Here is a 144,179-nt window from a genome sequence, read left to right as displayed (position 1 = left end):
ACTTCATGCGGCCATCATTGTAAACAATAGGGAACTTTGCGTATATGTTCAACTGACTACGTCACGCTACTTCCAGTAGGGGCAAGCCTTTTTTTTATCAGATACCAAAAGTTGCAATCTTTATCGTCGTTGTTCTATACCAGGGGTCACCAACGCGGTGCCCGCGGGCACCAGGTAGCCCGTAAGGACCAGATGAGTCGCCCGCTGGCCTGTTCTAAAAATAGCTCAAATAGCAGCACTTACCAGTGAGCTGCCTCTATTTTTTAAAATTGTATTTATTTACTAGCAAGCTGGTCTCGCTTTGCTCAACATTTTTAATTCTAAGAGAGACAAAACTCAAATAGAATTTGAAAATCCAAGAAAATATTTTAAAGACTTAGTCTTCACTTGTTTAAATAAATTCATTATTTTTTTTACTTTGCTTCTTATAACTTTCAGAAAGACAATTTTAGAGAAAAAAATACAACCTTAAAAATGATTTTAGGATTTTTAAACACATATACCTTTTTACCTTTTAAATTCCTTCCTCTTCTTTCCTGACAATTTAAACCAATGTTCAAGTAAATTGATTTTTTATTGTAAAGAATAATAAATACATTTTAATTTAATTCTTCATTTTAGCTTCTGTTTTTTCAACAAAGAATATTTGTGAAATATTTCTTCAAACTTATTATGATTAAAATTCAAAAAAAAATATCCTGGCAAATCTAGAACATCTGTAGAATCAAATTTAAATCTTATTTCAAAGTCTTTTGAATTTCTTTGAAAAATGTTTGTTCTGGAAAATCTAGAAGAAATAATGATTTGTCTTTGTTAGAAATATAGCTTGGTCCAATTTGTTATATATTCTAACAAAGTGCAGATTGGATTTTAACCTATTTAAAACATGTCATCAAAATTCTAAAATTAATCTTAATCAGGAAATATTACTAGTAATGTTCCATAAATTATTTTTTAAATTTTTTTCAAAAAGATTCGAATTAGCGAATTTTTCTCTTCTTTTTTTCGGTTGAATTTTGAATTTTAAAGAGTCGAAATTGAAGATAGACTATGTTTCAAAATGTTATTGTCATTTTTTTTGTGTTTTCTCCTCTTTTAAACCGTTCAATTAAGTGTAAATATAATTAATTATTAATAATAACATAGAGTTAAAGGTAAATTGAGCAAATTGGCTATTTCTGGCAATTTATTTAAGTGTGTATCAAACTGGTAGCCCTTCGCATTAATCACTACCCAAGAAGTAGCTCTTGGTTGCAAAAAGGTTGGTGACCCCTGTTCTATACTAAATCCTTTCAGCAAAAATATGGCAATATCGCGAAATGATCAGGTATGACACATAGAATAGATCTGCTATCCCCGTTTAAATAAAAAAAATTCATTTCAGTAGGCCTTTAAAGTGGTTGAGAAATTCTTGGTAATTAAAAAGTTGACCTTCCTTATTGAAAAGCTGACTCACTAAAATAATATCGTTGTTGAAGCAATTGTTGAGGAAAAGAGATTTCCTTTTGTAACATATATCTTTATTATTCCAAATGAAGTATTTGGTAGGTGAGAAATTGTGCTTGTATATAAGAGAGCATGCCAGAAGGGCTTGTTTGTGGAAGTTTGAAAGAGCAACAGGAATCCTATCAATGCTGTAGTTACACAATAGCAAACAATTTTAGGCCTCCAAGGTTAGAAAATACATGACGAGAAATGAAGTTCCAAATTGAGGTAGGGTCTTTCAAATAGTGTCTTATCCAATTCATCTTGAAGGTGTTGTTTAGTGTAGTGAAATCCAGAAAGTTTAGACCACCCTGATTATAATTGTTCATTAATATAATGAATGTTGTTTTTCCAAACAAAGTCAACAAGTATTTTGTCAATAGTTTGACATATTTTTTGGTTAACATCTAAAGAAATAGCCGCATACGTAAGCCTGGAGATACCTTCTGCTTTGGAAAGCAAGGTTCTGCCTTTTAAGGATAAATCTCTCTGTAGCCATTGGTTCAATCTTTTCTTAGTTTTTTCTACAATTGGATTAAAGTTCAAGACCGATCTAGAACTCTGATTTTTAGTGATAAGAATTCCTAGGTAATTAATACTATCCTTAACTGGAATTTGACATATAGATATAATTAAAGTCGTCATGACGTCAGATGCGGAAGTTAAAAAAAAAGGAGAAGCGACAACAAGAAGCGGCGCTTGAGTTTTGTTCACTTTTTTTTTTTAAAAGTGATATTTTAAAATAAATAATTAAATGAGAAACAATGGGGTTTACTTCAAATTTATTTTTTACTTTTATGTCTGAAATTTTTTTCTGGAAAAAGAAGACTATTAATAATTATGTTTAGGTTGCTGAATTTTGAACATTTTACATGCTTTTGTCTTATCTTCTCCAAAATAAAATAATAATTGATATTTTCGATAATAATATGATAAAAAAAAGAACACTTGTCAACCATTAGGTTACATTTTTGCATTATAACAACGTTGGAAGGGTATATTTATTATTTAATGATATATGTATTTTTTTGTTTATATAAAAAACAAAAAGCAAGATTATAGACTATAAAAATTACACAAGTGTTATGATACAAGTTAAAAAAAATGTTAACTATTAATATTTGAAAATTAAAAATAACAGACTGTTTTACATTATATAGAGGAAGGCTGTCCTACAGCGACATCTAGAGATATTTGTGTGCAAGTACACCTCATTTCCTCCTTCACAGGCTAATATTTTAATATTTTTTTCCATTTTACCAGTCATTTTACCGGACATATTAAAAATGCACACATAAAACACATTATCTGGCATTTATCTGAGCTGCAAAGTAAAAAAAAAAAAAAAAGGAGAAGCGACAACAACAAGCGGGCTGAGTTTAGTTCCCTTTCTTTCTTTTTTTAAGTAATATTATAAAAAATAAAAAAATTAAATGAGAAACAATGGGGTTTACTTAAAAAAAAATCTAGTTTTATGTCTGAACAATGTTTCTAGAAAAAGAAGACTATTAATAACCATGTTTAGGTTGCTGAATTTTGAACATTTTACATGCTTTTGTCTTATCTTCTCCAAAATAAAATAACAATTGATATTTTCTATAATAATATGATAAAAAAAGAACACTTGTCAACCATTAGGTTACATTTTTGCATTATAACAACGTTGGAAGGGTATATTTATTATTTAATGATATATGTATTGTTTTGTTTATATAAAAAACAAAAAGCAAGATTATAGACTATAAAAATTACACAAGTGTTATGATACAACTTAAAAAAAAAAGTTAACTGTTAATATTTGAAAATTAAAAATAACAGACTGTTTTACATTATATAGAGGAAGGCTGTCCTACAGCGACATCTAGAGATATTTGTGTGCAAGTACACCTCATTTCCTCCTTCACAGGCTAATATTTTAATATTTTTTTCCATTTTACCAGTCATTTTACCGGACATATTAAAAATGCACACATAAAACACATTATCTGGCATTTATCTGAGCTGCAAAGTAAAAAAAAAAAAAAAAAGGAGAAGCGACAACAACAAGCGGGCTGAGTTTAGTTCCCTTTCTTTCTTTTTTTAAGTAACATTATAAAATATAAAAAAATTAAATGAGAAACAATGGGGTTTACTTTAAAAAAATCTAGTTTTATGTCTGAACAATGTTTCTAGAAAAAGAAGACTATTAATAATCATGTTTAGGTTGCTGAATTTTGAACATTTTACATGCTTTTGTCTTATCTTCTCCAAAATAAAATAATAATTGATATTTTCTATAATAATATGATAAAAAAAAGAACACTTGTCAACCATTAGGTTACATTTTTGCATTATAACAACGTTGGAAGGGTATATTTATTATTTAATGATATATGTATTTTTTTGTTTATATAAAAAACAAAAAGCAAGATTATAGACTATAAAAATTACACAAGTGTTATGATACAAGTTTTACATTTTTTCAATTATTAATATTTGAAAATTAAGAATAACAAACTGTTTTACATTATGTAGAGGAAGGCTGTCCTACAGCGACATCTAGAGATATTTGTGTGCAAGTACACCTCATTTCCTCCTTCACAGGCTAATATTTTAATATTTTTTTCCATTTTACCAGTCATTTTACCGGACATATTAAAAATGCACACATAAAACACATTATCTGGCATTTATCTGAGCTGCAAAGTAAAAAAAAAAAAAAGGAGAAGCGACAACAACAAGCGGGCTGAGTTTAGTTCCCTTTCTTTCTTTTTTTAAGTAATATTATAAAAAATAAAAAAATTAAATGAGAAACAATGGGGTTTACTTATTAATAATCATGTTTAGGTTGCTGAATTTTGAACATTTTACATGCTTTTGTCTTATCTTCTCCAAAATAAAATAATAATTGATATTTTCGATAATAATATGATAAAAAAAGAACACTTGTCAACCATTAGGTTACATTTTTGCATTATAACAACGTTGGAAGGCTATATTTATTATTTAATGATATATGTATTTTTTTGTTTATATAAAAAAAAAAAAGCAAGATTATGGACTATAAAAATTACACAAGTGTTATGATACAAGTTAAAAAAAAAGTTAACTATTAATATTTGAAAATTAAAAATAACAGACTGTTTTACATTATATAGAGGAAGGCTGTCCTACAGCGACATCTAGAGATATTTGTGTGCAAGTACACCTCATTTCCTCCTTCACAGGCTAATATTTTAATATTTTTTTCCATTTTACCAGTCATTTTACCGGACATATTAAAAATGCACACATAAAACACATTATCTGGCATTTATCTGAGCTGCAAAGTAAAAAAAAAAAAAAAAAAGGAGTAGCGACAACAACAAGCGGGCTGAGTTTAGTTCCCTTTCTTTCGTTTTTTAAGTAATATTATAAAAAAAAAAAAATCAAATGAGAAACAATGGGGTTTACTTAAAAAAAAATCTAGTTTTATGTCTGAACAATGTTTCTAGAAAAAGAAGACTATTAATAATCATGTTTAGGTTGCTGAATTTTGAACATTTTACATGCTTTTGTCTTATCTTCTCCAAAATAAAATAATAATTGATATTTTCGATAATAATATGATAAAAAAAGAACACTTGTCAACCATTAGGTTACATTTTTGCATTATAACAACGTTGGAAGGGTATATTTATTATTTAATGATATATGTATTTTTTTGTTTATATAAAGAACAAAAAGCAAGATTATTGACTATAAAAATTACACAAGTGTTATGATACAAGTTAAAAAAATGTTAACTATTAATATTTGAAAATTAAAAATAACAGACTGTTTTACATTATATAGAGGAAGGCTGTCCTACAGCGACATCTAGAGATATTTGTGTGCAAGTACACCTCATTTCCTCCTTCACAGGCTAATATTTTAATATTTTTTTCCATTTTACCAGTCATTTTACCGGACATATTAAAAATGCACACATAAAACACATTATCTGGCATTTATCTGAGCTGCAAAGTAAAAAAAAAAAAAAAGGAGAAGCGACAACAACAAGCGGGCTGAGTTTAGTTCCCTTTCTTTCTTTTTTTAAGTAATATTATAAAAAAAATTAAAAAATTAAATGAGAAACAATGGGGTTTACTTAAAAAAAAAAATCTAGTTTTATGTCTGAACAATGTTTCTAGAAAAAGAAGACTATTAATAACCATGTTTAGGTTGCTGAATTTTGAACATTTTACATGCTTTTGTCTTTATCTTCTCCAAAATAAAATAATAATTGATATTTTCTATAATAATATGATAAAAAAAGAACACTTGTCAACCATTAGGTTACATTTTTGCATTATAACAACGTTGGAAGGGTATATTTATTATTTAATGATATATGTATTTTTTTTGTTTGTATAAAAAACAAAAAGCAAGATTATGGACTATAAAAATTACACAAGTGTTATGATACAAGTTAAAAAAAATGTTAACTATTAATATTTGAAAATTAAAAATAACAGACTGTTTTACATTATATAGAGGAAGGCTGTCCTACGGCGACATCTAGAGATATTTGTGTGCAAGTACACCTCATTTCCTCCTTCACAGGCTAATATTTTAATATTTTTTTCCATTTTACCAGTCATTTTACCGGACATATTAAAAATGCACACATAAAACACATTATCTGGCATTTATCTGAGCTGCAAAGTAAAAAAAAAAAAAAGGAGAAGCGACAACAACAAGCGGGCTGAGTTTAGTTCCCTTGCTTTCTTTTTTTAAGTAATATTATAAAAAATAAAAAAAATAAATGAGAAACAATGGGGTTTACTTTAAAAAAATCTAGTTTTATGTCTGAACAATGTTTCTAGAAAAAGAAGACTATTAATAATCATGTTGAGGTTGCTGAATTTTGAACATTTTACATGCTTTTGTCTTATCTTCTCCAAAATAAAATAACAATTGATATTTTCTATAATAATATGATAAAAAAAGAACACTTGTCAACCATTAGGTTACATTTTTGCATTATATCAACGTTGGAAGGGTATATTTATTATTTAATGATATATGTATTTTTTTGTTTATATAAAAAACAAAAAGCAAGATTATTGACTATAAAAATTACACAAGTGTTATGATACAAGTTAAAAAAAATGTTAACTATTAATATTTGAAAATTAAAAATAACAGACTGTTTTACATTATATAGAGGAAGGCTGTCCTACAGCGACATCTAGAGATATTTGTGTGCAAGTACACCTCATTTCCTCCTTCACAGGCTAATATTTTAATATTTTTTTCCATTTTACCAGTCATTCTACCGGACATATTAAAAATGCACACATAAAACACATTATCTGGCATTTATCTGAGCTGCAAAGTAAAAAAAAAAAAAAAGAGAAGCGACAACAACAAGCGGGCTGAGTTTAGTTCCCTTTCTTTCTTTTTTTAAGTAATATTATAAAAAAAATAAAAAAATAAAATGAGAAACAATGGGGTTTACTTAAAAAAAAAAATCTAGTTTTATGTCTGAACAATGTTTCTAGAAAAAGAAGACTATTAATAACCATGTTTAGGTTGCTGAATTTTGAACATTTTACATGCTTTTGTCTTATCTTCTCCAAAATAAAATAATAATTGATATTTTCTATAATAATATGATAAAAAAAGAACACTTGTCAACCATTAGGTTACATTTTTGCATTATATCAACGTTGGAAGGGTATATTTATTATTTATTGATATATGTATTTTTTTGTTTATATAAAGAACAAAAAGCAAGATTATTGACTATAAAAATTACACAAGTGTTATGATACAAGTTTTACATTTTTTTAATTATTAATATTTGAAAATTAAGAATAACAAACTGTTTTACATTATGTAGAGGAAGGCTGTCCTACAGCGACCTCTAGAGATATTTGTGTGCAAGTACACGTCATTTCCTCCTTCACGGGAAAATATTTTAATATTTTTTACATTTTACCGGTTATTTTACCGCACATATTAAAAATGCACACATAAAACACATTATCTGGCATGTATCTGAGCTGTTACTTTAACAAAAATAAAATAAATGATTAAAGACGTCACGTGACGATAGGCTGCGTCATGACGTCAGATGCGGAAGTAAAAATAAAAAAGGGGAAGCGACAACAGGAAGCGGCGCTTGAGTTTGGTTTACTTTCTTTTTTAAAAAAAAAAAAGTAATATTATTAAAAAAATAATTAAATGAGAAACAATGGGGTTTACTTTTTAAAAAATGTACTTTTATGTCTAAAAAATGTTTGTAGAAAAAGAAGACTATTAATAATCATGTTTAGGTTGCTGAATTTTGAACATTTTACATGCTTTTGTCTTATCTTCTCCAAAATAAAATAATAATTGATATTTTCTATAATAATATGATAAAAAAGAACACTTGTCAACCATTAGGTTTGCATTTTTGCCTCATAAAAACGTTGGAAGGGTATATTTAATTAATGATTATTATTTTTTGGTTAAAATAAAGAACAAAAAGCAAGATTATAGACTATAAAAATTACACAAGTGTTATGATACAAGTTAAAAAAAAAAGTTAACTACTAATATTTGAAAATTAAAAATAACAAACTGTTTTACATTATGTAGAGGAAGACTGTCATAAAGCGACATCTAGAGATATTTGTGTGCAAGTACACCTCATTTCCTCCTTCACAAAAAAATATTTTATTATTTTTACAATTTTACCGGAAATATTAAAAATGCACACATAAAACACATTATCTGGCATTTATCTGAGCTGAAAAAAATAAAATAAATGATTGAACACGTCACGTGACGATTTGCTGCGTCATGACGTCAGATGCGGAAGTTAAAAAAAAAAGGAGAAGCAACAACAAGAAGCGGCGCTTGAGTTTTGTTCACTTTTTTTTTTTAAGTGATATTTTAAAATAAATTATTAAATGAGAAACAATGGGGTTTACTTTAAAAATTGTTTTACTTTTATGTCTGAATAATGTTTCTGGAAAAAGAAGACTATTAATAATCATGTTTAGGTTGCTAAATTTTGAACATTTTACACGTTTTTGTCTATCTTCTCCAAAATGAAATAATAATTGTTATTTTCTATAATAATATGATAAAAACAACACTTGTCAACCATTAGGTTACATTTTGCATTATAAGGTTTGGAAGGGTATATTTATTTAATGATGTATATATATTTTTGTTAATATAAAGAACAAAAACCAAGATATAAGACTATAAAAATTACACAAGTGTTATGATACAAGTTTAAACATTTTTTTAAATAATCATTTTTAGGTTGCTGAATTTTGAACATTAGACATGCTTTTGTCTTATCGTCTCCAAAATAAAATAATAATTGATATTTTCTATAATAATATGATAAAAAGAACACTTGTCAACCATTAGGTTTGCATTTTTGCATCATAAAAACGTTGAAAGTTTATATTTATTTAATGATAATTATTTTTTTGTTAATATAAAAAACAAAAAGCAAGATTATTGACTATAAAAAATACACAAGTGTTATGATACAAGTTTTAATTTTTTTTTAATTATTAATATTTGAAAATTAAGAATAACAACCTTTTACATGATGTACATTAAGGCTGACATCTAGAGATATTTGTGTGCAAGTACACCTCATTTCCTCCTTAACGGGAAAATATTTTAATATTTTATAATTTTACCGGAAATATTAAAAATGCACACATAAAACACGTTATCTGGCATTTATCTGAACTGTTACTTTCTTTAACGAAAATAAAATAAACGACTAAAGACGCCACGTGACGATAGGCTGCGTCATGACGTCAGATGCGGAAGTGACAAAAAAGGGGAAGCGACGACAAGCGGCGCTTGAGTTTAGTTCACTCTCTTTTTTTTCTTTTTTTTTAAGTGTCACTATGTTCTCCAAAGTAAAATAATAATTGGTATTTTCTAAAATTATCTGAGCTGTTACTTTCTTTAACAAAACTAAAATAAATCATTAACGACGTCACCTGACGGTTTTTGTGCGTCATGACGTCAGATGCGGAAGTGAAAAAAACTAAACAAAAAGGCAAGGCGACAACAACAAGCGGCACTTTCACCCTTTTCTTTTGTCTTGGCCTGTTTTTCACCAGGGGAAAAAAAAAAGCCAACATGGACACAATCTTAATGTTTGCTGTCTCTCTGACGGCGGCTTTTGTTCTAACTTCAGCCACCGGAAGTCAGCCGAGTTGGAGGAGAGTCAACAAAGTAAAGGTGAGTGTTTACTATAATATTCAACAAAACAAAGTAAAGGTGAGTATTTACTTTAATATTTAACAATACAAAGTAAAGGTGAGTATTTACTATGATATTCAACAATACAAAGTAAAGGTGAGTGTCCACTATAACATCCTATGCAACAAGTACAACTCAAGTGAAAACGTTTATTATCACGTTACATGTACAACAAAGTGAGAAAGTGTTTGCTGTCATGCTCTTCCAACATGTAACATTATGCTATTCTTGTCGTAAACACTGTCTAACGTAGCGGAATAAGGTGAGTTCTTGATAATAAACAAATGCGGAAGTGTTACTGCATGTGGTTAGGGGGTGTGCCTAATGAAGTGTCTCACAGCCTGTTACTCTATGTGGTTAGGAGGTGTGCCTAATGAAGTGTCTCACAGCCTGTTACTCTATGTGGTTAGGAGGTGTGCCTAATGAAGTGTCTCACAGCCTGTTACTCTATGTGGTTAGGAGGTGTGCCTAATGAAGTGTCTCACAGCCTGTTACTCTATGTGGTTAGGAGGTGTGCCTAATGAAGTGTCTCACTACCTGTTACTCTATGTGGTTAGGGGGTGTGCCTAATGAAGTGTCTCACTACCTGTTACTCTATGTGGTTAGGGGGTGTGCCTAATGAAGTGTCTCACTACCTGTTACTCTATGTGGTTAGGGGGTGTGCCTAATGAAGTGTCTCACTACCTGTTACTCCATGTGGTTAGGGGGTGTGCCTAATGAAGTGTCTCACAGCCTGTTACTCTATGTGGTTAGGAGGTGTGCCTAATGAAGTGTCTCACAGCCTGTTACTCTATGTGGTTAGGGGGTGTGCCTAATGAAGTGTCTCACTACCTGTTACTCTATGTGGTTAGGGGGTGTGCCTAATGAAGTGTCTCACTACCTGTTACTCTATGTGGTTAGGAGGTGTGCCTAATGAAGTGTCTCACTACCTGTTACTCTATGTGGTTAGGGGGTGTGCCTAATGAAGTGTCTCACAGCCTGTTACTGTATGTGGTTAGGGGGTGTGCCTAATGAAGTGTCTCACAGCCTGTTACTGTATGTGGTTAGGGGGTGTGCCTAATGAAGTGTCTCACAGCCTGTTACTCTATGTGGTTAGGGGGTGTGCCTAATGAAGTGTCTCACAGCCTGTTACTCTATGTGGTTAGGGGGTGTGCCTAATGAAGTGTCTCACAGCCTGTTACTCTATGTGGTTAGGGGGTGTGCCTAATGAAGTGTCTCACAGCCTGTTACTCTATGTGGTTAGGGGGTGTGCCTAATGAAGTGTCTCACAGCCTGTTACTGTATGTGGTTAGGGGGTGTGCCTAATGAAGTGTCTCACAGCCTGTTACTGTATGTGGTTAGGGGGTGTGCCTAATGAAGTGTCTCACAGCCTGTTACTCTATGTGGTTAGGGGGTGTGCCTAATGAAGTGTCTCACTACCTGTTACTCTATGTGGTTAGGGGGTGTGCCTAATGAAGTGTCTCACAGCCTGTTACTCTATGTGGTTAGGGGGTGTGCCTAATGAAGTGTCTCACAGCCTGTTACTGTATGTGGTTAGGGGGTGTGCCTAATGAAGTGTCTCACAGCCTGTCACTGCAGTGTTTTTCAACCTTTTTTGAGCCAAGGCACATTTTTTGCGTTGGAAAAATCCGCCAGCAGAAATCATTTAAAAAAAACGAAACTCAGTTGACAGTAAAAAGTCAATCGTTGGGTATGACTTTAAAGCGTAACCAAGCATGCATCACTATAGCTCTTGTCTCAAAGTAGGTGTGCTGTCACCACTTGTCACATCACACCGACTTATTTGGACTTTTTTGCTGTTTTCCTGTGTGTAGTGGTTTAGTTTTTGTCTTGCGCTCCTATTTTTAATGGCTTTTTCTCTTTTTTTGGTATTTTCCTGTAGCATGTCTTCCTTTGAGCGATATTTCCCGCATCTACTTGGTTTTAGTAATCAAGTATATTTCAGTTGTTTTCATCCTTCTTTGTGGGGACATTGTTGATTGTCAAACCTAACCCCCCCCCCCCCCCTCCATATCCCACACCCCGGATTGTAAATAATGTAAATAATTCCATGTATATACTCTGATGATTATCTTGTGTGATGACTGTATTATGATGATAGTATATATCTGATAGTATATATCTGTATCATGAATCAATTTAAGTGGACAACTTAAACAAGTTGAAAAACTTATTGGGGTGTTACCATTTAGTGGTCAATTGTACGGAATATGTACTTCACTGTGCAATCTACTAATAAAAGTTTCAATCGATCAATCAATTCAATCAATCAATCAATCAATCAATGTTCGGATGTACTTTGTGGACGCCATCTTTGCTCCACAGTAAGTCTTTGCTGTCGTCCAGCATTCTGTTTTTGTTTACTTTGTAGCCAGTTCAGTTTTAGTCTCGTTCTGCGTAGCCTTCCCCAAGCTTCAATGCCTTTTCTTAGGGGCACTCACCCTTTGTTTATGTTTGGTTTAAGCATTTGACGCCTTTTTACCTGCACACTGCCTCCCGCTGTTTCCGACATCTACAAAGCAATTAGCTACCGGCTGCCACCTACTGACATGGAAGAGTATTACACGGTTACTCTGCACTGACACTCAACAACAACAACATCATTTGCAGACTATAATTACTGGTTTGCAAAAAATATTGTTAACCCATCCACACCAGACTGTATCTCACGGCACACTAGTGTGCCGCGGCACAGTGGTTGAAAAACACGGTGTTACTGTATGTGGTTAGGGGGTGTGCCTAATGAAGTGTCTCACAGCCGATATGAAGCACACATGATCTTGACGCGTCTTTATTCCAATCTGCGTTGCAGTTGCTGGGATTCGACTGGGAGAATTGCGGCGAGCCGGACGCCGCCGCCGTGATAAGTACGCTCAACGTGTCGCCCGACCCCATCAGCATCCCGGGCGATGTGACGGTCGCCGCCTCCGGGACGACGTCCGTGGAGCTCGGGGCTCCTCTCGACGTGAGTGTACTCACTGAAGTGTACTGACGGAAAGTATTCCGCACGCCAAAAAAACACCAAGTCATTTTATGGTACTGGTTGCCACGGTAACGGCCGGTCATGATTGAAAAATCATTGCTAAGTCATGTGACACAGGAAGTGACCTGCAGAGTCGCTATACTGCAGCGGACGGGGGAGGTTGCAAGTCAACATTAGAAAGGAGAGAAGGTAATTATTGCTAGATAAATAAAGTTTGATTTTTATTTACACTTTCAACGTCAGAGCACTCATTGGAAAATGACTTTAAAATAGTAGTGAGTTACTTTTTAACTTGCCAAAAATCAAACATTTAATTAGTATTGAAATGACTATTTATTAAATATAATTAATCACCACGGAAAGTAATTATTGCTTCACTAAAATAAAAGTACAATATCTGGCATATTAAGGTAAAAGACGTTTCATGAAAGCAGAGTGTAAGTGGCCTGTGTATGAAAAGTGCCACAAATAAAGTTTGATTTTTATTTACACTTCCTACATCAGAGCACTCATTGACAGTGTTTGGGAAATGACTTTAAAGTAGTAGTGAGTTACTTTTTAGCTTGCCAAAAATTGAATTACTATTGAAATTACTATTCATTAAATATAATTAATTACCAGAGAAAGTAATTATTGCTTCACTAAAGAATAAAAAATAAGCGTAAAATATCTGGCATATGCAGTTGAAAGGCGTTTCATGAAAGCAGAGTGTAAGTGGCCTGTGTATGAAAAGTGCTACATAAATAAAGTTAGATTTTTATTTACACTTTCATCATCAGAGCACTCATTGGTGTTTGGAAAATGACTTTAAAATAGTAGTGAGTTACTTTTTAACTTGTCAAAAATCAAAAATTTTATTAGTAAGGAAATTACTCTTAAATAAATAAAATAAATTACCAGGTAAGGTAATTATTGCTTCACTTAAAAATAATGTAAAATATCTGGAATATGCAGTTAAAAGACGTTTCATGAAAGCAGAGTGTAAGTGGCCTGTGTATGAAAAGTGCTACATAAATAAAGTTAGATTTTTATTTACACTTTCATCATCAGAGCACTCATTGGTGTTTGGAAAATGACTTTAAAATAGTAGTGAGTTACTTTTTAACTTGTCAAAAATCAAAAATTTTATTAGTAAGGAAATTACTCTTAAATAAATAAAATAAATTACCAGGTAAGGTAATTATTGCTTCACTTAAAAATAATGTAAAATATCTGGAATATGCAGTTAAAAGACGTTTCATGAAAGCAGAGTGTAAGTGGCCTGTTTATTATTAAATATAATGAATTACCAGGGAAAGTAATTATTGCTTCACGAAAAAAACCCGTAAAATATCTGGCATATGCAGTTAAAAGACGTTTCATGAAAGCAGAGTGTACGTCGCCTGTGTATGAAAAGTGCCACAAATAAAGTTTGATTTTTATTTACACTTCCTACATCAGAGCACTCATTGACAGTGTTTGGGAAATGACTTTAAAGTAGTAGTGAGTTACTTTTTAGCTTGCCAAAAATTGAATTACTATTGAAATTACTACTCATTAAATATAATTAATTACCAGAGAAAGTAATTATTGCTTCACTAAAATAAAAGTACAATATCTGGCATATTAAGTTGAAAGATGTTTCATGAAAGCAGAGTGTAAGTGGCCTGTGTATGAAAAGTGCCACAAATAAAGTTTGATTTTTATTTACACTTCCTACATCAGAGCACTCATTGACAGTGTTTGGGAAATGACTTTAAAGTAGTAGTGAGTTACTTTTTAGCTTGCCAAAAATTGAATTACTATTGAAATTACTATTCATTAAATATAATTAATTACCAGAGAAAGTAATTATTGTTTCACTAAAAGATAAAAAATAAGCGTAAAATATCTGGCATATGCAGTTGAAAGGCGTTTCATGAAAGCAGAGTGTAAGTGGCCTGTGTATGAAAAGTGCCACAAATAGTTAGATTTTTATTTACACTTTCAACATCAGAGCATTCATTGACGGTGTTTGGAAAATGGCGTTATAATAGTACTGAGTTACTTTTTAACATGCCAAAAATCCAACATTGAATTAGTAATGAAATTACTCTTTAATAAATATAATTAATTACCATGGAAAATAATTATTGCTTCACAAAAAAATAAACGTAACATATCTGCAATATGCAGTTGAAAGACGTTTCATGAAAGTAGAGTGTAAGTGGCCTGTGTATGAAAAGTGCTACGTAAATACAGTTTTTATTTTTATTCACACTTTCAACGTCAGAGCACTCATTGTCGGTGTTTGGAAAATGAGTTTAAAATAGTAGTGAGTTACTTTTTAACTTGTCAAAAATCAAAAATTGAAATAATAATGAAATTACTCTTTAATAAATATAATTAATACCATGGAAAATAATTATTGCTTGACCAAAAAAAAAAAAAAAAAACGTTAAATATCTGGTATATGCAGTTAAAAGATGTTTCATGAAAGCAGAGTGTAAGTGGCCTGTGTATGAAAAGTGCCACAAATAAAGTTTGATTTGTATTTACACTTCTTACATCAGAGCACTCATTGACAGTGTTTGGAAAATGACTTTAAAATAGTAGTGAGTTACTTTTTAACTTGTCAAAAATCAAAAATTTTATTAGTAAGGAAATTACTCTTAAATAAATAAAATAAATTACCAGGTAAGGTAATTATTGCTTCACTTAAAAATAATGTAAAATATCTGGAATATGCAGTTAAAAGACGTTTCATGAAACAGAGTGTAAGTGGCCTGTGTATGAAAAGCGATTCGTAAATAAAGTTAGATTTTTATTTACACTTTCAACGTCAGAGCACAAGTGTTTGGAAAATGACTTTAAAAATAGTAATGAGTTACTTTTTAACTTGCCAAAAAAACCAACATTTAATTAGTAATGAAATTACTCTTTAATAAATATAATTAATTAGCAGGGAAAGTAATTATTGCTTCACTAAAAAAAAAAAAAAAGGAAAATATCTGGCATATGCAGTTAAAAGACGTTTCATGAAAGCAGAGTGTACGTCGCCTGTGTATGAAAAGTGCTACGTAAATAAAGTTAGATTTTTATTTACACTTTCAACATCAGAGCACTCATTGACAGTGTTTGGAAAATGACTTTAAAATAGTAGTGAGTTACTTTTTAACTTGCCAAAAATAAAAAATTGAATTAGTAATAAAATTAATAAAATTTAATACATATCATTAATTACCAGGGAAAGTAATTATTGCTTCACTAAAAAAAACTTTAAATATTTTGGCATATTAAGTTGAAAGACGTTTCATGAAAGCAGAGTGTAAGTGGCCTGTGTATGAAAAGTGCTACATAAATAAAGTTAGATTTTTATTTACACTTTCAACATCAGAGCACTCATTGGTGTTTGGAAAATGACTTTAAAATAGTAGTGAGTTACTTTTTAACTTGTCAAAAATCAAAAATTTTATTAGTAAGGAAATTACTCTTAAATAAATATAATAAATTACCAGGTAAGGTAATTATTGCTTCACTTAAAAATAATGTAAAATATCTGGCATATGCAGTTAAAAGACGTTTCATGAAAGCAGAGTGTAAGTGGCCTGTGTATGAAAAGCGCTTCGTAAATAAAGTTAGATTTTTATTTACACTTTCAACGTCAGAGCACAAGTGTTTGGAAAATGACTTTAAAAATAGTAATGAGTTACTTTTTAACTTGCCAAAAAAACCAACATTTAATTAGTAATGAAATTACTCTTTAATAAATATAATTAATTAGCAGGGAAAGTAATTATTGCTTCACTAAAAAAAAAAAACAGGAAAATATCTGGCATATGCAGTTAAAAGACGTTTCATGAAAGCAGAGTGTACGTCGCCTGTGTATGAAAAGTGCTACGTAAATAAAGTTAGATTTTTATTTACACTTTCAACATCAGAGCACTCATTGACAGTGTTTGGAAAATGACTTTAAAATAGTAGTGAGTTACTTTTTAACTTGCCAAAAATAAAAAATTGAATTAGTAATAAAATTAATAAAATTTAATACATATCATTAATTACCAGGGAAAGTAATTATTGCTTCACTAAAAAAAACGTTAAATATTTTGGCATATTAAGTTGAAAGACGTTTCATGAAAGCAGAGTGTAAGTGGCCTGTGTATGAAAAGTGCTACATAAATAAAGTTAGATTTTTATTTACACTTTCAACATCAGAGCACTCATTGGTGTTAGGAAAATGACTTTAAAATAGTAGTGAGTTACTTTTTAACTTGTCAAAAATCAAACATTTTATTAGTAAGGAAATTACTCTTAAATAAATATAATAAATTACCAGGTAAGGTAATTATTGCTTCACTTAAAAATAATGTAAAATATCTGGAATATGCAGTTAAAAGACGTTTCATGAAAGCAGAGTGTAAGTGGCTTGTGTATGAAAAGCGATTCGTAAATAAAGTTAGATTTTTATTTACACTTTCAACGTCAGAGCACAAGTGTTTGGAAAATGACTTTAAAAATAGTAATGAGTTACTTTTTAACTTGCCAAAAAAACCAACATTTAATTAGTAATGAAATTACTCTTTAATAAATATAATTAATTAGCAGGGAAAGTAATTATTGCTTCACTAAAAAAAAAAAAAAGGAAAATATCTGGCATATGCAGTTAAAAGACGTTTCATGAAAGCAGAGTGTAAGTGGCCTGTGTATGAAAAGTGCTACGTAAATAAAGTTAGATTTTTATTTACACTTTCAACATCAGAGCACTCATTGACAGTGTTTGGAAAATGACTTTAAAATAGTAGTGAGTTACTTTTTAACTTGCCAAAAATAAAAAATTGAATTAGTAATAAAATTAATAAAATTTAATACATATAATTAATTACCAGGGAAAGTAATTATTGATTCACTAAAAAAAACGTTAAATATTTTGGCATATTAAGTTGAAAGACGTTTCATGAAAGCAGAGTGTAAGTGGCCTGTGTATGAAAAGTGCTACATAAATAAAGTTAGATTTTTATTTACACTTTCAACATCAGAGCACTCATTGGTGTTTGGAAAATGACTTTAAAAATAGTAATGAGTTACTTTTTAACTTGCCAAAAAAACCAACATTTAATTAGTAAGGAAATTACTCTTAAATAAATATAATAAATTACCAGGTAAGGTAATTATTGCTTCACTTAAAAATAATGTAAAATATCTGGAATATGCAGTTAAAAGACGTTTCATGAAAGCAGAGCGTAAGTGGCCTGTGTATGAAAAGCGCTTCGTAAATAAAGTTAGATTTTTATTTACACTTTCAACGTCAGAGCACTCATTGACAGTGTTTGGAAAATGACTTTAAGTGAGTTACTTTTTAACTTGCCAAAAATCTAAAAATTAATTAGTGGTGAAATTACTCTTAAATAAATATAATAAATTACCAGGGAAAGTAATTATTGCTTCACTAATAAAACCTTAAAAAAACCCCATCTTGTCATATTAAGTTGAAAGACGTTTCATGAAAGCAGAGTGTAAGTGTATGGAGAGAGCCAGTATATATACAGTATGTATATATAGTTACTCTACATGCAGGCAGTTTTCGGCCAGCGGCCAAATTTTTACAGCCCGATGCGGCCCTCGGTCTACAAGTTTGGACACCTGTGGTGTACCCAGTGTACTTTCTGAAGGGTACTGACTGAAGTATTTGATACCAGACTGAAGTATTTTACACGTTGCACTCCTCAGGTCGACTTGACGCTGGAGAAGAAGGTTGCAGGGTTCTGGGTGAAGGTTCCGTGTTTGGAGGACGTGGGAAGCTGCCACTATTCTGACGTCTGCGATGTCCTGGACCAGCTGATCCCACCTGGACAAGACTGTCCAGAACCTCTACACACCTCCGGACTGCCCTGCCGCTGCCCCTTCAAGCCTGTGAGACCACTCCTCAGCTGCTAGTCTAGGACTAGTGACTGTGTGTAGCACTAGGACTATTTACTTTGTGTAGCACTAGGACTATTTACTTTGTGTAGAACTAGGACTATTTACTTTGTGTAGAACTAGGAGTGTTGACTTTGTGTAGAACTAGGACTATTTACTTTGTGTAGAATTAGGACTATTTACTTTGTGTAGAACTAGGACTATTTACTTCGTGTAGAACTAGGAGTGTTGACTTTGTGTAGAACTAGGACTATTTACTTTGTGTAGAACTAGGAGTGTTGACTTTGTGTAGAACTAGGACTATTTACTTTGTGTAGAACTAGGAGTGTTGACTTTGTGTAGAACTAGGACTATTTACTTTGTGTAGAACTAGGAGTGTTGACTTTGTGTAGAACTAGGAGTGTTTACTTTGTGTAGAACTATGAGTGTTGACTTTGTGTAGAACTAAGACTATTTACTTTGTGTAGAACTAGGAGTGTTGACTTCGTGTAGAACTAAGAGTGTTGACCTTGTGTAGAACTAGGACTATTTACTTTGTGTAGAACTAGGAGTGTTGACTTTGTGTAGAACTAGGAATGTTGACTTTGTGTTGAACTAGGATTGTTGACTTTGTGTAGAACTAAGAGTGTTGACTTTGTGTAGAACTAGGACTATTTACTTTGTGTAGAACTAGGAGTACTGATTGTGTAGAACTTGGAGTGTTGACTTTGTGTAGACCTAGGAGTGTTGACTTTGTGTAGAACTAGGACTATTTACTTTGTGTAGAACTAGGACTATTTACTTTGTGTAGGACTAGGACTAGGACTATTTACTTTGTGTAGAACTAGGACTATTTACTTTGTGTAGAACTAGGAGTGTTGACCTTGTGTAGAACTAGGACTATTTACTTTGTGTAGAACTATGACTATTTACTTTGTGTAGCACTAGGACTATTTACTTTGTGTAGAACTAGGAGTGTTGACTTTGTGTAGAACTAGGACTATTTACTTTGTGTAGAACTAGGAGTGTTGACTTTGTGTAGAACTAGGACTATTTACTTTGTGTAGAACTAGGAGTGTTGACTTTGTGTAGAACTAAGCATGTTGACTTTGTGTAGAACTAGGACTATTTACTTTGTGTAGAACTAGGAGTGTTGACTTTGTGTAGAACTAAGAGTGTTGACTTTGTGTAGAACTAGGAGTACTGATTGTGTAGAACTAGGAGTGTTGACTTTGTGTAGTACTAAGAGTGTTGACTTTGTGTAGAACTAGGACTATTTACTTTGTGTAGAACTAGGAGTACTGATTGTGTAGAACTTGGAGTGTCGACTTTGTGTAGAACTAGGAGTGTTGACTTTGTGTAGAACTAGGAGTGTTGACTTTGTGTAGAACTAGGAGTATTGACTTTGTGTAGAACTAGGACTATTTACTTCGTGTAGAACTAGGAGTGATGACTTTGTGTAGACCTAGGAGTGTTGACTTTGTGTAGAACTAAGAGTGTTGACTTTGTGTAGAACTAGGAATGTTGACTTTGTGTAGAACTAGGAGTGTTGACTTTGTGTAGAACTAAGAGTGTTGACTTTGTGTAGAACTAGGAATGTTGACTTTGTGTAGAACTAGGAGTGTTGACTTTGTGTAGAACTAAGAGTGTTGACTTTGTGTAGAACTAGGAATGTTGACTTTGTGTAGAACTAGGAGTGTTGACTTTGTGTAGAACTAAGAGTGTTGACTTTGTGTAGAACTAAGAGTGTTGACTTTGTGTAGAACTAGGAATGTTGACTTTGTGTAGAACTAGGACTATTTACTTTGTGTAGAACTAGGAGTGTTGACTTTGTGTAGAACTAGGAGTGTTGACTTTGTTGTGTTCTAGGGCTCGTACTCGCTGCCCCAGTCGGACTTCTTCCTGCCCTACATGGATCTTCCATCCTGGCTCACCAACGGAGACTACCGCCTGCAGGCGGTCCTCGGCAGTGCGGACGAAGAGCTGGGCTGCCTCAAGGTGGAGCTCTCCCTCAGCTCGGACTGAGGGGCTGTGTGCGACGTAACCGAGACCACCATGATCAAAACCCTTTGAATAAACGATCAATTTCCTGTCTTGCTCACTTTCAACTTTGAACTTTTTATTCCTCAGGCTTTTACTTTTGTGAATCATTTCAAACTTTTTCACAATAAAATTGATTTTGATGAACATTTGTTGCTCAATGTACATTTTGTAATAAATATATGGTGATGATATTAAGGGTGTCCCATCTAGTGTGTGTACTTGTGTGCGATACAAGCAGTCCTGCGGAGTGTTTAATTATGTATGATATCATGTGCGATACAAGCAGTCCTGCAACATGTTGATTTGTGTGTGATATGTGCGATACGAGCAGTCCTGCACTGTTGTTTACATGTGTGTGATATCATTTGCAATACAAGCGGTCCTGCAAAATGTGTACTTGTGTGTGATATCATGTGCGATACAATCAGTCCTGCAGCGTGTTTGTGTGTGATATCTTGTGCTATTCAATCAGTCCTGCAGTGTTTGTGTGTGATATCATGTGTGATACAATCAGTCCTGCAGCGTGTTCGTGTGTGATATCATGTGCTATTCAATCAGTCCTGCAGCGTGTTTGTGTGATATAATGTGCGATACAAGCAGTCATGCAGCGTGTTTACTTGTGTGTGATATCATTTGGGATACAAGCAGTCCTGAAGAATGTGTGTGTGTGTGTGTGAGAGATCATGTGCAATACAAGCTGTCCTGTAGTGTGTTTACTTGTGCGTGACATCATGCGCGATACAAGCAGTCCTGCAGCATGTTGACTTGTGTGTGATATCATGTGCGATACAAGCAGCCCTGCAGCATGTTGACTTGTGTGTGATATAATGTGGGATACAAGCAGTCTTGCAGCATGTTGACTTGTGTGTGATATCATGTGCGATACAAGCAGTCCTGCAGCATGTTGACTTGTGTGTGATATCATGTGCGACACAAGCAGTCCTGCAGCATGTTGACTTGTGTGTGATATAATGTGGGATACAAGCAGTCCTGCAGCATGTTTACTTTTGTGCGATATCATGTGTGATACAATCTGTCCTGCGGCGTCTTTACTTTGTGTGTGATATCATGTGCAATACCAGCAGTCCTGCAGCTTGTTTACCTGTGTGCGATGTCATGTGTGATACAAGCAGTCCTGCGGCGTCTTGTGTGTGATATCATGTGCAATACCAGCAGTCCTGCAGCTTGTTTACCTGTGTGCGATGTCATGTGTGATTCAAGCAGTCCTGCGGCGTCTTGTGTGTGAAATCATGTGCAATACCAGCAGTCCTGCAGCTTGTTTACCTGTGTGCGATGTCATGTGTGATACAAGCAGTCCTACGGCGTCTTGTGTGTGAGGCTCCAGCAACCCCCCGCGACTCCGAAAGGGACACGCGGTAGAACATGGATGGATGGACGGATGGATGATATCATGTGCGATACAATCAGTCCTGCAGAGTGTTTATTTGTGTGTGATATCATGTGCGATACAATCAGTCCTGCAGAGTGTTTACTTGTGTGTGATATCATGTGCGATACAATCAGCCCTGCGGAGTGTTTATTTGTGTGTGATATCATGTGCGATACAATCAGTCCTGCAGAGAGTTTATTTGTGTGTGATATCATGTGCGATACAATCAGTCCTGCAGAGTGTTTATTTGTGTGTGATATCATGTGCGATACAATCAATCCTGCAGAGTGTTTATTTGTGTGTGATATCATGTGCGATACAATCAGTCCTGCAGAGTGTTTATTTGTGTGTGATATCATGTGCGATACAAGCAGTCTTGCAGAGTGTTTACTTGTGTGTGAGGCTCCAGCACCCCCTGCGAGCTCGAAAGGGACAAGCGGTAGAAAATGGATGGATGGATGGATGTCAAGTCTAAATACACCTGAAATAAAGCATCACACGTCTAAATACACCTGAAATAAACCATCACACGTCTAAATACACCTGAAATAAAGCATCACACGTCTAAATACACCTGAAATAAAGCATCACACGTCTAAATACACCTGAAATAAAGCATCACACGTCTAAATACACCTGAAATAAACCATCACACGTCTAAATACACCTGAAATAAACCATCACACGTCTAAATACACCTGAAATAAACCATCACACGTCTAAATACACCTGAAATAAACCATCACACGTCTAAATACACCTGAAATAAACCATCACACGTCTAAATACACCTGAAATAAAGCATCACACGTCTAAATACACCTGAAATAAACCATCACACGTCTAAATACACCTGAAATAAAGCATCACACGTCTAAATACACCTGAAATAAACCACCACACGTCTAAATACACCTGAAATAAAGCATCACACGTCTAAATACACCTGAAATAAACCACCACACGTCTAAATACACCTGAAATAAAGCATCACACGTCTAAATACACCTGAAATAAAGCATCACGCGTCTAAATACACCTGAAATAAACCATCACACGTCTAAATACACCTGAAATAAACCATCACACGTCTAAATACACCTGAAATAAACCACCACACGTCTAAATACACCTGAAATAAACCACCACACGTCTAAATACACCTGAAATAAACCACCACACGTCTAAATACACCTGATATAAACCATCACACGTCTAAATACACCTAAAATAAACCACCACACGTCTAAATACACCTGAAATAAACCATCACACGTCTAAATACACCTGAAATAAACCACCACACGTCTAAATACACCTGAAATAAAACATCACACGTCTAAATACACCTGAAATAAAGCATCACACGTCTAAATACACCTGAAATAAAGCATCACACGTCTAAATACACCTGAAATAAACCACCACACGTCTAAATACACCTGAAATAAACCACCACACGTCTAAATACACCTGAAATAAACCATCACACGTCTAAAAGTATTCACAGCGTACATTTGAGCAGTCGTTCAGGCTTGGAGATCATGACTTTGAAATGACCTTCTCTCACACCCAGCTTTTGACAACAATGGTTCGGTCCAACTTGGGGCTAATCAGTGATACAGGTGTGTTCACCTGTATCAGCCCCACCTGCACTCTCTGAGCCAGCAGTTGTCAGCCAAGGTGAGTGACAGCTGTCATTTCTTTGTTGACTGCATGTTTGACACTGTGATTGTTGTTTGTTCATGTTGTTGTTCAAGCAGTCAAACTGTCACTGTGTGATATCATGTGCGATACAAGCAGTCCTGCAGAGTGTTTACATGTGTGTGATATCATGTGCGATTCAATCAGGCCTGCAGCATGTTTACTTGTGTGTGATATCATGTGCGATTCAATCAGGCCTGCAGCATGTTTACTTGTGTGTGATATCATGTGCGATTCAAGCAGTCCTGCAGCGTGTTTACTTGTGTGTGATACCATGTGCGATTCAATCAGTCCTGCAGCATGTTTACTTGTGTGTGATATCATGTGCAATACAAGCAGACCTGCAGCGTGTTTACTTGTGTGTGGTATCATTTGGGATACAAGCAGTCCTGTAGAAAGTGTGTGTGTGTGTGTGTGGGTGTGGGTGTGATATCATGTGTGATACAAGCAGAACTGCAGAGTGTTTACATGTGTGTGATATCATGTGCAATACAAGCAGTCCTGCAGAGTGTTTACATGTGTGTGATATCATGTGCGATTCAAGCAGTCCTGCAGCGTGTTTACTTGTGTGTGATATCATGTGTGATACAAGCAGTCCTGCAGCATGTTTACTTGTGTGTGATATCTTGTGCGATACAAGCAGACCTGCAGCGTGTTTACTTGTGTGTGGTATCATTTGGGATACAAGCAGTCCTGTAGAAAGTGTGTGTGTGTGTGTGGGTGTGATATCATGTGTGATACAAGCAGAACTGCAGAGTGTTTACATGTGTGTGATATCATGTGCGATACAAGCAGACCTGCAGCGTGTTTACTTGTGTGTGGTATCATTTGGGATACAAGCAGTCCTGTAGAAAGTGTGTGTGTGTGTGGGTGTGATATCATGTGTGATACAAGCAGAACTGCAGAGTGTTTACATGTGTGTGATATCATGTGCAATACAAGCAGTCCTGCAGCGTGTTTACTTGTGTGTGTGATATCATGTGCAATACAAGAAGTCCTGCAGCGTGTTTACTTGTGTGTGATATCATGTGCGATTCAAGCAGACCTGCAGTGTGTTTACTTGTGTGTGGTATCATTTGGGATACAAGCAGTCCTGTAGAAAGTGTGTGTGTGTGTGTGTGTGTGTGTGTGGGTGTGATATCATGTGTGATACAAGCAGAACTGCAGAGTGTTTACTTGTGTGTGATATCATGTGCGATTCAAGCAGACCTGCAGCGTGTTTACTTGTGTGTGGTATCATTTGGGATACAAGCAGTCCTGTAGAAAGTGTGTGTGTGTGTGTGTGTGTGTGGTATCATGTGTGATACAAGCAGTCCTGCAGCGTGTTTACTTGTGTGTGATATCATGTGCGATTCAAGCAGTCCTGCAGCGTGTTTACTTGTTTGTGATATCATGTGCGATTCAAGCAGTCCTGCAGCATGTTTACTTGTGTGTGATATCTTGTGCGATACAAGCAGACCTGCAGCGTGTTTACTTGTGTGTGGTATCATGTGCGATTCAATCAGTCCTGCAGCATGTTTACTTGTGTGTGATATCATGTGCAATTCAATCAGTCCAGCAGGGTGTTTACTTGTGTGTGATACCATGTGCGATTCAATCAGTCCTGCAGGGTGTTTACTTGTGTGCGATATCATGTGCGATTCAATCAGTCCAGCAGGGTGTTTACTTGTGTGTGATATCATGTGCGATTCAATCAGTCCAGCAGGGTGTTTACTTGTGTGTGATACCATGTGCGATTCAATCAGTCCTGCAGGGTGTTTACTTGTGTGTGATATCATGTGCGATTCAATCAGTCCTGCAGCATGTTTACTTATGTGTGATATCTTGTGCGATACAAGCAGACCTGCAGCATGTTTACTTATGTGTGATATCTTGTGCGATACAAGCAGACCTGCAGAATGTTTACTTGTGTGTGATATCATGTGCGATTCAATCAGTCCTGCAGGGTGTTTACTTGTGTGTGATATCATGTGCGATTCAATCAGTCCTGCAGGGTGTTTACTTGTGTGTGATATCATGTGCGATTCAATCAGTCCTGCAGCATGTTTACTTGTGTGTGATATCATGTGCGATTCAATCAGTCCTGCAGCATGTTTACTTGTGTGTGATATCATGTGCGATTCAATCAGTCCAGCAGGGTGTTTACTTGTGTGTGATACCATGTGCGATTCAATCAGTCCTGCAGGGTGTTTACTTGTGTGCGATATCATGTGCGATTCAATCAGTCCAGCAGGGTGTTTACTTGTGTGTGATATCATGTGCGATTCAATCAGTCCTGCAGGGTGTTTACTTGTGTGTGATATCATGTGCGATTCAATCAGTCCTGCAGCATGTTTACTTATGTGTGATATCTTGTGCGATACAAGCAGACCTGCAGCATGTTTACTTATGTGTGGTATCTTGTGCGATACAAGCAGACCTGCAGAATGTTTACTTGTGTGTGATATCATGTGCGATTCAATCAGTCCTGCAGGGTGTTTACTTGTGTGTGATATCTTGTGCGATACAAGCAGACCTGCAGCGTGTTTACTTGTGTGTGGTATCATTTGGGATACAAGCAGTCCTGTAGAAAGTGTGTGTGTGTGTGTGTGTGTGTGTGTGTGTGTGTGTGTGTGTGTGTGTGTGTGTGTGTGTGTGTGTGGGTGTGATATCATGTGCAATACAAGCAGTCCTGCAGCGTGTTTACTTGTGTGTGTGATATCATGTGCAATACAAGCAGTCCTGCAGAGTGTTTACTTGTGTGTGATATCTTGTGCGATACAAGCAGACCTGCAGCGTGTTTACTTGTGTGTGGTATCATTTGGGATACAAGCAGTCCTGTAGAAAGTGTGTGTGTGTGTGTGTGTGTGGGTGTGATATCATGTGTGATACAAGCAGAACTGCAGAGTGTTTACTTGTGTGTGATATCATGTGCGATTCAAGCAGTCCTGCAGAGTGTTTACTTGTGTGTGATATCTTGTGCGATACAACCAGTCCTGCAGAGTGTTTACTTGTGTGTGATATCTTGTGCGATACAAGCAGTCCTGCAGCGTGTTTGTTTGTGATATCATGTGCGGTTCAATCAGCCCTGCAGCGTGTTTACTTGTGTGTGATATCATTTGGGATACAAGCAGTCCTGCAGAAAGTGTGTGTGTGGGTGTGATATCATGTGTGATACAAGCTGGCCTGCAGCGTGTTTATTTGTTGGTGATATCATGTGCAATACAAGCTGTCCTGCAGAGTCTTTACTTGTGTGTGAGATCATGTGCGATACAAGCTGTCCTGCAGAGTGTTTACTTTTGTGTGATATCATGTGCGATACAAGCAGTCCTGCAGACTGTTTACTTATGTATGATATCATGTGCAATACAAGCAGTCCTTTAGAGTCTTTACTTGTGTTTGATATCATGTGCGAAACAAGCGGTCCTGTATTGTGTTCACTTGTGTCTGATATCATGTGCGATACAAGCAGTCCTGCTGCATATTGACTTGTGTGTGATATCATGTGCAATACAAGCAGTCCTGTGTGTTTCCTTTGCGTGATATAATGTATGATACAAGAAGTCCTGCAGCATGTTTACTTGTTTGCGATATCATGTGTGATACAAGCAGTCCTGCAACGTGTTGATTTGTGTGATATCATGTGCGATACAAGCAGTCCTGCAGCGTGTTTACTTGTGTTTGATATCATTTGGGATACAGGCAGTCCTGCAGTTTGTGTGTGTGTGAGATCATTTGCGATACAAGCTGTCCTGCAGAGTGTTTACTTGTGTGTGATATCATGTGCGATACAAGCAGTCCTGCAGACTGTTTACTTATGTATGATATCATGTGCAATACAAGCAGTCCTGCAGAGTCTTTACTTGTGTGTGATATCGTGTGCGAAACAAGCGGTCCTGTATTGTGTTTACTTATGTCTGATATCATGTGCGATACAAGCAGTCCTGCTGCATGTTGACTTGTGTGCGATACAACCAGTCCTGCAACGTATTGAGTTTTGTGTGCGATACAAGCAGTCCTACAGCGCGTTTACTTGGGGCTACTAGAAAGTTTCCAGTAACAAACGTGTCCGCATCATTCATCTTACTGCATCACAATTTAAATTAATTACTGTGACCACTAGGTGTCGCCAAAAGTAAATATTCCCACTTCAACTTGAAGACAGCATAAGTCCATTCCACACAGTTAATAATAAACAAGTTAGTGTTTTTTTTTTAACAACTACCATTGTTCTTTGAACCTTTTAGAACATTCCACACAACTGATAATACAGGTATGATTCCCGCCGATATGATATCAGATCAATATCGATATCGGCCTGTATCAGTCTGAAATGGGAAGTGAACAAGTGGCAGTTACAAGATGGTAAACTGAACACAATGTTAACAACACACAATGTTAACACACAACGTGTCACACCTTCAATAATAACACTGACACACACAATACACAACATGAAATAATATTTAATAGGACAAGCGGTAGAAAATTGGATGGATTTACACAGTAAAACTGAAAGGTCATTCACACATTATTGGGAGCAGAATGGTTGTTGTGTCACCAGGTGTGGCCAGCAGGGGTCACTATAAACACTCCTCAAAGTGCTTCACGTGACCAGGTGGTTGTACCAGGACTGACCAGCAGGTGTCACTGTTACTCACTCATGTCACACCACTTTCCTTTTAGCCTGTGAAAGCTGCAATATTTGTATTGTTCGTGTGACGTCATACACCTGCATTTTCTTCCCAACACGCACGCGCGGACGCACGCACGCACGCACGCACGCGCGCACACACAGGAAGACTAACAAAGCCAGGAAGCGACAATGAAGGCTACAGACACACAAACACTATTTGATGACATTTGCAGTTAAATATATGAATACAATGAAAAACTAAGAATTTTGAAGACTTCTCTCAATGCAATGAAACTACTCTGACAGTACAGTTGATCCAAAATGTCATTAAAGTAACTGTTTTGGAGTGTTTAAAAAAGTGTTTACAAATGTATAAACCAGTGTTGAGGTGTGTAAAAGTGTTTGCAAAAGTTTAAAAATGTTGAAAAAGCTATTCCAATTGTTTACAAGTGTTCACGAGTGTTCACAAGTGTTTACAACGTGTTTCCAAGTGTTTAAAAAAGTGTTTACAAATGTATAAACCAGTGTTGAGGTGTTTAAAAGTGTTTGCAAGTGTTTAAAAATGTTGAAAAAGCGTTTCCAATTGTTTACAAGTGTTCAGTAGTGTTTATATAGTTTTTTATAAGTGTTTTCAAGTGTTTAAAAAGCGTTTACAAATATTTTAGTATTTAGGTGATTAAAAAGTGTTTAGGTGTTTAAAAGTGTTTGCAAGTGTTCAAAAAGGTCAAAAAAAGTATTTCCAATTATTTACAAGTGTTCACAAGTGTTTACAAAGTGTTTAAAAGTGTTTACAAACCAGTGTTGAGGTGTTTGCAAGTGTTTAAAAATGTTAAAAAAGCCTTTCCAATTGTTTACAAGTGTTCACAAGTGTTTTCAAAGTTTTTTTTAAGTGTTTCCAAGAGTTTAAAAAGTGTTTACAAATGTATAAACCAGTGTTGAGGTGTTTAAAAATGTTTGCAAGTGTTTACAAATGTAAACAATTGGAAAAGCTTTTTCAACAAGTGTTCAGTAGTGTTTACATAGCTTTTTATAAGTGTTTACAAGTGTTTAAAAAAGTGTTTACAAATATTTTAGTATTTAGGTGAAGTGTTTACAAGTGTTTAAAAAAGTGTTTACAAATATTTTAGTATTTAGGTGATTGAACACTTGTAAACAATTGGAAAAGCTTTTTCAACATTTTTAAACACTTGCAAACACTTTTAAACACCTCAACACTGGTTTATACATTTGTAAGCACTTTTTAAACACTTGGAAACACTTTGTAAACACTCGTGAACACTTGTAAACAATTGGAAATACTTTTTTTAAGTGTTCACGAGTGTTTAAAAAAGTGTTTCCAAGTGTTTAAAAAAGTGTTTACAAATGTATAAACCAGTGTTGAGGTGTTTAAAATGTGTTTGCAAGTGTTTAAAAATGTTGAAAAACCTTGTCCAATTGTTTACAAGGGTTCAAAGTTTTTTTCAAGTGTTTCCAAGTGTTTATATATGTTATAGTATTTACAAGTGTTTTCAAGTGTTTAAAAGTGTTTAAAAAAGTATTTCCAATTGTTTACAAGTGTTCACGAGTGTTTACAAAGTTTTTTAAGTGTTTCCAAGTGTTTAAAAAGTGTTTACAAATGTGTAAACCAGTGTTGAGGTGTTTAAAAATGTTGAAAAACATTTTCCAATTGTTTACAAGGGTTCAGCAGTGTTTATAGTTTTTTAAAGAAGTGTTTCCAAGTGTTTAAAAAGCGTTTACAAATATTTTAGTATTTAGGTGATTAAAAAGTGTTTAGGTGTTTAAAAGTGTTTGCAAGTGTTCAAAAAGGTCAAAAAAAGTATTCCCAATTGTTTACAAGTGTTCACAAGTGTTTACTAAGTGTTTCCAAGTGTTTAAAAGTTTTTACAAATGAATAAACCAGTGTTGAGGTGTTTAAAAGTGTTTGCAAGTGTTTAAAAATGTTGAAAAAGCTTTTCCAATTGTTTACAAGTGTTCAGTAGTGTTTACGTAGTTTTTTTTATAAGTGTTTCCAAGTGTTTAAAAAGCGTTTACAGATATTTTATTATTTAGGTAATTAATAAGTGTTTAGGTGTTTAAAAGTGTTTGCAAGTGTTCAAAAGTGTCAAAAAAAGTATTTCCAACTGTTTACAAGTGTTCACGAGTGTTTACAAAGTGTTTACGAGTGTTTAAATAAGTGTTTACAAATGTGTAAACCAGTGTTGAGGTGTTTGCAAATGTTTGAAAATGTCAGAAAAACTTTTCCAATTGTTTTCAAGTGTTTACAAAGTGTTTACAAAGTGTTTCCAAGTGTTTAAAAAAGTGTTTACAAATGTATAAACCAGTGCTGAGGTGTTTAAAATGTGTTTAAAAATGTATAAACCAGTCAAGAAGTCTTTAAAAGTGTTTGCAAGTGTTTACAACACTTTTTAAACACTTGGAAACACTTATAAACACTTTGTAAACACTCCTGAACACTTGTAAACAATTGGAAATACTTTTTTAAACACTTGAAAACACTTGTAAATACTATTATATATGTAAACACTTTTTAAACACTTGGAAACACTTAAAAACAACAACTTTGAAAACAATGGTGAACCCTTGTAAACAATTGGAAAGGGTTTTTCAACATTTTTAAACACTTGCAAATACTTTTAAAGACTTCTTAACTGGTTTATACATTTGTGAACACATTTTAAACACCTCAACACTGGTTTATACATTTGTAAACACTCGTGAACACTTAAAAAAAGTATTTCCAATTGTTTACAAGTGTTCACGAGTGTTTACAAAGTGTTTACGAGTGTTTAAAAAAGTGTTTACAAATGTATAAACCAGTGTTGAGGTGTTTGCAAATGTTTGAAAATGTCAGAAAAACTTTTCCAATTGTTTTCAAGTGTTTACAAAGTGTTTACAAAGTGTTTCCAAGTGTTTAAAAAAGTGTTTACAAATGTATAAACCAGTGCTGAGGTGTTTAAAATGTGTTTAAAAATGTATAAACCAGTCAAGAAGTCTTTAAAAGTGTTTGCAAGTGTTTACAACACTTTTTAAACACTTGGAAACACTTATAAACACTTTGTAAACACTCCTGAACACTTGTAAACAATTGGAAATACTTTTTTAAACACTTGAAAACACTTGTAAATACTATAATATATGTAAACACTTTTTAAACACTTGGAAACACTTAAAAACAACAACTTTGAAAACACTTGTGAACCCTTGTAAACAATTGGAAAGGGTTTTTCAAAATTTTTAAACACTTGCAAATACTTTTAAAGACTTCTTAACTGGTTTATACATTTGTGAACACATTTTAAACACCTCAACACTGGTTTATACATTTGTAAACACTTGTAAACACTTTGTAAACACTCGTGAACACTTAAAAAAAGTATTTCCAATTGTTTACAAGTGTTCACGAGTGTTTACAAAGTGTTTACGAGTGTTTAAAAAAGTGTTTACAAATGTATAAACCAGTGTTGAGGTGTTTGCAAATGTTTGAAAATGTCAGAAAAACTTTTCCAATTGTTTTCAAGTGTTTACAAAGTGTTTACAAAGTGTTTCCAAGTGTTTACAAATGTATAAACCAGTGCTGAGGTGTTTAAAATGTGTTTAAAAATGTATAAACCAGTCAAGAAGTCTTTAAAAGTGTTTGCAAGTGTTTACAACACTTTTTAAACACTTGGAAACACTTATAAACACTTTGTAAACACTCCTGAACACTTGTAAACAATTGGAAATACTTTTTTAAACACTTGTAAATACTATTATATATGTAAACACTTTTTAAACACTTGGAAACACTTAAAAACAACAACTTTGAAAACACTTGTGAACCCTTGTAAACAATTGGAAAGGGTTTTTCAACATTTTTAAACACTTGCAAATACTTTTAAAGACTTCTTAACTGGTTTATACATTTGTGAACACATTTTAAACACCTCAACACTGGTTTATACATTTGTAAACACTTGTAAACACTTTGTAAACACTCGTGAACACTTAAAAAAAGTATTTCCAATTGTTTACAAGTGTTCACGAGTGTTTACAAAGTTCTTATAAGTGTTTCCAAGTGTTTAAAAAAGTGTTTAGAAATGTGTAAAGCAGTGCTGAGGTGTTTGCAAGCATTGTAAAAGCCTTTAAGAGTGTAAAAGGTGTTAAAGAGTGTCACGTGACCATTTAGTGTGTCGACAGGAGCGTTAAACCCGCTCACCTTTCCTCGTCTATTGTTCTCCAGCGCTGATTGTGTCCTCACCTCTGACCCCTGCGCTTCCCGCCACTTCATCACCTCCTCGCCCGCCACCGCCGTCCTCTTTCTTTGGCTCCGCTCGCCTCCTCCTGCGTCGCCGCGTGCGCCCGCCCGCTTCCTGCGCAGGAAGGCGGTGAAGGCCGCGGACGGGATGTCCTGTCGGGTGAGGCGGGGGTGAGGCGGGATTGCGGGGGACAAAACAAAAAAGCGAGTAATTATTATCATTATTACTATTATTATTATTATTATAATGCAAAGTCCCCACAGAAAAAGTTGGAGCCCGTTTCCTTTTTGCTGTGAAGCATGAGCACTAACCGTTGCACCACCGTGCTGCCACAGTTCAGCACTTATTGCAGACCTGAGCAAAATACGGACCGAGGGCCACATGTGACCCATTAAGATTTTCAATCCGGCCCATTTTCAATCCTATGTAAAAGAGGAGCGATGCTCATATGTTGTTAATATTCAGTCTTTTATTGTTCATAGTTAATATTGTAAATCCCACGTAAAAGAGGAGCAATTTTGATATGTTGTTAATATTCAGTATTTTATTGTTCATAGTTAATATTGTAAATCCCACGTAAGAGAGGAGCGATTTTGATATGTTGTTAATATTCAGTGTTTTATTGTTAATAGTTAATATTGTAAATCCCACGTAAAAGAGGAGCGATTTTGATATGTTGTTAATATTCAGTGTTTTATTGTTCATAGTTAATATTGTAAATCCCACGTAAGAGAGGAGCGATTTTGATATGTTGTTAATATTCAGTGTTTTATTGTTAATAGTTAATATTGTAAATCCCACGTAAAAGAGGAGCGATTTTGATATGTTGTTAATATTCAGTGTTTTATTGTTCATAGTTAATATTGTAAATCCCACGTAAAAGAGGAGCGATTTTGATATGTTGTTAATATTCAGTGTTTTATTGTTCATAGTTAATATTGTAAATCCCACGTAAAAGAGGAGCGATTTTGATATGTTGTTAATATTCAGTGTTTTATTGTTCATAGTTAATATTGTAAATCCCACGTAAAAGAGGAGCGATGTTCATATGTTGTTAATATTCAGTGTTTTATTGTTCATAGTTAATATTGTAAATCCCACGTAAAAGAGGAGCAATTTTGATATGTTAATATTCAGTCTTTTATTGTTCATAGTTAATGTAAATCCCACGTAAAAGAGGAGCGATTTTGATATGTTGTTAATATTCAGTGTTTTATTGTTCATAGTTAATATTGTAAATCCCACGTAAAAGAGGAGCAATTTTGATATGTTAATATTCAGTCTTTTATTGTTCATAGTTAATATTGTAAATCCCACGTAAAAGAGGAGCGATTTTGATATGTTGTTAATATTCAGTGTTTTATTGTTCATAGTTAATATTGTAAATCCCACGTAAAAGAGGAGCGATTTTGATATGTTGTTAATATTCAGTGTTTTATTGTTCATAGTTAATATTGTAAATCCCACGTAAAAGAGGAGCGATGTTCCTATGTTGTTTATATTCAATGTTTTATTGTTCATAGTTAATATTGTAAATCCCACGTAAAAGAGGAGCGATTTTGATATGTTGTTAATATTCAGTGTTTTATTGTTCATAGTTAATATTGTAAATCCCACGTAAAAGAGGAGCGATTTTGATATGTTGTTAATATTCAGTGTTTTATTGTTCATAGTTAATATTGTAAATCCCACGTAAAAGGGGAGCGATTTTGATATGTTGTTAATATTCAGTGTTTTATTGTTCATAGTTAATATTGTAAATCCCATGTAAAAGAGGAGCGATTTTGATATGTTGTTAATATTCAGTCTTTTATTGTTCATAGTTAATATTGTAAATCCCACGTAAAAGAGGAGCGATGCTCATATGTTGTTAATATTCAGTGTTTTATTGTTCATAGTTAATATTGTAAATCCCACGTAAAAGAGGAGCGATTTTGATATGTTGTTAATATTCAGTGTTTTATTGTTCATAGTTAATATTGTAAATCCCACGTAAAAGAGGAGCGATTTTGATATGTTAATATTCAGTGTTTTATTGTTCATAGTTAATATTGTAAATCCCACGTAAAAGAGGAGCGATTTTGATATGTTGTTAATATTCAGTGTTTTATTGTTCATAGTTAATATTGTAAATCCCACGTAAAAGAGGAGCGATTTTGATATGTTGTTAATATTCAGTGTTTTATTGTTCATAGTTAATATTGTAAATCCCACGTAAAAGAGGAGCAATTTTGATATGTTAATATTCAGTGTTTTATTGTTCATAGTTAATATTGTAAATCCCACGTAAAAGAGGAGCGATGTTCATATGTTGTTAATATTCAGTGTTTTATTGTTCATAGTTAATATTGTAAATCCCACATAAAAGAGGAGCGATTTTGATATGTTGTTAATATTCAGTCTTTTATTGTTCATAGTTAATATTGTAAATCCCACGTAAAAGAGGAGCGATTTTGATATGTTGTTAATATTCAGTGTTTTATTGTTCATAGTTAATATTGTAAATCCCACGTAAAAGAGGAGCAATTTTGATATGTTAATATTCAGTCTTTTATTGTTCATAGTTAATATTGTAAATCCCACGTAAAAGAGGAGCGATTTTGATATGTTGTTAATATTCAGTGTTTTATTGTTCATAGTTAATATTGTAAATCCCATGTAAAAGAGGAGCGATTTTGATATGTTGTTAATATTCAGTCTTTTATTGTTCATAGTTAATATTGTAAATCCCACGTAAAAGAGGAGCGATTTTGATATGTTGTTAATATTCAGTGTTTTATTGTTCATAGTTAATATTGTAAATCCCACGTAAAAGAGGAGCAATTTTGATATGTTAATATTCAGTCTTTTATTGTTCATAGTTAATATTGTAAATCCCACGTAAAAGAGGAGCGATTTTGATATGTTGTTAATATTCAGTGTTTTATTGTTCATAGTTAATATTGTAAATCCCACGTAAAAGAGGAGCGATTTTGATATGTTGTTAATATTCAGTCTTTTATTGTTCATAGTTAATATTGTAAATCCCACGTAAAAGAGGAGCGATTTTGATATGTTGTTAATATTCAGTGTTTTATTGTTCATAGTTAATATTGTAAATCCCACGTAAAAGAGGAGCAATTTTGATATGTTAATATTCAGTCTTTTATTGTTCATAGTTAATGTAAATCCCACGTAAAAGAGGAGCGATTTTGATATGTTGTTAATATTCAGTGTTTTATTGTTCATAGTTAATATTGTAAATCCCACGTAAAAAGAGCAGCAATTTTGATATGTTGTTAATATTCAAAACTTTTCACACATTTTGAACATTTTAAGCACTTAACATTTTAAAACATGTTAAACATTTTAAAACATTTTCAACTTTTTGAACATTTTGAACATTTCACAAATTTTAAACATTTAACACATTTTCAGCATTTTCAAACATTTTCAAACATGTCAAAACCTTTCACACATTTTCATAATTTCAAAACATTTTCCACATTTCAAAACATTTTCAACATTTTCAACATTTAACACATTTTCAGCATTTTCAAACATTTTCAAACATGTCAAAACCTTTCACACATTTTCAACATTTTCAACATTTAACACATTTTCAGCATTTTCAAACATTTTCAAACATGTCAAAACATTTCAATACTTTTCCCACATTTTGAACATTTTAAGCACTTAACATTTTAAAACATGTTAAACATTTCAAAACATTTTCAACATTTTCAACATTTTCAACATTTTCAACATTTTCAACTTTTTCAACATTTTGAACATTTCACACATTTTAAACATTTAACACATTTTCAGCATTTTCAAACATTTTCAAACATGTCAAAACTTTTCACACATTTTGAACATTCTAAAACATTTGAAACATTTCAAAACATTTTGAATATTTTGAACATTTTGAAAATGTTCAACATTTCACACATTTGAAAAATGTTCATCATTTGAATTTTTTTTCCACATTTCAAAAATTTTTCAATATTTCAAAATATTTTTAACATTTTGAACATTTTGAACATTTCACACATTTTAAACAATCAACGCATTTTCAGCATTTTCAAACATTTTCAAACATGTCAAAACTTTTCACACATTTTGAACATTTCAAAACATTTTGAATATTTTGAACATTTTCAACATTTAACACATTTTCAGCATTTTCAAACATTTACAAACATGTCAAAACATTTAAAAACTTTTAACACATTTTGAACATTTCAAAACATTTGAAAAATGTCCAACATTTTAAAACATATTAAACATTTCAAAACATTTTGAACATTTTAAACATTACATTTATTTTACCAAAGTGCACAATTCCTAACCCGTAAATGCACACACACACACACACACACACACACACACACACACACACACACACACACACACACACACACACACACACACACACACACACACACACACGCACACACACACACACACACACACACACTAAGAGGAGCTGGTGTTTGTTTTAGCAGATGATCTAATGTGATTGGCTGACCTCTGACCTCCCTAAATGCCCTCTTACTGAAAGTTAACAAAATAAAACGACTTGATGTCACAAAATAAAACAACTTGGTGTCATTTTAGTTTCCATCTTGTGTTTAGTGTTTGCGTCTTTAAGGTCGACTTCCTCTCGCCTTTCAAGTTGTGTTGGTCACATTCTCTCACAAGCCCCTCCCCCTCCGCGTTGATTGACAGCTGATAGGGGGACAGCCGTGTGGTCTCTCCTGAAATAAACAACATTTATCTGGGGTCAAAGGTGACCACTTTCAAGGAAGAAACCATCAACTTTCCAAAATAAACCTCATTATTTAAACACAAAGAGATCAAATGTTTGCGGCATTAAAACATTTTTTATTTTCTTGGCTTTCAAATCAAAAATCTTCCCAGAAAATACAAAAAGTTTCTGAACAATTCTCAACACAAAAACACACACAAAAACACACACAATGACCTCCTCTGCATTAACACAACACTACACTACACTGCACTACATAAAACAACACCAAACTAGATGACACCACACCACACCACACCACACTACACAACACCACACCACACTACACAACACTACACAATACTACATAAAACACCAAACTACATGACACTACACAACACCACACCACACTACACAACACTACACAATACTACATAAAACACCAAACTACATGACACTACACCATGCCACACTACACAACACCACACCACACTACACAACACTACACAATACTACATAAAACATCAAACTACATGACACTACACCACACCACACTACACAACACCACACCACACTACACAATACTACATAAAACATCAAACTACATGACACTACACAACACCCTACACAACACCACACCACACTACACAACACTACACAATACTACACAAAACACCAAACTACATGACACTACACTACACCACACTACACAACACCACACCACACTACACAACACTACACAATACTACATAAAACACCAAACTACATGACACTACACCACACCACACTACACAACACCACACTACACAATACTACATAAAACATCAAACTACATGACACTACACCACACCACACTACACAACACCACACCACACTACACAACACTACACAATACTACATAAAACACCAAACTACATGACACTACACTACACCACACTACACAACACCACACTACACTACACAACACTACACAATACTACATAAAACACCAAACTACATGACACTACACTACACCACACTACAGAACACCACACCACACTACACGACACTACACAATACTACATAAAACACCAAACTACATGACACTACACCACACCACACTACACAACACCACACCACACTACACAATACTACATAAAACATCAAACTACATGACACTACACCACACCACACTACACAACACCACACTACACAACACTACACAATACTACATAAAACACCAAACTACATGACACTACACTACACCACACTACACAACACCACACTACACTACACAACACTACACAATACTTCATAAAACACCAAACTACATGACACTACAACACACCACACTACAGAACACCACACCACACTACACAACACTACACAATACTACATAAAACACCAAACTACATGACACTACACTACACAACACAACACATTAGACCAGCCAAACACATGAAAACATCAGACTACACTACACAACACAACACCAGATTAGACAAAGCAACGTCAGCTAAAACAACATAACACAACACAGCACAAGACTACACAACACCATAGAACACAACACATCACAACACTAGACTACACAACACAAAACCAAATTACACAACACAACACCAAATTACACAACACAACACCAGACAACACAACACCAAACCACACTTCAGACTAAACAACACAACTAACACGAGCTGACACAAAACTTCACAACATAACACCAGACTACACATGGCAATGTCAGCCAACACAACACAACACATACAACACAACACAACACCAGATTACACAAGGCAACGTCAGCTAAAACAACACAACACAGCATAACACTAGACAACAAAACACTAGACTACACAACACAAAACCAAATTACACAACACAACACAAAATTACACAACACAACAGAAATTACACAACACAACACTAAATTACACAACACAACACCAAACCACACATCAGACTAAACAGCACAACTAACACTAACACTAGCTGACACAAAACTTCACAACATAACACCAGACTACACATGACAACGTCAGCCAACACAACACAACACAACACAACACCAGACTACACAACACATACAACACATACAACAGAACACAACATAACTTAACAAAACACAACACCACACAACACACACAACACAACACCAAACCACACATCAGACTACACAACACAACTAACACTAACACTAGCTGACACAAAACTTCACAACATAACACCAGACTATACATGGCAATGTCAGCCAACACAACACAACACACCAGATTACACAAGACAACGTCAGCTAAAACAACACAACAAAGCATAACACTAGACAACAAAACACTAGACTACACAACACAAAACCAAATTACACAACACAACACCAAATTACACAACACAACACCAAACCACACATCAGACTAAACAACACAACTAACACTAACACTAGCTGACACAAAACTTCACAACCTAACACCAGACTACACATGGCAACGTCAGCCAACACAACACAACACAACACAAGACTACACAACACAGCCCAGAACAACACATACAACACAACACAACATAACTTAACAAAACACAACACTACACAACACACAACACAAGACTACACAACACAACACCACACAACACACCAAACCACACATCAGACTACACAACTAACACTAACACTAGCTGACACAAAACGTCACAACATAACACCAGACTACACATGGCAGCGTCAGCCAAAACAACATAACACAACACAGCACAAAACTACACAACACAACACATACAACACAGCACCAGACTACACAACACAACACTAGACAACACATACAACACACCAGACTACACAACACATCACAGCGCAACACATACAACACAACATAACTTAACACAACACTAGACAACACCACACAACACACACAACACAACACCAAACCACATACCAGACTACACGACACAACTTACACTAACACTAGCTGACACAAAACTTCACAACATAACACCAGACTACACATGGCAGCGTCAGCCAAAACAACACAACATAACACAACACAACACAACACAGCACCAGACTACACAACACAACATAACTCAACACAACAGAACACTAGGCAACACAACGCATACAACACAACACTAGACTACACAACACATCACAGCGCAACACATACAACACAACTTAAGTTAACACAACACTAGACAACACCAAACTAGACTACACAACACAACACATACAACACAACACCAAACCACACATCAGACTACACAACACACAACTAACACTAACACTAGCTGACACAAAATTTCACAACATAACACCAGACTACACATGGCAGCGTCAGCCAAAACAACACAACATAACACAACACAACACAACACAGCACCAGACTACACAACACAACATAACTCAACACAACAGAACACTAGGCAACACAACGCATACAACACAACACTAGACTACACAACACATCACAGCGCAACACATACAACACAACATAACTTAACACAACACTAGACAACACCAAACTAGACTACACAACACAACACATACAACACAACACCAAACCACACATCAGACTACACAACACACAACTAACACTAACACTAGCTGACACAAAATTTCACAACATAACACCAGACTACACATGGCAGCGTCAGCCAAAACAACACAACATAACACAACACAACACAACACAGCACCAGACTACACAACACAACATAACTCAACACAACAGAACACTAGGCAACACAACGCATACAACACAACACTAGACTACACAACACATCACAGCGCAACACATACAACACAACATAACTTAACACAACACTAGACAACACCAAACTAGACTACACAACACAACACATACAACACAACACCAAACCACACACCAGACTACACAACACACCTTACACTAACACTAGCTGACACAAAACTTCACAACATAACACCAGACTACACATGGCAGCGTCAGCCAAAACAACACAACATAACACAACACAACACAACACAGCACCAGACTACACAACACAACATAACTCAACACAACAGAACACTAGGCAACACAACGTATACAACACAACACTAGACTACACAACACATCACAGCGCAACACATACAACACAACATAACTTAACACAACACTAGACAACACCAAACTAGACTACACAACACAACACATACAACACAACACAAAACCACACATCAGACTACACAACACACAACTAACACTAACACTAGCTGACACAAAATTTCACAACATAACACCAGACTACACATGGCAGCGTCAGCCAAAACAACACAACATAACACGACACAGCACAAGATTACACAACACAACACGTACAACACAGCACCAGACTACACAACACACAACTAACACTAACACTAGCTGACACAAAACTTCACAACATAACACCAGACTACACATGGCAGCGTCCGCCAAAACAACACAACATAACACAACACAACACAACACAGCACCAGACTACACAACACAACATAACTCAACACAACAGAACACTAGGCAACACAACGCATACAACACAACACTAGACTACACAACACATCACAGCGCAACACATACAACACAACATAACTTAACACAACACTAGACAACACCAAACTAGACTACACAACACAACACCAAACCACACATCAGACTACACAACACACAACTAACACTAACACTAGCTGACACAAAATTTCACAACATAACACCAGACTACACATGGCAGCGTCAGCCAAAACAACACAACATAACACGACACAGCACAAGATTACACAACACAACACATACAACACAGCACCAGACTACACAACATAACTTAACACAACACAACACATACAACACATACAACACCAAATTACACAACACAATACCAAATTACACAACACCAAACCACACATCAGACTACACAACACAACACTGACACAAAACTTTACAACACACCAGATTACACAGGGCAACTTCAGCTAAAACAACACAACACAACACATACAACACCATACTACACAACACACTAGACAACACAACACCAGACTATACAACACCTCACCACAGAACACAAAACCAAATTACACAACACAATACCGGACTACACAACACACACAAAACAACACAACCCATCAGACGAGACAAAAAGACACATGGACACGTCCAAAGCAGGAGTTGTGTAGTTGTGTAGATGTTGTGCGTCAGGTGTCACATTTCCTCCTCAGACTGCAGGGATTTTCCTCCTGCTGGTTTTGGCCTCATTAGCATACGGCCCCGCCCCCCGAGCTGTGATTGGCCGGCAGGCGGGCATGCGGAGTCGGTCAGTGGGAGTCGAAGTTTCCAGAGAGGAGGATGAAGTTTGAGGGCAGCAGCTGCTGGAGTGAGTGAGATGAGCGAGGAGCAACATGGAAGACTTTCTCCTTCAAGTCTTCTTTTGAGCGGACCGGACTTGGACAACTAAATCACCTCGGATTTGACTTTAGATGGAAAAGAAGGATTTGATCTTTGTTGGATCACTTTGACTCATCCTCAAGTGACCTGGAGATCATTTGTCTCTCTCGGGAAGGTTCTCGGACATGTTGATCCAGTAGGTCTTTGTCCATCATCATGCTGCTGGTTCTGATTGTGGTCCTGAATTTGAGCTGGGGGGCTCGCAGCTCCGAGCCCTCGTCCATAACTGTCCAGTACCGCATGTGGGAGGAGCAGCCTGTGGGAACTCGGGTCGGCCGCCTGGTGGACGACCTTTGGCAGATGGACCAGGTGGGTCCCCTGGAGGACTTCCAGGTCGTGGAACACGGAAGAACCCTTCCCTTTTCTGTCAGCGCTCGAGATGGCATTGTCTCCACCCAGGGACGTTTGGACAGGGAGGAGTTGTGTCGTGGTTCCGATTTGTGCGAGGTGGCCTTCAGTGTTCTCTACAAAAAAAGCGGCGCGGTGAACTGCCTGCGGGTTCACGTGGAGGTGATGGACCTGAATGACCACAGTCCCAGCTTTGCCAGTCCAGCACAGGAAGTGGAGATCTCAGAGACGGCCAGCCTACGAATGAGAATCCCGCTGGAATGTGCAGTGGATCCTGATGCAGGAGCCAACGGTCTTCAGAACTATTCGCTTTCTGTCAATCAACACTTTGATCTGGATGTGACAACTGCCCTGGGCGGGACTAAACAGGCGGAGCTGGTGGTGATCAAAGAACTGGACAGGGAAGTGCAAGCATCCTTTGACCTCATCCTGGTGGCATGGGACAAAGGGAACCCTCCGAGGTCTGGGAGTACCTTAGTCCATGTTAATATTCTGGACTCAAATGATAATAGTCCTACTTTTGAGGAAAGTACCCCTACTGTGGAGATACCTGAGAACACGGCCCGAGGAACAACCATCATCCACCTTAAAGCCACTGATCCAGACCAAGGTGCCAACGGGGAGGTGGAGTACTCGCTAAGTAAGCACACACATCCTGAGGTTCAGAGGCTGTTCTATGTGGATCCACAGAGCGGTGTTGTGAGTGTCAGAGCCCCTCTGGATTACGAGGCCCATTCCTCCCATGAAGTCATCATACAAGCCCGTGATCGTGGACCTAACTCCATTCCTTCGCACTTCATGCTCCATGTCAAGCTAACAGACGTTAACGATAACGCCCCCAGGATACACATGACCTGGACTCATCCCAACTCGGCGGCTGCGACCGTGCTGGAAGGAGCCCCGGCGGACACCTTCCTTGCCCTGGTGATGGTTTCTGATGCGGATTCAGGAGAAAATGGGAAAGTGACAGCGGTGATGCCGCAAAGTTCCGGCCCATTCCGCCTTAAAAAGGTGCACGGTGAAAACTACATGATCGTAACTGCTGGCCCCCTGGATCGGGAGAAGGTGATGGACTACAACGTTACACTTCTGGCGCAGGATTATGGAGATCCTCCGCTGTCCTGCGTCAAACACCTGCCTGTTCATGTTCTGGATGAGAACGACAACGCGCCAGTTTTTTCATCCTCTATCTTCAAAGCTTCCTTCGAGGAGAACAACCTAGCGGGTTATCGCGCACTCAAAGTAGAAGCGCATGACGCCGACTTGGAGCTGAGTGGCAGAGTCTTGTACTACATTCCCAACTCCACTCAGACCTTCTCCATCCACCCCACAAGTGGCGTAGTCAACGTCCTTCACCCTCTAGACTACGAAGAGTCACAGTCCCACTCATTCCTGGTGGAAGCCGTGGATCAGGGCCATCCGCCTCATAGGACCGTGGCCACGGTGCAGATTGACCTCCAGGATGTGAACGACAACTACCCGGTCATTAAGGAGCCCAGACCCAAAGAGGGTGTGGCTTTCATAAGTGTTCCAGTGGATGCAGACCATGGGGAGATTGTGACCGAACTAGAAAGTGATGCTGAGGAAGAATCGAGCGGTTTTCCCATGGAACATTCAGTCCGAGAGGGATTCGATGGATTTCTTGTGTCTACAATAAAGGCTGAAGATTCTGATTCAGGACTGAATGGACGACTCCAGTTCTTCATCACTGACGGAAACCCGCACGGGCTCTTCTGGTTGGACCAGACCACGGGCCAACTGTTTATGAACACTACCAATGCCACTGAGCTCATTGGGAAAACCATCAAGGTACACATTTCTGTATCTGACATGGGGACCCCCAGCTTGACCACCAAGGCCACACTGGAAGTGGCCTTTATCAACCTTAAGGACCACTTGAAGAACTCGTCTCCTGGCAACCGCGGGCGGCTCAGCTTCACCGTGATGATGGCCATCTGCCTGGGGGCGGCATGTCTGCTGCTGCTGCTAGCCGTCGCTGTCGTCACAACATTCTGTCGGCCCGACAAACGGGAGAACCGGGCGTACAACTGCAGGCAGGCCGAGTCGACGTACACCCGCCATCCTCGACGCCCGCAGAAGAACATCAGGAAGTCGGACATTCAGCTCATTCCTGTCATCAGGGAACGCAAAGAGGGTCCTCCTCTGGACGACAGCGAGACGACACCGCTGACTCCGGCGACGACACAGGACCAAGAACCCGAGAGACACTTTGATTTTACGCCCTTAATGATCAACTCCAGCTTCCATTCCCAAAATCACCTTGACGGGAATGCCCCTCATACCAGAACACTTCGAAAACCCGGAAACATTGAACTGGACGGCACTTCACAAACTTTGACGCCCGCGACATCGTATCGGACTCTTCGGAAGGCCAGAAACCAGTCCTCATCCTCTTTAGCGTCCCGTTCCAGCACCTTGAAGCGGGAGAAGGCCGACACCGCGAGCTCCACGCCTCTGGCGACTCTCAGGAGGCCAAAGGCTGCGGAGAGTCAAGGACCGTACGACGCGGAACAACGGCGGATGCTTCGGAACCTGGTACGGCTGTCCATGGCGGCGTTCGCAGACTCCATCGAGCTCTCCTCAGCCTCCCCGGAAGTGCAGGTGAGTTCCGTGGTCCAACAAGCTAATTAGAAGTAAAACCTCTTCACTTGTGATAGCAAACATGATCGTATTACGGCGTGGCATGGTGGGTAGGGCAGCCGCGCCAGAAACTCCAGAGTTCCAGGTTCGCTACCTGCCTTTTGCCATCCAAATCACTGCCGATGTGTTCGTCTACCCCAGGGTAACTGTGCCTACAAATGTGTGAAAGGTGTGAATGTAAGCGCTTTGAGTATCTAGTACCTTAATTACTTGACAGGTGTGTTGTTGTTGTACAGCTTGACCTTAATTACCTGACAGGTGTGTTGTTGTTTTACTGCTTTACCTTAATTACCTGACAGGTGTGTTGTTGTTATACTGCTTTACCTTAATTACCTGACAGGTGTGTTGTTGTTATACTGCTTTACCTTAATTACCTGACAGGAGTGTTGTTGTTATACTGCTTTACCTTAATTACCTGACAAGTGTGTTGTTGTTATACTGCTTTACCTTAATTACCTGACAGGTGTGTTGTTGTTTTACTGCTTTACCTTAATTACCTGACAGGTGTGTTGTTGTTATACTGCTTGACCTTAATTACCTGACAGGTGTGTTGTTGTTATACTGCTTTACCTTAATTACCTGACAGGTGTGTTGTTGTTAAGCTGCTTTACCTTAATTACCTGACAGGTGTGTTGTTGTTATACTGCTTTAACTTAATTACCTGACAGGTGTGTTGTTGTTATACTGCTTTACCTTAATTACCTGACAGGCGTGTTGTTGTTAAGCTGTTTTACCTTAATTACCTGACAGGTGTGTTGTTGTTTTACTGCTTTACCTTAATTACCTGACAGGCGTGTTGTTGTTAAGCTGCTTTACCTTAATTACCTGACAGGTGTGTTGTTGTTTTACTGCTTGACCTTAATTACCTGACAGGTGTGTTGTTGTTATACTGCTTTAACTTAATTACCTGACAGGTGTGTTGTTGTTATACTGCTTTACCTTAATTACCTGACAGGTGTGTTGTTGTTATGCTGCTTGACCTTAATTACCTGACAGGTGTGTTGTTGTTGTACTGCTTGACCTTAATTACCTGACAGGTGTGTTGTTGTTGTACTGCTTGACCTTAATTACTTGACAGGTGTGTTGTTGTTGTACAGCTTGACCTTAATTACCTGACAGGTGTGTTGTTGTCATACTGCTTTACCTTAATTACCTGACAGGTGTGTTGTTGTCATACTGCTTTACCTTAATTACCTGACAGGTGTGTTGTTGTTATACTGCTTGACCTTAATTACCTGACAGGTGTGTGGTTGTTATAGTGCTTTACCTTAATTACCTGACAGGTGAGTTGTTGTTATACTGCTTTACCTTAATTACCTGACAGGTGTGTGGTTGTTATACTGCTTGACCTTAATTACCTGACAGGCGTGTTGTTGTTAAGCTGCTTTACCTTAATTACCTGACAGGTGTGTTGTTGTTAAGCTGCTTTACCTTAATTACCTGACAGGTGTGTTGTTGTTAAGCTGCTTTACCTTAATTACCTGACAGGTGTGTTGTTGTTAAGCTGCTTTACCTTAATTACCTGACAGGTGTGTTGTTGTTAAGCTGCTTTACCTTAATTACCTGACAGGTGTGTTGTTGTTAAGCTGCTTTACCTTAATTACCTGACAGGTGAGTTGTTGTTATACTGCTTTACCTTAATTACCTGACAGGTGTGTTGTTGTTATACTGCTTGACCTTAATTACCTGACAGGTGTGTTGTTGTTATACTGCTTTACCTTAATTACCTGACAGGTGTGTTGTTGTTAAGCTGCTTTACCTTAATTACCTGACAGGTGTGTTGTTGTTAAGCTGCTTTACCTTAATTACCTGACAGGTGTGTTGTTGTTAAGCTGCTTTACCTTAATTACCTGACAGGTGTGTTGTTGTTAAGCTGCTTTACCTTAATTACCTGACAGGTGTGTTGTTGTTTTACTGTTTTACCTTAATTACCTGACAGGTGTGTTGTTGTTAAGCTGCTTTACCTTAATTACCTGACAGGTGTGTTGTTGTTAAGCTGCTTTACCTTAATTACCTGACAGGTGTGTTGTTGTTTTACTGTTTTACCTTAATTACCTGACAGGTGTGTTGTTGTTTTACTGTTTTACCTTAATTACCTGACAGGTGTGTTGTTGTTAAGCTGCTTTACCTTAATTACCTGACAGGTGTGTTGTTGTTATACTGCTTTACCTTAATTACCTGACAGGTGTGTTGTTGTTATACTGCTTTACCTTAATTACCTGACAGGTGTGTTGTTGTTAAGCTGCTTTACCTTAATTACCTGACAGGTGTGTTGTTGTTATACTGCTTTACCTTAATTACCTGACAGGTGTGTTGTTGTTATACTGCTTGACCTTAATTACCTGACAGGTGTGTTGTTGTTAAGCTGCTTTACCTTAATTACCTGACAGGTGTGTTGTTGTTAAGCTGCTTTACCTTAATTACCTGACAGGTGTGTTGTTGTTAAGCTGCTTTACCTTAATTACCTGACAGGTGTGTTGTTGTTTTACTGTTTTACCTTAATTACCTGACAGGTGTGTTGTTGTTAAGCTGCTTTACCTTAATTACCTGACAGGTGTGTTGTTGTTAAGCTGCTTTACCTTAATTACCTGACAGGTGTGTTGTTGTTTTACTGTTTTACCTTAATTACCTGACAGGTGTGTTGTTGTTTTACTGTTTTACCTTAATTACCTGACAGGTGTGTGGTTGTTTTACCGCTTTACCTTAATTACCTGACAGGTGTGTTGTTGTTATACTGCTTTACCTTAATTACCTGACAGGTGTGTTGTTGTTATACTGCTTTACCTTAATTACCTGACAGGTGTGTGGTTGTTATACTGCTTTACCTTAATTACCTGACAGGTGTGTGGTTGTTATACTGCTTTACCTTAATTACCTGACAGGTGTGTTGTTGTTATACTGCTTTACCTTAATTACCTGACAGGTGTGTGGTTGTTATAGTGCTTTACCTTAATTACCTGACAGGTGTGTTGTTGTTAAGCTGCTTTACCTTAATTACCTGACAGGTGTGTTGTTGTTATACTGCTTTACCTTAATTACCTGACAGGTGTGTTGTTGTTAAGCTGCTTTACCTTAATTACCTGACAGGTGTGTTGTCATACTGCTTTACCTTAATTACCTGACAGGTGTGTTGTTGTTATACTGCTTTACCTTAATTACCTGCCAGGTGTGTGGTTGTTATAGTGCTTTACCTTAATTACCTGACAGGTGTGTTGTTGTTAAGCTGCTTTACCTTAATTACCTGACAGGTGTGTTGTTGTTATACTGCTTTACCTTAATTACCTGACAGGTGTGTTGTTGTTATACTGCTTTACGTTAATTACCTGACAGGTGTGTTGTTGTTATACTGCTTTACCTTAATTACCTGACAGGTGAGTGGTTGTTATACTGCTTTACCTTAATTACCTGACAGGTGTGTTGTTGTTATACTGCTTGACCTTAATTACCTGACAGGTGTGTTGTTGTAAGTGTGAAAGGTGTGAATGTAAGTGCTTTGAGTATGTAGTTGCTAGAAAAGCGCTACATAAATCTAGTCCATTATTATTACCATAAGAAATGTTTCCATTATTTTCTGGTGTGGAATGTCAGAAATGAACGTGAAACGGAGAGCAATGGTAGTTCTGAAAAAACGCTAACCTATTTATTATTAACCGTCTAAAATGGACTTACGCTGTCTTTAAGTTAAAGTGGAGTGGTAATTGCGTTTTGGCGGCCACGGCAATCAACGAAGTTAAGCTCAGGACGCAGTAAGTTGAATGATGCGGACACCTTTGTTACGGGATGCTTTCTAATTCTGCCTCGGAGACTTTGTAAGTGCAAGTAATATGCAGCTATAACTATTTCATACTTGTTTAATAACTTGAAGTAAATAATGAAGATTAAAAACCAATTAAAAACAAAAAATTCTACAATTTTTTTTTATTAAAATCAGTCTTTTTCTCACAATGTGTCGACTTTTTTCCTATAAAATTGGGAACAATTTCTCATATTCTTTCTGTTTCTGTAATATTGCAATATTTTCTCGTAAAATTATGACTTTTCAATGCAAAATGGTGACGTTTGTCATGGAAAATTCAGACTTTTATCACAATATTGCCCATTTTTTGTTGTTCTTGTAAAATAGTGACATTTTTTGAGTAAAATTAGGACTTTTGTCATCATTTTGCAGAGTAAAGTTTTGATAATTATCAAAGTTTTCTCATAAAATTGTGACTTTTGTCGAGTAAAACGACGACTCTTTTCATAAAGTTGCAAACATTTTAAACTTTTCTTGTAAAATTCCAACTTTTATCATAATATTGCACAAATGTTCCGTTTTTCTTGTCAAATTTTGACTTGCGTTGAGTAAAATGAGGACTTTTATTATAATACTACCAACATTCTAAGTTTTTCTTGTGAAAATAGTGACCTAAAAATGTAATAAATATGTATATAGAGACATAACTTGAAGTAAATAATGAAGATTAAAAAACAATTACAAACAAAAAATTCTAAAATAAATAAATTAACTAAAAGCAGTCTTTTTCTCACGATGTGTCGACTTTTTTTTTCTTATAAAATTAGGAACAATTTCTCATATTCTTTCTGTTTCTGTAATATTGCAATATTTTCTCGTAAAATTATGACTTTTCAATGCAAAATGGTGACATTTGTCATGTAAAATTCAGACTTTTATCACAATATTGCCCATTTTTTGTTGTTCTTGTAAAATAGTGACATTTTTTGAGTAAAATTAGGACTTTTGTCATCATTTTGCAGAGTAAAGTTTTGATTATTATCAAAGTTTTCTTATAAAATTGTGACTTTTGTCGAGTAAAATTACGACTCTTTTCATAAAATTGCCAACATTTTAAGCTTTTCTTGTAAAATTGCGACTGTTATTGAGTAAAATTCCAACTTTTATCATAATATTGCACAAATGTTCCGTTTTTCTTGTAAAATTTTGACTTGCGTTGAGTAAAATGACGACTTTTATTATAATACTGCCAACATTCTAAGTTTTTCTTGTGAAAATAGTGACCTAAAAATGTAATAAATATGTATATAGAGACATACTGTAATAATTTGAAGTAAATAATGAAGATTAAAAACCAATTACAAACAATAAATTCTAAAATTTTTTTTTAATTAAAATCAGTCTTTTTCTCACAATGTGTCGACTTTTTTTTCTTATAAAATTGGGAACAATTTCTCATATTCTTTCTGTTTCTGTAATATTGCAATATTTTCTCGTAAAATTATGACTTTTTAATGCAAAATGGTGACTTTTGTCATGTAAAATTCAGACTTTTATCACAATATTGCCCATTTTTTGTTGTTCTTGTAAAATAGTGACATTTTTTGAGTAAAATTAGGACTTTTGTCATCATTTTGCAGAGTAAAGTTTTGATTATTATCAAAGTTTTCTTATAAAATTGTGACTTTTGTCGAGTAAAATGACGACTCTTTTCATACAATTGCCAAAATGTTGAGCTTTTCTTGTAAAATTGCGACTGTTATTGAGTAAAATTCCAACTTTTATCATAATATTGCACAAATTTTCAGTTTTTCTTGTCAAATTTTGACTTGCGTTGAGTAAAATGAGGACTTTTATTATAATACTGCCAACATTCTAAGTTTTTCTTGTGAAAATAGTGACCTAAAAATGTAATAAATATGTATATAGAGACATACTGTAATAACTTGAAGTAAATAATGAAGATTAAAAACCAATTACAAACAAATTCTAAAAAAAATTTATTTATTAAAATCAGTCTTTTTCTCACAATGTGTCGACTTTTTTCCTCTAAAATTGGGAACAATTTCTCATATTCTTTCTGTTTCTGTAATATTGCAATATTTTCTCGTAAAATTATGACTTTTCAATGCAAAATGGTGACGTTTGTCATGTAAAATTCAGACTTTTATCACAATATTGCCCATTTTTTGTTGTTCTTGTAAAATAGTGACATTTTTTGAGTAAAATTATGACTTTTGTCATCATTTTGCAGAGTAAATTTCCGATTATTATCATAATGTTGCCAAAATTTCAAAGTTTTCTTTTAAAATTGTGACTTTTGTCGAGTAAAATTACAACTTTTTTCATACAATTGCCAACATTTTAAGCTTTTCTTGTAAAATTGCGACTTTTATTGAGTGAAATTCCAACTTTTATCATAATATTGCACAAATGTTCCGTTTTTCGTGTAACATTTTGACTTGCGTTGAGTAAAATGAGGACTTTTATTATAATACTGCCAACATTCTAAGTTTTTCTTGTGAAATTGTGACCTAAAAATGTAATAAATATGTATATAGAGACATACTGTAATAATTTGAAGTAAATAATGAAGATTAAAAACCAATTATAAACAATAAATTCTAAAAAATTTTTTTTTTATTAAAATCAGTCTTTTTCTCACAATGTGTCAACTTTTTTCTTATAAAATTGGGAACAATTTCTCATATTCTTTCTGTTTCTGTAATATTGCAATATTTTCTCGTAAAATTATGACTTTTTAATGCAAAATGGTGACGTTTGTCATGTAAAATTCAGACTTTTATCACAATATTGCCCATTTTTTTGTTGTTCTTGTAAAATAGTGACCTTTTTTGAGTAAAATTATGACTTTTGTCATCATTTTGCAGAGTTAAGTTCCGATTATTATTATTATAATGTTGCCAACATTTAAAAGTTTTCTTATAAAATTGTGACTTTTGTCGAGTAAATGACGACTCTTTTCATAAAATTGCCAAAATGTTGAGCTTTTCTTGTAAAATTGCGACTGTTATTGAGTAAAATTCCAACTTTTATCATAATATTGCACAAATGTTCAGTTTTTCTTGTAAAATTTTGACTTGCGTTGAGTAAAATGATGACTTTTATTATAATACTGCCAACATTCTAAGTTTTTCTTGTGAAAATAGTGACCTAAAAATGTAATAAATATGTATATAGAGACATAACTTGAAGTAAATAATGAAGATTAGAAACCAATTACAAACAAAAAATTCTAAAATAAATAAATGAACTAAAAGCAGTCTGTTTCTCACAATGTGTCGCCTTTTTTTTCTTATAAAATTGGGAACAATTTCTCATATTCTTTCTGTTTCTGTAATATTGCAATATTTTCTCGTAAAATTATGACTTTTCAATGCAAAATGGTGACGTTTGTCATGGAAAATTCAGACTTTTATCACAATATTGCCCATTTTTTGTTGTTCTTGTAAAATAGTGACATTTTTTGAGTAAAATTAGGACTTTTGTCATCATTTTGCAGAGTAAAGTTTTGATAATTATCAAAGTTTTCTCATAAAATTGTGACTTTTGTCGAGTAAAACGACGACTCTTTTCATAAAGTTGCAAACATTTTAAACTTTTCTTGTAAAATTCCAACTTTTATCATAATATTGCACAAATGTTCCGTTTTTCTTGTCAAATTTTGACTTGCGTTGAGTAAAATGAGGACTTTTATTATAATATTGCCAACATTCTAAGTTTTTCTTGTGAAAATAGTGACCTAAAAATGTAATAAATATGTATATAGAGACATAACTTGAAGTAAATAATGAAGATTAAAAAACAATTACAAACAAAAAATTCTAAAATAAATAAATTAACTAAAAGCAGTCTTTTTCTCACGATGTGTCGACTTTTTTTTTCTTATAAAATTAGGAACAATTTCTCATATTCTTTCTGTTTCTGTAATATTGCAATATTTTCTCGTAAAATTATGACTTTTCAATGCAAAATGGTGACATTTGTCATGTAAAATTCAGACTTTTATCACAATATTGCCCATTTTTTGTTGTTCTTGTAAAATAGTGACATTTTTTGAGTAAAATTAGGACTTTTGTCATCATTTTGCAGAGTAAAGTTTTGATTATTATCAAAGTTTTCTTATAAAATTGTGACTTTTGTCGAGTAAAATTACGACTCTTTTCATAAAATTGCCAACATTTTAAGCTTTTCTTGTAAAATTGCGACTGTTATTGAGTAAAATTCCAACTTTTATCATAATATTGCACAAATGTTCCGTTTTTCTTGTAAAATTTTGACTTGCGTTGAGTAAAATGACGACTTTTATTATAATACTGCCAACATTCTAAGTTTTTCTTGTGAAAATAGTGACCTAAAAATGTAATAAATATGTATATAGAGACATACTGTAATAATTTGAAGTAAATAATGAAGATTAAAAACCAATTACAAACAATAAATTCTAAAAATTTTTTTTAATTAAAATCAGTCTTTTTCTCACAATGTGTCGACTTTTTTTTCTTATAAAATTGGGAACAATTTCTCATATTCTTTCTGTTTCTGTAATATTGCAATATTTTCTCGTAAAATTATGACTTTTTAATGCAAAATGGTGACTTTTGTCATGTAAAATTCAGACTTTTATCACAATATTGCCCATTTTTTGTTGTTCTTGTAAAATAGTGACATTTTTTGAGTAAAATTAGGACTTTTGTCATCATTTTGCAGAGTAAAGTTTTGATTATTATCAAAGTTTTCTTATAAAATTGTGACTTTTGTCGAGTAAAATGACGACTCTTTTCATACAATTGCCAAAATGTTGAGCTTTTCTTGTAAAATTGCGACTGTTATTGAGTAAAATTCCAACTTTTATCATAATATTGCACAAATTTTCAGTTTTTCTTGTCAAATTTTGACTTGCGTTGAGTAAAATGAGGACTTTTATTATAATACTGCCAACATTCTAAGTTTTTCTTGTGAAAATAGTGACCTAAAAATGTAATAAATATGTATATAGAGACATACTGTAATAACTTGAAGTAAATAATGAAGATTAAAAACCAATTACAAACAAATTCTAAAAAAAATTTATTTATTAAAATCAGTCTTTTTCTCACAATGTGTCGACTTTTTTCCTCTAAAATTGGGAACAATTTCTCATATTCTTTCTGTTTCTGTAATATTGCAATATTTTCTCGTAAAATTATGACTTTTCAATGCAAAATGGTGACGTTTGTCATGTAAAATTCAGACTTTTATCACAATATTGCCCATTTTTTGTTGTTCTTGTAAAATAGTGACATTTTTTGAGTAAAATTATGACTTTTGTCATCATTTTGCAGAGTAAATTTCCGATTATTATCATAATGTTGCCAAAATTTCAAAGTTTTCTTTTAAAATTGTGACTTTTGTCGAGTAAAATTACAACTTTTTTCATACAATTGCCAACATTTTAAGCTTTTCTTGTAAAATTGCGACTTTTATTGAGTGAAATTCCAACTTTTATCATAATATTGCACAAATGTTCCGTTTTTCGTGTAACATTTTGACTTGCGTTGAGTAAAATGAGGACTTTTATTATAATACTGCCAACATTCTAAGTTTTTCTTGTGAAATTGTGACCTAAAAATGTAATAAATATGTATATAGAGACATACTGTAATAATTTGAAGTAAATAATGAAGATTAAAAACCAATTATAAACAATAAATTCTAAAAAATTTTTTTTTTATTAAAATCAGTCTTTTTCTCACAATGTGTCAACTTTTTTCTTATAAAATTGGGAACAATTTCTCATATTCTTTCTGTTTCTGTAATATTGCAATATTTTCTCGTAAAATTATGACTTTTTAATGCAAAATGGTGACGTTTGTCATGTAAAATTCAGACTTTTATCACAATATTGCCCATTTTTTTGTTGTTCTTGTAAAATAGTGACCTTTTTTGAGTAAAATTATGACTTTTGTCATCATTTTGCAGAGTTAAGTTCCGATTATTATTATTATAATGTTGCCAACATTTAAAAGTTTTCTTATAAAATTGTGACTTTTGTCGAGTAAATGACGACTCTTTTCATAAAATTGCCAAAATGTTGAGCTTTTCTTGTAAAATTGCGACTGTTATTGAGTAAAATTCCAACTTTTATCATAATATTGCACAAATGTTCAGTTTTTCTTGTAAAATTTTGACTTGCGTTGAGTAAAATGAGGACTTTTATTATAATACTGCCAACATTCTAAGTTTTTCTTGTGAAAATAGTGACCTAAAAATGTAATAAATATGTATATAGAGACATAACTTGAAGTAAATAATGAAGATTAGAAACCAATTACAAACAAAAAATTCTAAAATAAATAAATGAACTAAAAGCAGTCTGTTTCTCACAATGTGTCGCCTTTTTTTTCTTATAAAATTGGGAACAATTTCTCATATTCTTTCTGTTTCTGTAATATTGCAATATTTTCTCGTAAAATTATGACTTTTTAATGCAAAATGGTGACATTTGTCATGTAAAATTCAGATTTTATCACAATATTGCCCATTTTTTGTTGTTTTTGTAAAATAGTGACATTTTTTGAGTAAAATTAGGACTTTTGTCATAATTTTGCAGAGTAAAGTTTTGATTATTATCAAAGTTTTCTTATAAAATTGTGACTTTTGTTGAGTAAAACAACGACTTTTTTCATAAAATTGCCAAAATGTTGAGCTTTTCTTGTAAAATTGCGACTGTTATTGAGTAAAATTCCAACTTTTATCATAATATTGCACAAATGTTCCGTTTTTCTTGTCAAATTTTGACTTGCGTTGAGTAAAATGAGGACTTTTATTATAATACAGCCAACATTCTAAGTTTTTATTGTGAAATTGTGACCTAAAAATGTAATAAATATGTATATAGAGACATAACTTGAAGTAAATAATGAAGATTCAAAACCAATTACAAACAAAAAATTCTAAATTAAAAAAAAAATTAAAAGCAGTCTTTTTCTCACAATGTGTCGACTTTTTTTTCTTATAAAATTGGGAACAATTTCTCATATTCTTTCTGTTTCTGGAATATTGCAATATTTTCTCGTAAAATTATGACTTTTTAATGCAAAATGGTGACATTTGTCATGTAAAATTCAGACTTTTATCACAATATTGCCCATTTTTTGTTGTTCTTGTAAAATAGTGAAATTTTTTGAGTAAAATTAGGACTTTTGTCATCATTTTGCAGAGTAAAGTTTTGATTGTTATCAAAGTTTTCTTATAAAATTGTGACTTTTGTTGAGTAAAACGACGACTTTTTTCATAAAATTGCCAAAATGTTGAGCTTTTCTTGTAAAATTGCGACTGTTATTGAGTAAAATTCCAACTTTTATCATAATATTGCACAAATGTTCAGTTTTTCTTGTAACATTTTGACTTGCGTTGAGTAAAATGAGGACTTTTATTATAATACTGCCAACATTCTAAGTTTTTCTTGTGAAAATTGTGACCTAAAAATGTAATAAATATGTATATAGAGACATAACTTGAAGTAAATAATGAAGATTAAAAACCAATTACAAACTAAAAATTCTGAAATAAATAAATTAACTAAAAGCAGTCTTTTTTTCACAATGTGTCAACTTTTTTTTCTTATAAAATTGGGAACAATTTCTCATATTATTTCTGTTTCTGTAATATTGCAATATTTTCTCGTAAAATTATGACTTTTCAATGCAAAATGGTGACGTTTGTCATGTAAAATTCAGACTTTTATCACAATATTGCCCATTTTTTGTTGTTCTTGTAAAATAGTGACATTTTTTGAGTAAAATTAGGACTTTTGTCATCATTTTGCAGAGTAAAGTTCCGATTATTATCAAAGTTTTCTTATAAAATTGTGACTTTTGTCGAGTAAAACGACGACTCTTTTCATAAAGTTGCAAACATTTTAAACTTTTCTTGTAAAATTCCAACTTTTATCATAATATTTTTCTTGTGAAATTGTGACCTAAAAATGTAATAAATATGTATATAGAGACATAACTTGAAGTAGATAATGAAGATTAAAAACCAATTACAAACAAAAAATTCTAAATTTAAAAAAAAATTAAAATCAGTCTTTTTCTCACAATGTGTCGACTTTTTTCTTATAAAGTTGGGAACAATTTCTCATATTCTTTCTGTTTCTGTAATATTGCAATATTTTCTCGTAAAATTATGACTTTTCAATGCAAAATGGTGACGTTTGTCATGTAAAATTCAGACTTTTATCACAATATTGCCCATTTTTTGTTGTTCTTGTAAAATAGTGAAATATTTTGAGAAAAATTAGGACTTTTGTCATAATTTTGCAGAGTAAAGTTCCGATTATTATCAAAGTTTTCTTATAAAATTGTGACTTTTGTCGAGTAAAACAACGACTCTTTTCATAAAATTGCCAAAATGTTGAGCTTTTCTTGTAAAATTGCGACTGTTATTGAGTAAAATTCCAACTTTTATTATAATACTGCCAACATTCTAAGCTTTTCTTGTGAAAATAGTGACCTAAAAATGTAATAAATATGTATATAGAGACATCCTGTAATAATTTGAAGTAAATAATGAAGATTAAAAACCAATTACAAACAATAAATTCTAAAAATTTTTATTTATTAAAAGCAGTCTTTTTCTCACAATGTGTCGACTTTTTTCCTATAAAATTGGGAACAATTTCTCATATTCTTTCTGTTTCTCTAATATTGCAATATTTTCTCGTAAAATTATGACTTTTTAATGCAAAATGGTGACATTTGTCATATAAAATTCAGACTTTTATCACAATATTGCCCATTTTTTTGTTGTTCTTGTAAAATAGTGAAATATTTTGAGAAAAATTATGACTTTTGTCATAATTTTGCAGAGTAAAGTTTTGATTATTATCAAAGTTTTCTTATAAAATTGTGACTTTTGTCGAGTAAAACGACGACTTTTTTCATAAAATTGCCAAAATGTTAAGCTTTTCTTGTAAAATTGCGACTGTTATTGAGTAAAATTCCTACTTTTATCATAATATTGCACAAAAGTTCCGTTTTTCTTGTAACATTTTGACTTGCGTTGAGTAAAATGAGGACTTTTATTATAATACTGCCAACATTCTAAGTTTTTCTTGTGAAATTGCGACCTAAAAATGTAAAAAATATGTATCTAGAGACATAACTTGAAGTAAATAATGAAGATTAAAAACCAATTACAAACAAAAAAATTTCAATTAAAAAAAAAATTAAAATCAGTCTTTTTCTCAGAATGTCGACTTTTTTCTTATAAAATTGGGAACAATTTCTCATATTCTTTCTGTTTCTGTAATATTGCAATATTTTCTCGTAAAATTATTACTTTTTAATGCAAAATGGTGACATTTGTCATGTAAAATTCAGACTTATCACAATATTGCCCATTTTTTGTTGTTCTTGTAAAATAGTGACATTTTTTGAGTAAAATTATGACTTTTGTCATCATTTTGCAGAGTAAAGTTTTGATTATTATCAAAGCTTTCTTATAAAATTGTGACTTTTGTCTAATAAAATGACGACTTTTCATAAAATTGCCAACATTTTAAGCTTTTCTTGTAAAATTGCGACTTTTATTGAGTAAAATTTCAACTTTTATCATAATATTGCACAAATGTTCCGTTTTTCTTGTCAAATTTTGACTCGCGTTGAGTAAAATGAGGACTTTTATTACAATACTGCCAACATTCTAAGTTTTTCTTGTGAAAATTGTGACCTAAAAATGTAATAAATATGTATATAGAGACATTACTTGAAGTAAATAATGAAGATTAAAAACCAATTACAAACAAAAAATTCTAAATTAAAAAAAAAATTAAAAGCAGTCTTTTTCTCACAATGTGTCGACTTTTTTCTTATAAAATTGGGAACAATTTCTCATATTCTTTCTGTTTCTGTAATATTGCAATATTTTCTCGTAAAATTATGACTTTTTAATGCAAAATGGTGACGTTTGTCATGTAAAATTCAGACTTTTATCACAATATTGCCCATTTTTTGTTGTTCTTGTAAAATAGTGACATTTTTTGAGTAAAATTAGGACTTTTGTCATAATTTTGCAGAGTAAAGTTTTGATAATTATCAAAGTTTTTTTTATAAAATTGTGACTTTTGTCGAGTAAAACGACGACTTTTTTCATAAAATTGCCAAAATGTTGAGCTTTTCTTGTAAAATTGCGACTGTTATTGAGTAAAATTCCAACTTTTATCATAATATTGCACAAATGTTCCGTTTTTCTTGTCAAATTTTGAGTCGCGTTGAGTAAAATGAGGACTTTTATTATAATACTGCCAACATTCTAAGTTTTTCTTGTGAAATTGTGACCTAAAAATGTAATAAATATGTATATAGAGACATACTGTAATAACTTGAAGTAAATAACGAAGATTAAAAACCAATTACAAACAATAAATTCTAAATTAAAAAAAAAATTAAAAGCAGTCTTTTTCTCACAGTGTCGACTTTTTTCCTATAAAATTGGGAACAATTTCTCATATTCTTTCTGTTTCTGTAATGTTGCAATATTTTCTCGTAAAATTATGACTTTTTAATGCAAATGGTGACATTTGTCATATAAAATTCAGACTTTTATCACAATATTGCCCATTTTTTTGTTGTTCTTGTAAAATAGTGAAATATTTTGAGAAAAATTAGGACTTTTGTCATAATTTTGCAGAGTAAAGTTCCGATTATTATCAAAGTTTTCTTATAAATTTGTGACTTTTGTCGAGTAAAACGACGACTCTTTTCATAAAGTTGCAAACATTTTAAACTTTTCTTGTAAAATTCCAACTTTTATCATAATATTGCACAAATGTTCAGTTTTTCTTGTCAAATTTTGACTTGTGTTGAGTAAAATGACGACTTTTATTATAATACTGCCAACATTCTAAATTTTTCTTGTGAAATTGTGACCTAAAAATGTAATAAATATGTATATAGAGACATAACTTGAAGTAAATATTGAAGATTAAAAGCCAATTACAAACAAAAAATTTTAAATTAAAAAAAAAATTAAAATCAGTCTTTTTCTCACAATGTGTCGACTTTTTTCTTATAAAATTGGGAACAATTTCTCATATTCTTTTTGTTTCTGTAATATTGCAATATTTTCTCGTAAAATGATTACTTTTTAATGCAAAATGGTGACGTTTGTCATGGAAAATTCAGACTTTTATCACAATATTGCCCATTTTTTTGTTGTTCTTGTAAAATAGTGACATTTTTTGAGTAAAATTAGGACTTTTGTCATCATTTTGCAGAGTAAAGTTCCGATTATTATTATTATAATGTTGCCAAAATTTCAAAGTTTTCTTCTAAAATTGTGACTTTTGTCGAGTAAAATTACAACTTTTTTCATAAAATTGCCAACATTTTAAGCTTTTCTTGTAAAATTGCGACTTTTATTGAGTAAAATTCCAACTTTTATCATAATATTGCACAAATGTTCCGTTTTTCTTGTACAATTTTGACTTGCGTTGAGTAAAATGAGGACTTTTATTATAATACTGCCAACATTCTAAGTTTTTCTTGTGAAATAGTGACCTAAAAATGTAATAAATATGTATATAGAGACATACTGTAATAACTTGAAGTAAATAATGTGACAAATGTCACCTTTTATTGTTCATTGATTATCCCCCATGCAGCTTGCAAGCTAGTGTGTGCTTGTGTGGCTGCTAGCTCCTATCAGACAGGGCCCCCTTCTCATCTTGCTGTTATGAGAGGTTCGACAAGAGTTAGGACTCGAATCCGGTCCTGCTGGTGAAGTCTGGAGGGGGTCAGCCAGCCCGGGCGGGGAGCGCTCTCCTCGTTAGGAGCGCACCTGACGAATGTCTCCATTTGCCCGCCGTTAACGATTGCACTAAATCTACATGATGGCTTTTTAACGACCTCTTATTTGCACTCGCCGTGTTTAATTGTCCTCCGCCGCCGCCGCAAACGTGCCATCGCTTTGGATTCAACATGTGCTTACAGTTAGCCCGCCGCTAATTAAGGAACCCCCCCCCACACACACCTCCCACCCCCGCAACACCCCCCCCCCCCCGGGCTTTGAAATTAATCTGAAGTGAAGTCCATTAGAGAGTAGGGAGTAACACACACACACACACACACACACACACACACACACACACACACACACACACACACACACACACACACACACACACACACACACACACACACACACAGCTCTTTCAGGCGGCTGTTTGATGACTTACTCAGTGTGTGTTTGTGTGTGTGTGTGTGTGTGTGTGTGTGTGTGTGTGTGTGTGTGTGTGTGTGTGTGTGTGTGTGTGTGCGTTCATGTGTCACACACTGTCATCTACCTCCAGAAAAGCTGCACGGCTTTTTAACTGAAGATCACATATCAATGCATTGTGTGTGTGTGTGTGTGTGTGTGTGTGTGTGTGTGCGTGTGTGTGTGTGTGTGTGTTCTAGAATTTCTACCCTTCTTGAGTCACCAAGAAGAGAAAGTAGCTTCCATATGAGGAGGTGTGAACAAGTGATGGTCCCAATAACATTGCATCTAATAGAGAGCCAAATACTAGAGTCCGTGAACATTGCTCCAAAGTCAGGATTTGTTTGTTGATTTAGTAAACATCGACAGGTGCAAAGGCAGCAATATATGTTAAAACAAGACTGTGTGTGTGTGTGTGTGTGTGTGTGTGTGTGCGTGTGTGTGTGTGTGTGTGTGTGTGTGTGTGTTCTAGTATTTCCACCCTTCTTGAGTCACCAAGAAGAGAAAGTAGCTTCCATATGAGGAGGTGTGAACAAGTGATGGTCCCAATAACATTGCATCTAATAGAGAGCCAAATACTAGAGTCCGTGAACATTGCTCCAAAGTCAGGATTTGTTTGTTGATTTAGTAAACATTGACAGGTGCAAAGGCAGCAATATATGTTAAAACAAGACTGTGTGTGTGTGTGTGTGTGTGTGTGTGTGTGTGTGTGTGTGCGTGTGTGTGTGTGTGTGTGTGTGTGTGTGTTCTAGAATTTCTACCCTTCTTGAGTCACCAAGAAGGAAAAGTAGCTTCCAAATGAGGAGGTGTGAACAAGTGATGGTCCCAATAACATTGCATCTAATAGAGAGACAAATACTAGAGTCCGTGAACATTGCTCCAAAGTCAGGATTTGTTTGTTGATTTAGTAAACATTGACAGGTGCAAAGGCAGCAATATATGTTAAAACAAGACTGTGTGTGTGTGTGTGTGTGTGTGTGTGTGTGTGTGTGTGTGTGTGTGTGTGTGTTCTAGAATTTCTACCCTTCTTGAGTCACCAAGAAGGAAAAGTAGCTTCCATATGAGGAGGTGTGAGCAAGTGATGACATAAATCATGGCCCCAATAACATTGCATCTAATAGAGAGCCAAATACTAGAGTCCGTGAACATTGCTCCAAAGTCAGGATTTGTTTGTTGATTTAGTAAACATCGACAGGTGCAAAGGCAGCAATATATGTTAAAACAAGACTGTGTGTGTGTGTGTGTGTGTGTGTGTGTGTGTGTGTGTGTGTGTGTGTGTGTGTGTGTTCTAGTATTTCTTCCCTTCTTGAGACATGAAGAAGGAAAAGTATCTTCCATATGAGGAGGTGTGAACAAGTTAGGACCTAAATCATGGTCCCAATAACATTGCATCTAATAGAGAACCAAATACTAGAGTCCGTGAACATTGCTCCAAAGTCAGGATTTTTTTTTTTGTTGATTTAATGTGCGTACAAAGGTAAAGATTGACAGGTGCAAAGGCAGCAATATATGATAAAACAAGATAAAGAAGGACTTCCCCGTTCATCCCCGGAAAAAACTGATTTTATGACTTCCGGTGCTGACGTAAGACAAGCCATATGTGAGCATAGGATGAACACATACACTACGCTACTAAGACTATAGTGGCCATTAACAGTTAGCTTCTACAGCTGGGTTGCCCAAAGTGCGGCACAGGGGCCATCTGTGGTCCCTGACTCCTTTGTCATCGACTTTAAGAACATCACAAAAAACTAAAAATAGAGGACGTCTCATTTGCACCCCTGCTGGTGACATCTATCAAAATGAGGGTGGTCCCAAAAAGGAGGGATGTTTCAAATTGAATGTGTGTCGCTTTTAAAAGTGCTCCCCCTCTGGTCAACATATGAAATAACAAGTGTGTGTAAGAAATTGAAATACGCCCCCTTTGGCCAAAATTAATAATAAAAAAAAAAAGTAATAAATATGTATATAGAGACATACTGTAATAACTTGAAGTAAATAATGAAGATTAAAAACCAAATACAAACCAAAAATGCAAAATTTTATTAAAAGCAGTCTTTTTCTCACAATGTGTCGACTTTTTTCTTATAAAATTGGGAACAATTTCTCATATTCTTTCTGTTTCTGTAATATTGCAATATTTTCTCGTAAAATCATAACTTTTTTATGTAAAATTATGAATTTTAAATGCAAAATGGTGACATTTGCCATGTTCCGATTATTATTTTAATGTTGCCAACATTTAAAAGTTTTCTTATAAAATTGTGACTTTTGTCGAGTAAAATGGCGACTCTTTTCATACAATTGCCAAAATGTTAAGCTTTTCTTGTAAAATTGCGACTGTTATTGAGTAATATTCCAACTTTTATCATAATATTGCACAAATGTTCAGTTTTTCTTGTAAAATAGAATAGAATAGAAAGTACTTCATTGATCCCTGGGGGAATTTTGACTTGCGTTGAGTAAAATGAGGACTTTTATTACAATACTGCCAACATTCTAAGTTTTTCTTGTGAAATTGTGACCTAAAAATCTAATAAATATATAGAGACATACTGTAATAACTTGAAGTAAATAATGAAGATTAAAAAACCATTACAAACAAAACAATTCTATTTTTTTTTTTACTAAAAGCAGTCTTTTCTCACAATGTGTCGACTTTTTTGTTATAAAATTGGGAACAATTTCTCATATTCTTTCTGTTTCTGTAATATTGCTATATTTTCTCATAAAATCATTACTATTTTTATGTACAATTATTTCTTTTTAATGCAAAATGGTGACATTTGTCATATGAAGTTCTGACTTTTATCACAATATTGCCCATTTTTTTGTTGTTCTTGTAAAATAGTGAAACTTTTTGAGTAAAATTATGACTTTTTTCATAGTTTTGCCAAGACAAAGTTCCAATTATTATTATTATAGTATTGCCAAAATTTAAAAGTTTTCTTATAAAATTGTGACTTTTGTCGAGTAAAATGACGACTCTTTTCATAAAATTGCCAGAATGTTAAGCTTTTCTTGTAATATTGCGACTGTTATTGAGTAAAATTCAAACTTTTATCATAATGTTGCACAAATGTTCAGTTTTTCTTGTAACATTTTGACTTGCGTTGAGTAAAATGAGGACTTTTATTATAATACTGCCAACATTCTAAGCTTTTCTTGTGAAATTGTGACCTTTTTCTTGTGAAATTCCAACTCATTTTTCACAACAAGCTTTTTTATATGTGCATAGTATGTATATATTATTCATGTTGTAAATACACTTCTTTATATATCTAGAAAGGCTGGTCCTAAAGAGGGAGGCATTTTTCTCAGGTCTCAAGAAGGTAACAAATACAAGTGTGTGTGTGTGTGTGTGTGTGTGTGTGTGTGTGTGTGTGTGTGTGTGTGTGTGTGTGTGTGTGTGTGTGTGTGTGTGTGTGTGTGTGTGTGTGTGTGTGTGTGTGTGTGTGTGTGTGTGTGTGCGTGCGGTGTAAGCCAACACCGCTCTGACAAATGAACCCGAACGTCACGTTTGCTGAGGCGAGCCGCCGGGCCAAAGAGTAGAAAGTCTGAGTGGACTGTCACTAATCCGTCAGAGGGAGGGAATATGATCTCCCTGCCCACGGAAAAAATAAGTTTTTTCTTTTAAAAAAAACCCACACGTCTTTTTAGTCACAGACGGGGAGTGATGCGGCCGTTGTGACTTTTGTCACCGAGTAGGAAGCCCAGAAAACACTTGGCTCCCCAAGTGCCAGCATAATGAGCGGCATGATAATACAGTAGCGTAGTAGGCCTAAGAATGAGTTAAAAACAAGGCAAAGGTTTTATTTAACAAGTGCTGCAGATATATAAGACAAATATATGGTTTCATATATTAGCTGCACTGGACTATAAGTGGCAGATATATATATATATATATATATATATATATATATATATATATATATATATATATATATATATATATATATATATATATATATATATATATATATATATATATATATATATATATATATATATATATATATATATATATATATATATATTTATGGTGTCAGTGACAAGGCAGTAAAACGGCTGATCAAACAAAACAGAAGTCGTGGTCATGGACCCGCTAGCTGTGCGATCTAGCTCTACAATCAGCTCAACCAGGGGTATCAAACTCATTTAGACGGGGGAGAAAAAAATCTACTCCCAAGTGGGGCCGGACTGGTAAAAACCACGGCACGATAACGTAAAAATAAAGACCGCTTCAGGTTGTTTTTCTTTGTTTAAAAATAGAACAAGCACATTCTGAATATGTACAAATCATAATGTTGGTTTTTTTTTGGCTTTTTTTTTTACACTTACATGTCGCGGTTAATTGTATTCTATCTTTGTTTGTCGTTATTTATACTTTCTGAATGAATTATTTGGTGTTAATTTTCAATCCATCAAGATAAAAAAATAATATCAAAATCAAATTACAGGACGTTATTTATGTAGTTTCCTCGACTGATGTACTAACATCATGTGGTTTATTTATTTATTTATTTTTGTACATATGTATGGTTAGGGTTAGGGTTAGGGTTAACCCTCATCTACAAAGATACAAAGAATTGCTATTGCGACATCTAGTGGACACATTTAGAACAGCAGTTTATTTCATTCAAAAATTTCGGCTCATTTTTATACTTAGCCAACTCATCCCGCGGGCCGGATAAAACCTGTTGGCGGGCCTGATCCGGCCCTAGGGCCGTACGTTTGACGCCCCCTGAGCTAAACAGACCAATTTGACATTTTTGGTGAATTTACTGAGGAATTTGTGAAAGTGAAACAATACAAAATGAATGTCGGAAGTTATTAATGCTAACATAGATGCTCGTGAATGTGTTAGCATGTTAGCTAATGCTAATAGCTACAATATGCATGAAAAAAATCACACACGGGACGCTTTAGTAAGTAAGAATAGTTTTAGTTATATTGGAAAACTTACAAACGTTGCTTGGAGTGACGAATGAAGAATTCATGCGAGTAGAAACGCTATGGACGGCTAGCAGACGGAACGGCACTTTTACATCCGGTTGAAAGCTCAGTCTAAACATTGCAGCGAGACGCGGCTTGTGTGACAATCATTGGTACTTTAATCTTGTGTTGTGTTATGTTACGCTTTGGTATATTATGTTGTGTTGTGTGTTGTTGTGTTATGTTATGCAATGATGTGTTATGTTGGATTGTGTTGTGTTGTGTTATGTTGTTTTGTTATGCTATGTTGTGTTAAGTTATGTTGTGTTATATTGTGTTCTGTTATGTCATGCTATGTTATGTTCTGTTGTGTTAAGTTTTGTCATGCTATGTTGTTTTCTGTTTTGCTGTGTTAAGTTTTGCTATGTTGTGTTGTTAAGTTATTTTATGCTGTGTTGTGTTCTGTACTGTTGTGTTAAGTTATGTTGTGTTAAATTATGCTATACTCTGTTGTGTTCTGTATTGTTGTGTTAAGTTATGTTGTCGTGTTATGTTGCATGTTGTGTTGTTAATTTATGCTATGTTGAGTTGTGTTGCATTGTGTTATGTTGTTTTGTTGTGTTGTATTGTGTTTTGTTGTGTTACGTTATGCAATGTGTTATGTAAAGTTTTGTTGTGTTGTGTTAAGTTATGTTGTGTGTTGTTGTGTTATTTTATGCTATGTTGTGTTATGTTGGATTGTGTTGTGTTGTGTTAAGTCATGTTGTGTGTTGTGTTATGCTATGGTGTGTTGTTATGTTGTGTGTTGTTGTTATTTTATGCTATGTTGTGTTATGTTGATTGTGTTGTGTTGTGTTAAGTCATGTTGTGTGTTGTGTTATGCTATGGTGTGTTGTTGTGTTGTGTTAAGTTATGTTGTGTTGTGTTAAGTTGTTATATTGTGTTGTTTTTGTCATGCTATGTTGTTTTCTGTTTTGTTGTGTTAAGTTATGCTATGTTGTGTTATATTATGTTGTGATAAGTTATGTTGTGTTGAGTTAAGTTAGGTTGTTGTGTTGTGTTCTGCACTGTTGTGTTAATTTATGTTGTGTTAAATTATGCTATGCTCTGTTGTGTTCTGTATTGTTGTGTTAATTTATGCTATGTTGTGTTATGTTGAGTTGTGTTGCGTTGTGTTAAGTTGTGTTTTGTTGTGTTATATTGTGTTTTGTTGTATTGTATTGTGTTGTGTTAAGTTATGTTGTGTTTTGTTGTGTTATGTTGTATTGTGTTTTGTTGTGTTATGTTATGCAATGTGTGTTATGTAAATGTATGTTGTGTTAAGTTGTGTTGTGTCATGTTATGCTATGATATGTTGTGTTGTGTTGTGTTATGTTGTGTTAAGTTATGTTGTGTGTTGTTGTGTTATGTTATGCTATGGTGTGTTATGTTGTGTTAAGTTATGTTGTGTTGTGTTAAATTATGTTGTGTTGTGTTAAGTTATGTCATGCTATGTTATGTTCTGTTTTGTTAAGTTATGTTGTGTTATATTGTGTTGTGTTAAGTTATGTCATGCTATGTTATGTTCCGTTGTGTTAAGTTTTGTCATGCAATGTTGTTTTCTGTTTTGTTGTGTTAAGTTTTGCTATGCTGTGTTATGTTGTGTTAAGTTATGTTGTTGTGTTATGCTATGGTGTGTTATGTTGGATTATGTTGTGTTTTGTTATGCTATGTCGTGTTAAGTTATGTTGTGTTATATTGTGTTGTGTTAAGTTATGTCATGCTATGTTATGTCTGTTGTGTTAAGTTTTGTCATGCAATGTTGTTTTCTGTTTTGTTGTGTTAGGTTTTGCTATGTTGTGTTACATTGTGTTGTGTTGTGTTATGTTGTGTTGAGTTAAGTTAGGTTGTTATTTTATGCTGTGTTGTGTTCTGTATTGTTGTGTTAAGTTATGTTGTGTTAAATTATGCTATACTCTGTTGTGTGCTGTATTGTTGTGTTAAGTTATGTTGTGTCGTGTTATGTTGCATGTTGTGTTAGTTTATGCTATTTTGTGTTATGTTAAGTTGTGTTGCATTGTGTTATGTTGTGTTAAGTTGTGTTTTGTTGTGTTATATTGTGTTTTGTTGTATTGTGTTGTGTTAAGTTATGTTGTGTTGTGTTATGTTGTATTGTGTTTTGTTGTGTTATGTTATGCAATGTTGTGTTATGTAAAGTTTTGTTGTGTTATGTTATGCTATGATATGTTATGTTGTGTTAAGTTATGTTGTTGTGTTATGCTATGGTGTGTTATGTTGGATTATGTTGTGTTTTGTTTTGCTATGTTGTGTTAAGTTATGTTGTGTTATATTGTGTTGTGTTAAGTTATGTCATGCTATGTTATGTCTGTTGTGTTAAGTTTTGTCATGCAATGTTGTTTTCTGTTTTGTTGTGTTAAGTTTTGCTATGTTGTGTTACATTGTGTTGTGTTGTGTTATGTTGTGTTGAGTTAAGTTAGGTTGTTATTTTATGCTGTGTTGTGTTCTGTATTGTTGTGTTAAGTGATGTTGTGTCGTGTTATGTTGCATGTTGTGTTAGTTTATGCTATGTTGTGTCATGTTGAGTTGTGTTGCATTGTGTTAAGTTGTGTTTTGTTGTGTTATATTGTGTTTTGTTGTATTGTATTGTGTTGTGTTAAGTTATGTCGCGTTGTGTTGTGTTATGTTGTATTGTGTTTTGTTGTGTTATGTTATGCTATGTTGTGTTATGTCAAGTTTTGTTGTGTTATGTTATGCTATGATATGTTATGTTGTGTTAAGTTATGTTGTTGTGTTATGCTATGGTGTGTTATGTTGGATTATGTTGTGTTTTGTTATGCTATGTCGTGTTAAGTTATGTTGTGTTATATTGTGTTGTGTTAAGTTATGTCATGCTATGTTATGTCTGTTGTGTTAAGTTTTGTCATGCAATGTTGTTTTCTGTTTTGTTGTGTTAACTTTTGCTATGTTGTGTTACATTGTGTTGTGTTATGTTGTGTTGAGTTAAGTTAGGTTGTTATTTGTCAGGGGGGGGGAAACTCAATAGCCATAGCACACACAAGCAAGTTACAAAGAACACACAAGACTTGCAACAGAGTCAATTTATTGACCATGATTTATGTCATCACTTGTTCACACCTCCTCATATGGAAGATACTTTTCCTTCTTCATGTCTCAAGAAGGGTAGGAATACAATAACACACACACACACACACACACACACACACTGACCTCCAGTAACGTGGTCTTCCTCCCTCCCGGTGCAGCAGATCTCCCAGCTCCTCTCCCTGCTTCGTCAAGGTCAGCTGCAGCCAAGACCAAACTTCCGAGGAAACAAATTCTCTCAGCGAGCCGCCGGCAGGTCAGTCTTCATCTTCATCTTGCTCTTCCTCCTCCTCACAACGCACACCAACACCTGTATGACGACAACAACACAAATATACAAGGAGCACACAACAGCAAAGAAACATATAGTAGTGGTTCACTGTAAATACATCAAGTTCTACATAGAAATAGTTAAATAATATACAAAACTCATGAAAATATAATATGTAATAATGAATAATTCATATATAATAATAATGGATATTTACTATAATAGTGGTTCACTGTAAATACATCAAGTTCTACATAGAAATAATTTATAAAACTCATGAATATTTAATACATAATAATGAATAATTCATATATAATAAAGAATAATTCATATAATAGTGGTTTACTGTAAATACATCAAGTTCTAAATAATAAAGTAATATATACAACTCATGAATAATAATTATATAATATCAAATAATTAATATATAATAATGAATAATTAATATACAATAATGAATAATTGATACATTATAATGAATATTTATTTTTAATAGAGGTTCACTGTTAATAAATCAAGTTCTACATATAAATAGTTAAATAATATATACAACTCATGAATATTTAATATATAATAATGAACACTTAATATATAATAATTAATATTTAATATAATAGTGGTTCACTGTAAATACATAAAGTTCTACATATAAATAGTAAATAATATATAAAACTCATGAATAATTATGTAATAATGAACAATTCATATATAATAATAATTAATATAATAGTGGTTCACAGTAAATACATCAAGTTCTACATATAAATAGTAAATAATATATACTGTAAAACTCATGAATATTTATTATATAATATTGAATAATTAATATATAATAAAGAATAATAAAAATAATGAATAATTCATATACAATAATGCATAATTAATATAATAGTAGTTAACTGTAAATACATCAGGTTCTACATATAAATAATAAAGTAATACATACAACTCATGATTAATAATTATATAATATTGAATAATTAATAAATAACAATGAATAATTAATATACAATAATGAATATTTATTTAATATAATAGTGGTTCATTGTAAATACATCAAGTTCTACATATAAATAGTAAATATTATATAAAACTCATGAAAAATTATGTAATGAATCATTTATATATAATAATAATAATACATATAAATAGTTGAATAATATATAAAACGAATGCATATTTATTATATAGTAGTGAATAGTTAATGTATAACAAAGAATAATTAATACAAACTAATGAATAATTCATATACAATAATGAATAATTAATATAATAGTAGTTCACTGTAAATACATCAAGTTCTACATATAAATGTATAAATCATAAATTAATATATAAAACTCATGAATAATAATTATAAAATATTTAATAATTAACATATAATAATGAATAATTAATATATAATAGTGGTTCACTGTAAATAAATCCAGTTCTACATATAAATGTATAAATAGTTAAATAGTACATACAACTCTTGAATAATTAACATATAATAATGAATCATTAATATAAATAATGAATATTTAATATAATAGTGATAATAACATAATTACATTATATATACAACTAATAAATATTTAATATATAATAATGAATAAAGCATATAATAGTGGTTCACTGTATATATATATATATATATATATATATATATATATATATATATATATATATATATATATATATATATATATATATATATATATATATATATATATATATATATATATATATATATATATATATATATAGTATAATAATACTAGCATTAGCTTATAGCTAGAATTAGTTTAGAACTTATTTTCCAAGCATGCTTGTACAGGAAGTGAGTGTGGATGATGGAATTCATAGAATTAAGTAAAGAAATCATTAAAAACGTGAGTTAACGACGCCAGCCGAGGACGTCAAAATAATATCCAAGTGGTTTATGATTTTGAAGGAATTGGTTTTGAACGTGGAAAAATGGACAAATACATCCCCAGGAAATGTGACAGGTAAACAGGAAGTAAGTCAAACAGTCACAGGAAGTGTGTCGTCATCACATGTCCACTTGCACAAACAACACGACAAGTCTTTGATGTCCAATTGTGTGTGTGTGTGTGTGTGTGTGTGTGTGTGTGTGTGTGTGTGTGTGTGTGTGTGTGTGTGTGTGTGTGTGTTGGACAGGTATGCAGGTCAGGACAGTTGTGATTGGCAGAGCACCAAAGACAGCGGACACGGCGAGAGCGAGGCCGGGGACGTGGACTGGGAGGCAGGGAGAGACTCGCCCATCGACCCGCAACTTGAGGAGGGGCTTAACAACCTGCTCAACAACGCTGGTACACACACACACACACACACACACACACACACACACACACACACACACACACACACACACACACACACACACACACACACACACACACACACACACACACACACACACACACACACACACGTCTTGCCTACTTTGTGTGGACCCATGTTTGGTTAGTAGGTTGTGAGGGCCCCCCTTTCCACTATAGCTAGAATGATGGAACAACAAAAGTTAGAGTTTGGATTCCTGTTATTTAAAGTCTTTACTTTGACAGGAAAGAAGTGAAATATAAAAAACATTGGTCACACAACATGCTACGAGCTAGCATGAGAGGAAATAACAAATGTTCTAATACATAAATAACAGACGAGCTAGTGTGCTAAAGTGAAACTATCTCAAGGAAACTTCCACAACTTATTGCTGAGTGTTTGTGGGTCAGTGTGTGTGTGTGTATGTCTTTGTGTGTCAGTGTGTGTGTGTATCTTCCTGCTTTTGTAGCCGTCTGAGTCTTGACGCCCGAGGAGGAAATAGCATTGCCAACATCCCCTATGACTCTGTGTGTGTGTGTGTGTATGTGTGTGTGTGTGTGTGTGTGTGTGTGTGTGTGTGTGTGTGTGTGTGTGTGTGTGTGTGTGTGTGTGTGTGTCTGTCTGTCTGTCTGTCTGTCTGTGTGTGTGTGTGTGTGTGTGTGTGTATGTGACTCACTTTCACCTGCAGGCTGTGTCAGGACTGTAACTTACACTTGAGACACAGGTGTAAGTACACCTGTGTTTGATTTCACTGCCAACATTCCACTCTTTTCTCTTCTTGTGGGGGGAATATTTACTGTAGTTACATACCATTTAGTTACATACACATTTAGTTACATACACATTTAGTTACATACATATTTAGTTACATGAATATTTAGTTACATACCATTTAGTTACATACCATTTAGTTACATACACATTTAATTACATACACATTTAGTTACATACATATTTAGTTACATGAATATTTAGTTACATACCATTTAGTTACATACCATTTAGTTACATGCACATTTAGTTCCATACATATTTAGTTACATGAATATTTAGTTACATACACATTTAGTTTCATACCATTTAGTTACATGAATATTTAGTTACATACACATTTCGTTACATACATATTTAGCTGCATATACATTTAGTTACATACACATTTAGTTACATACATATTTAGTTACATATACATTTAGTTACATACACATTTAGTTAGATAAATATTTAGTTACATACACATTTACATACATATTTAGTTACATATACATTTAGTTACATACACATTTAGTTACATGCATATTTAGTTACATACACATTCAGTTACATATACATTTAGTTACATACACATTTAGTTACATGCATATTTAGTTACATACACATTCAGTTACATATATATTTAGTTACATACACATTTAGTTACATACATGTTTAGATACATACAGTACATATTTAGTTACATACACATTTAGTTACATACACATTTAGTTACATACATATTTAGTTACATATACATTTAGTTACATACACATTTAGTTACATGCATATTTAGTTACATACACATTCAGTTACATATACATTTAGTTACATACACATTTAGTTACATGCATATTCAGTTACATACACATTCAGTTACATATACATTTAGTTACATACACGTTTAGTTACATACATGTTTAGATACATACAGTACATATTTAGTTACATACACATTTAGTTACATACTAATTTAGTTACATACACATTTAGTTACATACATATTTATTTACATACATGTTTAGATACATACATATTTAGTTACATACACATTTAGTTACATACTAATTTAGTTACATACACATTTAGTTACATACATATTTAGTTACATATACATTTAGTTACATACACATTTAGTTACATGCATATTTAGTTACATACACATTCAGTTACATATACATTTAGTTACATACACATTTAGTTACATGCATATTTAGTTACATACACATTCAGTTACATATACATTTAGTTACATACACATTTAGTTAGATACATGTTTAGATACATACAGTACATATTTAGTTACATACACATTTAGTTACATACTAATTTAGTTACATACACATTTAGTTACATACATATTTATTTACATACATGTTTAGATACATACATATTTAGTTACATACACATTTAGTTACATAAATATTTAGTTACATGCATATTTAGTTGCATACACATTCAGTTACATATACATTTAGTTACATACGCATTTAATTACATACATGTTTAGATACATACATATTTAGTTACATACACATTTAGTTACATACAAATTTAGTTACATACATATTTATTTACATACAGGTTTAGATACATACATATTTAGTTACATACACATTTAGTTACATACACATTTAGTTACATACATATTTAGTTACATACATAATTAGTTACATTGATATTTAGTTACATACACATTTAGTTACATACATATTTAGTTAGATACACATTCAGTTACATACACATTTAGTTACATACACATTTAGTTACATATACACTCAGTTACATACACATTTAGTTACATACACATTTAGTTGCATAAATATTTAGTTACATACACATTTAGTTACATACATATGCAGTTACATATACATTTAGTTACATAAATATTTCGTTACATACACATTTAGTTACATACACATTTAGTTACATACATATTTAGTTATATACACATTCGTTACATACACATTTAGTTACATACATATTTAGTTACATACACATTTAGTTACATACACATTTAGTTACATACACATTTAGTTACATTGATATTTAGTTACATACATATTTAGTTATATACACATTCAGTTACATACACATTTAGTTACATACATATTTAGTTACATGAATATTTAGTTACACACCATTTAGTTACATACCATTTAGTTACATACACATTTAGTTACATACACATTTAGTTACATACATATTTAGTTACATGAATATTTAGTTACATACCATTTAGTTACATACCATTTAGTTACATACACATTTAGTTCCATACATATTTAGTTACATGAATATTTAGTTACATACACATTTAGTTTCATACCATTTAGTTACATACCATTTAGTTACATGAATATTTAGTTACATACACATTTAGTTACATACATATTTAGTTATATATACATTTCGTTACATACATATTTAGTTGCATATACATTTAGTTATATACACATTTAGTTAGATAAATATTTAGTTACATACACATTTAGTTACATACACATTTAGTTACATACACATTTAGGTAGATAAATATTTAGTTACATACACATTTAGTTACATACATATTTAGTTACATATACATTTAGTTACATACACATTTAGTTACATACATATTTAGTTACATATACATTTAGTTACATACACATTTAGTTACATGCATATTTAGTTACATACACATTCAGTTACATATACATTTAGTTACATACACATTTAGTTACATGTATATTTAGTTACATACACATTCAGTTACATATACATTCAGTTACATACACATTTAGTTACATACACATTTGTATCATTGTGAATTTGATTATAATTAGGAATATAAATATGAATATAATTAAGAATATAATTATGAATATATTTATGAATATAAATATGAATATAATTATGAATATATTTATGAATATAAATATGAATATAATTATGAATATAATTATGAATATAAATATGAATATAAATATGAATATAATTATACCTATAGTCATGAATGTGAATATAATTAATATAATTACGAATATACTTATGAATATAAATATGAATATATTTGTGAATATAAATATGAATATATTTATGAATATAATTATGAATATACTTATGCATATGAATATAATCATGAATGTGATTATGAATATAAATATTAATATAATTATGAATGTAATTATAAATATAATCATGAACGTAATTATAAATCTAATCATTTTTGGATGGTTTATGTCCACAACCTTCTACCATCCAGGTGAGAGACGTGATTTATCATTGAGAATTAACTTTCACCAACTCAGAGGCGATGCAGCAGCTCAGTACGTCAATATAGCAACATAAGATAGTTAGCTCTTTGTGACCGCTAAAAGTAGTTTGACTGCGTTAGCGCTTATAATAACAATATCGCTACTTTGGGACAAATGATGATCCAGGATCTTCTATTTTTGAGCCCGAGTATAATGAGGATGTCAACAAGTTTAAAAAACAGATGCAGCATTAGTGAAACACTAAGCATCATGTAGCAGTATTGCTAAGTGCTAAAGAAGACATACAAACATAATAAAACAATCACTTACTGTACAATGTCTGCTCTCACAGATGGGATGTTTATGTCTTCCAGTTTAGATGAAGAATTACTCATAATCCCCATGCAGGTCAAATTAAAAAAATTGCCGGAAACGAGCGTCTTTTCGTTTCAGTTGGGTGTCAAAAATGACCAACTTGTAAAAAGTAGTTCCTCCGCTTCAGCACTTATAATAACAATGCTCAGGGCAGGACATGTAAATGGAGTATTGTTGGCGCTTTTTGGAGGACTTTATGGGCACAATAGTGCACGCTTACTAGCTGCATGGTTAGCTGACTTTTGCTAGTGTTTGTTTACGAGTTAGAATGCGTGAAAAAAGAAAAACACACACGCATTCTTGTCTGACGTAAGGAGTGTGAATGATCGGCAACATCCCAAAAAAAAGCGCAGTTCCCCTTTAAGGTTGAAATAGGAGTCGGAGTAAAAGACAAACAAAGGGAGGAAGAGGGGGGGGTTTAACTCTGTGGGCGGTGGAGCACGTAAGCCTACCTAGTGTGTGTGTGTGTGTGTGTGTGTGTGTGTGCTTGTATTTCTACCCTTCTTGAGACATGAAGAAGGAAAAGTATCTTCCATATGAGGAGGTGTGAACAAGTGATGACATAAATCATGGTCCCAATAACATTGCATATAATAGACAATGTCTCATTTGCACCCCTGCTGGTGACATCTATCAAAAGTTTTTATTAAAAGTTTTTAAAAGTGCTCCCCTTCTGGTCAACATATGAAATGACAAGTGTGTGTAAGAAATTAAAATGCGCCCCCTTTGGCCAAAATTAATAACAAATAAATATGTATATAGAGACATACTGTAATAACTTGAAGTAAATAATGAAGACTAAAAAACAATTACAAACAAAAATAAAAATAACTAAAAGCAGTCTTTTTCTCACAATGTGTCGACTTTTTCAAATAAAATTCCAATTATTATAATAATGTTGCCAAAAAGTCAAAGTTTTTTATTTTTTTTTAGAAAATTGTGACTTTTGACGAGTATAATTATGACTCTTTTCATAAAATTGCAAAAATCTCTAATCTTTTCTTGTAAAATTGCGACTGTTTTTGAGTAAAATTCCAACTTTTACCATAATATCGCACAAATGTTCAGTTTTTCTTGTACAATTTTGACTTGCGTCGAGTAAAATGACGACTTTTATCATAATACTGCCAAAATTCTACGTTTTTCTTGTGAAATTGTGACCTTTTTCTTGTGAAATTCCAACTCATTTTTCACAAGCTTTTTTATATTTGCATAGTATGTATATATTATTCATGTTGTAAATACACTTCTTTAAAAGTGCTCCCCATCTGGTCAACATATGAAATAACAAGTGTGTGTAATAAATTGAAATGCGCCCCCTTTGGCCAAAATTAATAAAAAATAAATATGTATATAGAGACATACTGTAATAACTTGAAGTAAATAATGAAGATTAAAAACCAATTACAAACAAAAAATAAAAATAATTAACTAAAATCAGTCTTTTTCTCACAATGTGTCGACTTATTTCTTATAAAATTGGGAACAATTTCTCATATTCTTTCTGTTTCTGTAATATTGCAAGATTTTCTCCTAAAATGATTACTTTTTTTTAAAATGTAAATTTATTACTTTCTAATGCAAAATGGTGACATTTGTCATATAAAATGCTGACTTTTATCACAATATTGCCCATTTTTTTGTTGTTCCTGTAAAATAGTGACATTTTTTTGAGTAAAATTATGACTTTGTCATTGTTTTGCCAAGTAAAATTCCGATTATTATAATAATGTTGCCAAAAAGTTAAAGGTTTTTTATGAAATTGTGACTTTTGTCGAGTATAATTGTGACTCTTTTCATAAAATTGCAAAAATCTTTAAGCTTTTCTTGTAAATTGCGACTGTTATTGAGTGAAATTCCAACTTTTATCATAATATCGCACAAATGTTCAGTTTTTCTTGTACAATTTGGACTTGCGTCGAGTAAAATGAGGACTTTTATTATAATACTGCCAAAATTCTACGTTTTTCTTGTGAAATTGTGACCTTTTTCTTGTGAAATTCCAACTTATTTTTCACAACAAGCTTTTTTATATTTGCATAGTATGTATATATTATTCATGTTGTAAATACACTTCTTTAAAAGTGCTCCCCATCTGGCCAACATATGAAATAACAAGTGTGTGCAAGAAATTGAAATGCGCCCCCTTTGGCCAAAATTAATAAAAAATAAATATGTTAATAGAGACATACTGTAATAACTTGAAGTAAATAATGAAGATTAAAAACCAATTACAAACAAAAAATAAAAATAATTAACTAAAATCAGTCTTTTTCTCACAATGTGTCGACTTTTTTCTTATAAAATTGGGAACAATTTCTCACATTCTTTCTGTTTCTGTAATATTGCAATATTTTCTCCTAAAATGATTACTTTTTTTAATGTAAATTTTTTACTTTTTAATGAAAAATGGTGACATTTGTCATACAAAGTTTTGACTTTCATCACACTATTGCCAATTTTTTTGTTGTGAATTTTTTTTGAGTAAAATTATGACTTTTGTCATTGTTTTGCCAAATAAAATTCCAATTATTATAATGATGTTGCCAAAAAGTCAAAGGTTTTTTGTTTTTTTTAGAAAATTGTGACTTTTGACGAGTATAATTATGACTCTTTTCATAAAATTGCAAAAATCTCTAAGCTTTTCTTGTAAAATTGCGACTGTTTTTGAGTAAAATTCCAACTTTTACCATAATATCGCACAAATGTTCAGTTTTTCTTGTACAATTTTGACTTGTGTTGAGTAAAATGACGACTTTTATTATAATACTGCCAAAATTCTACGTTTTTCTTGTGAAATTGTGACCTTTTTCTTGTGAAATTCCAACTCATTTTTCACAAGCTTTTTTATATTTGCATAGTATGTATATATTATTCATGTTGTAAATACACTTCTTTAAAAGTGCTCCCCATCTGGCCAACATATGAAATAACAAGTGTGTGTAATAAATTGAAATGCGCCCCCTTTGGCCAAAATTAATAAAAAATAAATATGTTAATATATAATATTCGACTTTTTTCTTATAAAATTGGGAACAATTTCTCATATTCTTTCTGTTTCTGTAATATTGCAATATTTTCTCCTAAAAAGATTACTTTTTTTTTAATGTAATTTTTTTTTACTTTTGAATGAAAAATGGTGACATTTGTCATACAAAATTCTGACTTTTTATACATTGCCAATTTTGTTGTTGTTCTTGTAAAATAGTGCCATTTTTTGAGTAAAATTATGACTTTTGTCATTGTTTTGCCAGGTCAAATTCCGATTATTATTATAATATTGCCCAAAATTTTTAAGTTTTCTTATAAAATTGTGACTTTTGTCGAGTAAAATTACGAGTCTTTTCATAAAATTGCAAAAATCTTTAAGCGTTTGTTGTAAAATTGTGACTGCTTTTGAGTAAAATTCCAACTTTTATAATAATATTGCACACATGTTCAGTTTTTCTTGTACAATTTTGACTTGTGTTGAGTAAAATGACGACTTTTATCATATTACTGCCAAAATTCTACGTTTTCCTTGTGAAATTGTGACCTTTTTATTGTGAAATTCCAACTCATTTTTCACAACAAGCTTTTTTATATTTGCATAGTATGTATATATTATTCATGTTGTAAATACACTTCTTTAAAAGTGCTCCCCATCTGGCCAACATATGAAATAACAAGCGTGTGTAATAAATTGAAATGCGCCCCCTTTGGCCAAAATGAATAACAAATAAATATGTTAATAGAGACATACTGTAATAACTTGAAGTAAATAATGAAGATTAAAAACCAATTACAAACAAAAATAAAAATAATTAACTAAAATCAGTCTTTTTCTCACAATGTGTCGACTTTTTTCTTATAAAATTGGGAACAATTTCTCACATTCTTTCTGTTTCTGTAATATTGCAATATTTTCTCCTAAAATGATTGCTTTTTTATGTAAAATTTTTACTTTTTAATGCAAAATGGTGACATTTGTCATATAAAATGCTGACTTTTATCACAATATTGCCAATTTTTTTGTTGTTCTTGTAAGATAGTGACATTTTTTTGAGTAAAATTATGACTTTGTCATTGTTTTGCCAAGTAAAATTCAGATTATTATAATAATGTTGCCAAAAAGTTAAAGGTTTTTTATGAAATTGTGACTTTTGTCGAGTATAATTGTGACTCTTTTCATAAAATTGCAAAAATCTTTAAGCTTTTCTTGTAAATTGCGACTGTTATTGAGTGAAATTCCAACTTTTATCATAATATCGCACAAATGTTCAGTTTTTCTTGTACAATTTGGACTTGCGTCGAGTAAAATGAGGACTTTTATTATAATACTGCCAAAATTCTACGTTTTTCTTGTGAAATTGTGACCTTTTTCTTGTGAAATTCCAACTTATTTTTCACAACAAGCTTTTTTATATTTGCATATTATGTATATATTATTCATGTTGTAAATACACTTCTTTAAAAGTGCTCCCCATCTGGCCAACATATGAAATAACAAGTGTGTGTAAGAAATTGAAATGCGCCCCCTTTGGCCAAAATTAATAAAAAATAAATATGTTAATAGAGACATACTGTAATAACTTGAAGTAAATAATGAAGATTAAAAACCAATTACAAACAAAAAATAAAAATAATTAACTAAAATCAGTCTTTTTCTCACAATGTGTCGACTTTTTTCTTATAAAATTGGGAACAATTTCTCACATTCTTTCTGTTTCTGTAATATTGCAATATTTTCTCCTAAAATGATTACTTTTTTTAATGTACATTTTTTACTTTTTAATGAAAAATGGTGACATTTGTCATACAAAGTTTTGACTTTCATCACACTATTGCCAATTTTTTTGTTGTGAATTTTTTTTGAGTAAAATTATGACTTTTGTCATTGTTTTGCCAAGTAAAATTCCAATTATTATAATAATGTTGCCAAAAAGTCAAAGGTTTTTTTTTTTTTTTTTAGAAAATTGTGTCTTTTGACGAGTATAATTGTGACTCTTTTCATAAAATTGCAAAAATCTTTAAGCTTTTCTTGTAAATTGCGACTGTTATTGAGTGAAATTTCAACTTTTACCATAATATCGCACAAATGTTCAGTTTTTCTTGTACAATTTTGACTTGTGTTGAGTAAAATGACGACTTTTATCATAATACTGCCAAAATTCTACGTTTTTCTTGTGAAATTGTGACCTTTTTCTTGTGAAATTCCAACTCATTTTTCACAACAAGCTTTTTTATATTTGCATAGTATGTATATATTATTCATGTTGTAAATACACTTCTTTAAAAGTGCTCCCCATCTGGCCAACATATGAAATAACAAGTGTGTGTAATAAATTGAAATGCGCCCCCTTTGGCCAAAATTAATAAAAAATAAATATGTTAATAGAGACATACTGTAATAACTTGAAGTAAATAATGAAGATTAAAAACCAATTACAATCAAAAAATAAAAATAATTAACTAAAATCAGTCTTTTTCTCACAATGTGTCGACTTTTTTCTTATAAATTGGGAACAATTTCTCACATTCTTTCTGTTTCTGTAATATTGCAATATTTTCTCCTAAAATGATTACTTTTTTATGTACAATTTTTACTTTTTAATGCAAAATGGTGACATTTGTCATATAAAATGCTGACTTTTATCACAACATTGCCAATTTTTTTGTTGTTCTTGTAAGATAGTGACATTTTTTTGAGTAAAATTATGACTTTGTCATTGTTTTGCCAAGTCAAATTCCGATTATTATTATAATATTGCCCCAAATTTGTAAGTTTTCTTATAAAATTGTGACTTATGTCGAGTAAAATTATGACTCTTTTCATAAAATTGCAAAAATCTTTAAGCTTTTCTTGTAAAACTGCGACTGTTATTGAGTAAAATTCCAACTTTTATCATAATATTGCACAAATGTTCAGTTTCAATTTCGACTTGCGTTGAGTAAAATGACGACTTTTATTATAATACTGCCAAAATTCTAAGTTTTTCTTTTGAAATTCCAACACATTTTTCACAAAAAGCTTTTTTATATGTGCATAGTATGTATATATTATTCATGTTGTAAATACACTTCTTTATATATTTAGAAAGGCTGGTCCTAAAGAGGGAGGCATTTTTCTCACGTCTCAAGAAGGTAACAAATACATGTGTGTGTGTGTGTGTGTGTGTGTGTGTGTGTGTGTGTGTGTGTGTGTGTGTGTGTGTGTGTGTGTGTGTGTGTGCTGTAATGGCCTTCATATGCTTGTGGTTAGACGAAAGGAAGGGACTGAGCGAAATGATTCGACCTTCTGTTTCAACACCTGACAAGACTCACTCACTCGTTTTTTAATAAAAACATCATAAAATATGGCTAGTAAGAGGTGGCTAACTATGCAGCTAAAAAAGTACCCTATTCCGCCCATCATGTCCTCTAAAAAACATCTCAAAAGAGCCAACATTACTCCACTTGCATGGCCTGAATATCACCCAATATTAGGGATATTGTTATCATAAGAGCTAACACAGAGGAACTACTTTTAGCAACGCCATGCTCACAGAGCGCTAACTAGCGTCTGATGCTATATTGACATATTGAGCGGCTGTTGGTGAAATTAGAGTAGATTTCTTTATTTACACCCGCAGGTAAACTAGTATGAATTCTAATTTATGATGTAAACGCCCAAGTAAGTGCAGACATTGTACAGTAAGTGATTTTTTTTATTATGTTTGTATATATTGTTCAGCACGTAGCAATACTGCCACATGGTGCTTAGTGTTTAGCACACAGCTTCTAAAACTTGGAGGTCATCCTCCTTATATTCAGCCTCAAAAATAGAAGCTTCTGCATCGTTATTTGTCCCGAAGTAGTCTTTGTTGTCTCTCATCAAGTCTGCCATGATTAGTAGTCTTTTTTTGTTGTTGAAGGGAAAGTGAGCGCAGCAATGCGTCTGTGAAATTATTACTTAAAATGATCAAAATAAGTAAATATTACATATTATAAATGTTACTACATGACATATATAATTACATCATGTATATATTACATGTTATTATGAATGCTACTAGATACTACATATATACTTACATGATGTATATATTACATGTTATTATGAATGTTACTACATGACATATATACTTACATCATGTATATATTACATGTTATTATGAATGTTACTACATGACATATATACTTACATCATGTATATATTACATGTTATTATGAATGTTACTACATGACATACATTATATACTCACATCATGTATATATTACATGTTGTTATGAATGTTACTACATGACATATATACTTACATCATGTATATATTACATGTTATTATGAATGCTACTAGATACTACATATATACTTACATGATGTATATATTACATGTTATTATGAATGTTACTACATGACATATATACTTACATCATGTATATATTACATGTTATTATGAATGTTACTACATGACATACATTATATACTTACATCATGTATATATTACATGTTATTATGAATGTTACTACATGACATACAGTATATACTTACATGATGTATATATTACATGTTATTATGAATGTTACTACATGACATACAGTATATACTTACATCATGTATATATTACATGGTATTATGAATGTTACTACATGACATATATACTTACATCATGTATATATTACATGTTATTATGAATGTTACTAGATACTACATATATACTTACATGATGTATATATTACATGTTATTATGAATGTTACTACATGACATATATACTTCCATCATGTATATATTACATGTTATTATGAATGTTACTACATGACATACATTATATACTTACATCATGTATATATTACATGTTATTATGAATGTTACTACATGACATACAGTATATACTTACATGATGTATATATTACATGTTATTATGAATGTTACTACATGACATATATACTTACATCATGTATATATTACATGGTATTATGAATGTTACTACATGACATATATACTTACATTATGTATATATTACATGTTATTATGAATGTTACTAGATACTACATATATACTTACATGATGTATATATTACATGTTATTATGAATGTTACTACATGACATATATACTTCCATCATGTATATATTACATGGTATTATGAATGTTACTACATGACATATATACTTACATCATGTATATATTACATGTTATTATGAATGTTACTAGATACTACATATATACTTACATGATGTATATATTACATGTTATTATGAATGTTACTACATGACATATATACTTCCATCATGTATATATTACATGTTATTATGAATGTTACTACATGACATACAGTATATACTTACATCATGTATATATTACATGTTATTATGAATGTTACTACATGACATACAGTATATACTTACATCATGTATATATTACATGTTATTATGAATGTTACTACATGACATATATACTTACATCATGTATATATTACATGTTATTATGAATGTTACTACATGACATACAGTATATACTTACATCATGTATATATTACATGTTATTATGAATGTTACTACATGACATATATACTTACATCATGTATATATTACATGTTATTATGAATGTTACTACATGACATACAGTATATACTTACATCATGTATATATTACATGTTATTATGAATGTTACTACATGACATATATACTTACATCATGTATATATTACATGTTATTATGAATGTTACTACATGACATATATACTTACATCATGTATATATTACATGTTATTATGAATGTTACTACATGACATATATACTTACATCATATATGTATTACATGTTATTATGAATGTTACTAGATACTACATATATACTTACATCATGTATATATTACATATTATGAGTGTTACTACATGACATATGTACTTACATCATGTATATATTACATGTTATTATGAATGTTACTAGATACTACATATATACTTACATCATGTATATATTACATGTTATTATGAATGTTACTACATTACATGTATACTTACATCATGTATATATTACATGTTATTATGAATGTTACTAGATACTACATATATACTTACATCATGTATATATTACATGTTATTATGAATGTTACTACATGACATATATACTTACATCATGTATATATTACATGTTATTATGAATGTTACTACATTGCATGTATACTTACATCATGTATATATTACATGTTATTATGAATGTTACTAGATACTACATATATACTTACATCATGTATATATTACATGTTATTATGAATGTTACTACATGACATATATACTTACATCATGTATATATTACATGTTATTATGAATGTTACTACATGACATATATACTTACATCATGTATATATTACATGTTATTTCGAATGTTACTACATGACATATATACTTACATCATGTATATATTACATGTTATTTTGAATGTTACTACATGACATATGTACTTACATCATGTATATATTACATGTTATTATGAATGTTACTACATTACATGTATACTTACATCATGTATATATTACATGTTATTATGAATGTTACTAGATACTACATATATACTTACATCATGTATATATTACATGTTATTATGAATGTTACTACATGACATATATACTTACATCATGTATATATTACATGTTATTATGAATGTTACTACATTACATGTATACTTACATCATGTATATATTAAATGTTATTATGAATGTTACTAGATACTACATATATACTTCTATCATGTATATATTACATGTTATTATAAATGTTACTACATGGCATATACACTTACATCATGTATATATTACATGTTATTATGAATGTTACTACATGACATATATACTTACATCATGTACTGTATATATTACATGTTATTATGAATGTCACTACATGACATATATACTTACATCATGTATATATCACAAGTAATTATGAATGTTACTACATGACATATATACTTACATCATGTATATATTACATGTTATTATGAATGTTACTAGATACTACATATATGCTTACATCATGTATATATTACATGTTATTATGAATGTTACTAGATACTACATATATGCTTACATCATGTATATATTACATGTTATTATGAATGTTACTAGATACTACATATATACTTACATCATGTATATATTACATGTTATTATGAATGTTACTAGATACTACATATATGCTTACATCATGTATATATTACATGTTATTATGAATGTTACTAGATACTACATATATACTTACATCATGTATATATTACATGTTATTATGAATGTTACTAGATACTACATATATACTTACATCATGTATACAATACATGTTATTATGAATGTTACTACATTACATGTATATTATTGTTATACTACTTATACTTAATGCAGTCCCCCTTTAATAGTAGAGTTCAATAAAGAGAAAACGTCTCAACGTTAGAAAGTCATTAGTTTATGGTGGTTACCATGGTTACGACACCAGGAACATGAAAAAACCAAAATAATTTCTTCTTCTCTTCCATCAGAGGACGTCTTCTCAGAGGTCAACGACCCGGCGTGGATGGCCCGCCTCTCGGTGACGCTGTCCGGAGATTACCATGACAACGTCTTCGTCCCCAACGCGCCGCCGTCCTCCGACTGCGAGCTCCTCCCCCGCGCCGGCTTGGACTCGTCGTCCTCCTTCTCCACCTTTGGTAAAAAAAAAACTCTTAAAAACCGGTCCACGACAAAGTCTCTTTCTCACCTTTACCTGCCCTCAGGTAAAAGTCCGGAGAAGGACGGCCCACTGGGCGGAGCCTTGTTGTCGGAGGTGAGCACCCTCTTCGAGATGCTGATGACGCAGAAGGCCGACGCCCACCCCGGCCCCCGAGCCGACGTCCTCTACCGACTGTCCTCGGCGTGCCGGCGCTCGCTGGACTCGGACGGCAACAGCGGACCAATCAGGGGCCTGGCCCCGCCCCCTGCACGCTTTTAACACTGGAAACAAGGAGAGAGAGAGGAGTCATGTGATCAGAAAGCATACTTGTCAATTTAAACCAGGGGTGTCCAAAATGTGGCCCGGGGGCCATTTACAGCCCCTAACTAATGTTTTAACATCCATCCATCCATCCATCCATCTTCTTCCGCTTATCCGAGGTCGGGTCGCGGGGGCAGCAGCCTAAGCAGGGAAGCCCAGACTTCCCTCTCCCCAGCCACTTCGTCCAGCTCTTCCCGGCGGATCCCGAGGTGTTCCCAGGCCAGCCGGTAGACATAGTCTTCCCAACGAGTCCTGGGTCTTCCCCGTGGCCTTCTACCGGTTGGACGTGCCCTAAACACCTCCCTGGGGAGGCGTTCGGGTGGCATCCTGAGCAGATGCTCGAACCACCTCACCTGGCTCCTCTCCATGTGGAGGAGCAGCGGCTTTACTTTGAGCTCCCCCCGGATGACAGAGCTTCTCACCCTATCTCTAAGGGAGAGCCCCGCCACCCGGCGGAGGAAACTCATTTCGGCCGCTTGTACCCGTGATCTTGTACTTTCGGTCATAACCCAAAGCTCATGACCATAGGTGAGGATGGGAACGTAGATCGGCCGGTAAATTGAGAGCTTTGCCTTCCGGCTCAGCTCCTTCTTCACCACAACGGATCGATACAGCGTCCGCATTACTGAAGACGCCGCACCGATCCGCCTGTCCATCTCACGATCCACTCTTCCCTCACTCGTGAACAAGACTCCGAGGTACTTGAACTCCTCCACTTGGGGCAGGGTCTCCTCCCCAACCCGGAGATGGCACTCCACCCTTTTCCGGGCAAGAACCATAGACTCGGATTTGGAGGTGCTGATTCTCATCCCAGTCGCTTCACACTCGACTGCGAACCGATCCAGCGAGAGCTGAAGATCCTGGCCAGATGAAGCCATCAGGACCACATCATCTGCAAAAAGCAGAGACCTAATCCTGCAGCTACCAAACCAGATCCCCTCAACGCCTTGACTGCGCCTGGACATTCTGTCCATAAAAGTTATGAACAGAATCGGTGACAAAGGGCAGCCTTGGCGGAGTCCAACCCTCACTGGAAACGGGTCCGACTTACTGCCGGCAATGCGGACCAAGCTCTGACACTGATCATACAGGGAGCGGACCGCCACAATCAGACAGTCCGATATCCCATACTCTCTAAACACTCCCCACAGGACTTCCCAAGGGACACGGTCGAATGCCTTCTCCAAGTCCACAAAGCACATGTAGACTGGTTGGGCAAACTCCCATGCACCCTCAAGGACCCTGCCGAGAGTATAGAGCTGGTCCACAGTTCCACGACCAGGACGAAAACCACACTGTTCCTCCTGAATCCGAGGTTTGACTATTCGGCGTAGCCTCCTCTCCAGTACACCAGAATAGACCTTACCGGGACGGCTGAGAAGAGTGATCCCACGATAGTTAGAACACACCCTCCGGTTCCCCTTCTTAAAGAGAGGAACCACCACCCGGGTCTGCCAATCCAGAGGTACCGCCCCCCATGTCCATGCAATGTTGCAGAGTCTTGTCAACCAAGACAGCCCCACAGCATCCAGAGCCTTAAGGAACTCCGGGCGGATGTCATCCACCCCCGGGACCTTGCCACCGAGGAGCTTTTTAACTACCTCAGCAACCTCAGCCCCAGAAATAGGAGAGCCCACCACAGATTCCCCCAGGCACTGCTTCCTCATAGGAAGACGTGCTGGTAGGATTGAGGAGGTCTTCGAAGTATTCCCTCCACCGATCCACAACATCCGCAGTTGAGGTCAGCAGAACACCATCCCCACCAAACACGGTGCTAGGTTTTTTAAGCTAATTTAGCAGGGTCCAAAATGTTGTTACTTGACGAATGCTACCTATTAGCATGCTAACATTAGTAGGCTAGCTTTTTTAAGCTAATTTAGCAACGTCCAAAATTTTGTTACTTGACGAATGCTACCTATTACCTTGCTAACATTAGTAGGCTAGCTTTTTTAAGCTAATTTAGCAACGTCCAAAATTGTTACATGACGAATGCTACCTATTACCTTGCTAACATTAGTAGGCTATCTTTTTTAAGCTAATTTAGCAGGGTCCAAAATTTTGTTACGTGACGAATGCTATTTATTAGCATGCTAACATTAGTAGGTTAGATTTTTTAAGCTAATTTAACAACGTCCAAAATTGTTACGTGACGAATGCTACCTATTACCTTGCTAACATTAGTAGGCTAGCTTTTTTAAGCTAATTTAGCAGGGTCCAAAATGTTACTTGACGAATGCTACCTATTAGCATTCTAACATTAGTAGGCTAGTTTTTTCAAGCTAATTTAGCAACGTTCAAAATTGTGTTACGTGACGAATGCTATCTATTAGCATGCTAACATTAGTAGGCTTGCTTTTTTAAGCTAATTTAGAAACGTCCAAAATTTTGTTACGTGACGAATGCTACCTATTACCTTGCTAACATTAGTAGGCTAGCTTTTTTAAAGCTAATTTAGCAACGTCCCAAATTTTGTTACGTGACGAATGCTACCTATTGCCTTGCTAACATTAGTAGGCTAGCTTTTTCAAGCTAATTTAGCAATGTCCAACATTTTGTTACGTGACGAATGCTACCTATTACCTTGCTAATATTAGTAAGCTAGGTTTTTAAACTAATTTAGCAGGGTCCAAAATGTTGTTACTTGACGAATGCTACCAATTAGCATGCTAACAATAGTAGACATGCTTTTTAAATAATTTTGCTCATATTTGTTATTTGACGCTATCTGGCCAGGGTGCTAACCGTTAGCATTTCAGTTCGACTTTGGCTCCTTAGCATTCACAGGGAATTTCTACCCATATCGCATTTTCTTGTCCTTTGGAAAAAATATGTACGTTGTCCTGGTTTTGAAGGTGAAAACCAAAACGGCCCCCCGCATCATTTTGATTTGTCAATCTGTGGCCCTCGGTGGAAAAAGCTTGGGCACCCCTGATTTAAACTTGTGTTACATTGTGATCTTGCAGGGAGGAGGTAGAACACGACTGAGTTTGCAGTTGTCAGTGTCAACAAAACTAATACCGGGGTGCCTCGGTCTACACCTTAGTCCTCTAAAGTCCTGAATATGTCCCCCAAAGACAAAAACATTGAAAATGAATCCATTGCAGACAATATGACAAAACACATTTTATAGGGAATAGTTACAATACATTTTTTCTCACCATCTTTATTACCTTTAGTGCTAACACTTGCAACTTTTTTTGGCCCCATGGTGGAATATTTTGCAGTGGTAGTGAATAAAAACCAGTACTCGTGCACAGATTCTTTGTGAGGACAGGAGGAACCGGGGGTGCCCCGGTAGTGGTCAACGTAGTGGTCAACATAGTGGTTAACGTAGCCTGCAGCTGCCGAGTGGCAGGAAGTGATTAATGGGGACGTTTGTTGGAAACAATGAAGAGGAAACAGGAAGTAGTTTCATAAAAGAATGTTTCTGTGTGGCAGCTAATGACCACAAGACTCTTTTGATGTTTTTTACTTCTGGATCCAACATGAAAGTTAAAAGGGAGAGGGGGGGGGGGGGGTCTCAGACCTGCTGAGAACACATGTGGACCACGTTTAAGGTTCAATTAGTGGACCTTCTTGTCGAAACAAAAAGAACAGCACTTTGTACATATTTTTGTGAAGTAATCTACTCTTTTTTTCTTACTTTTTATCTAATAAAAAAATCTTTATACCAATTAAATGTGTATGTTGACACACACACACACACACACACACACACACACACACACACACACACACACACACACACACACACACACACATGTATATATATATATATATATATATATATATGCATATATATATATATGCATATATATATATATATATATATATATATATATATATATATATATATATATATGCATATATATATGCATATATATATATATATATATATATATATATATATATATAAATAGATACAGTAAATGTGTATGTGTATATGTATATATATATATATATATATATATATATATATATATATGTATGTGTATATATATGTGTATATATATATATATATATATATATATATATATATATATATATATATATATATATGCTATATATGCATATATATATATATATATATATATATATATATATATACACATACATATATATATATATATATATATATATATACATATATATATATATATATATATACATATATATATATATATACATATATATATATATATATATATATATATATATATATATATATATATATATATATATATATATATATATATATATATATATATATATATATATATATATATATATATATATATATATACATATATATAAGTGTGTGTGTGTAATATGTATACGTTAGGTCAGGAAAAAACACAGAGGCTATATCATCCCTACAAGCCTGTTTCTCAGGTTTCCTTGCTCGTCATACATACATATGTAATGGAAGTCTTATTTTGTCTAATGAGTTCATGCTAATTCACAGGTGTAGATTTGTTTTTAAATCACACTGATCAACATACTTGCCAACCTTGAGACCTCCGATACCAGGAGGTGGGGGCGTGGTTGGGGGCGTGGTTAAGAGGGGAATATATTTAAACTAGAATTCACCAACTCAAGTATTTCATATATATATATATATATATATATATATATATATATATATATATATATATATATACATATATATATATATATATATATATATATATATATATATATATATATATACATATGTATGAAATACTTGACTTTCAGTGAATTCTAGCTATATATATATATATATATATATATATATATATATATATATATATATATATATATATATATATATATATATATATATATATATATATATATATATATATATATTATTATACATATAAATAAAAGAAATACTTGAATTTCAGTGTCCTGGAGGCTATCCAGTAGATGGCAGTATTGTCCTGTTTAAGAGTGTCACAACATTGCTGTTTACGGCAGAAGAACTGCTTTACGGTAGACTAAACGTGACTGCTGTTGTTGTGTGTTGTTTCCGCACTGGGAGGACGTTAATGAAACTGCCTAACAATAAACCCACATAAGAAACCAAGAACTCGCCCTCGATCATTCTACAGTTATGACATCATTGGGCAGGCAAGCTGTTTATATTGTGGGAAAGCGGACGTGAGAACAGTGCTGTCCCCACTCAGGTCCGCATTGAGCTGGAGGGGGCGTGGCCTCCAGCTCCGGCTGGAATACAGGGAGTTTGTCGGGAGAACATTTCTGCCGGGAGGTTATCGGGAGAGGCGCTGAATACCGGGAGTCTCCCGGTAAAAACGGGAGGGTTGGCAAGTATGCTGACCAAGAGTGAACATTTGCAACGGAACTTGTGACGTATTGCCCTCCAAAAAGCGGGAGAGTGAAGTGGAAGCATCACTCCAGACAGGCAGGCAAAGAAGGCACTGCATGTAAGTACCTGTTCCTTGTCTTGTTGCTGCTTCTAAATGAAATATACCCTCGCTATACCGACTGTCTGTTATGTTGGAGTGACCATAATATGTTTACTAGCAATTAACTTGTCTTATTATAGCCAAAAACGTAGTAGCTAATGCTAAGCTAATTGTTAGCATTAGCTTGCTCCCATTACCTATAAAGCCACTACTGCTTTGGTTAGCAGCACATTAGCTCATCTTGCAACTAGGTTTTAGGGTGACCATTTCCATGACACCAAAAAGGAGGACATTATGCGGCATGTGACACCAAAAAGGAGGACATTATGCGGCATATCAATACATTACTATGGTGTACATAGGACTCTGGTATACTCTTATTTATAGTACAATTTTGAGTGGTTTAAAGATGATGTTTGTGTGGCTGAATAGGAAAAAACATTAAAGTCAAGTGTTTGTTAACAGTATTTGTATTTATTCAATAGGTGAGGGCGGACCTACGTCACTTCCGCCTACCAATCCCCTAGCAACCGGGAATTCGTTGAAAACAAACCAGCTCACAGCGAACACAGCATTGACAGAAAAAGCATTTAACGAGCGTTGTGGCTTGGAAGTCGGCGTTAAATCCTTCATTTACGCATTTTTACTTATTCGCACATCGTGTGAAAAAACGAAAATGTATTATTTGCGTCAGACTCGTCTCAGTGAACTTTAAAGCTTCTCAGGCTTAGCTTAGCTTGCTAGTTAGCTTAGCCTGCGCGCTACTAAGAAAGAGACGCGGAAGTTATCAACAAGATCAAGTGTTAGTGTATAAAATATTGAGAGATTTGAGGGCTACATGTATTGTTTAAGTACAACAAAGGAGAGTTTAAACAGAGAAGGGGGAGGTGGCAAAATAACCTAATAAGGAAAGTAATAGCAAGATTACGGGTAAATAATACTGGAATGTCCGGCAAAAAACCCCAAAAGAAAGCAGACTGACCCCTAGTAGCCCGGTCCTTGTAAGTTGTAGCCTTATGAAGGCGCAGTACAGCAGGCGAATAATGTACAAAATATGTCTTTGTATTGAAAAGTCTTGCAGACAGCATTTTGCAACTGTCTTGAAAAGTTGATTAAATGGCAACATGAAAATTATAGGGTTTATTGGTTTTTAAAAACCCAACTGTTAAGTGCAAATTTAAACGAAACCCGTTTTCGAAAATAGCTTGCTAGGCTATAGACTATATAGCAGGGGTCACCAACGCGGTGCCCGCGGGCACCAGGTAGCCCGTTTGGACCAGATGAGTAGCCCGCTGGCCTGTTCTAAAAATAGCTCAAATAGCAGCACTTACCAGTAAGCTGCCTCTATTTTTTAAATTGTATTTATTTACTAGCAAGCTGGTCTCGCTTTGCCCGACATTTTTAATTCTAAGAGAGACAAAACTCAAATAGAATTTGAAAATCCAAGAAAATATTTTAAAGACTTGGTCTTCACTCGTTTAAATAAATTCATTAATTTTTTTACTTTGCTTTATAACTTTCAAAAAGACAATTTTAGAGAAAAAATACAACCTTAAAAATGATTTTAGGATTTTTAAACACATATACCTTTTTACCTTTTAAATTCCTTCCTCTTCTTTCCTGACAATTTAAATCAATGTTCAAGTAAATTTATTTTTTTTATTGTAAAGAATAATAAATACATTTTAATTTAATTCTTCATTTTAGCTTCTGTTTTTTCGACGAAGAATATTTGTGAAATATTTCTTCAAACTTATTATGATTAAAATTCTAAAAAAATATTCTGGCAAATCTAGAAAATCTGTAAAATCAAATTTAAATCTTATTTCAAAGTCTTTAGAATTTTTTTTTACATTTTTGTTCTGGAAAATCTAGAAGAAATAATGATTTGTCTTTGTTAGAAATATAGCTTATATTTGTTATATATTCTAACAAAGTGCAGATTGGATTTTAACCTATTTAAAACATGTCATCAAAATTCTAAAATTAATCTTAATCAGGAAAAATTACTAATGATGTTCCATAAATTGTTTTTTTAATTTTTTCAAAAAGATTCGAATTGGCTAGTTTTTCTCTTCTTTTTTTCGGTTGAATTTTGAATTTTAAAGAGTCGAAATTGAAAATAAACTATGTTTCAAAATTTAATTGTCATTTTTTTCGTGTTTTCTCCTCTTCTAAACCGATCAATTAAGTGTAAATATCATTAATTATTAATAATAACATAGAGTTAAAGGTAAATTGAGCAAATTGGCTATTTCTGGCAATTTATTTAAGTGTGTATCAAACTGGTAGCCCTTCGCATTAATCAGTACCCAAGAAGTAGCTCTTGGTTTCAAAAAGGTTGGTGACCCCTGATATAGTATATACCGCATGTTATTTTTGTACAACAACAACTTCAGCTGTCGAACGTTATAAGGTACAAATTCAACAAGTACAACGTTAGCACGGACGGTATAGCCAAGTTGTGGTTAAGAAGGTGGATTTTTGTTCCTTATATTTACCAGAAATGAAGTGATCCGAACACACGACCCGGGACTTTGGGGGACTCCAGTGAGAACCGTCCTCGTTTTCCCGGTGTTTGTCTCGTCTCTGTGGGCTTTTATCACGCTTTGGCAGAACAAAATACAACCTTTGTTTTCCCTGTTTCCAGTTGTGGTTAGCACAACCAAAAACAACACAGTTTTTCGGCATTTTGGAGGCAGAATGACGGGTTTAACCAGCGTAGGTCGACAGGTTAAAGAGTAATGGCAACGGTTTGTTTTCAACGCCAGTCTGGTTGCTATGGCTCGAAGAACCCGTATGTAGCTCAGTTGCCCGGATGTCGGCCCTCACCTATACATTGTGGTGTTCAAAAAGTGACCACTGAGATGAATCTTTTCAAGTGCAGAGTGCCACAAAGCATAACATGTGTGGACTTAAATGTAAACAACAATTAACAGGTAACATATATCATTTAAAAAAAATGTGAGTGACATCAGACGTGCACACTGTGGCCACACCAGCGTCACACCTGTCCCAAACCTGACATCATAACAATTTAAATGTTTTATTAAAATAATTTTCTGATATAAGTGATTTTGCCCCCTTACAATGACAATAACAAAAAAAACATGTTTTTCATGACCTATGTGCTAGTATTGTATGTCTGGCTGCGGGTCCTGCCTTTAAAAGAAATTGTTACCCCTTTCAGAGATGACATTTAGTTCCTGTAACTTTCTGTCTGTAAAATACATCTTTTTATTAGCATTTATGAAATCTAGTGACAATATTTCATGGATAATGTCCTTAGATTAACATTCTTAATAAATGGCAGTAAAATAAGCACACATCTGATTGAGGAGTCAGAGTGTTACAACCTGGCATTTACACATTGTGTGGTGTTGGGGTTGTCCGACTTTTTTTGTGGCCATAAACGCAGCACTGGCTAAGTGCCATGAGTGCGTGTGTTGGTGCAGGTGAGACAGAGCGAGCGGCTTCGGTTGAAACGACGGATGACAACGTTGGTTTAAGCCTGGTTTGTATGGCAGAAAATTACCAGTTTTTATAGATAAAAGGTTTTTTTATTCATGTTTTTGGTGTGGTTACAAATAGGGATGTCCGATAATGGCTTTTTGCCGATATCCGATATTCCGATATTGTCCAACTCTTTAATTACCGATACCGATGTCCGATATTATCGGACATCCCTAATTAGTATTATTGTTTTAGTAGTATAATATAAGTAATATACATAGTAAAGTAAAAAATGTGTATATTTGTATGTTAGTAGTATTGTAGTACTACTATAATATAAGTAATATACATAGTAAAGCATAAAAGTAGTATATTTGTATATTAGTAGTATTGTAGTACTACTATAATATAAGTAATATACATAGTAAAGTATAAAAGTAGTATATTTGTATATTAGTAGTATTGTAGTACTACTATAATATAAGTAATATACATAGTAAAGTATAAAAGTAGTATATTTGTATATTAGTAGTATTGTAGATGTAGTATAATATAAGTAATATACATAGTAAAGTATACAATTTGTATATCTATATATTAGTAGTATTGTAGTACTACTATAATATTAGTAATATACATAGTAAAGTATAAAAGTAGTATATTTGTATATTAGTAGTATTGTAGTACTACTATAATATTAGTAATATACATAGTAAAGTATAAAAGTAGTATATTTGTATATTAGTATTTTAGTAGTACTATAATGTAAGTAATATACATAGTAAAGTATAACATTTGTATATTAGTAGTAGGGATGTCCGATAATGGCTTTTTGCCGATATCCGATATTCCGATATTGTCCAACTCTTTAATTACCGATACCGATATCAACCGATACCGATATCAACCGATATATACAGTCGTGGAATTAACACATTATTATGCCTGATTTGGACAACCATGTATGGTGAAGATAAGGTACTTTAAAAAAAAAATAAATAAATAAGATAACTAAATTAAAAACATTTTCTTGAATAAAAAAGAAAGTAAAACAATATAAAAACAGTTACATAGAAACTAGTAATGAATGAAAATGAGTAAAATGAACTGTTAAAGGTTAGTACTATTAGTGGACCAGCAGCACGCACAATCATGTGTGCTTACGGACTGTATCCCTTGCAGACTGTATTGATATATATTGATATATAATGTAGGAACCAGAATATTGATAACAGAAAGAAATGGGGGGAGGGAGGTTTTTTGGGTTGGTGCACTAATTGTAAGTGTATCTTGTGTTTTTATGTTGATTTAATTAAAAACAAAACAAAAAAAACAAACAAACAAAAAAAACGATACGATAATAAAAAAAACGATACCGATAATTTCCGATATTACATTTTAACGAATTTATCGGCCGATAAAATCGGCAGGCCAATATTATCGGACATCCCTAATTAGTAGTATTGTTTTAGTAGTATAATATAAGTAATATTCATAGTAAAGTAAAAAATGTGTATATTTGTATGTTAGTAGTATTGTAGTACTACTATAATATAAGTAATATACATAGTAAAGCATAAAAGTAGTATATTTGTATATTAGTAGTATTGTAGTACTACTATAATATAAGTAATATACATAGTAAAGTATAAAAGTAGTATATTTGTATATTAGTAGTATTGTAGTACTACTATAATATAAGTAATATACATAGTAAAGTATAAAAGTAGTATATTTGTATATTAGTAGTATTGTAGATGTAGTATAATATAAGTAATATACATAGTAAAGTATAACATTTGTATATCTATATATTAGTAGTATTGTAGTACTACTATAATATTAGTAATATACATAGTAAAGTATAAAAGTAGTATATTTGTATATTAGTAGTATTGTAGTACTACTATAATATTAGTAATATACATAGTAAAGTATAAAAGTAGTATATTTGTATATTAGTAGTATTTTAGTAGTACTATAATGTAAGTAATATACATAGTAAAGTATAAAATTTGTATATTTGTATATTAGTAGTAGGGATGTCCGATAATGGCTTTTTGCCGATATCCGATATTCCGATATTGTCCAACTCTTTAATTACCGATACCGATATCAACCGATACCGATATCAACCGATATATGCAGTCGTGGAATTAACACATTAATATGCCTAATTTGGACAACCATGTATGGTGAAGATAAGATACTTTAAAAAAAAAAAAAAAAAATAAGATAACTAAATTAAAAACATTTTCTTGAATAAAAAAGAAAGTAAAACAATATAAAAACAGTTACATAGAAACTAGTAATTAATGAAAATGAGTAAAATGAACTGTTAAAGGTTAGTACTATTAGTGGACCAGCAGCACGCACAATCATGTGTGCTTACGGACTGTATCCCTTGCAGACTGTATTTTTATATATATTGATATATAATGTAGGAACCAGAATATTGATAACAGAAAGAAATGGGGGGAGGGAGGTTTTTTGGGTTGGTGCACTAATTGTATGTTTATCTTGTGTTTTTTATGTTGATTTAATAAAAAAAAAAAAAAAAGAAAAACGATACAGATAATAAAAAAAACGATACCGATAATTTCCGATATTACATTTTAACGCATTTATCGGCCGATATTATCGGACATCCCTAGTTACAAACAGTTTTGCTCAATAAAGTGATTGATGGAATTCCTGTCCGTAAAGTGTCTCGACAGACGAGAATTGAACTGTGTTGACAAAGATTGTTTTATTCATTGGGGCCACTCTTGTTGTCACCTGTCACTCACAGAGTTGCATTGCAAAATCATACAGAATAAATTGTAATGTGTTTATTTTGTTTAAAGTTCAGATGGGATTTTTGGTTTCCTGCGCGGCATTAATTTGCTGTGCGCAGATGACGCGTGAGCAGTGCGCCATTGCGCAGGCGCGCACCTTAGAGGGAACGTTGGACCCTTGTTTACCTTTTTAACCAATGATAAGCAGATTGGTATCCGACACCGCTCTTAGCCAATCATTTGATATGTTACTGCGTTGGGGGCATTTTTTTACGGTCTATGATTGACTATTGCGCTGCAGCCCAGCAAAGATGAAAAAACTCCGCTCTTCAAGCCTAGTGCCTCAAAAAGGAGGTATTATAAAAGGATTTGTAGTTTGTTGCTATGATAATTATTTGTGGAGTAAATTAAGAGGACATTGTGTGGTGATGTGGCCTGTGTGTGAGTGGTGTGGGGGCTGTAAAGACAATATTGTAAATAAATATGTGCAATTCAACGACTGCTCATTATAATTGGAACTTGTGAGGAGTATCTTCTGATCTAAATACATTTACAGTTTTTCCACTGTTAATAATCAAACTTTCTGCTTTTCTTTCATAGTGCAATGTTGGTTCCTGTAAAATGTGGTCAAACCCAGAGATACGTGGCTGAAACTGAAGGGGGCTTTGACCATTTTGGCACGTTTATTAAGAAGGGTGAGTCAATACTATTTTATTTTTACTCCTTTAAAGGCCTACTGAAATGATTTTTTAAAATTTAAACGGGAATGGCAGATCCATTCTATGTGTCATACTTGATCATTTCGCGATATTGCCATATTTTTGCTGAAAGGATTTAGTAGAGAAAATCGACGATAAAGTTCGCAACTTTTGCTCGCTGATAAAAAAAAGCCTTGCCTGTAGCGGAAGTAGCGTGACGTCACAGGAGCTAGTATTCCTCACAATTCCCCGTTGTTTACAATGGAGCGAGAGAGATTCGGACCGAGAAAGTGATGATTACCCCATTAATTTGAGCGAGGATGAAAGATTCGTAGATGAGGAACGTTACAGTGAATGACTTGAGAGGCAGCGATGGACGTATCTTTTTTCGCTCTGACCGTAACTTAGGTACAAGCTGGCTCATTGGATTCCACACTCTCCTTTTTCTATTGTGGATCACAGATTTGTATTTTAAACCACCTCGGATACTATATCCTCTTGAAAATGAGAGTCGAGAACGCGAAATGGACATTCAGTGCCTTTTATCTCCAAGACAATACATCGGCGAAATGCTTTAGCTACGAGCTAACGTGATAGCATCTTGCTTTAACTGCATATAGAAACAAAAGAAATAAACCCCTGACGGGAAGGATAGATAGAAAATCAACAATACTATTAAACCGTGGACATGTAAATACACGGTTAATGCTTTCCAGGCTGGCGAAGGTTAACAATGCTGTGCTAACGACGCCATTGAAGCTAACTTAGCAACCAGACTGCACAGAGCTATGCTAAAAACATTAGCTCTCCACCTACGCCAGCCAGCCCTCATTTGCTCATCAACACCCGTGCTCACCTGCGTTCCAGCGATCGGCAGAAGGACGAAGGACTTCACCCGATGCGTTTGGCGGCCCGGAGACGTAGGAAGTCAAGGTGAAGTCGGCGGCTAGCGCGGCTAGCGCGGCTAGTGCTCCAAAAAAGTCCTCCTGGTTGTGTTGCTGTAGTCCGCTGCTAATACACTGATCCCACCTACAACTGTCTTCTTTGCAGCCTTCATTGTTCATTAAAAAAATTGCAAAAGATGTCCAGAATACTGTGGAATTATGAAATGAAAACAGAGCTTTTTGTATAGGATTCTACGGGGTACCATAACTTCCGTTACTCGGACTTCGTCACGCACATAAGTCATCATACCGCGATGTTTCAGCCGGATATTTCCCGGGAATTTTAAAATGTCACTTTATAAGTTAACCCGGCCGTATTGACATGTGTTGCAATGTTAAGATTTCATCATTGATATATAAACTATCAGACTGCGTGGTCGGTTGTAGTGGCTTTCAGTAGGCCTTTAATTTAGCTTTTTGGTAGCATCAGGTAAACAATTGATCTTCTCAGTGAAAGCAGTAACATAGCAGTACCAAAAAACACAGAACCTCATTGTTTACCAGAATGGCCTCTAAACACCAGTGGTTCTCAAACTTTTCACACTAAGTACTACCGCAGTGTTTCCCATAAACTGCCAAGTTACCTGTGGCGGTGGGGGCGTGGCTATGGGCGAGGTCACCATGACATCATCGAGTAATTTGCATAATTTACTACAATGATTTGATTTTCTCTAAAAAGGCTCAAAAAATGTATACTTACTAATTAATTATAACAGTTTTGTTTTAAACGTCCATCCATCCATCCATTTTACAATATAATTACAACACTTTATGTACATATTTATATACAGATTTGAACAATAAGTTATTCACTGAAATATATTTATTAATTGTGGTTCTTACAAAAAACATATCTTATAAAATATAAAAGCTAAAATGTCTCAAAGCTCTGCCCCTTTTATTAGTGCATACTAAATAATTTGCTTTAGCCTACTACTACAACCATATTATTTACCAGCAACATAAAGTGAAACAGAGGCAGAGGTGTCCTGCCACAGTCAGTAACAAATAAACAGAAAACAGTAGTGGTGGTAGATAGACACAGAGCTTCATCAAACATCTGATCCACTGAACAAAGAGCTCCAAAAATCTTGAACTTTAGACTGCCATCAGTTTTACTCCCTACACTTAACCATGTGTTTCCTACTGCCTGCAGACTTTGCACCCTTTGTTATATACACATGTTGTGTTTCTAATATAAATACATTTAATAAAGTCAAATACAAATAAGGCAACAAGAGAAGTATCCTACACTTCTCTTTTGTAAAGTAAATCTGAACAGCTGATATGGGCATCTACATCAACTATATGATTTGCCTGAGAAGCTGGAGAGGACAAAAAAAACAAAAACAAAAAAATACATTTTTTAATTTTTTTTAAATTTTTTATTTGTTTTATTTGTGGCGGACGTAATTCTTTTGTGGCGGGCCGCCACAAATAAATGAATGTGTGGGAAACCCTGTACCGTATTTTCTGGACTACAGAGCGCACCAGTATACCGTACAAGCCCCACCCACTACATTTTAGGATCTTCAGATCAGATAGGTCTTTATTGTCATTGCACAAGTACAATGAAACTTTGTTTTCAGCACCTATATTATTTTGTTTTCCCATATATTAGCCGCACCGGACTATAAGCAGCAGATGTATATGTTGTGAAATGAGTTATTCACACAAATATTTTGTAAATATTTATTTACATGTCCTAAGTGTTTCCAAACGGTGTCTGTAACACGGCAAAAAACCGGCTGATCAAACAAAACAGAAGTCATGGTCATGGACCCACGAGCTGCAGAATCTAGCTCTCCAATTAGCTAAACAGACTCAATAACTCCATGGAGACGTTTTTGTGAATTTATGAAACTAAAACAATACAAAAAGAATGCAGTTGTAAGTTATTAATACTGACACGGACACTCGTAAACGTGTTAGCATATTAGCTAATGTGTAACAACGCTCGCTTCCTTATGATAGCACGTACAAATACGCATGAAAACACTCCTACAGAGATTCTACTTCCGGTTCAAAGCTTTAAACGGTGGGAATTCACAACCACCTACAGTAGCCGCAACTGCAGTGGGCGAACTCGACTAGGAGATGGCGCCACAGCACAAACAATAACGCACCGTTCAATTGTCTTTGCATGTGTTGAAAAAAAACTATTTGCTTTATGGGTGTAAGTGAAGAAAAATCCAAAGCCGCAGGGTTCAAAGCATAGGAAAAAAGTAGTGGCTTATTGTCCGGACTTTTTGGTATATCCAGAAAATAATAGGTCCCAAGTACCACCAAGTGCTAACCCACAGATGACCAAAGACTAAATTTGGTCTTAACTCTTGGAATAAACTAGAAACATAAATAAATAATTAAATCATGATGAATAACGTTCTGGGCCATTTTTTAAAAAGATCTACACCAGAACTAAACTAGAAATAGATGAGCACTAATGTAACACTATGCTATTGTGAATGTTTGAATTTATATTTTGTTATATTTTATATTATTTTTTTAGTCATAGATAAGATGGGTCTTCCACTTGAGACTCAGCTTTCATTGACCAATGGGACGGGAACAGAAATGGATGCTGATGTGTTTGAGGACCTGTTAAAAATGGCGAACCTTACCATAAATGTGTCTGCAGAAAGGTAAGCTGAGGTCTAGTTATATACTGCTGACAACTGCTGTTCAAATGTACCAGTATATACACTTTCCTTTCGTCTTCTAGTTGATTTTTCAATTAATTTTGGCTTTTCATTTTGCAGGTTTGTTTCCACAAGTTTGCTAACATTACTAAGGTAAGGCTTGATAGTAAGAAGGTCTCCACAGTATCAATTAAACTGTTTGACAAAACTGCACTGGTTGACTTTAAAACTATTCATGGTTTCTTTTGGGTATGTTATCATCTCAATTTTAACTTCCCTTTTTTAAGTTTTTAATCTGTCCATATGTTGCATAGGTATTAAAGGTCATTTCCAGTCATAGTCAATGTTGTTTCAGAAATCAAGTCACCTATGATCAGTTCATCTCATGCCATGTAAACATATTTGCACTGGACTAAAAATGGTTCATAGTGGTTCAAAATGTCTTAAAATGTAGCCTGTTCAAACTGTGTATTATAATTTCTGTTAGGCTATGATTACATTTTTATTATTTTACACTAAGTCCTTCTGTTGTCAGCTCGGTGTTGTATTGAATTTGTGTTAATTCTCTGTACATTTTTGTTCAAGTGGACCCCGACTTAAACAAGTTGAAAAACTTATTCGGGTGTTACCATTTAGTGGTCAATTGTACGGAATATGTACTTCACTGTGCAATCTACTAATAAAAGTATCAATCAATCAATCAAAACCATGCAATCGGCGCCCATGTTAACTACAGAACCGTAACTTAAAAGGGTTAGCTGAACAGCTATTAAGGTATGACGCAATCGGCAACCATGTTAACTACAGAACCGTAACTTAAAAGGGTTGACTGAACAGCTATTAAGGTACGACGCAATCGGCGCCCGTGTTAACTATAGAACCGTAACTTAAAAGGGTTGGCTGAACAGCTATTAAGGTACGACGCAATCGGTGCTCATGTTAACTATAGAACCGTAACTTAAAAGGGTTGGCTGAACAGCTATTAAGGTACGACGCAATCGGTGCTCATGTTAACTACAGAACCGTAACTTAAAAGGGTTGACTGAACAGCTATTAAGGTACGACGCAATCGGCGCCCGTGTTAACTATAGAACCGTAACTTAAAAGGGTTGGCTGAACAGCTATTAAGGTACGACGCAATCGGTGCTCATGTTAACTACAGAACCGTAACTTAAAAGGGTTGACTGAACAGCTATTAAGGTACGACGCAATCGGCGCCCGTGTTAACTATAGAACCGTAACTTAAAAGGGTTGGCTGAACAGCTATTAAGGTACGACGCAATCGGTGCTCATGTTAACTACAGAACCGTAACTTAAAAGGGTTGGCTGAACAGCTATTAAGGTACGACGCAATCGGCGCCCATGTTAACTATAGAACCGTAACTTAAAAGGGTTGGCTGAACAGCTTTTAAGGTATGACACAATCGGCGCCCATGTTAACTATAGAACCGTAACTTAAAAGGGTTGGCTGAACAGCTATTAAGGTATGACGCAATCGGCGCCCATGTTAACTATAGAACCGTAACTTAAAAGGGTTGGCTGAAAAAGCTTTTAAGGTACGCCCATGTTAACTACAGAACTGATTAGATAGAATGATGGATAATTAGAGGGATGATTAGACATGAATAGATGAATGAGTGGATGGATGATTAGATGGATGATTGGATTGATGATTAAATATACAAATAGATGGATGATTGGATGCATGATTGGAGTGATTGAATGTATGAATAGATGGATGATTAGATAGCATGATGGATAATTAAATATATGAAGAGATGAATGATTAGATGGATGGGTGGATGGATGATTGGATGGTTGATTGGATGGATGATTAGATAGAATTATGGATAATTAAACGGAGGATTAGATGGAAAATTAGATGTAATGATGGACTATTAGATGGATAATTATATGAAATGATGGACTATTAGATGGATAATTATATGAAATGATGGATGATTAGATGGATAATTATATGAAATGATGGATGATTAGATGGATAATTATATGAAATGATGGATGATTGGGTGGTTGATTGGATTAATGATTAAATATACAAATAGATGGATGATTGGATGGATGATTGAATGGATGATTGGATGGATGATTAGGTGGATGGTTGGAAGGATGATTGGATGGATGATTAGATGTATGATTAAATGCATGAACAGATGAATGATTAGATGGATGATGAGATGGTTGTGTGGATGGATGATTAGAGGGATGAATAGATAAATGATTACATTGGATGATTAGATGTACGACTAGATGGATGTGTGGATGGATGATTAGACAAATGATTGGATGGTTGATTGGATTGATGATTAAATATGCAAATACATGGATGATTATATGGATAGTTGGATGAATGATTGGATGGATGATTGGATGAATTGTTAGGTGGATGGTTGGATGGATGATTAGATGGATGATTGGATAGAATGGTTGGATGGATGATTAGATGGATTATTTGATGAATTGTTAGATGGATGATTGGTTGGATGATTCAATGTATGACTAGATACATGATTAGATGGATGATTTGATGAATAGTTAGATGGATGATTGGATGGATGATTTGATTAATTGTTAGATGGATGATTGGATGGATGATTAGGTGGATGTTGAATGGATGATTGGATGGATGAGTAGGTGGATGATTAGGTGGATGATTGGATGGATGAGTAGGTGAATGATTGGGTGGATGATTATATGGATGATTGGATGGATGATTAGGTAGATGATTGGATGGATGATTCGGTGGATAATTAGGTGGATGAATAAATGGAAGATTGGATGGATGATTGGATGGATGATTAGGCGGATGACAAGATGGATGATTGGATGCATGATTAGGTGGACGATTATATGTATTAGGTGGATGATTGGGTGGATTAGGTGGATGATTGGATGGATGATTAGGTGGATTAGGTTGATGATTGGATGGATGATTAGGTGGATGATTGGATGGATGATTAGATTGATTAGGTGGATGATTGGATGGATGATTAGGTGGATGACAAGATGGATGATTGGTTGGATGATTAGGTGGATGATTGGATGGATGATTAGGTGGATGATTGGATGGATGATTAGATGGATGAGTAGATGGATATTAAGTGGATGATTAGATGGATTAGGTGGATGATTGAATGGAAGACTGGATGGATGATTAGGTGGATGACAAGATGAATGATTGGATGGATGATTAGGTGGATGATTAAGTGGATAATTGGATGGATGATTGAATGAATGAGTAGGTGGGTGATTAGATGGATTAGGTGGATGATTGGATGGATGATTAGGTGGATGATTGGATGGATGTTTGGATGGATGATTAGGTGGATGATTAGATGGATGTTTGGGTGGATGATTAGATGAATAAGTAGATGGATTCTAGTTTGATGGACGGATGTACAAATGGATGGATGAGAGAAGTGTATAAAGGTATTTGTGTACTTTGAAGAATGAAATGAAATGTTTGTTTGTTAAAGTTCACAGCTTTGTTGTCATGGTAACGTGACTTAAGTGGATAAAAAGCTCTCATGCTCTCTTCTACCCACTCAATGCTCTCATCTGCCATAATGTGTGTGTGTGTGTGTGTGTGTGTGTGTGTGTGTGTGTGTGTGTGTCCTCAATGAAGCAGCCTATTTAGTGTCTTTATGAGCAATATGTTGTTTGAAATCCTCTGCATTGTCAATATGACCATGATTATTATGTGCTACGTGTGTGTGTGTGTGTGTGTGTGTGTGTGTGTGTGTGTGTGTCTGCATGCTGACTGCTCACTTCCTGCTTCATCCTGTAAGCCGAGCAAAACAAACATGGCGGAGAGATTGATTGCAAAGAGAAAGATTTAGTGTGCAGGAAAAGCAAAACAAAGACTTTTCTTCCTAGCAGCTAACACATGCACTGTTAAATGGGAGGCACACAATGTCATAAACATCATGACAACAACAACACAATGATGACAACAACAACACAATGATTACAGCAAGTAACAACAACACAATGATAAGTAAAAACAACAACAACAACAACAACAACACAATGATTAAACAAGTAACAACACAATGATAACAAGTAGCAAAAAATACACCACTATGATTACAACAAGTAACAACATCAACAACAACAACACAATGGTTATGCAAGTAACAATAACACAATGATAAAAACAAGTAACAGCATACACAACACAAGAACAAGTAACTAAAACAACAACACAATAATGACGACTAGTAACAACGACAACAACACAATGATTTCAACAAGTAACAACAACACAATGATAAAAACAAGTAATAACAACAACAACAACACAATGAAAACAAGTAACAACAAAAACAACAACACATTGATTACGAGTGACAACAACAACACAATGATAACAATAACACAATGATTACAACAAGTAACAACAACACAATGATAACAATAACACAATGATTACAACAAGTAACAAGACTAGCTGTCACCAATCTAAGTCTAAGACTAGATGTCACCTATCTAAATCTAAGACTAGATGTGACCAATCTTAGTCTAAGACTAGATGTGACCAATCTAAGTCTAAGACTAGATGTGACCAATCTAAGTCTAAGACTAGATGTGACCAATCTAAGTCTAAGACTAGATGTCACTAATCTAAGTCCAAGACTAGATGTGACCAATCTAAGTCTAAGACTAGATGTCACCAATCTAAGTCTAAGACTAGATGTGACCAATCTAAATCTAAGACTAGATGTGACCAATCTAAATCTAAGACTAGATGTGACCAATCTTAGTCTAAGACTAGATGTGACCAATCTAAGTCTAAGACTAGATGTGACCAATCTAAGTCTAAGACTAGATGTCACTAATCTAAGTCCAAGACTAGATGTGACCAATCTAAGTCTAAGACTAGATGTCACCAATCTAAGTCTAAGACTAGATGTGACCAATCTAAATCTAAGACTAGATGTGACCAATCGAAGTCTAAGACTAGATGTGACCAATCTAAGTCTAAGACTAGATGTGACCAATCTAAGTCTAAGACTAGATGTGACCAATCTAAGTCCAAGACTAGATGTGACCAATCTAAGTCTAAGACTAGATGTGACCAATCTAAGTCTAAGACTAGATGTCACCAATCTAAGTCTAAGACTAGATGTCACCAATCTAAGTCCAAAACTAGTTCTGACCAATCTAAATCCAAGACTAGATATGACCAATCGAAGTCTAAGACTAGATCTGACCAATCTAAGTCCAAGACTAGATCTGACCAATCTAAGTCCAAGACTAGATCTGACCAATCTAAGTGTAAGACTAGATGTGACCAATCTAAGTCCAAGACTAGATCTGACCAAGCTAAGTCTAAGACTAGATGTCACCAATCTAAGTCCAAAACTAGTTCTGACCAATCTAAATCCAAGACTAGACCTGACCAATTGAAGTCTAAGACTAGATCTGACCAATCTAAGTCCAAGACTAGATCTGACCAATCTAAGTCCAAGACTAGATCTGACCAATCTAAGTGTAAGACTAGATCTGACCAATCTAAGTCCAAGACTAGATCTGACCAATCTAAGTCCAAGACTAGATCTGAACAATCTAAGTCTAAGTCTAGATCTAACCAATCCAAGTCCAAGACTAGATCTGACCAATCTAAGTCCAAGACTAGGTCTGACCAATCTAAGTTTAAGACTAGATCTGACCGATCTGATATGTTCCTCAGCAAAGTCCGCCAGAAGGAACAGTAGATCAGCTGCTGTTGCAGGTGCGCCTCAGGCCACTAGAGGGCAGCATCCACCTGCAGACCAGCATGCCAGACAACAAGACAACTTCTCATTAGCCTCAACTTACACATACCGGCAGGATTTCACGGCAGTTTCACGGCTAAAAGCCTGATAGCAGCATTTTTATGTCTTGTTTGACATGAATTCACGGGAGGAACATGGTGAGAATCGTAGAATCGGTACGTTTGTCGCCATGGTGACGCATTACATCTGTTTAATACAGGGGCGTCCTAACTTTTTTTCACATTGAAAAATCCAAGCGTGCGGGGGAATTTTTGATATTTTTTTTTAATTTTAAAACCAGGACAATATTTAGATGTAAAAAATAAAAATACAAAAACCTAAACTATTAAAAAAATATTAATGATTTATTATTATTAATTATTATCCTAAAGTTTGGTGTAAAGGTCTTGTTTGAAAAGTATGTGAATATTTTTTTAATCAGTTGATATTAAGTGACATTTAAAAAATGTTTTATTCGCGAGGAAAACCATTTTTTAAAATTATTATTATTATTTTTTCCAATTGGCAAGAACACCCAGTAAGCAATATAACAAATAAATAAAACATCAAAGTGTAATATTTGAGATGACGTAATTGGAACCTTGAATAGGTCAATAATTCATAACAATAAGGATGTGGATTCATTTTTATTTTGTGACAGTTTTAAAAGGGGCCAAAAAAATCCCCCCCCCCTCATTAAAGAGTTAAGAATAACTCATAAATGTCTTCTTTTTTTTTTTTTTACTTTCAATGCTTGAACCTCTACACCAATTCTAAGTTTATATTTTTTATTAATACCATTTTTTATATTTATGCTGTTTGTTAAAGAACACTTTAGTTTTGATATGCCAAAAACACAACATATGCAATATTTCCCAACCCCCAAAAAATAAATTTCCAAGTTTAATATTTGACCTAAAATAATAAGTCAATAATTCATAACATTTATTTTGATGCATTATACACCTTCAAGTACCTTTCGGTACCTTTAAACACCTTCAAGTATATACTTAAAGGTGTTCAAAGGTACTTTAAGTGTACGTAAAGGAGTTCAAAGGTAAAGTTTGACTTTCAGCACTAGGTTGCAACAAAGGTGTTTTTCCGCCCCCTGGTGGCTGTGAGCAGTACTGCGCTGACACCCACACCACATGCACAACAAGCTAGGTGCATGTTGTTGTTTTATCACAGCGCTGCCATAAAAACAAAGCAATCTTTCCCATAAGAAATCAAATAAATGCAATTCACGCCTTCCAGAACATCCCAAGAAACACATTTATTCAAGAAGAAAGACATGGCAAGCAAATGTCACTTATGAACTTCCATCCATTCATTTTCTACCGCTTGTCCCCGATGAGTTTAGATTAACTACAAAACACTAACTTCAGTACCTTTTGAACACCTTTAAGTATACTTAGAGGTGTTCAAAGGTACTTAAAAGTGTTCAAAGGTACTTGAAAGTGTTTTTAAGTACATTTGAACACCTTTAAGTATACTTCAAGTATACTTAAACACACATAGTCTTCTGTTAGTTGGGAAGACTATGTCTCCCGGCTGGCCTGGGAAGGCCTCGGGATCCCCCGGGAGGAGCTGGATGAAGTGGCTGGGGAGAGGGAAGTCTGGGCTTCTCTGCTTAGGCTGCTGCCCCCGCGACCCGACCTCTGTACTATGTCCTGCATTCTGTGCTGTCTTCTTCTCCCTGTACTTAGATAGATAGTCAGTTAGTTAGTCAGCTAGTTAGTTAGTTAGTCAGCTAGTTAGTTATTTAGATGGATGGATAGATAGTTAACGCTTCAACGTTATGGAGAGATGCGTGTGATACGGTTCCCTTATTATTGTTGTTGTGGTTATTGTTGTTATTATTTTTGTGGTTGTTTATGTCTGTGTTGTTGTTATTGTTGTTGTGGTTGTTTATGTCTGTGTTGTTGTTTTTGTGGTTGTTATTGTTGTTGTGGTTGTTTATGTATGTGTTGTTGTTGTTATTGTTGTTGTGGTTGTTATTGTTGTTGTGGTTGTTTATGTCTGTGTTGTTGTTGTTATGGTTTTTGTGGTTGTTATTGTTATTGTTGTGGTTGTTATTGTTGTTATGGTTGTTATTGTTGTTTTTATTGTTGTTGTGGTTGTTATTGTGGTTGTTATTATTATTGTTGTTATGGTTTTTGTGGTTATTGTTGTTGCAGTTGTTTATGTCTGTGTTGTTGTTTTTGTGGTTGTTATTGTGGTTGTTTATGTATGTGTTGTTGTTATTGTTGTTGTGGTTGTTTATGTCTGTGTTGTTGTTGTTATTGTTATGGTTTTTGTGGTTGTTATTGTTATTGTTGTGGTTGTTATTGTTGTTATGGTTGTTATTGTTGTTTTTATTGTTGTTGTGGTTGTTATTGTGGTTGTTATTATTATTGTTGTTATTGTTGTTATGGTTTTTGCTGTTTTTATTGTTGTTGTGGTTGTTATTGTTTTTGTTTTTGTGGTTGTTTATGTCTGTGTTGTTGTTATTGTTGTTGCAGTTGTTTATGTCTGTGTTGTTGTTTTTGTGGTTGTTATTGTTATTGTTGTTGTGGTTGTTTATGTATGTGTTGTTGTTGTTATTGTTGTTGTGGTTGTTATTGTTGTTGTGGTTGTTTATGTCTGTGTTGTTGTTATTGTTATGGTTTTTTGGTTTTTATTGTTATTGTTGTGGTTGTTATTGTTGTTATTGTTGTTTTTATTGTTGTTGTGGTTGTTATTGTGGTTGTTATTATTATTGTTGTTATTGTTATGGTTTTTGTGGTTACTGTTGTTTTTATTGTTGTTGTGGTTGTTTATGTCTGTGTTGTTGTGGTTGTTATTGTTGTTGTGATTGTTTATGTCTGTGTTGTTGTTTTTGTGGTTGTTATTGTTGTTGTTGTGGTTGTTTATGTCTGTGTTGTTGTTATTGTTGTTGTGGTTGTTATTGTTGTTGTTGTGGTTGTTTATGTCCGTGTTGTTGTTATTGTTGTTGTGGTTGTTATTGTGGTTGTTATTGTTGTTGTTGTTGTGGTTGTTTATGTCTGTGTTGTTGTTATTGTTGTTGTGGTTGTTATTGTGGTTGTTATTGTTGTTGTTGTGGTTGTTTATGTCTGTGTTGTTGTTATTGTTGTTGTGGTTGTTATTGTGGTTGTTATTGTTGTTGTTGTTATTGTTGCAGAGCAGAGAGCAGAGCAGCTTTATTTGTCCATTCTTAACATGTACAAGACACATAAGAACTGAAATTACATTTTCGGCACAATCCCGCTAAGAGCAGACATACGTTACAGGGAGACAAGACGGGACCGCCAACGGATCAGCCACTTAGGGCGCTCCTTAAAAATTGTTTGTTGTTATTGTTGTTGTGGTTGTTTATGTCTGTGTTGTTGTTGTGGTTGTTATTGTTGTTGCTATTGTTGTTGTGGTTGTTTATGTCTGTGTTGTTGTTTTTGTGTTTTTTATTGTTGTTGTGGTTGTTTATGTCTGTGTTGTTGTTATTGTTGTTGTGGTTGTTTATGTCTGTGTTGTTGTTATTGTTTTTGTGGTTGTTATTGTTGTTGTGGTTGTTTATGTCGGTGTTATTGTTGTTGTGGTTGTTTATGTCTGTGTTGTTGTTATTGCTGTTGTGGTTGTTTATGTCTGTGTTGTTGTTATTGTTTTTGTGGTTGTTATTGTTGTTGTGGTTGTTTATGTCGGTGTTATTGTTGTTGTTAATAATAATAATAATGGATTAGATTTATATTGCGCTTTTTCTAATGTTAGATACTCAAAGCGCTCACAGAGAAGTGAGAACCCATCATTCATTCACACCTGGTGGTGGTAAGCTACATTTGTAGCCACAGCTGCCCTGGGGTAGACTGACGGAAGCGAGGCTGCCAGTTTGCGCCTACGGCCCCTCCGACCACCACCTACCATTCATTCATCATTCATTTCACCGGTGTGAGCGGCACCGGGGCAAAGGGTGAAGTGTCCTGCCCAAGGACACAACGGCAGCGATTTTTTGGATGGTAAGAGGCGGGGAGCGAACCTGCAACCCTCAGGTTTCTGGCACGGTTGCTCTACCCACTACGCCACGCCGTCCCTGTTATTGTAGTTATGGTTGTTACTGTTATTGTTGTTGTTATTGTTGTTATGGTTTTTGTTGTGGTTATTGTTGTTTATGTCTGTGTTATTGTTGTTGTTGTTATTGTTGTTGTTATTGTTGTTGTGGTTGTTATTGTTGTTGTTATTGTTGTTGTGGTTGTTATTGTTGCTGTTATTGTTGTTGTGGTTGTTTATGTTTGTGTTGTTGTTATTGTTGTGGTTGTTATTGTTTTTGTGGTTGTTATTGTTGTTGTGGTTGTTGTTGTTATTGTTTTTGTGGTTATTATTGTTGTTATTATTTTTGTGGTTGTTACTGTTGTTGTGGTTGTTTGTTTGTGTTGTTGTTATTGTTTTTGTGGTTATTATTGTTGTTGTTATTGTTGTTGTGGTTGTTTATGTCTGTGTTGTTGTTGTTGTTGTTATTGGTGTTGTTGTTATTGTTTTTGTGGCTGTTTATGTCTGTGTTGTCGTTGTTATTGTTTTTGTGGTTATTATTATTGTTGATATTGTTGTTGTGGTTGTTTATGTCTGTGTTGTTGTTGTTATTGGTGTTGTTGTTTTTGTGGTTGTTATTGTTGTTGTGGTTGTTTATCTCTGTGTTGTTGTTGTTATTGTGGTTATTATTATTGTTGTTAATGTTGTTGTGGTTGTTAATGTCTGTGTTGTTGTCGTCCTAATTCCCACTGACAACAGCCTCCTGTGTTGAAAGACTACCAAAGCTGTTGGTCTCTGGAGTTAATTGTCCTCCAAACAAAGGTGGGCTGTGATGCTAATGCCACCAAGATGGAGGCCGACGCCCCCCCGCCCCCCCCTTTGGCATTCTCCTCGTCTTCATGCATGGCGAGCGCCTTCCCGCCGCCGGCCGCTGAACTCATTCCACAGGTTAATTAGAACAAAAGGATCGGCCTCTCGCCGGACGGGAGGCTTTCGATTATTGAAAGGTTGTGCTGGCTCTCCTCCCTCGGGGCCCGCGCCGACGGGACGCCGCGTGCCGGGCCCCGCCGCCGCCGCCAAATGCCACCTATCAATCACCCGCTCGCACCTGACCGCCGCCATTATTGAGATGAGAGCTTCGTAATCGCAGAGACAACGCCGATGGGAAGTGAACTCATTATTTTGCGTCGGGGGGCCATGTTTTCCACTGGGGGCCACACTGAAAAATCAAAGCATGCGGGGGCCATTTTGATTATTTACATTTTCAAACAAATACGATAAATAACGTAAATGACTGACTAGGAGCCGTTATTTGTTTCCGACAATTTAATAAATATCCATCCATCCATCCAGCCATCTTCTTCCGCTTATCCGAGGTCGGGTAGCGGGGGCAGCAGCCTAAGCAGAGAAGCCCAGACTTTCCTCTCCCCAGCCACTTCGTCCAGCTCCTCCCGGGGGATCCCGAGGCGTTCCCAGGCCAACATAGATATTTTAAGTTTTTTTTTAGTGAAGCAATAATTACTTTCCCTGGTAATTAATTATATTCAATAAATAGTAATCTCATTACTAATTAAATGTTTGATTGTTGGCAAGTTAAAAAGTAACACTACTATTTTAAAGTCATTTTCCAAACACTGTCAATGAGTGCACTGACATTGAAAGTGCAAATAAAAATCAAACTTTATTTATGTAGCACTTTTCATTCACAGACCACTTACACTCTGCTTTCATGAAACGTCTTTCAACTTAATATGTCAAGATATTTTATGTTTTTTTTTAGTGAAGCAATAATTACTTTCGCTGGTAATTATATTTAATAAATAGTAATTTCATTACTAATTAAATGTTTGATTGTTGGCAAGTTAAAAAGTAACTCACTACTATTTTAAAGTCATTTTCCAAACACTGTCAAAGAGTGCACTGACGTTGAAAGTCCATCCATCCATCTTCTTCCGCTTATCAGAGGTCGGGTCGCGGGGGCAGCAGCCTAAGCAGGGAAGCGCAGACTTCCCTCTCCCCAGCCACTTCGTCCAGCTCCTCCAGGGGGATCCCCAGGCGTTCCCAGGCCAGTTAGGAGACATAGTCTTCCCAACGTGTCCTGGGTCTTCCCCGTGGCCTCCTACCGGTCGGATGTGCCCTAAACACCTCCCTAGGGAGGCGTTCGGGTGGCATCCTGACCAGATGCTCGAACCACCGCATCTGGCTCCTCCATGAGAAGAAAAAAGAAGATAATTTAGTAAATAGTGCAGCTAATTTTTGGATTCTTCTTTGCTTTGTTTTAAAACCAAAAATAAATGCACTGAAATGGTATGGCGCCATCTTTTGGACAAGTTCGCTCAGTCCAGGTGCTGCAGTGTCCTTCTATTTCGTGCATTCAACCGGAAGTAGAAGTGCCATTCAGTCTTGTAACCAAAGTCATTTTCACTGAGGGCCATGTCGCAGTTATGTTTGGCTTTTCAACAGTGAACACTATTATTACACCATTTTTTAAATGCATTTTATTAGTATATTTTTTTTAAACTAAAAATATGGTAAGTTGCAATAATTTTACTTTAAAATGTAGTGTATATTGCTGTAAATGGAAAAACAGTACTGCTGTTTTTATGGTAAAAAAAAAAAAAAAAGCCAGCTCAGTTGTCAGAATGTTACTTTAAAATGTATATTAGTTTTTTTAAACTGCATTTTTACTGTAAAATTTTAACAGTTGAGCTGGCAGTTTTTTTTTTTTTTGTTGTTGTTTTTTTTTTTTTTACCCCAAATCAACAGCTGTAGATTTTTCGGTTTATTACTGTAAATGCCAAAACGGCACCATAGTTTATTACAGTAAAAAAAAAAAAAAGTACCGTTTTTTTTCATTGAAAGAAAAATGCTGTAAAAAAACCACAGCAAATTTGACAATTTTCCCATGAAATCTATTACTGCCTTTACATTGCACAATTTGATGGATAACTTATAAGTAATTATTTCTATTTAAAAATGGTTTGAATGTTTGATAATATCAGTGTTTCCCATAAACTGCCAAGATACCTGTGGCGGTGGGGGCGTGGCTATGGGCGTGGTCACCATGACATCATTGAGTAATTTGCATCATTTACTACAATGATATGATTTTCTCTAAAAAGGCTAAAAAAATGTATACTTACTAATTAGTAATAACAGTTTTGTTTTAAACGTCCATCCATCCATTTTACAATATAATTACAACACTTTATGTACATATTTATACACAGATTTGAACAATAAGTTATTCACTGAAATATATTTATTAATTGTGGTTCTTACAAAAAATATATCTTATAAAATATAAAAGCTAAAATGTCTCTTAAAGCTCTGCCCCTTTAATTAGTGCATACTAAATAATTTAACTTTAGCCTACTACTACAACCATATTTTTTTTACCAGCAACATAAAGTGAAACAGAGGCAGAGGTGTCCTGCCACAGTCAGTAACAAATGAGACAAGTCACAGCACTTTATTGGTTTCCAGGACTATTTTCTGGGCAAAAAGGTTTGTGTTGTTAGAGTCAAAGTTGCAACTTTTTCTTCTTGCATCTGACTTGTTTTCCACTTTAAAAAAAATTGTATTTCTAGAACGTTTTTTCAAGACGCGTCGGTGAATGGCGAAAGGTGTGGCTCTGTGAAACCTCCGTTTTTGCGTTCCACAACGCTGACATTCACACGCGCTTCTGTGTGAGGAATAAGAGTGGAAGAGGAATAATGAGGAAGAAAGAGGAATAATGAGCGTGTTGCCTTCACTGTCATCCCGTCCGACTGACACTCCACTTTTTCTTATTTCATAGAAGTGTTATGACAAGGAGGCTCCTGTACACGTTATACTCCAACTGGCTTCATGCACAATTATCAATTTGCCGTGGAAAAGGAGCGTTTAATTTCGTGTTCGTTATGTTTCCGGACTATAAGAGTGCAACGGTAAATAAGCCACACCCACCACATTAACGGTATATAAGCCACACCTACCACTTTATAGAAAGAAAATATTTGTTTCCATACATAAGTCGCACTGGACTATAAGTCTCAGATCTATACTGAAATGAGTTATTTACACAGAATGTTTGTTTACATACCTTCTATGTTAGTAGTAGTACTACAGTACAGTACAGTAGTACAGTCGGTAGTACTTCAGTGAAGTGGTACAGTAGGTAGTACTTGAGTGAAGTAGTACAGTAGGTAGTACTTGAGTTAGTGAAGTAGTACAGTAGGTCGTACCTCAGTGAAGTAGTACAGTAGGTAGTACTTGAGTGAAGTAGTACAGTGTGTAGTACTTGAGTGAAATAGTACAGTAGGTAGTACTTGTGTGAAGTAGTACACTAGGTAGTACTTCAGTGAAGTAGTACAGTAGGTAGTACTTGAGTGAAGTAGTACAGTGTGTAGTACTTGAGTCAGTGAAGTACTACAGTAGGTAGTGCCTCAGTGAAGTAGTACAGTGGGTGGTACTTGAGTGAAATAGTACAGTAGGTAGTACTTGTGAGAAGTAGTACACTATGTAGTACCTCAGTGAAGTAGTACAGTAGGTAGTACTTGAGTGAAGTAGTACAGTGTGTAGTATTAGAGTGAAGTAGTACAGTCAGTAGTACTTGAGTGAAGTAGTACAGTGTGTACTACTTGAGTCAGTGAAGTAGTACAGTGTGTAGTACTTGGGTCAGTGAAGTACTACAATAGGTAGTACCTCAGTGAAGTAGTACAGTAGGTAGTACTTGAGTGAAGTAGTACAGTCGGTAATACTTGAGTGAAGTAGTACAGTCAGTAGTACTTGAGTGAAGTGGTACAGTGTGTAGTATTGGGTCAGTGAAGTAGTACAGTAGGTCGTACCTCAGTGAAGTAGTACAGTAGGTAGTACGTGAGTGAAGTAGTACAGTAGGTAGTACTTGAGTGAAATAGTACAGTAGGTAGTACTTGAGTTAGTGAAGTAGTACAGTAGGTCGTACCTCAGTGAAGTAGTACAGTAGGTAGTACTTGAGTGAAGTAGTACAGTGTGTAGTACTTGAGTCAGTGAAGTACTACAGTAGGTAGTACCTCAGTGAAGTAGTACAGTGGGTGGTACTTGAGTGAAATAGTACAGTAGGTAGTACTTGTGTGAAGTAGTACACTAGGTAGTACCTCAGTGAAGTAGTACAGTAGGTAGTACTTGAGTGAAGTAGTACAGTGTGTAGTATTAGCGTGAAGTAGTACAGTCAGTAGTACTTGAGTGAAGTCGTACAGTGTGTAGTACTTGAGTCAGTGAAGTAGTACAGTAGGTAGTACTTGAGTGAAGTAGTACAGTCGGTAATACTTGAGTGAAGTAGTACAGTCGGTAATACTTGAGTGAAGTAGTACAGTCAGTAGTACTTGAGTGAAGTGGTACAGTGTGTAGTATTGGGTCAGTGAAGTAGTACAGTAGGTCGTACCTCAGTGAAGTAGTACAGTAGGTAGTACGTGAGTGAAGTAGTACAGTAGGTAGTACTTGAGTCAGTGAAGTACTACAGTAGGTAGTACCTCAGGGAAGTAGTACAGTGGGTGGTACTTGAATGCAGTAGTACAGTAGGTAGTACTTGTGTGAAGTAGTACACTAGGTAGTACTTGAGTGAAGTAGTACAGTCGGTAGTACTTGAGTGAAGTAGTACCGTGTGTAGTATTAGAGTGAAGTAGTACAGTCAGTAGTACTTGAGTGAAGTAGTACAGTAGGCAGTACTTGAGTGAAGTCGTACAGTGTGTAGTACTTGAGTCAGTGAAGTAGTACAGTAGGTAGTACTTGAGTGAAGTAGTACAGTAGGTAGTACTTGAGTGAAGTAGTACAGTGTGTAGTACTTGAGTCAGTGAAGTAGTACAGTAGGTAGTACCTCAGTGAAGTAGTACAGTAGGTAGTACTTGAGTGAAGTAGTACAGAAGGTAGTACTTGTGTGAAGTAGTACACTAGGTAGTACCTCAGTGAAGTAGTACAGTAGGTAGTACTTGAGTGAAGTAGTACAGTGTGTAGTATTAGAGTGAAGTAGTACAGTCAGTAGTACTTGAGTGAAGTAGTACAGTAGGTAGTACTTGAGTGAAGTAGTACAGTCAGTAGTACTTGAGTCAGTGAAGTAGTACAGTAGGTCGTACCTCAGTGAAGTAGTACATTGTGTAGTACTTGAGTGAAGTAGTACAGTGTGTAGTACCTCAGTGAAGCAGTACAGTGTGTAGTACTTGAGTCAGTGAAATAGTACAGTAGGTAGTACTTGAGTGAAGTAGTACAGTAGGTAGTACTTGAGTGAAGTAGTACAGTGTAAAGTAGTTGAGTGAAGTAGTACAGTAAGTACTACCCTCAGCGACGTAGTACAGTGTGTAGTACTTGAGTGAAGTAGTACAGTAAGTACTACCCTCAGTGAAGTAGTCTAGTGTTTAGTACTTGAGTGAAGTCGTACAGTGTGTAGTAGTTGTGGGAAGTAGTCCAGTGTGTAGTAGTTGAGTGAAGTAGTCCAGTGTATAGTAGTTGAGTGAAGTAGTACAGTAAGTACTACCCTCAGTGAAGTAGTACAGTGTGTAGTAGTTGAGTGAAGTAGTACAATGTTTACTACACTCAGTGAAGTAGTCCAGTGTGTAGTAGTTGAGTGAAGTAGTACCGTAAGTACTACCCTCAGTGAAGTAGTACAGTGTGTAGTAGTTGAGTGAAGTAGTACAGTAAGTACTACCCTCAGTGAAGTAGTCCAGTGTGTAGTACTTGAGTGAAGTAGTACAGTGAGTACTACCCTCAGTGAAGTAGTCTAGTGTGTAGTAGTTGAGTGAAGTCGTACAGTAAGTACTACCCTCAGTGAATTAGTGTCCAGTGTGTAGTACTTGAGTGAAGTAGTACAGTAAGTACTACCCTCAGTGAAGTAGTCCAGTGTGTAGTAGTTGAGTGAAGTAGTACAGTGAGTACTACCCTCAGTGAAGTAGTCCAGTGTTTAGTACTTGAGTGAAGTAGTACAGTAAGTACTACCCTCAGTAAAGTAGTACAGTGTGTAGTACTTGAGTGAAGTAGTACAGTAAGTACTACCCTCAGTGAAGTAGTCCAGTGTGTAGTACTTGAGTGAAGTAGTACAGTAAGTACTACCCTCAGTGAAGTAGTCCAGTGTGTAGTACTTGAGTGAAGTAGTACAGTAAGTACTACCCTCAGTGAAGTAGTCCAGTGTGTAGTACTTGAGTGAAGTAGTACAGTAAGTACTACCCTCAGTGAAGTAGTCCAGTGTGTAGTACTTGAGTGAAGTCGTACAGTAAGTACTACCCTCAGTGAAGTAGTCCAGTGTGTAGTACTTGAGTGAAGTAGTACAGTAAGTACTACCCTCAGTGAAGTAGTCCAGTGTGTAGTAGTTGAGTGAAGTAGTACAGTAAGTACTACCCTCAGTGAAGTAGTCCAGTGTGTAGTAGTTGAGTGAAGTAGTACAGTGTGTAGTAGTACTACCCTAAGTGAAGTAGTCCACTATTTAGTACTTGAGTGAAGTAGTACAGCAAGTACTACCCTCAGTAAAGTAGTACAGTGTGTAGTACTTGAGTGAAGTAGTACAGTAAGTACTACCCTCAGTGAAGTAATCCAGTGTTTAGTACTTGAGTGAAGTAGTACAGTAAGTACTACCCTCAGTGAAGTAGTCCAGTGTGTAGTACTTGAGTGAAGTCGTACAGTAAGTACTACCCTCAGTGAGGTAGTCCAGTGTGTAGTACTTGAGTGAAGTCGTACAGTAAGTACTACCCTCAGTGAAGTAGTCCAGTGTGTAGTAGTTGAGTGAAGTAGTACAGTGTGTAGTAGTACTACCCTCAGTGAAGTAGTCCAGTGTGTAGTACTTGAGTGAAGTAGTACAGTAAGTACTACCCTCAGTAAAGTAGTACAGTGTGTAGTACTTGAGTGAAGTAGTACAATAAGTACTGCTCTCAGTGAAGTAGTCCAGTGTTGAGTGAGTGAGTTGCGTTCAAAGCAGCAAACGTTGTCAAGAGTTTCCATGTGTGTATGAAAGATCTGCAGGCTGACATTTGCTGGCAGTGTTTGTGATGATTGGATTAAATGCGATCTTTGTTTAGTTTCACGTTACAAAGCAGCCGACTAGAAAATGACATTTTAAAAATCATCTGCCGAGTGCGCTGCCCTTTCCTCGGCGGGGTAAATATTCACGCCGCCGCCGTGGTCTGCCTCGTCTTTTATCAAGCGCTCCTGAACGCACCTCGCCTTCTCTCACATTGCACGTTTTGTTATTTATATTTATATTTATATTTATATTTATATTTATATTTATATTTATATTTATATTTATATTTATATTTATATTTATATTTATATTTGTATTTATATTTGTCAGATGGCTTCATCAGCGGACAAGCGCTGGAAAATAAAAACATGGCTGACTTAATTGTTTAGTTGTAGTCAGAAAGTTAGCACAACATTAGCATTGGTAGCTATTAACGTCCTTTATGAGCTAGCCTGCTTTAGCTGCTAATAGCGACTTTTAAAGTCAGCACTAATAGCTAACTACATTCCATCGCTGCTAATAGATATTTTAAAAGTTAGCACTAATAGCTAACTACATTTCATCGCTGCTAATAGCTATTTTTAAGGCTAGCATTGAGAGCTAAATACACATTGTTGCTGCTAATAGCTATTTTTAAAGTTAGCACTAATAGCTAACTACATTCCATCGCTGCTAATAGATATTTTTAAAGCTAGCATTGAGAGCTATCTACACTTTGTTGCTGCTAATAGCTATTTTTAAAGTTAGCACTGATAGCTAGCTTTAGTCCATCGCTGCTAATAGCTATTTTTAAAGTTAGCATTGATCGCTAACTACATTCCATTACTGCTAATAGCTATTTTTAAAGTTAGCATTGAGAGCTAACTATACTTTGTTGCTTTTAATAGCTATTTTTAAAGCTAGCATTGAGAGCTAACTATACTTTGTTGCTACTAATAGCCATTTTTAAAGCTAGCATTGAGAACTAACTATACTTTGTTGCTGCTAATAGCTATTTTGAAAGCTAGCATTGAGAGCTAACTATACTTTGTTGCTGCTAATAGCTATTTTTAAAGTTAGCACTAATAGCTAACTACATTCCATCACTGCTAATAGCTATTTTTAAAGTTAGCACTAATAGCTAACTACTGTAGCCGAGTGTCCTGGGTTTGCATATTCGGTGTACTTATATAAAATAATAAATGGGAGTCATGAGAGCAGGTCCGGTCTCCACCACTTCTTTAATGTCATTCTTCACACACCTCCTTCCACAACAACCTTTATAGACCTCTTACGTCACAGCCCTACGGCAACTCTGGAGGGACAACACTCCTCCTTACCCAACACACTCCGGTAACTTGGGACATCCTGAACAGTTTGTTACACTACATTCCATCACTGCTAATAGCTATTTTTAAAGTTAGCACTAATAGCTAACTCCATTCCATCACTGCTAATAGCTACTTTTAAAGTTAGCATTGAGAGCTAACTATACTATGTTGCTGCTAATAACTATTTTTTAAAGCTAGCTTTGAGAGCTAACTATACTTTGTTGCTGCTAATAGCTATTTTTAAAGCTAGCATTGAGAACTAACTATACTTTGTTGCTGCTAATAGCTAGTTTTAAAGTTAGCATCGGTAGCAAACTACACTCCATCGTACTAATAGCTATTTTTAAAGCTAGCATTGAGAGCTAACTATACTTTGTTGCTGCTAATAGCTATTTTAAAAGTTAGCATTGATAGCTAACTACACTCCGTAGCTGCTAATAGCTATTTTTAAAGCTAGCATTGAGAACTAACTATACTTTGTTGCTGCTAATAGCTATTTTTAAAGTTAGCATCGGTAGCAAACTACACTCCGTCGTACTAATAGCTATTTTTAAAGCTAGCATTGAGAGCTAACTATACTTTGTTGCTGCTAATAGCTATTTTAAAAGTTAGCATTGATAGCTAACTACACTCCGTAGCTGCTAATAGCTATTTTTAAAGCTAGCATTGATAGATAGCTACATTCCATCACTGCTAAATGCCATTTTAAAGCTAGCATTGAGAGCTAACTATATTTTGTTGCTGCTAATACCTATTTTTAAAGCTAGCATTGACAGCTAGCTGCTACTTGTGTCCACCTGCCATCAAAACGTGTCCCTGAGTTTATTGAGCGCCTCTGATATGAAAAAGCGTGTTCAGGTTACTTAAAATGAGTTGAGTGTGGTATTGTTGAGGTTTACACAACTGCACGTGCAAACTAAACGTAACAAATTGAAGCATTAAATGAATACTTTTAGGGGCGATGTGGGAGAGCTCACATGATGAATAGTTTTAATAAGAGCAGCGGCTTTTTGCTGCACGTTATGAGCGGCTACGCCTCATTGAGCGCGGTGAAGCCACTTCACGTGGACGCTATTAGATTATTACTCGCCTCCTTCGTCTTCCCGGCCGCCCGAGGAAGAGCGGGGATCGATGTGAGCAGGAACTTCAAATTACCACAGAAGGTTACAGCTGCTGGCACACTATGCTACTGAGCTGATGCTAGTGTAGCCGAGTGTCCTGGGTTCGCATATTCTGTGTACTTATATAATAAAATAATAAATGGGAGTCAATAGAGCAGGTCCGGTCTCCACCACTTCTTTAATGTTATCTTCACACACCTTCTTCAACAACCTACACTTATAAACCTCTTACGTCACAGCCCTATGGCAACTCTGGAGGGACAAAACTCCTCCTCCTTACCTCACACTCTGGTAACTTGGGACACCCTGAACTGTTTGTTACATACGCCCCCCCCCCCCCTTAATTAGAAACGTCCGCGTTTCATTACAAACGAAATAGGTAACAAACAAGGGGAAATAGGGCAGAGAAAAAAAAATTCACAATCTTAATGCACACATAACAAATCAACAATATTTTTAATTGATCCACACAGTATTGCATAGGCTAGCACACTGGCCCCTCAAAACATGCAAAAATCTTGCAGATGCGAAGGAGGTTGCCCCAATCGCCCCCTGCGAGATAGTCCGATTATGCGAAGGAGGTCGCCCCAATCGCCCCCCTGCGAGATAGTCCGATTATGATGCTCCATCAAGCCATCCGACTTGGGGTTATAGGCAGTGGTGCGTGTCTTTTGTTTTCTTTCGTATTTCAAGCAACTGGAACTGACTTCCACTTCGAACTGGCGACCCTGGTCGCTATGCAGGATTTCCGGGACACCATGCACCAAAACATAGTCCTCAAACAGGCAGCGAACGACAGTGTGAGCTGTTTGGTTGGGCAGTGCATAAAGTCCATGGCCACCCTCTGGAAGGGGCAACAACCCTGGGACCCCCCTACCTTAGTTCTAGCTAATCAAATAGCGCTACTTGGCTGATGCTAATCATTAGCTATTACTACCTTAGCTCTAGCTAATCAAATAGCGCTACTTGGCTGATGCTAATAATGAGCTATCATTAGTTTGGCTCCAGCTCATCAAATAGTGCTACTTACTTTGCAAGTTAGCGAGGTCCTTAGTGTCATTAGCATGTGTAGCATGAACAAACACATTAGAATACGTTTGTTCCACCTAATCAAACATTTCCAAGCTGCCTTATCCTGCTGTGATCTCTTCGCCGGCGCTACAAGCGCAAATTTGCTTTGGTTAGCATAAATTGTGTTGCACAAATTGACTTACAAGACGCATGAATATTATTTTAATAACTAAGTAGTTGGGAGTCTGCTCGCCGACATCAGACGATGTTGAGCGAGAACGCAATGTGACTGTCTCACTGTGTGTGTGTGTGTGTGTGTGTGTGTGTGTGTGTGTGTGTGTGTGTGTGTGTGTGTGTGTGTGTGTGTGTGTGTGTGTGTGTGTGTGTGTGTGTGTGTGTGTGTGTGTGTGTGTGTGTGTGTGTGTGGATTATTTGTTTTTAGGAAGGCACTCTGGCGCCATTTGGGCGTCCGTTATTCCAGCTCTCCCAAGGTCCGTTGTTGCGACCTTGGGGGAGGTCTCCCTGCGAAGGCTATTTGAGGGACGGGGTGCGATCCAATTTGTTTGTTCACACTCCAGCAGAGCCAGCAGAGAACGATTGATACATCAGGATGGCGTTTAGGGAGAAAATATGGACTTCGGGCGAGTGAGTAAATGTAGCCGACGGGCCGTGGCCACGGGCGATATAATGGCTTTATTGGAAATACGTGTCAATGTCTTTGTCTCCACGGGGCTGGTGGGAAGTTGTTGCGGAGGAAAAGTGTGGACGACGACGTGGAGATGTTGGCATCCTGTGTGGGAGAGCCGAGCAGAAGGTTAGCGTAGCGTGTTGTCAGATTTTTATGTCACGCTATCATCGAAATATTGCATCCAAACTTTTCCACTGAGGGCCACACTCTGAAAAATCAAAGCATGCGAGGCAATTTTAATATTTTTTATTTTCAAATATATATACTATACTATATCGTCGGCATCCTTCTGTCTCGGGAGACGATGGGGTACATCCAAAAAGGGGGGTGAGTCTCACTGGGATGGTCCCTCCCACGGACGGAGATGGCCCCTGGCACCTGTTTCCTTCGCCAATCGGATGGGCTTAGAACCGGTATCTGCTGGAGTGACCTGTCCAGTGGACCTCTCCAGTGGATCTACATGGCCTGGGCATAGAACTATGGAGGGCAAGCTGTTGTCCAGGCAGCAAGCCCCCCCTCTCCGCATGGCTGGTGGATCCAAGGGAGCGACGAGTGTCAATACACTTGGCACCAGTGACGCCGCAGGAGTTGCCGGAATGACGCTACAACATCAAACCGCCTTCAGGACTCCGGCTCCTGATTTTCTGTCTGGGTTTACTCCCTTAGCCTTACCCTCAAGTGGGTTGACCACAAGGCAGTGGTGGTTTTGAGATTGGAGATTTCCTTCTCCTAGATGGGCTGCCTTGCCAGGTTTATGAGCCCCATCTGCCCGAATGCGGCAGGTAGCACGGGGGTACATCTTACCCGGGGCGGTATGAGCCTGACCTGACTACTATATATATCTGTATACGAATCCCAAAACCAGTGAAGTTGTCACGTTGTGTAAATGGTAAATAAAAACAGAATACAATGATTTGCAAATCCTTTTCAACTTATATTCAATTGAATAGACTGCAAAGACAAGATATTTAAAGGCCTACTGAAACCTACTACTACCGACCACGCAGTCTGATAGTTTATATATCAATGATGAAATCTTAACATTGCAACACATGCCAATATGGCCGGGTTAACTTATAAAGTGACTTTTAAAACTTCCCGGGAAATATCCGGCTGAAACGTCGCGGTATGATGACGTATGCGCGTGACGAAGTCAGAGTAACGGAAGTTATGGTACCCGTAGAATCCTATACAAAAAGCTCTGTTTTCATTTCATAATTCCACAGTATTCTGGACATCTTTTGCAATTTGTTTAATGAACAATGAAGGCTGCAAAGAAGACAGTTGTAGGTGGGATCGGTGTATTAGCAGCGGACTACAGCAACACAACCAGGAGGACTTTGTTGGAGCGCTAGCCGCGCTAGCCGCGCTAGCCGCCGACCTCACCTTGACTTCCTACGTCTCCGGGCCGCCAAACGCATCGGGTGAAGTCCTTCGTCCTTCTGCCGATCGCTGGAACGCAGGTGAGCACGGGTGTTGATGAGTAGATGAGGGCTGGCTGGTATAGGTGGAGAGCTAATGTTTTTAGCATAGCTCTGTGAGGTCCCGTTGCTAAGTTGCTAAGTTAGCTTCAATGGCGTCGTTAGCACAGCATTGTTAACCTTCGCCAGCCTGGAAAGCATTAACCGTGTATTTACATGTCCACGGTTTAATAGTATTGTTGATTTTCTATCTATCCTTCCTTCTATCCTTTATTTTTTTGTTTCTATATGCAGTTAAAGCACGATGCTATCACGTTAGCTCGTAGCTAAAGCATTTCGCCGATGTATTGTCGTGGAGATAAAAGGCACTGAATGTCCATTTTGCGTTCTCGACTCTCATTTTCAAGAGGATATAGTATCCGAGGTGGTTTAAAATACAAATCCGTGATCCACAATAAAAAAAGGAGAGTGTGGAATCCAATGAGCCAGCTTGTACCTAAGTTACGGTCAGAGCGAAAAAAGATACGTCCATCACTGTCTCTCAAGTCCTTCACTGTAACGTTCCTCATCTACGAATCTTTCATCCTCGCTCAAATTAATGGGGTAATCATCACTTTCTCGGTCCGAATCTCTCTTGCTCCATTGTAAACAATGGGGAATTGTGAGGAATACTAGCTCCTGTGACGTCACGCTACTTACGGTACAGGCAAGGCTTTTTTTTTATCAGCGAGCAAAAGTTGCGAACTTTATCGTCGATTTTCTCTATTAAATCCTTTCAGCAAAAATATGGCAATATCGCGAAATGATCAAGTATGACACATAGAATGGATCTGCTATTCCCGTTTAAATTAAAAAAAAATCATTTCAGTAGGCCTTTAATGTTCACAATGACAAACTTTGTTATTGTTTTGCAAATAATCATGAACTTAGAATTTAATGGCAGCAACACATTGCCAAAAAGTTGTCATAGGGGCATGTTTATCACTGTGTTACATGGGCTTTCCTTTTAACAACACTCAGTAAACGTTTAGAAACTGAGGAGACACATTTTTGAAGTGGGATTATTTCGCATTCTTGCTTGATGTACAGCTTGACCAGTAAATTGAAAGCCTTTTGACTTCCGGCTGAGCTCTCTCTTTACCACGACGGGGCGCTACAGCAACTGCATTTCTGCAGATAGTGTGCCTATTCATCTGTTGATGTCCAATCCTGTCTTCCTTCCCCCCGTAAAGAAGATCTCGAGATACTTGAACTCCTACACCTGGGGTAAAGCCTCACTCTAAACCTTCAGGGTGCAAGCCACTCCTATCTGGCTGGGAACAATGGCTTCAGATTTAGAGATGCTGAGTCTCATCTCAGAAGCTTCACTCTGAGCTGCAATTGTTGGATGTCACAGTTTGCTGAGAGACAGAGGGGAAGTTTCATGGGGGTAACAAATTGACATGTACATAACGGTTAGGAGTGGTTGGGTATAGTGTCAAACCATCACTTTCAAACCCATTCTGGAATATCAGCATCACGACAGAGAGGTGATCATGGGTGCGCATGCCTATTTTGGAGCATTCTATTGTTGAAGCACTTGCTACTGCTCAGCCTAGGCATAGAAGATTGTTGTTGGTGATTAGTTCTCCTTTTTTGAGGAAGGATACTAACAGGGTGGACCATGAGAAGATTGCCAACATCCACCCTTTTTGACCAAAGAGAGAATCTACCAGGCCATTGTTCAAACTATCCTCCTCTATGGCGGGGAAACGTGGCCTATGAGAGTAGCTGATCCACAAAGGCTGGAGGTCTTTGACAATGACTGCCTCTGCCGCATCCGATCGTGTACCTACCGCCTGTGTTCGACAATGCCTGAATCTTCCTTCTCTGTTGTTTGCAACGGCGATTAATATGGTTTGGTCAATCGGCTCGACGGCTGGAGGTTCAGATGGTTTGCGATGTCCTCTGACCCCCATTGACTCACTGGCGCAAGACAACCTAGGCAACGACGATCAAGGAGGACCGCTTCAAACTCTTGGGTTTGCAGGCCTGTGTTTGTGGTACCGAGATTCGTTCGACCTCGCACAGGACAGTCGTGAGTGGGCCGCCATGGTATCAAATGTTGTCAGGGCCATTGAGGAAGCCGGTTCAACCCGCCCAAGGTGAATGCCGCCCCAAGACAAGACAAGACAGCTTGCTGAGAGAGAGAGGGGAAGGTTCATGGGGGTAACAACTTTATATGTACAACACGGTTAGGGTTGGTTGGCTTTTAGATCGGTTATAGCTGCAAACCATCACTTTCAAAACCATTCTGCAATATCAGCGTCACAACAGAGAGGTGATCATGGGTGCGCATGCCTATTTTGGAGCATTTTATAGACCAGTTGAAGCACTTGCTACTGCTGAGCCTCGGCATAGAACCTCTTAAGATTGTTGTTGGCAATTAGTTCTCCTTTTTTGAGGGAGGATACTAATAGGGTGGACCATGAGAAGGTTGCCAACACCCACCCTTTTTGACAAAGGGAGAGTCTACAAGGCCATTGTTCAAACAATCCTCCCCTAATGTGGGGAACCGTGGCCTAGGAGGGTAGCTGATCAACAAAAGCTGGAGGTCTTCGACAATGACTGCCTCCGCGGCGTCCGATCGTGTACCTACCGCCTGTCTTCGACAATGCCTGAATCTATGGCCTCTTCCTTCTTTGTTGTTTGCAACGGCGATTAGTACGGTTTGATCAATCGGCTCGACGGCTGGAGGTTCAGATGGTTCGCGATGTCCTCCTCCGACCCCCATTGCCTCACTGGCGCAAGACGACCTGGGCAACAACGATCAAGGAAGACCTCTCCGAACTCTTGGGTTTGCAGGCCTGTGTACATGGTACCGAGATTAGTTCGATCTTGCACAGGTGGTGGACCGTGGTGCGTGGGCTGCCATGGCTTGACATGTTGTCAGGGCCATAGAAGAAGCCGACTCAACCTACCCAGGGTAAATGACACGACAGCTTGCTGAGGCCTTCAGGTCCCCAAATACCACCCACCCCTAAACTGGACACCATCAATGCCTTGGCTGCGCCAAAAAAGTCTGCCTATGAAAATGATGAACAGATACAAAAACTAAACTGTTAATCTGAAAAGATTGCTAACTACTAATCATAGACAACAAAGCTGAGCGTTTAGGCTGCTGAAGTTTTCTCTCTTGACAACTTGCGTCACGTCGTCTCGTCTTCCCGTCAGCCAGCGTTTAAGTACGACAGAGTGGACCTGGACCGGGCGCCCGCAAGCATCACTCTTCATCCATCTTCATCCTTCTGCGAGCACGATTGATCCGCCGCGCACTCTGGAGCGTATTTATGATGAAACGTCTCATTTTTTAAACAGCCCATTTAAAGCGGCGGCCGCCATAAATCAGTGCGCTATCGCAGCGAGTCCGAGCATGCTCCCGCTGGAATCCATTACTGCTATTATATCCGCCTAAGTGGACATCACAGCTTCATCCTGTATCGATCCCAGCCTGAACGCCATGCGCTCGAACGCCTTTATGCGCACGCTAGCTTTTTGCTCATTAACGTACGAGTGTGTGCGCGTGTGTGTGTGTGTGTGTGTGTGTGTGTGTGTGTGTGTGTGTGTGTGTGTGTGTGTGTGTGTGTGTGTGTGTGCGTGTGTGTGTGTGTGGGAGAGAGAGAGTCTCCGGGAGCTTTTAATCCAGCAAAGACTAGTGTGACTAATTAAGAGCACGTGAAGAAGTCATCAGTAATTGAAGTCAAAATAGAGATTCAGCGTTAATTATGCATGAAGCTAACATTTGTAAGTGTAATAAGAAGTAAGTGGGCTGGCTTTCGACCCCCCGCCCTCCTTTTTTACATTAGGCCGATTAAAAGCTGCATGAAGACGACTCAGCAGATTCTAAAGTCAGCGTCAGAAGATTCCAAATCTTTCTCAACCAACACGTTAGTCACAAATAGCAAACTTGCGTACTTACTGTACACTTAAGGCCTGATGTACTGAAGGTATGTTTGTGCTAAAACACGTGCTAACTGGCGGACTAAAATTGTGAGCAGAGGAGTGTGTCTTCAGGGAGCAGAATAAGGAGTGCAGTCCACTTAGCGTGTGTGTCGTCGTTTATATGCAAAATATATGCTGATCATCCAAGCACTCACAGTACTGGGAGGTAAGAATGTAAATAACATTACTCAATACAGTGATTTATCAATACTCAAACTGCTCTGTGTGAGTTGTTTTGTGTCTTCATGAATTACGTCTGGAAAGGACGTGCAAACTGACAGAAATGTGTCAGGTTCAAACACAGATGACATCTATTAGACAAGACAAGAATACTAATAATAATGGATTAGATTTTATATCGCGCTTTTCTATTATTAGATACTCAAAGCGCTCACAGAGAAGTGGGAACTCATCATTCATTCACAGCAAAGGAATTAAACAGAGACAGGATTCAATTTAGCTCATGAGAAGAAACGTCTGGGCTGCAACTTCGCACCACGCTCTGATGAGGGAGTTCCACGCCTCCTCTTTTATTTGGGCCTTTTCTGATTACATAGCTGCAGCTGCTTCTAAAGGGAGGGGGCGTCGTAAACAGCTGTTGTACTCGTTCATAAACAGTTCAAAGAAAAGATGCCTGGCGCTGCGTCAGGTCTGCTCCCTCTCCGCTTTGTAGATCTCGGGTCAGGACAAGGTCTCCCTGTGGCTGTCAATAGATCATCGCTCCTGCTGGACGTCCACTCAACCGATTGCCGTGCACAAATTCGGAACAGACAAACGGTGGCGCACTCAGCAACCGAGTGTACTTATTGAAGCGTACTGACAAAAGTACAACAGAGTACACGTTTTCTTGCTCGGCGAGCGTCCTCCAATGAGGTTCTACTTCCTCTCTTGAGGAGGATGAGGAGGATGAGGGGCATGTGGGGATTCTCGAATCTTCTGATACATTTCACTCAATTTGTGTTGGATTGTGATTTTTGTGTGACACTGCCCACACACACACACACACACACACACACACACACACACACACACACACACACACACACACACACACACACACACACACACACACGCACACACACACACGGTAATGGCCTCCCTCCTCCACGTCATCTATAAATAGGCAGAAGCGGAGCGTGAAATGAAAAGCAGGGGAAAAGCGTGAAATGAGACCTAAGTTGGGCAAATGGAACATATTTATCCTTTTGTTTTTGAAGACAGGCGGCAAATAGTACTTTTTATTTCGCACGCCATCCTCGCCAACACATTATGCTGATGTTCCCCTTCCCATAATGAGTCCTTGTGTGCTGTCCTCCTGGCAGCAGTGCACACAAACACAACTGACATGACTCAGGTCAAACAACACACACAACAACAACATTTCAAATCCTATCCCTCACCTGTTAGAATAATTGTTTCTAAATGATCACAAAAACGTCGTGTTACTTTGAGGGCCCGGTGAGAAGACAAAAGGCTGTCTTTGAAACCTACCAAGAAGAAGGCTCGTAAAACTCCACTGTGTCAGGTGGAAAGCCACATGAAGGGTTTTCTGTGTTCTTTCATGTATGGTAATTAACAGAAAGATAATGTGCTAACCCAAGGACTTCAAAGCGTAGAGCAGACAGGATCTGCCCAATTTCCAGGCGACCTCTTTTTGAACTGGTTTACGAACGTCTTTTTGGACTATTTTACGACCTCTCCTTTTGAACTGTGTACGGTAAACAAAGGCAACGCTGTTTACGACCCACTTCCCTCTGGAAGCAGCGGTGGTCATGTGGTCGGAGAAAGTCAAATAATGAAGGGGGAGTACAATCTTTCGCCAGAGCGTGCTGAGATACTGTACAATACAGTGTACAGGCGACTCTCCTCAAAATCGAGTCCAAATTGAGTTCTGTCTCTGTTGAATTCTTTGCCTCTTGTCTTGTTTAATAGATGTCATCAGTGTTTGAACCTGACATCACCTTTAGGTGGACTTTGATTTAAAGCAAATCAATGCGGGCCAAATAAGAGTATTTCAAGATTCGACTCTTTAGTCGAGTTCGGCATTTGGAACTTCGCAGGTTTCCTTTCTCGCATCTAAATGGTACATTTTTCAACCAATTCCAACCATTCCACCTTCAAAACATTCCTCTTAGTTGGGAGAACAAAAGTTATTTTTTGCTTGCTTTGTTGGGTCCGCTCCTGTCTCTGGCCAACAGATTTTTTAAATTCCAACACCAACCCAATCATATCATCTAAAACAATTGTGCTAGAATCAATATTTTTTGAGAAAATCCCAGTTTTTCCAAAATTCCCAAATTTCCAGGAAATTCCTATTAAAATGAATGTTCATATTCCTAGTTCTACAACGCTCTAAATTCTCAAAATTTTACGCCATTTTTAAACGCGATTCCGACATTTCAACCATCCATCCACATTACTACTACTACATACTTTTCCCAAATTCCCGGTTTTCCTGAAATTTCCGGTAATTTTTTCCCAATCGATGAATTGAAACAAATTAATGGGCATTATGCAATCTCACGTTTCTCAAGCAATTTGAACCGTTATAACATCCACACATTCCACTCACCGTGGACAATCAAGTAAAAAAAAAATCCAGGGATTCCAGGAATTCCCAAAATTCCCGGTTTTCCAAAGCCCTATTTTCCCCTCCTGTTTGAAAGTTTTCCCAGTGCACATTTTTCAACCAATTGCAACTATTCCACCTTCAAAACATTCCTCTCAGTTGGGTCAGCAAAAGTCGTTTTTTCCTAGGTATAAATTCCCGGTTTTCCAGAAATTCCAGGAATTCCAAAATACCCATTCTCAAGTCAACTACGTCAACATTTTTCAACTCATTCTAAAAATTCCAACACCGACCCATTCGTATCATCTAGGACAATTGTGCTAGCATCCACATATTTTCTTTTTAAATAACCGTTTTCCGAAATTCCCAAATTTCCAGGAAATTCCCTTTCAAATGAATGTTCATATTCATAGTTCTACAACGTTTTAAATTCTTGAAATTTAGCGCCATTTTTAAACGCGATTACGACATTTCAACCATCCACCTACACTACTCTTCCGATATATCAAACACAAAACATGTTGAACCTTACCCCAAGTTTTCCTGAAATTTCCGGTAATTTTCTCCCCATCGATGAATTGAAACAAATTAATGGGCATTATGCAATCTCACGTTTCTCAAGCAATTCGAACCATTATAACATCCACACATTCCACTCACCTTGGACAATCAAGTAAAAAAAAAAATTCCAGGAATTCCAGGAATTCCCGGTTTTCCAAAGCCCTATTTTCACCTCCTGTTTGAAAGTTTTCACAGTGCACATTTTTCAACCAATTGCAACCATTCCACCTTCAAAACATTCCTCTCAGTTGGGTCAACAAAAGTCGGTTTTTTTTTGGTATGAATTCCCGGTTTTCCAGAAATTCCAGGAATTCCAAAATACCCATTCTCAAGTCAACTACGTCAACATTTTTCAACCCATTCTAAAAATTCCAACACCGACCCATTTGTATCATCTAGGACAATTGTGCTAGCATCCACATATTTTCTTTTTAAATAACCGTTTTCCGAAATTCCCAAATTTCCAGGAAATTCCCTTTCAAATGAATGTTCATATTCATAGTTCTACAACGTTTTAAATTCTTGAAATTTAGCGCCATTTTTAAACGCGATTATGACATTTCAACCATCCACCTACACTACTCTTCCGATATATCAAACACAAAACATGTTTAACCTTACCCCAAGTTTTCCTGAAATTTCCGGTAATTTTCTCCCCACCGATAAATTGAAACAAATGAATGGGCATTATGCAATCTCCTGCGTATCTCACGTTTCTTAAGCAATTCGAACCGTTCCAACATCCACACACTCCACTCACCTTGGACAATCAAGTTAAAAAAAATATTCCAGGAATTCCCGGTTTTCCAAAGCCCTATTTTCACTTCCTGCTTGAAAGTTTTCACAGTCCACATTTGTCAACCAATTCCAACCATTCCACCTTCAGAACATTCCTCTTAGTTGGAACAAAAAAAGTTTATTCTTCCCCCCGTTTTTCCCTGAAATTCCAGGAATGATGAAACACCCATTCTCAATTCAAACTGTTACTACGTCAACACTTTTCAACCAATTGTATACATTCTAACACCAACCCATTCATATCATCTAAGACAATTGTGCTAGTATCAATATTTTTTTTAAAATACCGTTTTTCCAAAAATTCACACATTTCCAGGAAATTCCCATTCAAATGGATGGATGTATTCATAGCTCTACAATGCCCTACATTCTCAAAATGTTGCACAATTTTTAAACACGATTCCGACATTTCAACCATCCACCCACATTACTACTACTACATACTTTTCCCAAATTCCCGGTTTTCCTAAAATTTCCGGTAATTTTCTCCCCACCGATGAATTGAAACAAATGAATGGGCATTATGTAATCTCCTGCGTATTTCACGTTTCTTAAGCAATTCAAACCGTACTCCACTCACCTTGGACAATCAAGTTAAGAAAAAATTCCAGGAATTCCCGGTTTTCCAAAGCCCTATTTTCACTTCCTGCTTGAAAGTTTTCACAGTCCACATTTGTCAACCAATTCCAACCATTCCACCTTCAGAACATTCCTCTTAGTTGGAACAAAAAAAGTTTATTCTTCCCCCCGTTTTTCCCTGAAATTCCAGGAATTATGAAACACCCATTCTCAATTCAAACTGTTACTACGTCAACACTTTTCAACCAATTGTATACATTCTAACACCAACCCATTCATATCATCTAAGACAATTGTGCTAGTATCAATATTTTTTTTTAAATACCGGTTTTCCAAAAATTCACATATTTCCAGGAAATTCCCATTCAAATGGATGGATGTATTCATAGCTCTACAATGCCCTAAATTCTCAAAATGTTGCACAATTTTTAAACACGATTCCGACATTTCAACCATCCACCCACATTACTACTACTACATACATTTCCCAAATTCCCGGTTTTCCTAAAATTTCCGGTAATTTTCTCCCCACCGATGAATTGAAACAAATGAATGGGCATTATGCAATCTCCTGCGTATCTCACGTTTCTTAAGCAATTCGAACCGTTTCAACATCCACACACTCCACTCACCTTGGACAATCAAGTTAAAAAAAAATTCCAGGAATTCCCGGTTTTCCAAAGCCCTATTTTCACTTCCTGCTTGAAAGTTTTCACAGTCCACATTTGTCAACCAATTCCAACCATTCCACCTTCAGAACATTCCTCTTAGTTGGAACAAAAAAAGTTTATTCTTCCCCCCGTTTTTCCCTGAAATTCCAGGAATTTGAAACACCCATTCTCAATTCAAACTGTTACTACGTCAACACTTTTCAACCAATTGTATACATTCTAACACCAACCCATTCATATCATCTAAGACAATTGTGCTCGTATCAATATTTAGGTTTTCCAAAAATTCCCAAATTTCCAGGAAATTCCCATTCAAATGAATGGATGTTTCTGCAATGCCCTAAATTCTCAAAATGTTGCGCCATTTTCAAACCCGATTCTGACCTTTCAACCATCCACACATGTTTCCCCTTCCCAAAATTCCCGGATTTCTTGAAATTCCCAGTAATTTTCTCCCTATTGATGGATTAAAACAAAAAGAATGAGCATTATACGATCTACTTCATATCTCACATTTCTTTCTTCTCCACAAACTTGCTACTTTAACGACATCAACTGACAGTTTCCTAATAAACAACAACATCAATAATAATAATAATAACAATAACTGCAATTGTCAGTGTTCATGCTTGCCAACAGGAAGTGAACGTCTGTTGGGTGAAATATTGCACAGCGCGTATAAATAACGTCTCTTAATGTAAAGTCAGCACAGAAAGCTTTCATTACACTGATGGCGGCGGTGGCGGTGGCGGTGGTGGCGTGCAACCAGGCAGCGATGCGAAAGATGACTTTCAGCAAGGTGGGTAAAGGGCAAACGCTCAGCTGGTGGCGTTCATCAGCGAGGGTGGCAAAGGTCACGGCGAGTCTCTCCACGTGCACACGCACCCTAAGGCGTGTTTATCTACCCCCCTCCCCACCCCCGCCCCAACGTTCCTTTATTAGGCCCCCCCCAGCAGAGTCACGGATGCGCTTCACTGCGTCCTGCTTCAACATCACGGCGTTTCCGGTTTTTAATCTGAACGTCAAGTTGACAACGCAATGTCCCTTGGCAAGTTTCACTGCAATAAGGCGCTTTTGGTAGCCATCCACAAGCTTCTGCTTGACCACTTGACCACAAAATTGGTGCAGTTCAGCTAAATGTGTTGGTTTTCTGACATGGACTTGTTTCTTCAGCATTGTCCGCACGTCTAAGTCAGGACTTTGGGAAGGCCATTCTAAAACCTAAATTCTAGCCTGATTTAGCCATTCCTTTACCACTGTGGTGGAATGTCCGAATCTTAAACAGCAACAAAGTGAATTTAGTACAAAAGTTTTATTTATCCATAATCAAATGGTACAAGGTTGGATTGAATTGCCATGCAAACAGACGGTGTCTCCGGAGACGTTGGATGAAGCGAGAATCATGCCTAGACTTGGTCTACTTGGTTATTTATGTGTTTCCCTCGTGTGTCAAGGTCCAGTTGTTTTGGACCTGTTGACCTTGAGTCCCTTAGCCAAAACAAACAATCAAAACATCTTGTACAATGTCAGGGCGACCATACGCTGAACTCTTACATCACATACGCTCTTCAAATGGTACAAAATAGAAAAAGGTGAAAAGGTCAGAAATTCCACACGTGGGTTTGGGGTCATTGTCCAACTGCGCCCAAGACCCAACCTCCGGGCTGATGATTTTAGCTTGTCCTGAAGAATTTGGAGGTAATCCTCCTTTTTCATGGTCCCATTTACTCTCTGTAAAGCACCAGGTCCATTGGCAGCAAAACAGGCCCAGAGCATAATACTACCACCCACCATGCTTGACGGTAGGTATGGTGTTCCTGGGATCAAAGGCCTCACCTTTTCTCCTCCAAACATATTGCTGGGTGTTGTGGCCAAACAGCTCAATTTTCGTTTCATCGTGGTCTAAGACAGTGGTCCCCAACCTTTTTGTAGCTGGGGACCGGTCAACGCCACCGGGGGGGTGTTCTCATAAAGAAATACAATCATGTGTGGTTACGGACTGTATCCACCTATAATGATATATAATGTATATATTGTGTTTTTTATGTTGATTTAATAAATTTATTTTTGTATTTTTTATTTTTTTAAATTTTTTTAAATTTCTTGCGCGGCCCAGTACCAATCGGTCCGCGGACCACTGGTCTAAGACAGAAAAAGATGCTAGTTGCGGCATCTTTTTTTAACCCTTCGTGAGGATTGACTGATTCTTCATCTAAACGAACTTATGTGAGAATGGAAACATTACACACGGTGGCAGAGGGGTTAGTGCGTCTGCCTCACCATACGAAGGTCCTGAGTGGTCATGAGTTCAATCCCGGCCTCGGGATCTTTCTGTGTGGAGTTTGCATGTCCTCCCCGTGACTGCGTGGGTTCCCTCCGGGTACTCCGGCTTCCTCCCACCTCCAAAGACATGCACCTGGGGATAGGCTGATTGGCAACACTAAATTGGCCCTAGTGTGTGAATGTTGTCTGTCTATCTGTGTTGGCCCTGCGATGAGGTGGCGACTTGTCCAGGGTGTACCCCGCCTTCTGCCCGATTGTAGCTGAGATAGGCTCCAGCGCCCCCCGCGACCCCGAAGGGAATAATCGGTAGAAAATGGATGGATGGATGGAAACATTACACTGTTTTATTATGGTTAATTGTGTTTGTATGTTTAGCACCTAGCAATGATGCTAATGCTACAGAGTCACGACAAAGCTACACAACTAGAACTCATTGTTCATCCTCTTTGTGTTCGGGCTCAAAAATACAACTTTCTGCATCACAATGTGTCCTAAAGTGATCATTGTTGGGTGTCACAAAGTCTGCCTGATCAGCATTGTTGTTGATGGGGAAGGGATCTGTGGTTCCCTCCTCTAGGTCACGAATCACGTGACTGGCTCATTAACTCTCAAAATGGCTCAGGAATCTCCCTGAAATGAATACTATTTTGATCACATCTATTTATTTGCAAACTTTACAAGTCTTTAATGACATAAATCAGATATTGATGTTAATAACTTCATTATAGATACAACTTGTTTTTACACTTTAAAGTCAACATTACAACTTTTTCTTGTTACATTTCACCTCCGTGCTCTGTTATTCCACTTTTCTTTCCTTAGTTTTATTAATATTATTTGTGGACGTCCGCAAATTGCCCCCAGGCCACATTTTGGACACCCCTAGTGTACTGCATCCTGGGGTCCTTCTCGGCGCGAACACACTTATGCACTCCGGGAACACGAGTAAGTGGAGAAGTGCGTGGACCTTTGAGTGCACACTAAGCACACTTGAAGTGGGTCACATGTGCAGAAGGGGAGGGACTAACTGGAAACAAGACGTAGCCTCAAGGGGGCGTGGCCAGGAGGCGTATTTTTAACATGTAGGCCGCTGAGCCCATTCAGTCACATGACGCGGCGGTGATTTAGCGGCGTGAGGATGCTGCTCTACTTCATCAGGGTTCATTTGGAAAACTGCTGAGTCGGCGTGTTCCCGCGGCCGGCCTACTTTTACCCTTTTTTCCGCCGCCTCAGCAGGCTGACGCCACAGTGACCGCCGACGTGTTTATGCCTCGTCGCTATGACGACACCACGGCCTGCTGTCACCCTTGCAACCTGTCGTTGAAATCCCGGTGAAATCCCCCCCCCCCCCCCCCCCCCGAGACGCCTCGCTCGAGTGTTTCCACGATGGCGAAGGAGCGGCGAATCCCTCGCCGTCACGACCGCTAACAAGGCCGACGCAGTTTTGTTGCGTTTTGTTAGCGTTCTCCGGTGTTTTGTGTTAGTTCCTGTCCCGTGCTTTTATTTTGGCGGCTTTTCCGGTTTTGTTGGTGTTTTCCCCTGGCTGCTTCACTTTTGTACCGGGGCATTCCCCCTCACCTGTTTTCTGTTTGCAATCAAGACTATTATCCATTATTTAAATGTGTTTTAACTATTAAATGAACCTAAAATATGACTTATTTTATCCTAAAATATGACTTATTTTATCCTAAAATATGACTTATTTTGTCCTAAAATATGACTTATTTTATCCTAAAATATGACTTATTTTGTCCTAAAATATGACTTATTTTATCCTAAAATATGACTTATTTTATCCTAAAATATGACTTATTTTAACCTTGTGGTAAATATTGGACACAACGTGTTGTCAATCTTATGAGATGTGACACTAATGTTCATTTTTTAAATGTTTTTATTTTATTTTTTATAAATGGCTGTGATGATCGGTTAGTTCCTGTCCCGTGCTTTTATTTTGGCGGCTTTTCCGGTTTTGTTGGTGTTTTCCCATCTATTATTTAAATCTGTTTTAACTATTAAATGAACCTAAAATATGACTTATTTTATCGTAAAATATGACTTATTTTATCCTAAAATATGACTTATTTTGTCCTAAAATATGACTTATTGTATCCTCAAATATGACTTATTTTATCCTAAAATATGACTTATTTTATCCTAAAATATTACTTATTTTAACCTTGTGGTAAATATTGGACACAACGTGTTGTCAATCTTATGAGATGTGACACTAATGTTCATTTTTTAAATGTTTTTATTTTATTTTTTATAAATGGCTGTGATGATCGGTTAGTTCCGGTCCCGTGCTTTTATTTTGGCGGCTTTTCCGGTTTTGTTGGTGTTTTCCCATCTATTATTTAAATCGGTTTTAACTATTAAATGAACCTAAAATATGACTTATTTTATCGTAAAATATGACTTATTTTATCCTTGTGGTAAATATTGGACACAACGTGTTGTCAATCTTATGAGATGTGACACTATTGTTCATTTTTAAAATGTTTTTATTTTTAATTTTTTTTTATTTTATGGCTGTGATGATCGGTTAGTTCCTGTCCTGTGCTTTTATTTTGGCGGCTTTTCCGGTTTTGTTGGTGTTTTCCCATCTATTATTTAAATCTGTTTTAACTATTAAATGAACTTAAAATATGACTTATTTTAACCTTGTGGTAAATATTGGACACAATGTGTTGTCAATCTTATGAGATGTGACACTATTGTTCATTTTTTAAATGTTTTTATTTTATTTTTTATATAAATGGATAGTTCCTGGTGGCTTTTTGGGTTTTGTTGCTGTTTTCCCTTGGCTGCTTCACTTTTGTCCCGGAGCATTTCCCCTCACCTGTTTTCTGTTTGCAATCAAGATTATTATCCATTATTTAAATGTGTTTTAACTATTAAATTAACCTAAAATATGACTTATTTTATCCTAAAATATGACTTATTTTATTCTAAAATATGACATATTTTATCCTATAATATGACTTATTTTAACCTTGTGGTAAATATTGGACACAATGTGTCAATCTTATGAGATGTGACACTAATATTCATTTTTTAAATGTTTTTATTTTATTTTTTTATAAATGGCTGTGATGATCGGTTAGTTCCTGTCCCGTGCTTTTATTTTGGCGGCTTTTCCGGTTTTGTTGGTGTTTTCCCATCTATTGTTTAAATCTGTTTTAACTATTAAATGAACCTAAAATATGAGTTATTTTATCGTAAAATATGAGTTATTTTATCGTAAAATATGACTTATTTTATCCTTGTGGTAAATATTGGACACAACGCGTTGTCAATCTTAAGAGATGTGACACTATTGTCCATTTTTAAAATGTTTTTATTTTTTTATTTTTTTAATGAAATGGCTGTGATGATCGGTTAGTTCCTGTCCTGTGCTTTTATTTTGGCGGCTTTTCCGGTTTTGTTGCTGTTTTCCCCTGGCTGCTTCACTTTTGTCCCGGATGCATTTCCCCTCACCTGTTTTCTGTTTGCAATCAAGACTATTATCCATTAATTAAATGTGTTTTAACTATTAAATGAACCTAAAAAATATAGAATTTATCCTAAAATATGACTTATTTTATCCTAAAATATGACTTATTTTAACATTGTGGTAAATATTGGACACAATGTGTTGTCAATCTTATGAGATATGACACTATTGTTCATTTTTTAAATGTTTTTATTTTTTATTTTTTATAAATGGCTGTGATGATCGGTTAGTTCCTGTCCTGTGCTTTTATTTTGGCGGCTTTTCCGGTTTTGTTGGTGTTTTCCGCTGGCTGCTTCACTTTTGTCCCTCACCTGTTTTCTGTTTGCAATCAAGTCTATTATCCATTATTTAAATGTGTTTTTAAATATTAAATGAACCTAAAATATGACTTATTTTAACCTTGTGGTAAATATTGGACACAATGTGTTGTCAATCTTATCAGATGTGACACTATTGTTCATTTTTTTAATGTTTTTATTTTATTTTGTATACATGGCTGTGATGATCGGTTAGTTCCTGTCCTGTGCTTTTATTTGATATATTTTTATTTCAAATATGCAAAAAAAAAATAAAAATATATATATATATAAAGAAATAAAATAAATATATATATATATATATATATATATATATATATATATATATATATATATATATATATATATATATATATATATATATATATATATATATATATATATATATATATATATATATATATATATATATATATATATATATATATATATATATATATATATAGGCCTTAGACATAGACTTCCTTTTAATTGTCATTCAAATTTGAACTTTACAGTACAGTTAAGAACAAAATTTCGTTGCATTAGCTCATGGTAGTGCAGGATAAAAAAGCAATAAGGTGCATATATAAATAACATATATAAATAAATAAATAGGTTACTGTACAGATAAATGTATTGCACTTTTTCATATGCATCCACGCTTGTGTATGTATATCTATATATATATATATATATATAGCCATATATATATATATATATATATATATATATATATATATATATATATATATATATATATATATATATATATATATATATATCAAATCAAATCAAATGTTATACATTTTTGTCTTATTTAAGTGTATAACATTTGATATGATTTGATATATTTTTATTTCAAATATGCAAAAAAAATACAAATAAATATATATATATGTCTATATATCAAATCAAATCAAATGTTATACATTTTTTGTCCTATTTAAGTGTATAACATTTGATTTGATTTGATATATATATATATATATTTTTGATTTTGATGGATTTTGATCCATTATTATTTTTGATCAATGACAGTTTTAAAGACAAATGATGTTGAAGTCAGCATTTAACTTGTTTTCTCTTTTATTCCACTTGTGTATGTTTTTTTTAATAGTAAAAAAAAAAAAAGGCCCCCGGGCCGCACTTTGGATACCACTCTTCTGAAGAACGTCGGAGTTCTACAGGCTGGCGATGAAAACCAGAAGTCAGAAGTCCACAGCAAGAAAACAAAGAAGTAAACAAAAGGTGTGTTGAAGTCAAGAACCTGCTCCGTGGTTGGAGGGCCACACTCTCACAAAGCAGCTCTTTGTCCCCTCAGAGGAAGTGATGTTGGAGGAGAGAAGAAGACCTCCTCACCTTCTGCCCACAGAAGAAAGAGGCCTTTCATCACCTGCCGTGTAATTAGCCCGCCCTGCGATCCCTTCCTTTTGTGGGATCATTCCGTCAGGATAAACCTCCTTTGTGCCTCCTCGCGCCTTTTTATTTCCTTTTAACAAGTTTTTTTTTCTTCTCTCTCCCGGCCGCCTGGGAGGAGAGCAGATAACCCAGAGGGAGTTAGTGGCTCCTCTTTATCTCCAGCACACAATTAGCTGCTCTATCGCTCATCGCCAGGACGCCATTTTTCTTCTTCTCCCTTCGCCTTTTACAAGTCGCCGCCTTTTGTGGCCTCACAAGAAGCGGCGCCGAGGATGAAGTGCCAGAAGATAAGTGCGAGCACGCGGGACACAGAAAGAACCTCCACAAGTGCGAGCGGGGGGACCGAGATAACGCAAAGAGCACACAAAGACTCACAAACTCCTCAAAGCAGCGGCTGGAACACACAAAGGTACTTTCCATGATTTCCAGCGTCAACATTTTTTTCTGTTCTACGACACGGGTCGTCATCAAGGTCAAGCTGAGCTGGAACCTACCCCAGCGGACCTTGTGTACCCCGGACCAGTCCCAGGACTCATGGAAATACGAATACATAAAATACATAGAAACATTCATAGTAATACATATATATATATATATATATATATATATATATATATATATATATATATATATATATATATATATATA

At 35.2% G+C, this 144,179-nt stretch overlaps 2 protein-coding genes and 1 long non-coding RNA gene across 4 annotated transcripts; all 3 read left to right on the top strand.

The window, feature by feature from the left end:
• Nucleotides 1-9,469: 9,469 nt before the first annotated feature.
• gm2a (ganglioside GM2 activator) lies at nt 9,470-20,747 on the top strand. The gene is made up of 4 exons (XM_062040143.1): nt 9,470-9,696; nt 12,530-12,682; nt 18,389-18,571; nt 20,426-20,747. Exons 1-4 carry the CDS (start codon nt 9,472-9,474, stop codon nt 20,579-20,581), a joined length of 717 nt encoding a protein of 238 aa, XP_061896127.1. The 5' UTR covers nt 9,470-9,471; the 3' UTR covers nt 20,582-20,747.
• A 21,929-nt stretch (nt 20,748-42,676) lies between these two features.
• LOC133645229 (protocadherin-12-like) lies at nt 42,677-89,722 on the top strand. Of its 2 annotated transcripts, none has more exons than XM_062040114.1 (5): nt 42,677-45,650; nt 69,891-69,982; nt 72,161-72,312; nt 87,173-87,340; nt 87,407-89,722. In XM_062040114.1, exons 1-5 carry the CDS (start codon nt 42,837-42,839, stop codon nt 87,619-87,621), a joined length of 3,441 nt encoding a protein of 1,146 aa, XP_061896098.1. In that variant the 5' UTR covers nt 42,677-42,836; the 3' UTR covers nt 87,622-89,722. The 2 variants fall into 2 exon arrangements, with proteins under 2 accessions (XP_061896098.1, XP_061896097.1); XM_062040113.1 differs by having other exon boundaries at nt 69,888-69,982.
• A 3,204-nt stretch (nt 89,723-92,926) lies between these two features.
• Nucleotides 92,927-143,540, top strand: LOC133645129 (uncharacterized). Its single transcript, XR_009824911.1, has 6 exons — nt 92,927-93,092; nt 99,905-99,999; nt 103,456-103,588; nt 103,706-103,738; nt 143,230-143,360; nt 143,434-143,540. It is a non-coding gene; the product is annotated as an uncharacterized LOC133645129 (long non-coding RNA).
• The last annotated feature ends 639 nt before the right edge of the window (nt 143,541-144,179 follow it).

Source organism: Entelurus aequoreus, linkage group LG28 (assembly GCF_033978785.1).
Source record: "Entelurus aequoreus isolate RoL-2023_Sb linkage group LG28, RoL_Eaeq_v1.1, whole genome shotgun sequence".
In the NCBI taxonomy this organism is placed as follows: domain Eukaryota; kingdom Metazoa; phylum Chordata; class Actinopteri; order Syngnathiformes; family Syngnathidae; genus Entelurus; species Entelurus aequoreus.
The sequence above is the reverse complement of the archived record's forward strand: the minus strand, read 5'-3'. Positions and strand labels throughout refer to the sequence as shown.

What these genes read in the sequence shown, in the direction of transcription:
- LOC133645229 (XM_062040113.1), top strand. Translation starts at nt 42,837, where the DNA reads ATGCTGCTGGTTCTGATTGTGGTCCTGAATTTGAGCTGGGGGGCTCGC. An exon ending in CAGCCTCCCCGGAAGTGCAG is followed by an intron (nt 45,651 to 69,887) that starts GTGAGTTCCGTG and finishes CTCCCGGTGCAG; the next exon opens with CAGATCTCCCAGCTCCTCTC. An exon ending in CAACCTGCTCAACAACGCTG is followed by an intron (nt 72,313 to 87,172) that starts GTACACACACAC and finishes CTCTTCCATCAG; the next exon opens with AGGACGTCTTCTCAGAGGTC.
- gm2a (XM_062040143.1), top strand. Translation starts at nt 9,472, where the DNA reads ATGACGTCAGATGCGGAAGTGAAAAAAACTAAACAAAAAGGCAAGGCG. An exon ending in GGAGAGTCAACAAAGTAAAG is followed by an intron (nt 9,697 to 12,529) that starts GTGAGTGTTTAC and finishes TCTGCGTTGCAG; the next exon opens with TTGCTGGGATTCGACTGGGA. An exon ending in GCCGCTGCCCCTTCAAGCCT is followed by an intron (nt 18,572 to 20,425) that starts GTGAGACCACTC and finishes GTTGTGTTCTAG; the next exon opens with GGCTCGTACTCGCTGCCCCA.